The sequence below is a fragment of the Sabethes cyaneus genome, chromosome 1, assembly GCF_943734655.1.
Source record: "Sabethes cyaneus chromosome 1, idSabCyanKW18_F2, whole genome shotgun sequence".
Classification (NCBI taxonomy): domain Eukaryota; kingdom Metazoa; phylum Arthropoda; class Insecta; order Diptera; family Culicidae; genus Sabethes; species Sabethes cyaneus.
Genome location: NC_071353.1, coordinates 97,728,840 through 97,873,018, shown reverse-complemented (window position 1 = coordinate 97,873,018; position 144,179 = coordinate 97,728,840). Strand labels below are relative to the sequence as shown.

General features: G+C 38.5%; 1 protein-coding gene across 1 annotated transcript; it reads right to left on the bottom strand.

Moving 5' to 3' along the window:
• Nucleotides 1-39,851: 39,851 nt before the first annotated feature.
• Nucleotides 39,852-107,785, bottom strand: LOC128745994 (uncharacterized). Its single transcript, XM_053843048.1, has 7 exons — nt 107,699-107,785; nt 106,517-107,641; nt 59,545-62,220; nt 41,728-42,237; nt 41,252-41,632; nt 40,155-41,177; nt 39,852-40,094 (listed from the first exon to the last, which is right to left on the bottom strand). The coding sequence occupies exons 1-7, from the start codon at nt 107,783-107,785 to the stop codon at nt 39,852-39,854; spliced, it is 6,045 nt and encodes a 2,014-aa protein (XP_053699023.1).
• Between the last annotated feature and the right edge of the window lie 36,394 nt (nt 107,786-144,179).

Genomic DNA, 144,179 nt, shown 5'->3' with positions numbered 1-144,179 from the left:
AAATTGAAAGTTACATCGTCTGGGGGACCTTAAATTTTGATTAATCCCCCTAAAAGTGAAATAAAAAAATTATTTTCCTACAGTGTCAATATAACACATTGATGTGCTCTGCAAAGTTATACACGCTCAACCTCGGTTACTTAAAATTGAGTAAAGAACTACTCAGTTTCGGAAAAACCGTGGGTACGCAAAAATGAGTAAAGGTGCTGTCACTCAAAAATGAGTAGCCATACATTTTCTTAAAAATGAGTAGTTTTTGCTCAGTTTTATTTACTTGGATAAATGGGTGGAAACTACTCATTTTTGAGTAACCGGGCATTTTGTCAAAACAGAGTAGTTTCTACTCAGTTTAATCAACTAGATTAATGGGTGGAAACTACTCATTTTATTGGGGGAATGTTTAGAAAAGACTCATTTCGAATATGTTATTTTAATTAAAATATCTAATTTTATACGGTATGTTATTAATGTTATTATATATTCAAAGTTAATTTTAAATTTATATGTTTAATTAGGAAAAAAATATACCACTCAGCATGGGTTTGCTTCAGCCTCTGTGGACTCCTTCAACGCCTGACACATTTCATTGACAGTTTTCCTGGTGCTCTGCGATTTAAGCCTATAAATCAGGATCGCGGCTATGTCCTGCAACCACTGAATTTTACAAGGTATGGCGCAGAGACCAAATACCGCGAGGCTTTTCAGTAATAAATCCAGAGCTGTCGCAATGGAACTATCGCTACTAATAACAATGCCATCTATTACTATATAGTAGATGCCTTTTTTGAAAGGCAACGCCTCACAAGCTATATGTGGCGGATTTGATTTTAGCAGGTGACTGTCCAAATCCTAGAATTTAAAATTTTGTTAATAATGTAGTAATGTTAATAATGAAATATGGTGGTTCGAGACCCCTTTCCTCTGGAAGGGGGTACTCTCATAGAAATGAAACACATATTTCAACCACACATGAGAATTAATTCAATTATCCACGCAACACAATATGTATATCTCGGGTAAGAAGCGTGTTCTGATAGAAGTTTGACTTGCGTTTTCTGACGTAGGACTACGTCTTTGTTTACTATGCTGGGACTGGGTAGCACTTTGTGAAAACGAAAATAGAAATGCAAGGTTTGCATCAGAGATTTCAAATGGTAATAACTACTAAACTACTGAACAATTTATATATTGTTGGATAGATAAAATGACCAGCAATTTTATGGAGGGCGTAAGAGGGGGGGGGGGGGGCTGCTATACAAATGAAACACAAATTTCCTCAAAACTCAGGAACTAATCAAGCAAATGGAACCAAATTTGGCATGTGTGGGTTTTAGAAGGCCGGAATTTTTTCTATGGTGAATTGAGACCCCTCCCCTCTCTAGGAGAAGTTCGAAGCGAGAAGTAGCCCTCTACAAAGAATCGTCGTAAAATCCACGTCACGTTGAGCGCCGACATTCAATCTGTAAAAAGCATCTTGAATCTGCAAATAAAAATAAGTTCACTTTATTGTTTGTGTTTCTATTTATTTTTATAATGTTATATTGTGAGTACTGGCTATGTTTTTAAAATAGCGGAGAAAAGCGAGGTCACTTCGGAAGTAGAGACGAAAGAAAAACCGAGTGATACGCCAAAAAAATGAAAAGAGAACAACTAGTGACAGCAGAAAGAATCTCAAACAGCCATGTTAGAGGAAACAGGTAGTTAGAGTTAGAGGTAAAGTAAAGGAATAAAATAGTCGATTTTTCACCGAGGCATGTGAAACTGTATCATAAGAAGACAAAATGAAGAAAAAAAGGGCAAAAAAGATAAAACGAAAAACACTCAGTAGTAGTAAAAGAAATCGAAGGATCATCCCCAAACAAACGACAGCAAAACCGCTGAGGATACTGGAAAGATAAACAAAAAGGAAAAAATTAAGTTTCGAATAAGGCATTTCTAGTTTTGATTCCGGAAGGGTTGAAGAATCCAACAGAAAGAGTTGACAAGATGGGAATGAGGATCCCTCTGAAGAATAAAGATGGTTTCGGCAAAGACGATGATTTGAAATAGCAGAGTCCAACAGTTACAGGACAATAGAGAATTGACGCAGAAAAAGTCGATACTGAAAAAGCCAAGGTCAATAAGTTTAACCCGCGGTTACTCGCGCTGTTTTATCTTGTACAACGCCTGTGGAACGTTAAGTTTATCTCGGTATATCACGGGATTCTGACAATAAAGATAGTGTTTTCAGCAAGGTTAATCAGCAGAGCAATGTCTCTCAATTAGAGATGGTCGGGTAGCGGAAAATTTGCCCGAAACCCGCACCCGTACCCGTACCCGCCTGGTTCGGGTCGGGTTCGGGTATTGAAAAAAAATGATTTGCGGGTTCGGGTCGGGTACGGGTTCTTAATTTTTGTTTTTGAAACCGGGTACGGGTCGGGTCGGGTATCTCTATTGACCACATTTACATTAAAGATGGTCGGGTACCCGGGCCCGTCCCGTACCCGTCGGGTTGCGGTCGGGTTCGGGTATCAAAAATAATAAACTCGCGGGTTCGGGTCGGGTACGGGTTTTTAATTTTTTTCTTGATCGGGTACGGGTCGGGTTCGGGTATTCAAATTTTCATACCCGACCATCTCTACTCTCAATCAGTGGACACAGTTTCATATGGTTTGACCAAGTGGCGTAAATATTTGAGTAAATTCTGTTCCGTTTTAGCAAGCCTTTTGTGAAAAAGATATGTATGAATATTAGATCGATATTTTCATACAAAGTAAAATTTTTTTGGAAGGTACCCCCTAGACTTCCCAGGGATAATTCCTAACTACGCCAACGACTGTATCTTATATATAAAAATGGATTTCTGTCTGTCTGTCCGGATGTTCCTTATAGAATCGAAAACTACTAAACCAATCGGCGTGAAAATTTGCATGTAGAGATTTTTGGGGACAGGGAAGATTCTTATGATGGTTAGAGACCCCTCCCCCAACTAAGAAGGGGGGTCCCTTACAAATGAAACACAAATTTCTGCATTACTCGAGAACTAATCAAGCAAATGGAACAAAATTTGGCATGTAGGGGTTTTTGGAGACCAGAATTTTTTCTTTGGTAAATTGAGACCGCTCCCCTGTTTTTAAGGGGAATTATGACTCCTCTCCCCTTTAAGAGGGGGGTTCAAAATAGTTCAAAAAAGAAACATACAACACAGAGCAAAATTGGCAACCGCGAATGCAAATTTCTTTGAAAAAATTATGTTTCGATATAAGACAACATTTTGAAATTATAAATTGTCTTATATCGAGGTATCCCTGTACGAAGTTTGTCGGGTCAGCTTGTATATATAATAGATTGTACTTACCATTTGACCTTTGAAGGATCTCAGATGTGGGAATGTATCAATGATTATTTTTGTACCCTTGTGTTCTTTCAATAGCAGCTGGTGCAAAGGAAAATACTCTTCCATCTCCTGCTTTATCTTGTGAAATGTCTCGAAGGTGGCTGTTTCTAAAGCTAGATTATTTGCTTTAGTGATCATATCAGTCGGCACAGCGTCTGCCGAGTTTTTACAACCGATACGTTGGAATTTTTTCAACGATTTTGGTAATTGCTTTATCAGGTTCCGAACCCGGTGATAAATGTATCCAGAGTGTGGTCCTTTTTCATTGCCACTGTTTGTCCAAAAGAACGCCGACTGAAAAAAATAAAAAATGAAGAGTAAATTTTTAATCAAAGCGCCGTCAGATCCTATCGAAGCGTTAACGTTGACTCGCACCACTACCTAGTGATGGTTAAGATGCGTTCAAAACTCTCCGTCCGAAAGACACAAACAGAAGAAGATGCAGCTAAACCAAGATTCGGAGGCGTATTAGCCTCCGTAGGACTTCACAAGCGTGAACAATATTTGATGCAGTTCTGTTGTATAAATTTGATCAAATTCATCTCGGTGATAAATTTGCCCCCGATTACGGTACTAATGTTTGCAACTTACTTCATCCGGTGCTAAACTATTGACGCGGGTATCTTTCAACTTGGGAAATGTCTGGACGATCATTTTTGTAGGGTATCTATAAAAATAAAAAATAGATGAACAAATGAATGATGTAATCTTTAAAACTAACTCCAAATTACCCTTTTCCATCATATATAGATTTTTCGAATGGGGCGCAGAGAATTCGAACCATACATTTTAGTTCATTTGCTGTTGGAATAATCATTTTATTCAGTTTATTATATACAGTTTGCCGAAAATGAGTATCGTCAATCAGCAAACTCCGCAAATTCTGTAAAATTACATAATCAAAAAAATTTACCTCAAATGAAACCGTTTATAATAGATCCAAACTTTAATGAATCAGTTCATATGAAATCTTACTTGATTTGTTTGAATTGACTCAAAACATGACACATGATGGCCAATATGGATAGTTTTGCCAATTGTTGCATATCTAAAGAATTATCATATACTCATATACCTACCATCATTTTTTCTAACGGTTCAAAAACTGCTGCCAGTAGATAGTGCTGATGGTATACTTTTTACTCATGCATGAGGAAATCAATGTTCAACATCTCTAATTTCTGTAATAATCTATTCTAAGGTATTGTGCAACAGTTGGCAATCTACCCTGTACCATTATACAGAAAGTTTACCTTCTCTGGAGTTGGTGGAGCAGCCTTTTCTGTATTGGGGCTCCGAAGGTTTTCTAACTTCACCTCATTTATGACAGATAATATAAGTAAACGAGGTCCTTTGCTAACCACTCCAATTTCTTGTAGATCTGTTTCGTTCAGTAGAAGAAGAGATGCATCCGTAATCTTTTGTGCTGAAAGAAAAAGAATTTTCTTTATCTGTATGACAAATCGTTTACATTTTTTTCAACATCATGTAATATTTCCATGCCATGCGGTGTTAAAAATACTTAGATCGTATGTTATATACATTATAAGAATAATTTTGCATACTTACAACAGAAAAAAAACCAGAGGGGTTGTGTACGAGACACGACCGCATATATAGGTGACGCAGGACTACGTAAGTCTCTTTGTAGTGATAGTAGCATGTATTCATGCTTGTAATCATTCGATTCTTCATGTATACATGCTATATGCAACATATATACATGCTACATGCGTAGTATGTAACATTTATCAAAGTAGTAACATTGCATACGTTCAATTCTCAAAAGATTGTGCATTTGAAAACAATTTAACAAAATCAAGAACACAAACTATTGCTTTCCTGCTACCTTACTGAAATTAAAGATTGTTTTTATTACCCATGGTTCCCCACGTTGAAGGGATTTACCAATTCAATCCTATTTTATCAACAACACATCTTTTCACTACACTTCTAATGAAACGGCAAGCATGCGTATTTATATAGAGTCGTATTATAACCGAACACTACAGCTGTAGCACATTTTTCCAACACAGATATCAAATTCGCCGATGTTTAATCGTCTCGCAGTGAAGAATTTGCAATCTGTTGGGACAACGAACTTGTCTCATTTTTTCTGGCACACTTCCCTAACACAGACATCAAATTGGACTAGGTTTAATCGCGTTCATAAGAAATCTGTTGGCACAAAGGGGCTTTGTCACTCTTTCTGGCGTACTTCCCAAGCAAGGACATCAAAATGATCTAGGTTTAACCGCGGTGTTAAGAAATCTTGTTGAAATGAGGAAACTTGGTCACTTGTTTTGGCTAACTTCCCAAGCACAGATATCAAATTGGTATAGGTTTAGATCATCGCAAAGAATCTTCCAACCAATAACTCAAAACCTTTCATTTTTCGTGACGCTCGCATTTTTCGATTTTTTGGAATGACACCCTATCTCAAAACTTGCCGTAAGACATAGTCCTACGTCAAAATCGAGCATTTCAATTTCAGTCTGAAGGGCGAAGGTGATCGGTTAAAATTATTGCAAAGAAGCGAATAATCAGATCAATCTAAGTTAACACTAGATATACCAGACCAGTCATTTTGACTGGTCGTGCAATTTCAATTTGAAATTTCTACAACATCTAACATTTGACTTTAGAAACGATGTTATGACTTTTGTAGCTATAAGTAGAGAATACATTTTATGAACTTAATGTTACTTTGTATATATTAGTAACAAATATAATTTTTGTTTTTGCCGTTTATACCAGCACCAGTCAAAATGACTGGTGCAAGATTCTATGAAGAAATGTAGCATTTCGGGAGAACGGTGAGTTCGAAGCATGAAATTATTCAGTGAAATGCCGTTCCTAATTGTTCTTGGCCATTTTTGTAGAGTTTTGTCGAGAGTCGGTCCTTTTCGGCGGTTCTAATCTTCGGATCGGATCGGAAGTCGAAGCGCCCTTAGGCTCTCATACGTTGACTTTTGCTCCATTTCCTTTTGCTATATCATCAATTGAGATCCCATCAAATAACTGCTTCCACTCACCAACCACTATGCGCTCGTTTGTGGCCAGGTTTCCCTGCTCGTTCCTACACATATCAGGCCTCGGAGTGCATCCTTTACGAGATCGGTTCACCTTCTCATAGAACTTGCGCATCTCACTAGCCTGAAATAGTGGTTCTAGCTCTCCTTCTGGCGTTTTGCGGTCTCACTGATGGCCGAACGTATCCTGCTACATTTATCTTCGAGGGTCGAAGCACCTGGCCACAGAGGAAGGCGCATAGTATGCGCGTAGTTCTCATCACATTCCGGGTTGTCTAATTATCGATTGTTTAACCGAGGTGGCTTTGTCGTGAGGTATATAATTTTGAGCACACGTGTACTGATACTAGGTAAGGATCTGAGTCGATATCCGTACCCCGTAGGGGTACGTTGGTGATGTTCGAGAAAACCCGACCTTCGATGAGAATATGGTCGATTAGGTTCAATGTTAGTTGGTCAGGTGATCTCCTGGTGGTTTTGTAGATCTATGTGAGGAAAGAATGTGTTTCTGATCCCCAGGCCTCGGGAAGCTGCAAAGTTGATGCATCGCTGGCCGTTATCACTATACATTGCTTCCCTGTCGATCTGATCGTTCATGTCCCCAATGACGATGATATCCCGTGGCGAGCACTCGAGCAGCTATCGTATGTTGCCTCCAGCTGGACATAGAACGCTTTTTTCTCGTCGTCGGGTCTACCTTCGTGTGGCCAGTGCACATTTATGATGGTGTAGTTGAAGAAGCGGCTTGTTTTCCTCAACACACATATCCTCTCTCGATCCTGTATTCTGCCCATCACTCCGAAGCCCGTTCCCAGCTCGTTGGTCGCTCCACCGTTCTGGCAAAATTGGGCCTTGCCGCCACGGATCCCCCAACCCTTCCCGGCTTTGCGACAGATCTCCTGTAGTGCCACAATGTCGAACTTTTGCGGTTCTAACTGAACGAGCAACATTCTGTCGCCATCCACGAAATTCGGTAGGAAGCATCCATTCCAAATCCTTGTTTCATCGCCTGTCCATGCTAAATATTTCGAGTTGAATTTTCTTGATTTTTCGTAATATTCTAGATATAAAAATCTTGCCTTACTAGGGCTATGCTGCCGAGTCTCATGATGGGGCTGCCATCGTATAGTGCCGAGACAAGACAGTGCCTCCTTGCCTGTCGGTATACGACCTTAGTTACCACCAGGGTTGGTTACCACATCTCCGCTAAGATTGCTCGTATTTCGGCTGGTAGGATAATCAACCTATTTTGGACCCCATCTGTAGCTGTACATAATTTGGACACTTACAGCAAAGTCAAATGGAAGTGTCCAAATTATGTACATCTGCAGATGAGGTCCAAAACAGGTTGGTTACCCTACAATGAGGAGGTGGAGATAGAAGTTGCTGGATAAGAGGCTAAGGACCACTATAGGGTCTGTGTTGCACATTATTCAGTCGTTCATCAACCGTTTCTTATCCACCAGTCATTTTGACTGGTTTTGGTATAAATAGGTATATTTAAAATGCTGGTATATCTAGTGTTAAATAAAATTTAAATCTGTGAGAGAAAATTCCTCAAATCTTCATGAACAAATATTTCGTTCTTAAAAGAACGGTTTTTCAACGTGATATGCCGGAAATTTAAGCCTTCTTTTCCCGTCTTCTTGGGCAGCAACAAAACAGTTTGAATGTTTGAAAAGACACTTCTCATAGCAGCGGTGACACGGGACAGCAATTTGTTCAACTCTTCGTTGTTGCGGATGGCCAGCTGCAAGTGACGATAATTCTGATCGTTTCGTTGTCGCGAACAGCATATGTCCTCCCAATTCCAGAACTCCTGTCGCCAGATAGTCCATCACAGCAGCGAAATGAGTGCTTCAGCTCCAACACACGGTCAGCCGCCAATGAACACGTGCACGAGTCGTACGTGACTTCCGTTTGCCTGGCAAACGATGTTAGCACTAGCTTAGCTAGCGTTTGAATAATGCTGTTCGCCGGCTTACCACGTATTATGTACCAGAGCAAGCGACAAGCAACGCCCATTTTTCTTGGTTCTTTATTCTATCATCTACGTGTAATAAAAAATCGAGCATTTCAATTTCAGTCTGAACAAAAGAGCAAAGCTACCAGTGAGCCGTTCGCCTTTTGCTGCCAAAGAAAAATTACGCTACGTATTATTACTGTATGGATAAATTTGTGTTGCTAAGATGCAAAAGATGTTACTAAAACTCTTTCATTTGATTAAATCCAATTTCATTTATTTTGACGCTTGACCGAACACATTTACTTGGAGCTAGTATATTGTGCATTTACTTGACCGATAGATTCCGAGGGGAGTTCAGGTACTGTTTCAAACGTTCCAAAAGTAAAAAAATGACTAAATTGGCAACACAGTTCGTAATGTTTTATCGCCATAACTGGCAACACAGGCTCATTGCGTTTCTGTCGCAACCTTAATCGTGACTTCGCGTTAATCATACAAAAGCATTAAACAAATTGTTTTCGGATACGAACGTTATTGCTTTGTTATTGCTTGTTTGGATAATGAAGGATAAACTACGCTTTATTCACTATGAAATTTCGGCAAACCGGCGTTGAAAATACAAATTCATTTCATGCTGAATTTCATTCCATTTCTTCTGATAGAACGGTAATTCCTAGGTTTATTTACTTTGCTCGATTGGTTCCAATAATGAAACAGCGATGATGACACAATTTGACATTTTATCTGTCAAAAGCTAAAAACGACCCTTTTTACGACCGTTCAGAAACACGACTGTTTCAACCGTCGTGTCCAGTAAGGGAATGCGCGCACAATATTTGTTGGCTGCAACCAGCGTCCAGCAGCAACAAGCGAACAGCAGCGCGAGGCGATCGGTTAAAATTATGGCAAAGAAGCGAATAATCAGATCAATCTAAGTTAAATAGAATTTAAATCTGTGAGAGAAAATTCCTCAAATCTTCATGAACAAATATTTCGTTCTTAAAAGAACGGTTTTTTAACGTGATATGCTGGAAATTTAAACCTTCTTTTCCCGTCTTCTTGGGCAGCAACAAAACAGTTTGAATGTTCGAAAAGACACTTCTCATAGCAGCGGTGACACGGGACAGCAATTTGTTCAACTCTTCGTTGTTGCGGATGGCCAGCTGCAAGTGACGATAATTCTGATCGTTTCGTTGTCGCGAGCAGCATTTGTCCTCCCAATTCCAGAACTCCTGTTGCCAGATATTCCATCACGGCAGCGATCATTGAGTGCTCCAGCTCCAACACCTCGCTTGGTGAATTTGCATGCCTTGGTTGCCTTATCCGTGGAAAGCAGAAACAGCTGAAGCTCAACAATTTTCGATCGGATTCTATAGGGCGTAAATTAAATACAATCATAAGGAAGCTTAACCCATAGCTTATATCGTATATATTTCTGTCATCCGTGCTAGGGAAGCACTGACGAGGGAAGGCAAAAATATGAAAATAATTCAAATTTTCAAAATCAATTCAAAAACAACAATTTTTCAAATTCATTTTCAAAAACAAAATCAATAGTTTTCTATATTTTCAATATTTTCAATCGATTTCCCGATCAATTGGTGTAAATATCTTGGAAATCTATTGAAAATTGACTGAATTATAAGCCGAAGCGTGAAAACGCGTTTGTACTTTGATGACGTCATTTCCAACAACCAATCACGAAGCGAGAATTCTGGTAAAACATAGGTTCATTATTTTCAACTTTTCAATAGTTCAACATCAAGAATCCACACTTTTCTTTATTTGGGTCAATTCTTAGAAGATTTTCCAATCAATTGGTGTAAGAATATTGGAAATCGATTGGAAAACCGCTGAGCTATTAGCGCTCAAAACCTTTCATTTTTCGTGACGCTCGCATTTTTCGATTTTTTGGAATGACACCCTATCTCAAAACTTGCCGTAAGACGTAGTCCTACGTCAAAAGAAGTACTGCCCATAATTTCCTGACTGAAAGTATTAATAAAACGAATTTAATTAATTTTTTCAATCTCGGTGAAATTTTGAACAATTGACCCTACATGTTGCAGAATACTGAACAACTATCATGCAACAATGGCGTTCTCCGGAAATCCTGTTGACACAAGACGACGAGGAACGCTGCATGACGAGCAAGTTACTTAGACTATGTGAAGCAGGAGTGTCCGCGTGACTAGCTTATAAAAACAGCAAACAGTCATAAACCGAATAAAACGAAAGCCTACTCGAGCAGTTAAATCGAGCTATTCAGTCGAGCAGTTCAGTTAAGCAGTCCAGTCTAGCAATCAAATCGACCAGTCCAGTTGAGTAGTCTAGTCAACCAGTTGAGCAATCGAGCAGTCTAGCAGTCAACCAGTGAGGTGACTGAGAATACAACCCATTGCTAGTTACCGATAAGCCTCTTATGACGTTATGTCAGAGACCTGGTTTTCGATACAGACAAGCCTCTTATATAAATAGATAGAAGATTGCGTATTTATTCTACCGCTACTCGCATAACCCAAATCATTTTCCGTTGACTATCACCAATTGCGAACAGATTTGTGGGAACTTACCAAGCCGCCAAGCCGGCTTCGTTGAAGGTCGGTCTACAACTGCGGTTTGTATTGCGGCAGTTTCTCTAAAAGGGCCGTGAATAGTTCCCACGCACCATTTGTTCGTTGACTTCAAAGCCGCATACGATACCATCGACCGGAAAGAGCTATGGAAAATCATGGACGAGAACAGCTTCATCTACAATCTACAATAGATAAAACTGTTAATATTTGGCAATATTTTCAAGGGCTCCCTTGCAAAAGACACCAACAAAGTGTCAAAACGTCGGGAAAACATCATACCTCAGTCTGAAAACTGCCCTGCCAAATATTAACAGTTAGAATCAAATCCAGTCGATAAAAAACACAACCTACGATGGATGGTTCACAGTGCTGTGTTTGGATTTTGGATGGATGGTCAAGCTCATTCGAATCACACAGAGGGCATCGTCAAGGCGGTGGTCTGTCATGTCATGAACAGCCTGCTGTTCAACGTAGCGCTACAAGGTGTTATGAACTAAGCGTATATCAACAGGCGGGGCACGATCATCAACAAATCTAGTCAATTCGACTGCTTTGCCGATAACATGGATAGTATTGGCAGAACATCTGTGGCGGTGGCTGAACAGTGCACCAGAATAAAGCACGACGTAGAAAAGATTGGGTTAAAGATAAATACGTCTAGAACAAAGTACATATTCACCATCGGAACCGGGGCCGACCGACGCCGCTTGGGCAGTAGTATATTGATCGACAGCGATGAGTTTGAGATAGTCGGTGAATTTGTCGGCCTTGGCTCACTGATAACGGCGGACAATGATACCAGCCGCGAGATTCGGAGGCGTATTATCAGCTGGAGTGGTCGTTGGACTTCACAAGCAATAGCGGTCGAGCAGACTAAGTCCCCGTGCAAAATACACCCTGTACAAAACGCTTATTCGATCGGTTGTACTCTACCAGCATAAAGCATGGACAATGCTCGAGGAGGACCTGCGAGTGCTCGGAGTTTTCGAACGACCAGTGCTAACCAGGTCGAGCGAGATCTGGCGGAGAGTACTCGGCGTCCGAGGAAGTACACAACCAAGTTTTACGTTCGATAATAAAATGTACACGCGTGCTAAGTGAGAATAAAATACGTTTATCTACGTCGCAAGTTGAGCTATAGTTTCCCGGGTATTTCCACCGAAATTCCCACTCTTGGCCACCGATACAACACAAGGTTTTGTCATAGGACGGCAAGCCACATAGTCAATCAATCAATCACTCGCATAACAGTTCCATCTCCGTAGAAACCGGAACTGTAATGCCGAATAGCGGCAATATATACTCGGAATACACTGTTTACATAACATAGCAAGCGCTACGTGAATACCCCTATTGTATCTAATTATAATATTGTATCTACGTTACTAATAATATGAATATATAATAGGAATAAAAAATGCATTTTATGAACTAAATAAAAAATAATCTAGTTTTCGACAGTTAGATGGCGGACGTTATAACGGAGGCTGCATGCCTAATGTTGTTATTTGTCACCAAGATATCCAAAGTCGTTTGAAAAAACTTACCCCTTAACAGTTCTAATGTCTCCGGATCAACAATCTGTCTGATTTTTTCCATTTTTCACGTAAGAAAACAGCAATCAACTACTTTTAAAAAAGTTTGCAAACCGCAGCGTCGAATACAAACGTCTAAATTTTCACGAAAAAAAGCTGATGCAACTGTCGACGCAATTTTGAGTAGTTTTTGCACAGTGACAGTATTCAATTCTACTCATTTTTTGACAGCCTCATACAACGGTTAAAAAATGAGTAGTTTCAACTCAGTCACTGAGTAGCCCTGGCTAAGCGTGTAGAGCATATTTAGCAAGAAATTTTGCTGAAGACAATAATGTTCTATCTCTGCAGCATTGAAAAATCTTATTTATTGTATATGAATTTGTAAAATCAGTTTTTCTATGTTTGCTCTTTTTGTAATTGTTGTATGACTTTTTTATGTACTACGAAATTGTACAAATAGTAAAAATACACAACTTTACTGAAAGTAGTATACCTCTATGTTTGCTTGTTTAGGAACTGTGGAACTTTGATTATAAAAAATTATCTAATTACTCGACTACCAGCAGACGAATACATTTTACATTTGCTGATAGTTTTGCTGCATACAGACACCATTTTTCCATATGAAGAAACAAGAGAAAATTCCAGTTGGGGCCAAATTCTGGTGCACCTGACATGCTGATTGCTTCTTTTCTGTGATGGCGGTTTATGCTGATCTATTTTCCCGATAATTTTAATTATTAATGCATTGAACAATTATGATATTTTGCTCATAATAACCTACACGTGTTGTACAAAATATAACAGCGTGAGTAACCGAAGGTTGATAAAAATTGATGAAAATTATTCAAGAAAACTCTATTGATGTGAATCACATGGAATGGCATTACAGGAAATTATGAATAGTTCAAAAACCTATAAACTAGACCTTTACTAGGCAATGTAGATGTTAAAGAATAAGATTTCCTCTCACAACTTACTTTTATTTGCACCTACTCAGAATAAATACTTATCCTTACTCAGCAATTTCATGAAAAAGGGATCTATTAAAATTTAAAAGTGTTCCTTTTTTTTTCAAATTTTGTAAACTTATTCAATTTTCAAAAATTTTATGTAAACCAACGCATTACGCAACGTTAACCAATAGACGAAGACGTATCGATTTCTATCTCAAATAGCAAGTACGACCGTATAACAAAGGTTCCTTTCACTACTAGGTGGATTAAATCGGGTTTTTAATAACCCTCCACTATCCCCCACACCAAAGAGCTCAAGTGAGCTCCCTGGTAATGGACGCAACTATCTCAACTCAAACTGCGCAGCAAACAAAATTAAAAAAAAAACGATTTAATCCACCTAGTGGTGAAAGGAACCTTTGTTATACGGTTTTACTTGCTATTTGAGGTAGAAATCGACACGTCTTCGGAACATAATTCATCTACTGGTTATCGTTGCGTAGTGCGTTGATTTACATAAAATTGTTGAAAATTAAATAAGTTTACAAAATTTGAACAAAATAGGAACACTTTTAAATTTTGATAGATCCTTTGTTCATGAAATTGCCGAGTAAGGATAAGTAAGTTGTTATTAACCTGAGTAAGTGCAAATAAAAGTAAGTTGTAAGTGGAAATCTTATCCTTTAGCATATACGTTGTCTAGTAAAGGTCTAGTTTATAGGTTTTTGAACTATGCATAATTTCCTGTAACGCCATTCTATTTGACTCACATCAACAGAGTTTTCTTGAATAATTTTCATCAACTTTTATTAACTCACGCTGTTGTATTTTATACAACACGTGTAGGTTTTTCAACGCCATATTGTTATAAAGTTACAAATCGTTGTTTCGTATAACGTATATTCTTCAACAAACTTATTGTGAGCAAAATATCATAAATATTCAATGCATTAATAATTTAAATTGTTGGGAAAATGTATGCAGCAAATCTATCAGCAAATGTAAAATGTTTAAAATGTATCCGTCTGCTGGTAGTCGAGTAATGCGGAGTCAAAATTAGGGTATTTTTTATAATCAAAGTTCCACAGATCCTAAACAGGCAAACATAGAGTTATAGTATTTTCAGCAAAGTTGTGTATTTTTACTATTTGTACAATTTTGTAGTACATGAAAAAGTCATACAACAATTACAAAAAGAGCAAAAATAGAAAAACTGATTTTACAAATTCATATACAATAAAAAGATATTTCTATCTTCGCTTTAGAGATAGATGGTTACTGTCTTTAACAAAATTTCTTGTAATAATATGTTCTATAACTTTGCAGAACACATCAATGTGTTATATTGACACTGAGGAAGAATATTTTTTTTATTTCACTTTTAGGGGGATTAATCAAAATTTAAAATCCACCAGACGATCGAGCTTTTAATTTCAAGAAACTCTTCCAAAGGTTCGATAAACCTAAAACCAAGTTTTCCCAGTCAAAACTCTAGTGCACACGTTTTCTTTGGTTTGGGGCTATTGTGCGCGCGAGTAACCGTGTTACAAAATTTGGCGCGAGTGTTCGAGGGGTAATATCTTTTAACCGGTAAAACCAATTCTTATGAAATTTTGCATAAATATTCGTAGTGTCAAAACCTCTCGTTTGATATTAAAATAATTCAAATTAGGTAAATTATCTTGGTTAAAATCATTATAAATTATTGTTAATTTTGGTGTGGTATATTCAATTGCTCATAATTTTCAAATTAAACATCCAATCAAAAAACCATTCAAAAGTGATCTATTAGGATATATTATCTTTCAAATGAGACTAATAGCGCATAAATCGGTTTGGCCATCTCTAAGAAACAGACGATAATCATTGCCTTGTCAAAACAGGTTTTTTAAGCATAACTTTTAAACTACTTGTTTGTTTTCAATTAAAAATTCCTGAACAATTTAGCTTTAATAAGGGCTTTCATTTGATACTAAGATCGTTGAAATCGGTCATGTAGTTCCGAAGAAACCCGTGTCACGTATTTTTCTCGTTTTTGCTTATAACTTTTAAACGAAACGTCGTATCAAGAAACAACTCAATAGTGATCTACTAGACAATAACACCTTTCAAACAAAAGTAATAGCGAACCATTCGGTTCAGCCATCTCTGAGAAACAGGCGATAGAAAAAATCATTACATACATACACACACGCACACACACACAGACATTGCTCAAATCGTCGAACCCTATCGATTGGTATATGTGACTTGGCCCTCCGGGCCTCGGACCAATTTCGTGTTTTTCGACCAATTTTTAAACCTTTGTTATAGTATAACAAAGGTAAAAACAAATTTAATAAACTAACATTAATGAGTCGAGAAACAAAAGCAAAGAAAGGGTGCGATGTCCCAGTGGAAACAAATTTCCTTTTAAGGGACTCACTGAATTGCAAAACATACAAATATTTAAAAACAATAATAATAATTATAATAATAGATTATTTGATAAGGGAGAAATTGAGTTGTTTCTGATAGATTGTAGTTCACTCAACCAAGATGTCGGCTAGATTACCTTTTAAAAATATTTTAAGCTTATATTTGAATATACCGCGATTACTAATTTCTTTCAGTTCAATGGGTAATGCTTTATACTTTTTTGGACCAACAATTGAAATTCTCTTTTGACCAAGCGTTGTGTAAGCTCTCTGTTGCGACGTAAATTTCAAGTAACCCCTATTAGGATAAATTCATATAGCCCTGTGATTTATCCGTCATCGATTTGATCGTCATCGACTTTTATCGTCATCGAGTTTATATAAGTAGCAAACGGAAGAAGCTTAACCCTTTTGCCAAATCATGGCTACGGCCATTTTTACGATTATAAAACGCATCGGCAATTCTATTATTGCTGTAAGTGCTATTATTTAAAGTACCGTCATCCGGGGCGAGATTGTGCCAAAAAAGTATATATTTTTGTTCTTTAGCTCAGTATACACACAATTTAGGAACTAAGTTGATTTCGAAGCTGTCAATATATACTAAATTGTTCAATTAACAACTACCGTAGAGATGGTCTAGTTACAATGAAACCTAATTTTACTGGAAGTGCATCAACTTTGGCACAATCTCACCCCTTCTAGGGGGTGACATTGTGCCAAAAACATAAAGTTAGGCTAAAAACCTAAACAGTGAACATTAGCATGTTTATAAACAATACACATAAAGATCAGTATAAAGTAGTTCATATGTGGCCGTCCATGAACTAAGTGGACTATTAGGGGCAGGGGGCCGGCCAAAAACAACGCATCATACAAAAAATATGAACGAAAATAACCCGGAGTGGTCTGAAATAACTAAAAATGAGTTCGTAGTCAATGGAGAGCCTTTATATAGCCAGTAGCATTTCTAGGGTTAACAAGGGGGAGATATATGAAAGGGTGTATCCTAAGGAAGCATACCTATTTGATTATTTAACAAAAGTAACCATTACTTCGTTCAAGAACCCGCGGCCGCAGAACAAGTGGCCTATCCTACCCCCCTCCCCCTCCTTAAAACTGGCAGTTTATACACGGTATAATATATTCGTCTTATATTAGAGTGTTTATTCAAAGTATCTGAAATTTCCAGAGAAAAAGTAACTATTCTTTAAATTATTTAGCAGACCTATGATGCAGTTTGCTCCAAAATGGATGATGCAATCTAATCTGTCAAAATATTGTGCTCAATAGTGAAGAATGTGAGTGTGCTGGTGTATACTGACGTATTTTTGTTGTGTATGTGAAATCCACAAATTGGATCGATCATTATGGCTTGGCACAATCTCACCCCCGTGAAGCTCGAAAAGTACAAAGTTTCGAAAAATATTATATTCGTTATCAAAACTTATCCAACACATAATAACCTTTCGAAACATTGTAAATGATTAGTTTATATACCTTCAAGATAGCAAGTTGATGCGATTTCTTGTTTGGGTTGGTTTATGCGGGACATTTTTTACAAGCGTTATTTCCGCGTATTTTTGATCGCGAACTTTGAAACCCTGCTTAGGCTAAATAGTTTGCTAATATTATCTGTGTTCCATTCTAAGTTATGAATAAATATGTTATGTTCATCATCATTTTGAATTTAGGTCACCAGTTTCTACAGATATAATAAATTTTCACAAATAAACATTTTTGGTTTTTGGCCCAATCTCACCCCCGTGGCCCAATGTCACCCCGGATGGCGGTAGTTCAGAAATCGAATATGTATTAATTGCCTTTTAATTATTAATCTATTAGCTACATAAAGGTAGTAATCATTATATTATATGGTGCAGTATATCAGTGAATAATTACAATTTCTGCTTAGGTTAGGATTAGCTATTAGAACGGTTATCGTGATAAGACAACCGCTCGAACCTTATCACTAGAGTAACTTTAGTTGAATCATTCTTTTGTATACAGACTAATTAGTAATTTGTTATATAGTTATAACCGCAACAATTTCCTATCGTCGGAAACATGTCATCAAAGTTCATCTTAGTCACAGACTAATTGTGAGTAACACGCATAAACTTCTGTTAACTTCATATTCGCTAATAACATTTATTTTAGTTCGAGTCTCGTCGAACCAACGGACTTCGAAAAGTCTAACACTCGAAAATTACTAATACCAACGATGCAAGTTTCCGGATCGGATAGTGTGATGCTGAAAGATGGTGTCGCACCAGCAGAGGCTTCTAACTGCAAAGGCTGCGACTGTCCCGACGATGCCGAAAATATGGTCGCTTGTGATAAGTGTAGCGCATGGTGGCATTTGGGATGCGTCGGGGTGCAGGAGTCGATCTGTGATCGATCTTGGAAGTGCAATGAATGCACCACTTTTTGTGCTTCAGTGGTGTCTGCGAAATCTACTGCTTCGCTTGCCCGTCTAAAGCATAAGCAATTGGAGGAAGAAAAAGCTTTATTCGATTTGCTTGCGCAAAGAGATCGTGATCTCCTAACCAGAAAACACTTGTTAGAATTGGAAGTTGTAGCTGGGGAAGGTGGTGGTAGCGTTAGAACTGCTAACAGCCGTCGAAGCGGGGGGCAAATACAATCCTGGGTTGATGGACAAAACCGAGAGAAAATGAACCCAACGGCAACGCATACATCTACTCCTATTGTGTCATCAGCAGAGCCAGCAGTAAGTGCACCCGCAGTTGTAGCAGCGATATCAAGAGAGAGCAATGACCTACGGTGCACTCTCCCGCCATTGTCTTATTTTGGAGCAGCTGTCCAACCAACCAACTTGGTATATACCCAGGGCTCGGTGCCTGCCAACGAGCAGCAGAATAAAGTAACTATAAAGCAAAACTGTACGATAATCCCGGTCCAGCAATCTGAAATATTTCCACAATCATATACTGTAGAGTATTACCCCCATCCACCGCCATTGCAACATCCTAATCAGCGAACACAGTATCCACAGCACCCGCAATATAGTTTGCCGAAGCCAACACTTCCCCCGATACCATCATCGAGCAAAATGGAGCCAATACTTCCGGCATACTCACGAGTGCAAGCGAACTGTCAACTGCAAGGAATTATACTGAGCGAAGCCGTAGGAGGGCATCTGCCAGCAAGCATGTCGCAAACAATTGTCTCAAGTGCACATCAACTAGGACCAATCACGTCGCAGTCTTATATTTCTGCGCACTATATTCGACCACCAACAACCGTATCTGCTAGTATCCCACCACAAAACTATGTGGGGCAATATTCTTCTAACCCGGCTATGATATCAGGAAATGCTACACGCAACCTGACCATCCCGGGTCAGCTACCAGCTAATTCGTTTCCATCACAATATTCCGCTTGGCCCTCAGAGGCAATTATAAGTCCACAACAGCTCGCCGCTCGACACGTCGTGTCCAAGGAACTACCAAAATTCTCAGGTGACCCCCTAGAGTGGCCAATGTTTCTGAACGCGTTTCAATCTACTACGGCAATGTGCGGTATACAACCCGACGAAAACCTGGCTAGGCTGCAAAAAGTACAAGGGTCTATGCCTAGTGGCACGGGCGCAGGCTTGAAGTAGGACTACGAATGTAGTGCAATTCGTCTCCCAATGCTAAAGCCGGTGATATTTGTATGAATTTCATATATAGATACTCAAGTTGCGCATTAAAGAATTGTGTTCTTACATGTGATACATGTTGGTGCAGATTTGGGGAATTATTTCGAACAGTTTCGGGTAGATGCAGATTATTTTTTGCAAAAATCTGGCATCCCAGGTTCCGCTAGGCAGCTTTAAACACATGTGTATGTGATACGATTTGTTTCGACCAGGGAAACCAGACTTGCAGATTTGTCTGCAAATTCCAGATTTTTGGAACAGTCATTATAAATTTGCAGATATTTGCAATTTTTATGACTTTTATTGTTTTGGTGCAGATTTTTGTTCGAAGCTCTTTAAACTTTCACAGACTTCCTAAAAAAGTGTGCAGATTTTCGCAGATTATTTTCAAACCAGAAAATTCGAGTAGCCGGAAAACTGCTCGATTTTTTCGGTTTTCAAACAGTTCCAGATACTTTTTTAGAAAATATGGCATCTCTGGTTTCGACTACATCATGGACACGCTGCTATTTTGTTAAGGAAGGTTGGGAACACGATTACGATTCTGCCTGGACTAGCACTGGACCGCTGGCATCTGTATTTTGTTTCGTGATGCCGTAATTTACAGCAATTCGCCATTACGCTATGAAAGTCGTCTGTGGTGTGCTGGAAATGGCAAGGTCGCAAAAGTTTTACTATTTTCGCAGCTAAATAACAAACAAGCAAAGTAAAGAATGAAAGTTTCAATTTAATCATTCGTAAGCAAAATACTGCACCAGTCTGGCAGCTTTGTTTTAAATACATTGATGTTTTGAATCCAACACGGTCGGCGTAATTTCCACTCCACACCAAACAATAATCGGCTGCCGAGTTTTACCACCTTTGCCACGTCCGGACAGGGAGATAAAATCGTAACTCATTATTATTTGTAACCCAAACAACTCGAAAATGATGCCGTTAGCAAAATCAATTCAACTGCTTCATATACTTATTCAGTAGTTCTTAAAAGAACTGATTGTTTTCTACCAGCTGTAAATAATACAAATCGAAGAAATTTACTGCTTGGCAGCAGCTTTTTTCGGACAGCATTCCCCGTTAGAACTTCTTTTGGCTTTGGAGTTTTCGATGCCTTTGCTATGGTCTTCATTGACTTAGTAATCTTGCTTCTCGCTAGCAAGTTTGGTAGGCGAACGAACCGGAAGTGCCAGTTCTTTGTTTGGACCAGCTTTCTCTTGTTGAAAACTAACTTCAAAGCCTTTTTCACGAATGTGTCCAACTTTGAAACGTTACAATTGTAGCTGGCGGTGATATACTTTTAGACGGCTTGCAACGAGGATCCGTTGACTCTTCGGTTTATTGGCGTCTCGCTTAGTGAATTAGGATGTCTTCGTTGCCTTACTCCGGGGAAGAACAGCTGAAGCTCAACGATTTTCGAGCGGTTCGATTATAGAGCGTAAATTAAATACAATCAAACTTTGATCCCTTTGATTCAAAGGGAATTTAATCCATAGCTGTTCTCCTATATATTTCTGTCATCCGTGTTAGGGAAGTATTGGCGTGGGAAGGCAAAAATAAAATTAAAGCAACGTCATGAGTTAGAAGACCGCATGGTGAGTCACCACATATTTAACGTTTTATAGATCAAATCAGAAGAAATTCTTCATGATTTAAAGAATCAGCGACATTTGGAAATTTAATTAAAGAAATTTAGCATACAGAAAATTTTCATCTCTTCATTAACAAATTCGTTCGTCCTAAAAAGGACGGGTTGAGGTAATTTATGAGGTTGAAAATCCGGCCAGCAGAATGGCTTGAATGTTTGAAACAACACCTCCCAGGGCAATGCACTATGGTCCAGAAAGCCAAATTAGGTGGAAAAAATTGTTTACTCAGTAGTCGTTGATTTTAGACTATTTACGTCTTAGCAACAAAATCTTGATTTAGGATGCCGCTTTTTTGGCATGAGATATTTTAGGGTGACCCTTAAATTAACCAAGATCCAAAAATTATCTTCAAAACGAAACAAGATAGAGCGATATTTACTTCAACAATTTTATAGCTTGAAGTATTTTAAGTAATATTGCAGAAGACGAAATCCTTCTATCTTGAACCGTTTCCATATTAGAGCGATTTTCCTGAGTCAAGTTAGGGTGACCCTGCTATTTTGCGATTTTTCTCCATAACTTCGAAACCGTGCATTGTTTGAACAAAACCGGAGTCCGGTGCTTCCTTAATGAAGAGCTACCAGTTTCTGCAGAGCAACCTAATATGAAGCATCGACATCGTCTTCATGCCACCGAAAATCAGTGGAAAGGCCGCAAAGCGCGATAGGAAAAAGAAGACAGAAATATTCTTCGGAAGGTTTGTCTTAATACAGTTTAAACATGTAATTTCTGACGGGCTCGTACTTCGAACGCTCATACTAAACTGCCAACATCACTTTAAAATGTGAGAAAAATCAATTTTACTGCTTCGTATACTTTTATTCAGTAGTTCTTAAAAGAACTGATTGTTGTTAGTAATGCAAATCAACGAAATTTACATCTAGGCAGCAATTTTTTTCGGGCACCTTCTCCGCTGGAACGACTTCCTTTGACTCTGGGGCTTTCGGTGCCTTTGCTACGGTTTTCATTGGCTTAGTAGATTTTTGTTCGGGGGCACCATCGCATATTTACTAGTACAGCTTTAATCGGAGCCGCCTTTGCAGCAGTTAGCAAAGATAAATTGTTTTCGTCCGTTTTATCAACCTTGAACGAATCGGAATCGCCTGTTCTTTTTGTTTGGACCAGCTTTTCGACAGCTAATTTCAAAACCTTTTTCACGAATGTGTCCAACCTTGGAACGTCACAATTATGGCTAGCGGCGATTTACTTCTAACGGCTTGCAGCGAGGATCCATTGATTTTACTGGGTATTGATAGCAGCAAAAACCATATCGTTCGCTGGCGGACGAGTCGGTGGCTTCTTCGGTTTGTTGGCGTCTTGCTTGGTGAATTCGAATGTCTTCGATGCCTTATTCCGAGCAAGCAGCAACCGCTGAAGCTAAACAATTTTCGAGCGGATTCTATAGAGCGTAAATTAAATACAATCAAAGGTCAGCTTAACCCATAGCTCATTTCGTATATATTTCTGTCATCTGTGCTAGGGAAGCATTGGCGTGGGAAGGCAAAAACATGAAAATACTGAAATAATGAATATCCGTCTAAAATTTTCTCAATTATTAAACGTTTGTTTGGAAAACATGGAATCTATTGTATTGTTATGGATTTTTTGAAAAATTTCCAATCGATTGATACCAATATCTCTAGAATCTGTTGACGGATGACTGAGTTATAAGCGTGCAAACCATAACCACTTTTCGTTACATGTTCCCTTTTCGTTTTTCTAAAGTGCACCCCAATATAGAAATCAAAGAAGTAGTCCCACTTCAAAAAGCCTGATAGGATGTTCTTGTGAAAAAGTGCACAGTCTGCTTACACTTCCATCAGCTATACCAGAAATTCTTTCTACACTACAGGAGGAATGCGGACGACCCGAATAGCTAGTGCATCGCTTGCTAACGAAGCTTCGTGATGATCCGCTTCCGAACGTAAATAAAATGGACACTCTAATTACCTTTGGCAGAGAGGTCAGAAATCTTGTGACGTACATGGAAGCCGCTAAGCTACATGCTCATTTATCGAATCCCATGTTATTAACGGAGTTAGTGGCAAAGTTACCACCAAATCTTCGTCTAGACTGGGAACGATATGTTCAATGCATTCCGGAGGTGTCTTTGAAAGCCTTCAGTGATTATATTTCAACTATAAAGGCAGCCGCTTGCCATGTTAACTCACCTTCACATTTCTATCCTAACGACGCACATAGGAGTATTTGACCCAAATAGTTGGCCATAAGTTCGAAATATGAAATGCATGATTTTTATTTATATGTAGTATCTGTAATCTCAGCATATCCTACTAGTCACGTTAGTATGATTTTGAAGTGAATTCATGCTTTTCTTCCCTCAGCAAGCTACCTATTTAGAACGCCATTCGGCAGTAAATTTTTTCGCTTTTAAAATGCGTTCTTCCGCTCGTTGGTGCAAAAAGCTAAAAATCTGAGTGAAATAGTGTCCATTCACCATGGACAAGTATTTATCAGCAAAGAAGAATGTTTTTCAATAGTTTTCATGTATAATTGCATAAAATAAATGAATGTATTCGATACGAATAGTGATTACGAAAATTACCCCAAAAATAGTGGTAAGATCTTGATACTTTAATCAATGTTTTAGTAACCTTCCGAGCATGTCCCGGCAAAATTTCAATCACCATCAGATAGGTCAAACATCACTGAATATAGTGGAATCGAACAATCTTCCGCATGGTTCCGCTTTGTCGTTTTTTAGACATTTAATTATTTTAAGGTAGGAGTCGTGCGGGTAAGACCGGCACAGGGGGTAAGACCAGCACCCATAGAGTTTTACTAGAATGCATTAATCAATTGTGTTATTAAACATTCAACATGTTTGTATTCATTATTTCAGATGTTTTAAAACAGATCGAGCTTTCTTTAAATCGTCAAATATCAAAATAATAAACAAAACAAACGCGATTGTCGCTGATGCGCAGCCCGTTGTAACTTTTCGCGAGTAGGTTTTAAGCTTTATTTCTCAGAAGAAGTTTCAAACTAAATTTTAAGATTTTATATATTCTAGCTATTATTGTTTTTCATCAGTGTGATTTAAGTAGAAATATGATAGATTAATAAATGTATAAAAATCGCCTTCTTGAAAAACGTTCCATGGGAATAAGACCGACACCTTTCGAACGGGGTAACGGGTAAAAAAGGCATACTTGCAGGTCGCCGGCAACAGTCACAGTCTGCGTTTGTCTCGCCCTGAATTATTTCACACACTCGTTCAAAGTCATTTATAGAGAAAAAGATGTTATTCAATGTTACGGAGAACCCTCATTATGGTTACCGTACATGTACCGTATTAATGACTATCGTCCGATCAACAAATCAGTAAACTGACCACTTTTGCGGAGGTTAACGAAAGTTATTCGGCTCTGATCATTGAGGTATATGATTTGACTTCTATTGGGTTTGCCATCGAGTTCTAGAGTGATTAGAGGAAGTACACAATGGGCTTAGTTAATTTTAGATTTCTTTTATTCTCATATTATGTATTCACGGTTTCAAACACTTTCGAAATTACAGACTAAACTTCGGAAGGTATGTTTAAATTATTCTTAATAAAAAACAATATACTGAACTGAATAAAACTTTGGTAGGCAAGAACACCATGCAACAGAGATGTTTTGAATAGACTTTTGCTTAGTTCGGATCCAATCCTTAGTAGCTCAAGGCCGATACCAAGAAAAAAAAGCAAACCTTTTTCAACCGAAACGTTGAAGATGTTGGAGGCAAATCAATTTCAAACTGAAGAACTTGAGGAATGCAGCGACTATGAAACAAAAGACTAGAAGGTGATGCTTCTATACGTATACGTACACACCTACACATTTACATACATACATACACTTTTATATCACACATACACCTCTACATGCTCACACACATACAGACACACATACATAAACACATCCCAACACCTAATAAATGGTTATGTTCTTAATCGGTTTTTTATAAATATAAGAGAAAGACACGAATTGCACTTTACAGGGGATTAGTTGGCAATTTCTTTAACTTTATATGCAGAATTGGGAAATATTTAATTTCTGATCATGTTTCATCAATATCGACTGGAAAGAAGCAATTTAGAATTTTGGCCAGCTTTTTGGGGCAAATACTCCTATGTGCGACGGTCAGCGACGTGGTGTAAACCCGATTTAATCCACCCAGTGGTGAAAGGAACCTTTGTTATACGGTCTTACTTGCTATTTGAGATAGAAATCGACACGTCTTCGGAACATAATTCATCTATTGGTTATCGTTGCGTAGTGCGTTGGTTTACATAAAATTTTTGAAAATTGATTAAGTTAACAATATTTGAACAAAATAGGAACACTTTTAAATTTTGATACATCCTTTTTTCATGAAATTGCTGAGTAAGGATAAGTAAGTTGTTATTAATCTGAGTTATTAGTTTATAGGTTTTTGAACTATGCATAGTTTCCTGTAATGCCATTCTATTTAAATCACATGAATAGAGTTTTCTTGAATAATTTTCATCAATTTTTATTAACTCAAGCTGTTGTATTTTATACAACACGTGTAGGTTTTTCAACGCCATATTGTTATAAAGTTACAAATCGTTGTTTAACTAACGTATATTCTTCAACAAACTTATTGTGAGCAAAATATCATAATTATTCAATACATTAATAATTTAAATTGTTGGGAAAATGTATGCAGCAAATCTATCAGCAAATGTAAAATGTTTAAAATGTATCCGTCTGCTGGTAGTCGAGTGATTCGGAGTCAAAATTAGGGTATTCTTTATAATCAAAGTTCTACGGTTCCTAAACAAGCAAACATACAGGTATACTATTTTCAGCAAAGTTGTGTATTTTTACTATTTGTACAAATTTGTAGTACATGAAAAAGTCATACAACAATTACAAAAAGAGGAAAAATAGAAAAACTGGTTTTACAAATTCATATACAATAAATAAGATATTTCTAACTTCTCTGCAGAGATAGAAGGGTACTATCTTTACTAAAATTTCTTGTAATAATATGCTCTATAACTTTGCAGAACACATCAATGTGTTATATTGACACTGAAGAAAAATATTTTTTATATTTCATTTTTAGTGGGTGTCCGCGCCAGCAGCGGATAAAATTTAGCACGCAATAAGTTTGATGCCAAACATCCTACTCGAAAGCAAGCGGAATATTCCACCAGCACCTATTCATGGAATATTCCACCAGCATCAACTACTGGAAACATTCCACCCGCCGACACACCACCACAAAGACAACGAAAGCACCCCAATTGGATGCCGCAGAAGGAAAATTCCACCCGACGACAGGATCACGCGATGGCACGCGATCACCCCACCGATCGCACACGAACGACGAAAGGAAGCAGCACAGACACACGCGCGCAAGCAACCGTTGGAAGGGGAAAATCGTTCACCTATAAAAGGCGCACATCAATTAGGTTTAAGATTCATTCAGTTTTTTATCGTTCACTTGTTAACTTATACTTAAGTAAAATAAATATGTATAGTAGTTAAAGTGCCGTTTCAACACTCTTCGAGCAGTAACAATTCCCGGGTTGTTTGCTACCGAAAGGCAATCCACCGAATTCAGTCCATTTGTTTAGTGTGCAGTTGACCAGCGACAGGGATCCATTCCGTCCTTCGGAGGACATCTTAAGTTGAGTTTTCTCCCGTGTCCGGTGACGGTCATTGCGCAAGTTGCCACCCTATTCCCACTAGGAGCCGGGACAAGGCGCTCCTACAGTGGGATTAATCAAAATTTAAATTCCACCAGACGATAGAGCTTTCAATTTCAAGAAACTCTTCCAAAGGTTCGATGAACCTAAAACCAAGTTTTCCCAGTCAAAACTCTAGTGCACACGTTTTCTTTGGTTTGGGGCTATTGTGCGCGCGAGTAACTGTGTTACAAAAGTTGGCGCGAGTGTTCGAGGGTTAATATCTTTTAACCGGTAAAACCAATTCTTATGAAATTTTGCATATATATTCGTGGTGTCAAAACCTCTCGTTTGCTATTAAAATAATTGAAATTAGGTAAATTATGTAGGTTAAAATCATTATAAATTATTGTTAATTTTGGTGTGGTGTATACGGTTGCTCATAACTTTCGAATTAAACGTCCAATCAAAAAACCATTCAATAGTGATCTATAAGGATATATTATCTTTGAAATGAGACTAATAGCTTATAAATCGGTTTGGCCATCTCTTAGAAACAGGCGATAATTATTACCTTGTCAAAACCGGTTTTTTAAGCATAACTTTTAAACTACTTGTTTGTATTCAATTGAAAATTCCTGAACAATTTAGCTTTAATAAGGGCTTTCATTTGATACTAAGATCGTTGAAATCGGTCATGTATTTCCGAAGAAACCAGTGTCACGTATTTTTCACATTTTTGCTTATAACTTTTAAACGAAATGTCGTATCACGAAACTCAATAGTGATCAACTAGACAATAACACCTTTCAAACAAAAGTAATAGCGAACCGTTCGGTTCAGCCATCTCTGAGAAACAGGCGATATAAAAAATCATTACATACATACACACACACACACACACACACACACACACACACACACACACACACACACACACACACACACACACACACACACACACACACACACACACACACACACACACACACACACACACACACACACACACACACACACACACACACACACACACACACACACACACACACACACACACACACACACACACACACACACACACACACACACACACACACACACACACACACACACACACACACACACACACACACACACACACACACACACACACACACACACACACACACACACACACACACACACACACACACACACACACACACACACACACACACACACACACACACACACACACACACACACACACACACACACACACACACACACACACACACACACACACACACACACACACACACACACACACACACACACACACACACACACACACACACACACACACACACACACACACACACACACACACACACACACACACACACACACACACACACACACACACACACACACACACACACACACACACACACACACACACACACACACACACACACACACACACACACACACACACACACACACACACACACACACACACACACACACACACACACACACACACACACACACACACACACACACACACACAGACATTGCTCAAATCGTCGAACCCTATCGATTGGTATATGTGACTTGGCCCTCCGGGCCTCGGATCAATTTCGTGTTTTTCGACCAATTTTTAAACCTTTGTTATAGTATAACAAAGGTAAAAACCGATTTAATCCACCTAGTGGTGAAAGGAACCTTTGTTATACGGTCTTACTTGCTCTTTGAGATAGAAATCGACACGTCTTTGGAACATAATTCATCTATTGGTTAACGTTGCGTAGTGCGTTGGTTTTCATAAAATTTTTGGAAATTGAATAAGTTTACAAAATTTGAACAAAATAGCAGCACTTATAAATTTTGATAGTTCCTTTTTTCATGAAATTACTGAGAAAGGGTAAGTTGGTTGTTACTAATTTGAGTAAGTGCAAATAAAAGCAAGTTGTAAGAGGAAATATTATTCTTTAACATATACATTCCGTAGTAAAGGTCTAGTTTATAGGTTTTTGAACTATGCATAAATTCCTGTAATGCCATTCTTTTTGATTGACATCAATAAATTTCATCAATTTTTATTAACCTTCAATTATTCACACATTTTGTACAACACGTGTAGGTTTTTGAATGCCATATTGTTATAAAGTTACAAATCGCTGTTTAACTAACGTATATTCTTCAATTACCTTGTTATGAGCAAAATGTCATAATTATTCAATGCATTAATATTTTAAATTGTTGGGAAAATAGATCAGCATAAACTGACATCACAGAAACGAAGCAGTCAGCATGTGAGGTGTACCGCAATTGACCCCAACTGGAATTTTATCTCATTTCTTCATATGGAAAAATGGTGTCTGTATGCAGCAAAACTATCAGCAAATGTAAAATGTTTAAAATGTATCCGTCTGCTGGTAGTCTAGTAATTCGGGGTCAAAATTTGGGTATTTTTTATAATCAAAGTTCTACGGTTCCTAAACAAGCAAACATAGAGGTATGCTATTTTCAGCAAAGTTGTGTATTTTTACTATTTGTACAATTTTGTAGTACATGAACAAGTCATACAATAATTACAAAAAGAGCTAAAATAGAAAAACTGATTTAACAAATTCATATACACAATAAATAAGATTTTGCTATCTTCGCTGAATAGATAGAAGGTTACTGTATTCAACAAAATTTCTTGTAATAATATGTTCTAAAACTTTGCAGAACACATCAATATGTTATATTGAAGCTGAAGAAAAATAATTTTTTTATTTCACTTTTAGGGGGATTAATCAATTTAAATTCCACCAGACCATAGAGCTTTCAATTTCAAGAAATTCTTACGAAGGTTCCATAAATTTAAAACCAAGTTTTCGCAGTCAAAACTCTAGAGCGCATGTCTTTTTGGTTTTGGACCATTGTGTGCGCGAGTAACCGTATTACAAAAGTTGGCACAAGTGTTGGAGGGTTAATATCTTTTGATCGGCAAAACCAAGTCTTCTGAAATTTTGCAGATATATTTGCAGCATTAAAATCTCTACTTTGATGCCAAAATAAATCAAAGCTTAGCTTAGCTTAGACTGATTGCACATATCAATGGTTGCACTCAGCGATTGATCCGAATCAGTGAAATTGCACAATGAATCAAACGAATGTGGTTGGGAGTGACCGGTCATTCTCACTGTGCAAAATTCAGTGACTCGATATATGAAGGATCAATAACTGCGCCGGCCACGTCCTTGCAATCAGGTGGGATTGGGGAAGGAGTGTTAGTGTAATCTTTGTTGTTTTAGGGACCGTGTTAACCTCTGCATCCCAGCAAAGATTACAGGAAGGAGTTGAATTTTGTTAGTAAGGTAGGTTTCGTTGGATCAGGATTCACCTTGATACGTGATGTGATCGGTTGTTTGTTTATAAAGATATTATTATGTATTTTTTATATTTATTATTTTGCGTTATTCTTATATTAGACCTTTATTGAGCCGGCAGTTTCGAAAAGCTTGTTTAAGATAATTTAGTTATGTGAACAGATTTATGTTTGGAGATAGTTTAAACCAACAGTTGTAATATTGTTGGGCTCTTACCGATACATATTGTCATTATTAGTAGCAAATTGAACTCCAAACAACCGGTCGTAGGGAGTTTTGCTATATTTTCATATCCACGATATAAAAACCCTGCAGTAAGCTTTCGAAAGTACAATAAATGGGCGAAAGGAGGGACCAAGCTTCCAACAGCCCCGACTACTACGCACCTTCAAAGAAGCCACCCTTGATTACTTTTGAATACCATTAATTTCCGGCAACCATACTCCTGCGATCATCAAAAATTAACAATAACTACCAATGATTACTCAAGACTATCATTGATTATCACACTGGTTACCATTTATTACTAGCCTAAGGCGTAAAAGGTTACAAAAGTAGTCCCCGATTATACGCACGCACTTATACGCCTTGCTAGAAACCCCTCGCAGGCAAGGCCTTGAATCCAGGAGCTTTGCTATTTTTCCCGATGCATAGAATGTACCCACGTAAAGCACGCGACGACCTGAAGGCCTTTAAAAAAAATAACAATTTCAGATCATCTTCGGCTTGTGGCAGTCGGCAACCGTATTACTGTCTTTGGTAGGGAACTAAATGAATAATGAATGGTAATTATTTAATCGACCCGGTTTGTTGTTAAGACCGATTTGGCAATGTTCCATTGTCGATTATATTCCATTGTGTATTATATTTAATTTTAAAACAAATTTAGAACATTTTGATTTAAAACAAAAATCGCACCGAGAAGGAAAGAGTTGAATTTCATGAAAATGCATTCAAAACAGATAGGTAAACATAAAAAAGCCTCAATTTCTGATTTGAATTTCTAACACTATTGCGCTTTGTTTCTCATGCTCATGCTGTTTATGTGTCACGGTGATGATCTAGACTATAGATAGAAAAAACTGTATAATTATATTTTAATAATGCTTTTCTGCAACATATTTTGGTAGTCACGAGTTGATTCAGATTGGTCAATCCTAGAACATGTTTCAGTAAGAATTTGATTCAAAAATTTTTAGCTGATAGGTAAACATACCAGCATCACAGCGCGAATGAAATAATAACAGAATACGCTAATGAAATGAGATTCACTGCTTCGAATAAGCCTACCGTACTGGCTCTTCCAACATGCGGGGAATTTTCAAATTGAATAACAAAAAAAATCTTACTTCTTATGCTGAATAACACAGCACACATTCATCATAAATCTAGTGCTGAAAAATATATTTACAGGATGTCTTCCCAATTCGCGACTACTGATATGCTGATATTTGTTTGGTTTTTATGTGAGAAAAAAGAAGAGGGAAGTATTTTTGCTTTTGTCATCATTCATACAATGACAGTTCGGCATGGGACCTCGTATAAGTGCGAACAGGCCTAAAAATCTTTTTCAGCTTCGTAGTCGCGAATTACAGGCAATATGTTTCCTCTCACATACACCTTCTCATAACTGAAATGTGTTGAAATGTTGAAATGGCATCGATGAGCAAACGCTATTCCAACGCCAAACGTGAAACTGCCGTCTCACTATGTTTACTCTATTCAAGGGATCGCGTTAGAAAGAGAAGACGTGAAAATCATCTCTCAAGCATAATCAACCGCTCGCAGCTTGAGCAAATGGCGTCACAATTCCAATATCATGTGTTCCTAATTTTCCTTTGACCGTAATGCCAAAATAGTGGCTGGATGTTTAAATGATGTAAAGGTGGTAAATTAATACATCAGAAAGATGTAAATAAGATGATAGAATATGGCTCAACCTCGTGATACCATTTATTTGGTACATTGAAGTTTCTAAATAAATGAATTGAATATAATCTTATATATAAAAATGGAAGTGATAAAGTTCGACCGCGCATCACTTGAGAACGGAGCGTCCGATTTGAGCCGTCTTTTCTTTATTGTGTTCGTTTCCACCACTGCTATGTTTTTACGGCGAGAAAAGTTGAAAAATTTACTCGGAAGATAGGAAAACTCGAAAAATTAGTTTTCCATATAAAACCCGCAACGCATTGTATGCGCCATGTCGTTGGCTGCTATGATCATCGTACGATTTTTTGCAGCACCGTTGTCGTATTCAAACAAACACGTGGTTACCTTCATTGGAATCGCCACATCTAACAATGCTATTAAACATTTTGGGGGTTTACAATTTCAGAAAATAACCAATCAATAGATCCAACTTATTAATCAACCTAAACTCAAGCCTAAAGTGTCAGCAATAAAATTCGTTGATTTAATTCATTCGTTCATTCATTTATCAAATTTATGAAACAAACACGAATCATTTTTATTCCTTTTTACATCGGATGCGTAGCCAGAAGATGCAGGTTAACAAAAGGTTTAAGCACTAAATTCACTGAATTGCGACTTCCCAATCGTCAAATGAAGAATACATTTTGCATATGTTAACGGATTATGAGCATATTCGGTTTAACTGAATATCAAGCTAATAAATCAACAGTAAGAGCATATGATTTAGAATTTAAAAAAATAGTGAACGAAGCAACTATTATACATCGTATTTAAGGGATCAGTCCCGGCGTAGTGGTTGTCATTCACGCCTTTCACGCCGAGGACCCGGGTTCAAATCCCAACCCCGCAGAAGTCACGAATGACCCAAGCTGGTTAAAGTGACTATAATCAAAACAAAAAACAATCGTATACAACTTTCAGTCGATTTCATTTCGTATTAGACTCTTTAGAAGTGTAAAAAGGTTTATAAAATGACACTTTTATGTTAAATTGTTTTAGTGCGTGAATTACCAAAGGAACAATACAGCGATCAATTGATTTTGTGGAATAATAAAATTTAGTTTGTTTTGAGAATTGAGAATAACAGTTATCGAGATTCAGCGATGCAATTCCTTTGGGTAATTCTTATCAATAGATTTATGAATAGAAAAAAAAATAAAAATCTGATGACTATTGATATTGAATACATATCAGAATACAAAATTGGCCCTTAAATTATCGAGAAATTCCAAAGTTCCAGCCGACGATATTAGCCGTCGTTCCAAATTTTACAACAAATATATTAACATCCAGTATTACTATTTTTAACCAGCAGAGTTTATAAAACAAGACTCAATGCAACTACCACAAACACGACTGTTTATATTGCTGGGATTGGCAAACCAACTTTTACACCGATATGCATTTCTTACTAATGACTTAATACAGTTGTTAAATTTAGACATTCTCTGAAATCCCACCGTTTAATAAACCAAACGCAGAACTCCTTAGACAACGGCAAAACTTGACTTATACCTAGAAAATATCCCTTTTTCTAAAACGCAGCAGGAGTTCATCTGAAGTTTACATATCGTATATTTAGCCCAATTTGTGGCAGTACGAAGTTTGCCGGGTCTTCTAGTGGTTTCATATTTACAAATCAATAAAATATAAGATCTAAAATCACTCATCATATTGACTCCTAACTGCAATGTGGCATTGTCGTCCATCCTAAAAAAACTTATGGACTGATCGATTTATCATCTGAAAGCATTTTTTTCTTGCACTTCCCTGAATCATATATGGACATTTTCACTTGGGAACGTATTTAGCTCTTCGGTTACGTACTGCATACTCCGATTCTTTTCCATGTGTTCCACACCACACTTTTAATCACAGAAAACACAATATTTTCTTCGACATATTTCACGGTAATCTTAGCTTTCACCTAACAAAATCCACTTTTCCCGCATGCGTTGAAGCCAACCGAATGATTCCGACAACTTTTTTCGCAAATATCCTGCACAATTTCTCACAAAATAATTAAAACTTAGGAGCGCGTAGTTTCTGCGTATCCGTTGCTAGCAGTGTAGCCAGATCCTCCACTTTGATGCCAAAATAAATCAAACTAGATAAACTATCTTGGATGAAATCGTTATAAATTATTGTAAATTTTAATGTGTTATATTCAATTGCTCATAACTTCCAAATTAAACGTCCGATCAAAAACCAAATCAATAGTGATCTATTAGGCTATGTTACCTTTCAAATGAGACTAATAGCGCCTAAATCGGTTTAGCCATCTCTAAGAAACAGGCGATAATTATTACCTTGTCAAAACAGGTTTTTTAAACATAACTTTTAAACTACTCATTTGTTTTCAATAAAATTTATTCGAAAAATTTAGTCTTACTAAGAGCTTTCATTCGATACTAAGATCGATGAAATCGGTCATTTGGTTCCGGAGAAAATCGTGTCACGTAATTTTCACGTTTTTACTTATAACTTTCAAACGAAAAGTCGGACCACGAAACAATTCAATAGTGATATACTAGGCAATAATACCTTTCAAATGAGACTAATAGCGAACAAATCGGTTCAGCCATCTCCGAGAAACAGGCGATAGAAAAGTTGCGCCCCGCACATACATACACACATACACACACACACACACACACAGACATTGCTCAGTTCGTCGAACCCTGTCGATTGGTATATGTGGCTCGGCCCTCCGGGCCTCGGATCGATTTCGTGTTTTTCGACCAATTCCTAAACCTTTGTTATAGTATAACAAAGGTAAAAAGGAGAAGGAAGGGTTCTTGAACACACATTCTTCAGATGAGGAACAACTTGTAGCGGCCAACGATGAACGTAAACTGAACAGCGAAGGAAATATACCGACGTTTGGAGGAACCACCGAAACCAAACCTTGCTGCGTATGCCAAAGAGTCGACCACAAAATCCGTAATTGTGAAAAGTTCTCCGAATTCACTCTCCCAGAGCGAATGAAGTTCATTACGCAAAATAACTTGTGTAAGCACTGTCTCACGTACCACAGTAATTGGCCTTGTAGGACAAAGCAGCCATGTGGTGTAATGGGATGCCAAGAACTGCATCATAAATTGCTGCATCTGAGCAACCAAACTTCTAAAGAGGAACCTACGATGGATTCGCGGACAGATGATTAGAACATATCCATCTGCAGGCGGGCAGCTTAGGAGAATGGATATTCAAACAAAATGTAGATGTGCTGCAACAACCAGCGACAAAGGTGGCTCTGCTAGATGTAGTAGATATGGGTAAGGCCAACTAACTATAGGCATTACGGGCGGGGGTGTTGCGACGTAAATTTCAATTAGGATAAATTCATACATTCTTAAATTAAATTCTTTTGACCAAGCGTTGTGTAAGCTCTTTGTTGCGACGTAAATTTCAAGTAACCCCTATTAGGATAAATTCATACAGCCCTGTGATTTATCCGTCATCGATTTGATCGTCATCGACTTTTATCGTCATCGAGTTTATATAAGTAGCAAACAGAAGAAGCTTAAACCTTTTGCCAAATCATGGCTACGGCCATCGTTACGATTATAAAACGCATCGGCAATTCTATTATTGCTGTAAGTGCTATTATTTAAAGTAGTTCAGAAATCGAATATGTATTAATTACCTTTTAATTATTAATCTATTAGCTACATAAAGGTAGTAATCATTATATTATATGGTGCAGTATATCAGTGAATAATTACAATTTCTGCTTAGGTTAGGATTAGCTATTAGAACGGTTATCGTGATAAGACAACCGCTCAAACCTTATCACTAGAGTAACTTTAGTTGAATCATTCTTTTGTATACAGACTAATTAGTAATTTGTTATATAGTTATAACCGCAACAATTTCCTATCGTCGGAAACATGTCATCAAAGTTCATCTTAGTCACAGACTAATTGTGAGTAACACGCATAAACTTCTGTTAACTTCATATTCATAACTTCATATTCGCTAATAAAATTTATTTTAGTTCGAGTCTCGTCGAACCAACGGACTTCGAAAAGTCTAACACTCTCGATAACCGTAAATTGTTTGTATTTCTAGTTGGATACCTATGATCAATAGAAGGCAGTTGAACGGAATGATGGAAGCAACTATTATGCAGCGTGTCGTGAACAAAAATTATTGATTGAAAGTCACAGAGGCCATTAGTTGGAAGAATGTTATGAGAGTTATTGGAATATAGTTGCAAGGTAGGAAACAATACTGGTTTATTGAAAATAACTTTCAAGCATCTGTTTTGAAGAGTTTGGAGTTTTCTTAGGAAAGATTTACAAGCCCGACCCCGGGCTATAATAAGATAATTTAGGCACGAATGAATGTGTGCAAAATAATTTTTATGTAAAATTTAAACAATGTAAAATTTTGTTATTTAGTAGGCAATCATGCGCGATCAATAAAACTGAGCTGAGACCTATTTATATCTTTTTTTTTTTCATTAAAGGATTTCTAATAGTAAAATTTCCTTTTTTTCGAGTGCCGAAGAAGACATGTCGATTGTCCTTACAGCAGCGACAAAATTTTCACTTGAACAATATTAAAAAAAAAAAATCTGATGTCACCATTTGGTTTCAAAAATTTCCTCTAACCTTATAAAACAAATGTTTTTCCACAATCTCTCATCACTTTTTAAACCATAATTCTAATGAAGTTTTATTATGCCTTACGAAACTATTGTGGAAACGCTGGCATTCCAACCGTTTTTTTTTGATAATCTGGAAAACAAGAATAAAAATGTCTGGAAAAAATTTGGCTGCCATTTGATCTAATGGAACACAATGTTTGAAAACATCTTTTTTTGTCCAACGTCTTTTGTTGTCCAACGTCTTTTTTTGGTCCAGGTAACCAATAGGCGTTTTCAATGCAATTTAAATGCAAGCCAATAAGCATTCAAGTTGCCTTAAATGCTACTTAAATGCTATTTTGGCAAAATATGCGTTTACTTTACTGCTAGCCCTCTTATAGTGCTGACAATGCTTATTTCCAGCTAGTACCGACAAAAAGAATTTAAATAGAATTGTGGATGCCAATTTACAACAGTTATGCAGTCTGGACGAGGCTTTGATGGTGGCACCGCTCGTACAGGCTGAATAAACAGCAACCTGCAGTATAAAACGCCAGGGATGCTAATTAACGATTGATTTACTGCTTATACTAATGCTTATTGGTTACCTGGGTAGGCGTCAAAAAGTCTGGAAATCCGAATCCGACGAATCTGGAAGGTTTTTTTTTGTCGGAAGGTTTGACCACTGCGACCATTATTTTGATCTATTGTGGTAATCTGGAAGGTTGACAACGCTGTGCTTTGCAGCAATTTTGCGAGTCTTACGCAAAATCATATTTTACTAATAATTATCCTGTACTTACCAAATACATTGAAAATATGCTACTGTTTTACCTGACTCACTGCGAATATGCGTATTATTGAAATAAAACGTAACCATACGTTTTATTCGTTTATAACGCATATGCAGCTAATATCGATAACAAACGATTTTTTATAAGTTGTGCTTTTGTTATTGCATTTAATTTGTAAAAAGTTGCATAAATAACAATTAAGTTTCACAATACAATTATTGCGTACTACTGGCACATGAAATATAACGTTTAAGTACGTTATTTTTAGTGATCAAAATTAACGATATTTTCGATACAAGGGCGATATTTTTCGAAACCGTTCGAACCAACACGATCCCGCGAATACAACGCATTTCGCAGTGAGTCAGGTAACACAGTAGTCAAGCAAGGAGTGATGCAGTGGGGAGGAAATAACAAAAAACTGATGGTTTAAATTGCTAAATTGCAAGCATGTGTGGGTCGCATAGAAAATAACCACGCTATTAATTTTCCCGTGGGAGGTTAAAACGGCGGAAGTCCACAATAACTTTTTTTAAAGTTTTTAATTCATCCTGATTCCTCGCTATTCGCGATGACGGCAATGGAAAAGATTTCACAGGCTGCTCGCACTTTTACAGAAAATCTCATACCGAACTGTCAACGTGTGCGTAATAACAAAAGCAAAAATACTTCCTTTTCTTCTTTTCTCATGCAAAACCCTGAATAATATCAGCAACGCCGTCATAGCGAATAGAACAAACCATCAATTGACAGATACTGGCGCCCTTGTTTACGTTTTGGACTTTTTTCTTTTTCTTTTATATCGAATGTTGCGTTAGCGCAGAGCCGGCGTTACAGCACGCGAGGACCTGTGCAGATTAAGAAGCGAGGCCCTTTTTGTATGCCAAAAGGGCATTGGATTACAGATCACCGTGATAGATCATTTTGCGATGACGTCATTTTGCCGTCAAATGACACCACTTGGTGGTTTGTTTACATGTTTTTGTCACATCCAGCAGTTTCGATTTGAAATTTTGTGAAGGATTACTGCATCAATTTCTGTAAAATGCATGTAAGGCACTTTCTCTTCAATAAAAACTATAAATTTCTATCATTATCTGCCGGACAAAGATAGAAAACTCAATTCAAAATTTAACACCACGTAAACAAACCACCAAGTGCTGTCAAAAAAGTGTGGTTAGGAGCTCCCGTGTAATGATCTATAATCTAAATGATCGTGTTTTAGGGCAGACTTCATTTTCTGTACTGAGTTTACGGACTGTTCATACCCATTGATGAAATTGAGATAGATAGTTGTAATACTGTACCTAAATTCTACATGGTTAATAAAATCAATGACCTTTTAGGTTTTTGGTTCTATACTCGATATGGAATAAGAACGAAATTGTCGAAGAAGTTATGCGTGGTTATGCCTCCTAATAAAGTAAGAGCCTCGCAATTACCGAGCAGATGCGCAGAAATTTCAAGTTCAGAATTACAAAAGCGGCAAGTGTTTCTATCATCCGATAGTCTTCAAATGATGAAGAGCGGGACTGTGTCCAGTTAGGAATCCCCCATTTGTGCGCAGTTCACTGTTTAACTGTTTAGTCTACAACCCTGTATTTTCAACAAGATGCTTTCTTAACAGCATAATCTAGATGGGCTGCCGAATTATACTGAGGAGTTAAATTTCATTATTGAAGATTAGTCTAACACCAATAAGTATAGGGGGAGTAGCAGTATGTGTTCTTCGCCTATTGAATGGCCCACTGTTTTTGTTGGGTTTATTATTATTATTATTATTATTATTTGTTTATTGTATTCATCTAACATACTGTCTTAATGAATAAAAATATCACAATTTTCAAACAGCAAAAACGTCAGATTTAGTTATTCTACGCGAGAAAGTGCTGGAACTTTCACCAAACTCGAACAACTCGTCAACAGAGGCGAAAGCACGTATCATCGATGATATAGGCTCATTGTATCCAAACGCTGTGCGATGAAATATTGGTTGAAGTAACGTAGCATTCCTAAGGGACCGCGATGGAATTCTGAGATCAAGTAGCGATAGCAATCGTGGACAGTCGACCTCGTTGTTTAGAAGCTTGGCAACAAAAGTTACCTGTTGAATTTTCCGGCGTCTGGTCAAAGTGTCAAGGTTGATTAGTTTGCAGCGATCGCGATAAGGAAGAAGGTTTAGAGGGTCACGCCATGGCAAATTACGCAGAGCAACGCGAAGAAACCGTTTTTGTACTCTCTCTATTCGTATGTCCCATGTTATTTGATGAGGTAGCCATATAAGCGCTGCATTCTCCAGAATGGGACGAACCAATGAGCAATATAAGGCTTTAAGGCTGTAAGGATCGTTGAAATCTTTCGCTATTTTCGGTCTGTCGGTTATCTTTAGCGATGATAGCTCCTCGATGATTGGCAAAGGTAAGTTTCTTATCCATCAGAACTCCAAGGTCACTAATCTCTTCGACTCTGTTGAGCTTAATGTCTTCTATGTGGTAGTCGATTGGTTGTGCAATGCGATGAAATGTCATGACGGAGCATTTAGGGACGCTGACAATCAGTTTGTTGCGTTGACACTAATCAATAAAAGTATTTAGCAATCCTTGTAAACGGTAACAGTCGTCGATACATCTCACTACAGAGTATAGTTTAAAATCGTCAGCATAAACCAGTTTACAGTCACCATCGAGCAAAGATGCAACATCGTTGAAAAATATCGTAAACAGCAAAGGCCCCAGGTTGCTCCCCTGAGGTACTCCACTCAAGTTACCAAACGGTGTCGAAATACATGTTCCCAATTTCACGCGTAGTGTTCTATGGCAAAGGTAAGAGCGAAGCCATTCGGTCAAATTATCTGAGGCTCCCAGATGACGCAGCTTATGCAAAAGTATGCGATGGTCAATTCTATCAAAGGCTGCTTTGAGGTCAGTATAAACCACGTCAACCTGACCTTTGGATTCGATTTGTGTGAAACAAGTGAACGTGAAATTCAGTAAATTCGTGGTAACCGATCGGTCAGGCATAAAACCATGTTGATCTGGAGAGATATAGCATTTTACGCCAGAAACAATACTTTGCGAGACGATTATCTCGAATAATTTCGATGCTGCCGATAGACTGGTAATTCCACGATAATTACGAACATTTCTTCTGTCACCTTTCTTGAATACGGGGAACATGAGCGATTGCTTCCAGATTTTTGGAAATTTACGCTGTTCGAAAGAGCTGTTAAATATCAGGCTGAGTGGATAAGCAAGTGACGTAGCGCAACGGCGATAAACGACAGCAGGAATTCCATCAGGACCAGGAGAAAAAGAACTCTTCATTTTGTTAATTGCAGCCAAGATCGAGGGTTGAGTAACCTCGAATGTGTCCAAATCAACGATGTTAGCAGGAACATCAACAATTGCTTGTTCAATTTTTTGGTCTAAAGTAACGTCCGATACAAAAACAGAAGCAAAGAATTTTACGAACTGTTCGCAGGTTTCCCATTCCGAAGACGACTGCTCATTATCCAAAAACGTAAGTGACGGTATAGCTGAATTTTTCCTCTTTGAGTTGACAAAGTTCCAGAAGCATTTTGGATTATGCCTTAAATTAGATTGTACGCGCAGTAATCCGATTTGTATAGCCATGAGTTTAGTTTTCGATAGGCGTTGCTAGAAGATCGAAATGCGTTCTTTGATTCAGCAGAACGATAACGCCGAAGTCGACGCAGATGGGCATTACGCACTCGCTTTAATCTTCTCAATTCAGCGGTGCTCCACGCTGGAGAGTTGGGGCGTCTGCTAACCGGTACGTTCAATGACAACCATTCACAAATGCATGAACAAAAACTTTCAGCCTTATCATCTACGTCACTATAGTTGAGTATTGCGTTCCAATTTAATCCTGACAAGTAGTCGAGTAAAACATCGAAGTCGATTTTCCGGAAGTTGAGACTATGTTCAGCACTGGTGTCAACATTCCTGGCAGCTGCATCAGCAGAAAAAGAAATTGACAAAACTAGAGGAGGATGAAGGGGATCAACTCGAAGCAGCGGCGCTGCACATTCGTTGATATCGACTGAATCAGAACTAGTGAAGACCAGGTCAAGAGTTCGGTTGAGATGATTCTGTATAGAATTTTGTTGATGAAGGTTCAAAAATCCATTCCATCAATAAGCGTGCTGCTACACGGTGTAAACATGCTAGTATTGCTGCAACTGACACAGCCGTCGTTAATGGACCAATGCAAGTGTGGTTGATTGTAATCACCACATACTAGTATGATTTCATTTGGTGCTGCATTATCGCATATATCCCGGATCGATGCAACGTGTTGTTCGAAAGCTGCAACCTCACGGCTTTTGTCCGGCGGCAGATAAACAGCACATAACGAAAATTTCCTTCCATGAATTGTGGTCGTAACACATACCTGCTCAATTGTAGCGCCGTTGCGCGTCTCGATGGCCGAGCTGACGTATTTAGCAGCGACTGCAATTAGAACTCCTCCAAAACTAGTCTTATGGCTGTCGCGGGATGAACGGTCGCAGCGGAAAACATTGAAAGCGGAACCAAACAGTTGCACAGAGTTGATGCAGTCATTCAAGCCAGATTCAGTTAAAATGATGACGTCATAACCGCAGTCGATTGAAGCTAGGAATAACTCGTCGATTTTTGTCCTTAATCCCCTCGCATTTTGATAGTAGATCCATACTTCATCAGTACAAGATTCGTGCTGCAACGTACAACAACTAAATGCCGGATTGTTTACAATAACGGAAGAATACTCGCTTTTGGCCTTTGGCGCCTTTATATTAAGGACGCACCAAAAGTGGCAAACGTTATTGTGTTAGAGCGATACACACTGTATCACTCATGTGTTCGTCAAAAACCTAAACGTTTATTTGAATGTTGCATTAGTATTGGTAATATATGTCAAATGGCAGAGCTTGCAAATATGAACACAGCTGATCCGCGTCCAACCGCACCGACTACGGACATCGCGAAATATGGTTTATTGTATTTATCAAGCATTCATCTAAGGTCTGCAGCAGCAATCCTATTGATCCTATGCATTCAATAGGATGGCTAATTAATCCGCTTGCATTAAAGCGAGTTTTTTATTGCTGGTCAGCTGTTAGTTTGTTTACATTCTGTAAGCTTATCGATGCGGCAAAAGCAGAAAGCTCTTTAAAAGCTCATTCATGTGGCAAAACTTGGAGACCGTGGTGCTGTTTTTTCGGAAAGCACTAGTGCAACGAAATATGTTCGCAACCAAATATCTCTTAACTAATTCCAGATTATACGTTTTATGAACGCGTAATGATCTATATGATCCGTTGAATTTATTTTCCATTAGCAATTATGTTTTATTGAGCGTTTGTTGATATATACCGGGTCGATAAATGGAATGACAAGATTTAGGAAATTCTACACTGCACTGCACTGCACTGATTACGTGCTCTGCCAATACATATGCATTTTTAAGGCACAAAACAATACATGCATCGAACGGTAGCCATTTATCCAGCCATCTTTGAACCATTTTCGGTTTCCCCTTAAGCCCGTCGCCCTCTAGTAAACGTTACAACATGTTGTAAGTAATAGTCTCGTAACCAAGCTGCGATAGCTTGTGCAGGAATGCGTCGCCCAACAGCCCAACGTCGGCTAAGACAGCTGTCCGTCAACGAAACGCCGAACTGGAGAGCCTGCTAAACGAGCTTGTTGGCGGGACTAGAGAGCTTGGACTAACTCCCTAGCCGAACAAGGAGAAACCGCCACCGCCAATGGTGATATCCGTTTGTTGTACGATATTTCTCGCCGCCTTAGTGGTGCCAGGATGAATACAAAGATGCCGCTAAAGGACAGAGCTGGTCAGCTATTGACTGACCGTACAGAACAGCTTAAGCGATGGACTGAACATTTTGAACAACTCTTCCGAGTGTCAAATGTCAGAGACCAACAAAACCAGCAGCGTATGACGCCTACAGTTCGTAGAATCAATCGCGTGAACTCGGAGGCGCCATCGCTGGATGAAATTGTAGCAGTCATCAAGAGTATGAAATCCAATAGAGCGCCAGGGATAGATCGTATTTTAGCCGAAATGCTCAAAGCTGACCCATCTTTGTGAGCCCAGATGATGCATCAGCTTTTCAGCAATATATAGGAAACCGCAACTTTTCCGGTGGACTGGATATGCCCTGCATCCAAAGGTCAAAGTCCCTAAGAAAGGAGACCTAACTGAATGGCGGGGTATCACGTTGCTCTGTATTACTCTCAAAGTACTCTGTAAGGTAATCCTCAACCGGATCCAGGAGAAAATCGACGCTACTCTCCGGCGGCAGCAAGCTGGATTCCATGCTGGCCGATCATGTATAGACCATATCACAACGCTCCGCATTATATTGGAGCAGATCAACGAATTCCAGGACTCTCTGCTGCTGGTGTTCGTTGACTTCGAAAAGGCGTTCTATCGACTCAATCACGAAAACATCTGGGCACACTTAGGCGTAGAGGAGTTCCAGATAAGCTGGTCCATCTCATCGAGGCTCAGTACGGGGCGTTCTCGTGCAAGCTTTTGCACGACGGCGTCTTGTCCGACCCCATAAGGGTTACTGCTGGCGTGAGACAGGGCTGCATTTTATCACCGTATCTGTTTCTCATCGTTATGGATGAGATATTAGTTGGAGCAATTGACAGTAGACCAAATCGAGGATTGCCTTGGAATCATCTAACGATGGAGCAGCTAAATGACCTCGACCTAGCCGACGACATTGTATTGCTCGCACAACGCCAACGCAAAAACTGCAGGTATTCATTAACCGTTGCCTGCGATACATCATTCGTGCCTGGTGGCCTGATAACTGGATATCCAATGAGGAACTCCATCGTAGGTGTCATCAACGGCCGATAGCCACAGAAATTCGTGAACGTAGGTAGAAGTGGATCGGACACACCTTGAGGAAAGGAGCGAACGAGATTTGCAGAGAAGCACTCGACTGGGATCCACAAGAAGAGGCAGACCCAGAGGCTCATGGCGACGGAGCTTAGCCAACGACATCCGGGCTGTAGACGAGAACCTGTCCTGGCGATAGGTAAAAGCCATGGCGGGTAACCGTCAGTAGTGGAGATCTCTGATTTCATCCCTTTGTTCTGCCGGACCGGCGGACATGGACACATAAGTAAGTAAAGTCTCCGGCGGCAGCAAGCCGGATTCCGTGCTGGCCGATCATGTGGAGCCCATATCACAACGCTTTGCATTATATTGGAGCAGATCAACGAATTCCAGGACTCTTTTCTGCTGGTGTTCGTTGACTTCGAAAAGGCGTTCGACCGTCGCAAGCACGAAAACATCTGGGACGCACTTAGACGTAGAGGAGTTCCAGATAAGCTATTTCATCTCATCGAGGCTCAGAGTCATCAGAGCAAGCAAGCAAACCTCTTCGAGAGCTACCAAGCAGCAGGTCTTACAGTCAATGTAACAAAAACTAAATCTATGGTATTAAACACTGACAAAGCCTACCAATTTCACAGTAGCGGGACAACAAGTTGAGCAGATAGACGCCTTTCAATATCTTGGTAGCCAGACAACGCCCGATCGTGGTACCAAGACTGATATAGCCACACGGATCAGGACCTGACCTTCCTGGCGCCTTTGCAGGTCTGCGAAACATTTGGCGCTCAAACCAGAATCGCTCTATATACGAAAACCCGAATTTTCAACTCAAACGTTTAATCCGTACTGCTGTATGCTTGCGAAACGTGGTGCGTCTCAGCGGAGATAACGCAAAAGCTACAGGTATTTATGAACCGGTGCCTGCGATATATCTTTCGTGCCTGGTGGCCTGACAACTGGATATCCAATGAAGAACTCCATTGTCGATGTCATCAACGGTCGATAGCCACAGAAATTCGTGAACGTAGGTGGAAGTGGGTCGGTCATACCTTGAGGAACGGAGCGAACGAGATATGGAGAGAAGCACTCGACTGGAATCCGCGTAGAAGAGGCAGACGCGCAACTTAGCCAACGACATCCAGATTGTAGACGAGAACTTATCCTGGCGACAAGTAAAAGCTATGGCGGGTAATCGTCAACAATGGAGATCTCTGATTTCATTCCTTTGGTCGGACCGGCGCACATGGACCCATAAGTAAGTAAAAATAAGTAATATGGCATGCGAAATACTAGGTACTACAGTATCTATTTATCAAAAATGAGTGATCTCTCCTTTTAAAACATGGAGATATATTAACTCAACTTGGTTATAGACTAATCTCAAGTTTTTTTTTAGGCTTGACCTTGAAATGCGGTCATATATATATATTAATATTTTTTGAAACGATGGTTCTACAATTGATGAAGGGACGGTAGGGGAAAGAAATGAAAATTTTTTTTGGTGAAGGTGGGGAAGAGCGGAAAGGTAGGGGGGTGTATTGGTTGCTATGCTTGACAAGTAGTCATTTTGACTCCTACCTTTTGTCCAATGCTGGAAGTTGCATGAGTCGAACCAAGCAGTAATCTGAGATTAATTCAGTATTCATTAATTCAATATTGATCGGATAAAATAGTGTGATGAGGTGTATTGCGTCATTTGCCCCTATTTAGACTACCCCGATTTACACGATTATCACAGCCGAATTTCGCACACGATTTTGCTCAAGCAAAATGAAGTGAAAAAGAAGGGCAAGAAGAAAAAGAAGTCTAACTCATAAGTTGATCAAATTAAAAGCCACTCTAGTGTCAGATTAACAGTGCAAAATGCGATGTTTCATTAAATGATTATCACAGTAATCTAAATAGTCATAAAAAGGGCAATAATAAAGATAAATGAACACCGGATTTCATGAGCATTCGGCATTCATCAGCATCTTCAAATCATCCGTGAAAGCTGTAGTTAAAGTTCTAATATTTAGCTATTGGTTCAGGGCTCCCTCAAGGCTTTTAGCAATGTGCAGACGGATTGACGGATTGTCATCATATAGAACTGACAAGGCAAATTTAGCTCAAAGATACATTCGAGAGCTACCAAGCAGCAGGTCTTACAGTCAATGTAACAAAAACTAAATCTATGGTATTAAACACTGACAAAGCCTACCAATTTCACAGTAGCGGGACAACAAGTTGAGCAGATAGACGCCTTTCAATATCTTGGTAGCCAGACAACGCCCGATCGTGGTACCAAGACTGATATAGCCACACGGATCAGGACCTGACCTTCCTGGCGCCTTTGCAGGTCTGCGAAACATTTGGCGCTCAAACCAGATTGTTGACGGTTGATTGAGACGGATTGTCATCATATAGAACTGACAAGGCAAATTTAGCTCAAAGATACATTTTATTCGGAATGTTTTGATTCAAAACATGACAGATGTACAGTTGAATTTAATAAACAGATATATAAATTTAACACGTACTTACTAAAGTAAATTGAAAGGAATTGTAATATAAAAACAATAATTCGACATCAGTATCGTTTTCCATCACTAAAAATGGCTGCTGTTTTTACTAAAACTGTTCAATTATTGTGATTGAGGACAAATTATTCCAATTGTTTTTCTTTGCAATATACAAGTTTGTTTATTTGAATCTAGTCTGGAATAAGCTGTTATAGTACTAGATATATGTCATATATTTGTTTAATTTATTTCTTGTGTATTGTGATTATTTCAATGTATTTTCTCCTATTGAAGAAACATTTCATTAATATCGAAGTTGAAAAAAGTGTTAAAGTCTTTGCTCATCGCAGATTTTCGCTACGTAGCGCTGCCCTAATGTCTACTGATTCTCGATGAATATATAAAACATGTAAATACTTCCTAAAAGAGAATTAAGATTTCTCTCATTTTCATGCTTTTAACACAGATATCGATAGTTTTCTAGTTTTATGTGTTTGTGTTTTCCTGACTCTACGCTGTAATTAATATGATACATTTTTTACATTTTTCCTCAATCACGACTATCCGGGGAACAGCGAAATGAGTCGGTATTGCAAAGCAGTATAGAATGGTCGCCTATCTGTATCTTTTTTTGAAACTGCGCTGTAAACGTTGGCAGGCACAGAATTTCCTATTCGTATGATTGCAAGGTGGCCCGGGCTCGGAATGAAATGTTTAACGTGAACCGAGGGTAAAGTATCCACTCAGAATAAATGAAAAGTCATTGGTTGGCGTTTAATGTTTCAGAATATATGGCTCTTTTTCGGTTGTTCTGCTTGCCATGACCCGAAAAGCTTACTAACTGTGCTTAGAGGTTGCGGCCACTGGTGTTTTTTTTGACAAATTCATTTGCATCGTTGTCGTTAAGGGAGGGGAAATGACCCGCGGTTTACGATCCAATTACAAATTCACTGCTCGAAGTGACGAGACTGATTTTTAAGGGACAATGTGATACAGTTCTAAATCGCATTTTTCGCCTATGAGAGACTATGGTGCGTTTTAAAAATTAAATCTTTTTGTGATTTTTAGTAAAAACACAGGTCGAACATACCTACTATCATGATTCTTGATTGTAATGGAATCACTTTACTGTTGAAATTTCAATTCGAACCCATGTGGAGGAAAAGTAATAAAACCGCAGAAACAAATCGTATTGGAGTGGTCTCAGTATATTTACTCCGAGATGTCTCTACTGAGCATATCCTAAGCAAAAAAAACCATCGACATTCTTTACTGGCACTACACATTGTAGGATGAAAATACTAAATGCTCCTAAAACCACAAATGTACGACATACAAGGGATAGACATAGCAGCAAAGAATTCAACGTGGTCTTCCTGTAACATACGTACAAATGAAACGAAAGAGTCTACTGGAGGCTCTCTACTGGCCTCTATAGTGGTACCGATGTCCTACCGCACAGCAGGACTGTACGATTGTCAGCTAGAATAAAAAAATTTAACGTGTACTGTAAAGCAAAATACGTACGCTCACTGGAAGCAAACGCCGAAGGAAAATGCTAACAATGTAACAAATATTTTATTGTTCGTTATTTTCGTGCACGGGCATATCTGCGTTAGCGAGTTTCGCCATACCAGCATAGATTGATCATCGTTATGTTGCCTGAGCAGTCGGAAAAATGCAGCAAAACATTGTACTGAATTCTGCTTTTTTGAAAATCTAAGTTTCGAAGCATTTTGATAAAATCATCAGATAGTGATTGATGTAAAGTGACAAAAAGACTTCCCTTGTTTCTTTTTTCAGAAGTTGATTGGTTGGTTCATAATACTTGTGATTAATAATTATCTTGTCGGATAATGACGGAAAGTTTTAAATTAATTGAAAATAAAAGAACTGCACTTACAGACTGTTTGTAAAAACACGCTTGGTCTGGAAATTGCAAATATCGTCAACGGTATAGTTATATGATTGAAAACGAGTGTCAAAAAATAACGAAAGAAAACATTTTTCTTGTACATAGAACAAGATCGAAGTTGATAGGGATGCAACAACAAAATTAAAGCAGCATGTAGAATAGCGAATCTGGTGAAACATGTAGTTTTTACTTGATTATAGTTAGTTTAACAACTTGGGTCATTCGTGACTTCTGCGGGGTTAGGATCTAAATCTTAGAATCTAAATGCTACACCGAGGGATAGCCACTACACCGGGATTAGGATACCTGGAAACAAATAATTCAGGGTTATATTGATTTGTCTCGGTGATGGAATAACTCGGTTGTAGTTTTGTGCGTTACGCCCCCTATGTTTATTTCAGCCATCTTCGGATGCCTATCGGAAGTAGAAGTACAAATTTTATAAAAATTGTCTTGAACGTCTTAACACCATGAGCGTCACGTACTAAATACGTAGTTTTGTTAGTATTTCGCCGGGTTGAGTCCCCGTGGGTTGTATTTTATTTGGTATTAGTCCGTCATGGAAACATGTTACCATGTTAAAATAGTCTTGTATAGAGATGTTTTATATTCAAATTGTTTTATGTTAAGGTTGTCTTGTATCGAGACATCCCTGTATAGCAAACATCCAAGTAATCACGGATCGGAATGTTCGGCATCGATCTAACTGACGAAACATGGGGAATCGTGATACTTTGGACCAGATTTTTACCGTTCGACAGGTCGTACAGAAATGTCGGGGTTACAACGTACCCACGCATCACATCCTGATTGACTTCAAAGCTGCATACGATACAGTCGATCGAGGCCAGCTATGTCAAATAATGCATCAGCACGATTTTCTGGACAAACTGGTCGGAGCCACATTGAATCGAGTGATTTGTTTCGTACGCATCTCTGGGACATTCTCGAGTTCCTTCAAGACGCGGCAACGGTTGAGATAAGGTGATCTGGCTTATCTTGCATGCTGTTCAACATCGCTATTGAGGAATTGATCCGACGAGCGGGCATCTCAACAAACAACAGGTGAAACAATCTTTAGCAAAAGCAGGCAACTCCTTGGCTTCGCAGCTTTGATATTATAGTTAGCAATTTTGTAACGGCCGAGGCAATCTACGCCAGATTGAAAGCAGAGTCTAGAGAGATTGGGCTAAATATAAATGTTCTTTGATTTTAAGTCACCGCAAAATCACTATCTTCAGGTTTAGTTGAAAAATTTTCGGTGAAATAATGAAACTGATGAATATATCGCGTAACGTTTCAGCCTACTACTCTTCAGCTATCGTCTGACGCATTCTTCTAGTATTTACGCCACATTCATATCAGTTATTCAGCCTTCATCAGTGGGCTGGTTTTCCTTCCGTCCAACTGGCTTGTTGTTGTTACTCCAACAACAAGCCAGTTGGACGGAAGGAAAACCAGCCCACTGATGAAGGCTGAATAACTGATATGAATGTGGCGTAAATACTAGAAGAATGCGTTAGACGATAGCTGAAGAGTAGTAGGCTGAAACGTTACGCGATATATTCATCAGTTTCATTATTTCACCGAAAATTTTTCAACTAAACCTGAAGATATGGATAAATATAAATGTGTTGAAGACCAAATGCATGAACGCTCAATGGAGACGACCCCGATAACCGTTAACGATGACGAACTAGAAGTGGTAGATAGGTTCGTGTATTTGGTATCATTGGTAACCGTGGACAACAACAGTAGAAAGGAGATCCAGTAGCGTATTCAAGCGGGAAATCGGGTAAAACGCTGCAACCAAGAAGCAGACGCCGCCGTACGAACCTTTATTAAACCTCTAGTTCTGGATGAACTTGAAGCTGTGATACCGCTCAAGGAGGACATACGCATCCTTACCGCGTTTGAGCGTAAAGTGCTGCGGATGACATGTGGAGGAGTACAAACTGAAAGCGGAGAGTGGCGGAAGCGTACAAACCGCGTACTACATGCACTGCATGGAGAGATTCCCATCGTACATCTGGCGAAAGTTGGTAGGCTACAATGGGTCGACTCATTCTAGGCTACAGTGGGCAGGACAAGAAAATCCTCACTAATGACATCAGAAATAGGTTTCTTCTGGTGGGCTCATTGGCGTAGCTAGAGGGGGTGCCTGGGGTACCAGGCCCCCTCCAGAATTCTGCAGGCCCCCTCCAGTAATTTTCCTCATTGGAATTGGAAACCGGGAAAAGCACAGTCTATATGTTCCCGCTGTGTAGATATTTTCTTTTTCACTAGGCATAGCAAAAGCGTAGTTGTCGTCGTCGTCAGTAGCTTAGTAGCCACCCCGGCTCATGCTGTTTCAAGCATTCGTCTCCATTCAATTACATCTTGGGTTACTCGTCACAAATTTCCCAGTCACAGAAGTCGCAAATCACTTTCGTCCTGGTCGAGCCATTTTTCTCCACTTACAGTTTGTACTCCGCCAAATATTACCCGCAGTACCTTCCGCTCGAACATAGCGTATGCCTAGCGTTTTGCGAAGGGCAAAGGAAGCCTATTTTCCCGCTTAATTACCCAACTAGATCCCCTTACTAGTGTTGTTGTCCGTGTGCACCAGCAATCCCAAATACACGTACCCATCTGCCACTTCTAGATCGTCGCCATCAACAGTTACCGTCCGCGAGAGACACGCGTTTGTTTCCTGTGAGTATTTGGTCTTGGCCGCATTTATGTTTAGAACACTCGTCCTAGATTCCGATTTCTTCGAATCACCCCTTCAAGTGCGTATTCAACATCGCAAAAAATCGCATGCAAAATAAGCCGTCACCTTGTCCCAACTTTCGCCGCGTCTCAAAGTAACTCGAAAGTATCTCCGAGATGCACACGAAACACAACACTCTAACCAATGTAGGTCTGCTCAGTTGCGTCAGTTTATTCGGAAAACCGTGTTCGTGCATTATCTTCTATAGCTGGTTGTACTCCCGACATTTTTGGTAATTGCGCGGACCCTCATCAAGCCCGCCTGGTATTTCCCTACAAAACCTTGTGCTATCGGTGACAGTCAGAGTAACAAGATCATAATCAAAAATTTTTTGGAAGGCACCCCCTAGGCCCCCTCCAGGGAAATTTCCTAGCTACGCCAATGGGTGGGCTACTGATTTTTCTCGAAGAAATAGAAAGATAGTAGACTGAAACATAACGAGTTAAAAACGGATTTTAACGTTATGTTAGCAGTTAATTAAAAATAACTAACAAATCCTATAAATGTGCAAGTTACGATGACTAAACCATAAAAGAAGCTTTTCCAGATAATATTTTTTCTGAATAGGCAAGAAAATGTAGTTTGAGTGAAAGATTATCTATTCTTCGATGCTTGATTCCTGTCGTATGAATATTTAAAATAGCTAAATAAATCACTATAACTCGGGACATAACTCGTATCGTTCTTACAAAAATGTTTGTAAGACCGATACGTGTTGTGTCCCGTGTTAATAGAGTCGTCAGTTCTCACGTTTGCACAAAAAAGTGAAAGGTAAATCGATATTCAGAAAAATCCGGGTATTCGATTATGAATCTAAAACACTAATCCGGCGTGCGCACACGTCCGTCAAAACAAGAGAAACGATCTTCAGTAAAAGTAACCAACTCCGAGTCTTCGCAAACGACCTTGATATCATCACTAGAAACTTTGGGTATTGTGCGAAAAAGTCTCTAGTTTCGGGCTTTGATGAAAAACTTCAAACGTATTCATTTCGTAAAAAGTGACCATACACTGGAGTACTTTTTCATCATAGTAAAGGACTAAATATAGGAAGAAAACCATAAAATAGATCTGTAGCCTAACAAACAAACGATTAAACATAAAATTTTGTTCGTTTTAACGAACTTCTCTCCAGGCAGTGTCACTATTTGACTCGTTTGTTTGAGAAACCCCACATGTGCTTTTGACACAATTGTAGAAAAACAACAAAAAACTGACTTTGTGGAACCAACCTTTTTCCAGAATTTGAGAGAAGATGTAAGAATCCGCGAGAAAACTGGAAACTATCAAAAACTCATGAAATTTAATTTATGTCAAATGGCGCTTGTGGGGTTTAAACAAACGATTCAATTATTCTAGAATCCACTTTATAAAGAAGCTTTGGTGAAAGAAGTTATAACCGAAAAAGAGAGTTTCCAAATAATTTGGGCATATTGTGTTAGGCTACCTTTAGACCCTTGAATGTGGTGAATGTACTGATGAATTAATAATCACGCGTTGATGATTTGCTCGCACCACACCGCACAGCGTCGTAAATTAAAAATTTCTCGGGTTATTAAACAATCGCTTACATAGATCGTACCTTATAATGGCATCCTTTTTTCGCCTCTAGTTGTCTATATACCTTTCATAACATTGCGTATTATACTGTTATCATTGATGCAACCAGTGCCTATGTCCATCTACCGTTGCGAAAGCTATTTGTCTAAATACACCCCTACTCTTGATCGACATTCCAAATTATGATAATTGCTCGATAGAGAAATAGATGGTCGACCAGAAACGCAATTTGCTAGTGCAAACTAACTAACTGCTTGCCAGTAGTATTGCAGTCCCGAAATGTCCTCCAGATCATAATTTATCAAACAATAGAAAGCATTTGTATGTATCATTGGTACTATCGTACATCACCGCTCTCAGTGAATAAGGACAAACGATACTACAAGATTTTATACTCGATTCTACAGTCAGTAGGATGCCTATTATGTATGAATTTATGATAGATACTATGACATTTTTAATACACAAATGAATAAAATTACAGTACCAAATATTCTATGGTTTTGATAGTTTTCAATTACATGGCATTTCAACTGTTCTTGTAAACGTAAAAATATTTCTAGTAACATTCGGAATGCAATTTATAGAAAACATATCTCTGTTAATTATACAAAATGGACTTCACCATGATAACAAATGTCATATATTGGTGAATGACCTTCTGGGTTAAAAAAAACTTTAAAATAAAAAAAAATGTCTTACAATTAATATTTTTTCTGGAAATAAATATCACCATGGTTTGTATTGTTGTTATATTGTTATAAAATAGTCGAACGTAATGGTGTCCGAATATTGTTTTGACGAATTGTAGTTTTATTATGAAACGCCAAAAAAATGGTGAAATAGCATAGTATAGATTGTACAAATTCGATGTACCGGATTCGGTTAACGGGAAACTAGCAGTCATTAAATTTTCGTCGGAGATCTCAATTTCGGAAGCAGTTTTTGCCCAAAAGCAAGGTTCTGTTTGTAAAAATATAAATACACTGCATTCTTCTTGCCAATCTGAACACAGCGAATATATTTTCATGAACAGAATTTTTGTTTCAAACAAAAAAGCTGCTTTTGAAATTGGCAGAATCGATGAGTGCTAGTTTCACCTTAATACAAAATTGCGAATGAAATTGTACCGGAAGCAACAACATTGGCCCGCAATCAATATCATCTATCGTTTCTAGGTCCGCCGTCGTCTAATTGCATGCATGCATGAAAAAACAAATGTCCTCGCCAAAAATCGATTTTTAGCTTTTGGCTTTTAGCTTAGCTTATATATCGTCATTGACGGAACTAGCGCTCATTCCTAGGGGGGGCTATAGCCCTCGGAATTTTTTTCAACCGTTTTATTTCGTCGGCATATTAAATTTAATGCACATTAATGCCTGGAATCTTATAACAGTCATGTAAATAAACTTTACTCTGAAGTTTTTCGTACCTATAGTTATCAAACTATTGGTTTTTCAAAAATTAAAAAACTTAGTCAATTTTTCTACGGGGGGGGGCTAAATCTTTTCTAGGGAGGGCTTAGCCCCCCCCCCCTAGTTCCGCCAATGCATATCGTTTCATTTGCTTTGATTTGGATGATTGTTTAGTTTTGAAAAACAGAATAGTTTTGACGTAGGACTGCGTCTTACTGGAATGTCGGTCATTCCAAAAAATCTAAAAAACAAACATCATTAAAATTGGTCAGGTTTAAGCGCTGATAACTCGGCTATTTTTTAACCAATTCGAAAGATATTTATATCAGTCGATCATAAATCTTTCTACAAAATGGACAATAGAGTAGAGTGGGGTAGAAGTGCAACGTTTGAAGTGTCATAAATTTTCATGATATAAAGAATATGACGCAATAACTCAATATCTTCGTATTCAACTGTAAATCATCCGAAGCAATAGTGTTATGCAAAACAAATTCTTCATTTTTCTGATCAAATGCCGATTCGTGCTTTTGCCTCACTAGCGGAGCAAAAGTTCGAAGCTTGAATTCATGAAATTAACACAGCAGTAGCTAACAAAACTATAATATATTCAATCTGAGAAACTTATTGGAAAGGAATATTCTCAATTTTTTCCTTTCTTATTTTCCGCTGGTGTTCGACAGCCTCCGTCAGATCGAAACTTTACCAAACGTTTTTTTCAACAACGGATAGACACTGTTTTGCTTCGGCCTGCACACAGTCTTCTGCAGATCTTCCATTTCTAGTATCTGTAATACAGTGGCTAAAACTGTACATAATTACCTATCCATTTTTGTTTCATCCATGAATCGCACTTTTGCCCCGTCCGTGAATCGCACTTTTGCACTGGCTAGGCGCATGGCGGGGTTTGATCAAATCATGGAAAAGCAAAATATATTTTGTACCATTCTGATTCAAACTTAAAACAGTTTCAAACTTCGAACACTTAGAATAAAATGCTCGCTAGTATCGCTAATTTGATAAAATATTATGCGTATTGTATACCACCGGATAGAGGACATTCTAACGAACACGGTGGTATACAATAAGCATAATATTTTATCAAATTAACGATACTAGCTATGCTAGTGAGCATTTTACAGCATAAGTGTTCGAAGTTTGAAACTGTTTTAAGTTTGAATCAGAACGGTATATTCTTCTCACCGCACTTCCCAAAGGGAAATGTGAGTCATGTAAAACGATGCCACAATTTTTCAACGAGTAATATTCTCCTGTTGATAATGTATTTATTTGTCGTATAACCAAATATTACATCAAAACCGCTCTAAAATAACATTAACAAGGATCAAAATGGCAGCACTTAAAAGAGCAGGTGTGGAATAAGAGTTGTGTGGTAGCTGAATCCGGTGCTGAATAAGCAGTTTGCTGAAGTAGCTGTTGTTTAAACGTCATATCCAATATTTTTTCTGGCTGCAATCAACATAAATATGTTGTTATGTAAGTGTGGACTAAGAATTGAATAAACGTTGTGCAAACGTGTCAGCAGCTGTGTAATACCGATCAATTAAAGGCAAGCATGAAAATGCATGTTTCGACGTTATGCTAAGAGGAATTGTGGAATAAAAGTGGAATAAGCATTGCGGAAACGTATCAGAAGCATTACTGAGAGGGTGTGTGGAATAATAGTGGGATAAGGGTGGAATGAACGTGGCGCAAACGTATCAGACACATTCCAGCGTTACGGGACACAAATGGCCCCCATTGTTACCGTATGAATCGCCACCTGTTTCACCACTTTTTTGGCAAATACCTTGTAAAATATTTGTTTAAATAGCACTTTATTATCCACTAGAATGCCAAGGATTTGATGAAACAGGAACCGATCTGCATAGTAGGGATAGTGTCCCGTAACGCTGGAATGGGCCATCAGCAGCATAGCTGCAAGAAAGTGTGGAATAAATGTGAAATGAATGATACGCACAGACGAATCAGCAGCATTGTTGAGAGCAAGTGTGGTGAAAGAGTGAAATAAGAGTGGAATGAATGTTGCGCAAACGTTGCTAAGAGGTAGTATGAAATAAGAGTCAAATAATCGTCGTACAAACGTATCAGCAGCAGCACTAAGGGTAGGTGTGGAATAAAAGGCGCTTGATGGCGACCAATAACACCAATAACTTGAATGTCACTTTACACTTTATATTTCAAATTTATATTAGGATCACTTTATTTCACATCGTGCCGACGACATTCCGATAGAAAGATGAACTTGCAACTAAACAATCAAATTTCCTCATAACTCGAGAACTAATCAAGCAAATAGAACCAAATTTGGCATGTGGAGGTTTTTGGAGGCAAAAATATTTTCTATGATGAATTAGGACCCCTCCCCACTTTAAGAGGGGGGGCTTCTACACAAATGAAATACAAATTTCTTCATAATTCGAGAACTAATCAAGCAAATGGAACCATATTTGGCATGTGGGTGTTTTTGGAGGCAACCATTTTTTCTATGATGAATGAGGACCCCTTACCTCTTTAGGAGGGGGGGGGGGGCTCTCAAACAAACGAAATACAAATTTCCTCATAACTCTAGAACTAATCAAGCTAACAGAACCAAATTTAGCATGTGGGTCTTTTTGAAGGCAAGAATATTTTTAATAGTGCATTAGGACCCCTCCCCACTTTAAGAGGGGGGGCTTCTACACAAATGAAATACAAATTTCCTCATAATTCGAGAACTAATCAAGCAAATGGAACCATATTTGGCATGTGGGTGTTTTTGGAGGCAACCATTTTTTCTATGATGAATGAGGACCCCTTACCTCTTTAGGAGGGGGGGGGCTCCCAAACAAACGAAATACAAATTTCCTCATAACTCTAGAACTAATCAAGCTAACAGAACCAAATTTAGCATGTGGGTCTTTTTGAAGGCAAGAATATTTTCAATAGTGCATTAGGACCCCTCCCCACTTTAGGAGGGGGGCTCCTATACAAATGATAATACAAATTTCCACATAACTCGAGAATTAATCAATCAAATGGAACCAAATTTGACATGTAAGTGGTTTTGTAGGCAAGATTTTTTTCTATGGTGAATTGAGGCCCCTTTCCTCTGTAGAAAGCGAGTTATGATCCATCTCCCCTTTCCTCCCCTTTCCACAAAAAAAAATTTCCGTGAAATGGTACATTCCGCTTAAGGTTTTTTTGCAAAATTATATTCGGCGAAATGTTGTACAATCATGGCGAATATTACTATCCGCTTTCTGGCTATGCAATGAGGGGACAGGGGAGTTGTTTTCTACTTTACTGTGAGGAAATATTGCAAATTTGTATATTAAACTACCCATTCCTGGTAACTAATAAGCATTAACATAAGCAGCAAATCAGCGTATCTGGCATTTTAGACTGCACGTAGTTGTATATTAGCTTTTTGACTGCATAGGTGTTGTAAATTGGTATTCTTCGAGAAAGATCAACAAATATTTTAAAATAAAAAAAATCGAGGAAAAAAGTTCCAACTTTGAAAAAATTGCAATTGTTTATAAAAATGCACTATTTAACTATTGAAAAACAATCGAGAGGAAGTATGGTATACCAATTTTGAAAGCTTGTGGAATAGTGAACACATCTGGTAGAAAGTCATTTTTGATATTACAAACTATGTTTACAATTAGCATTTAAAAACTAGTAATTTTTTTGGATTACAATACTTTAAAAAATCATATCTTGCGAATTCCAACAGTAACATCGAAATAGAAAAATGCGTGTCGATTTTTTTTGAATAAGGAACGTAAAACAAATATTCCGAAGAGAAAAAAAATTTTGATTGTAAATTTCCCGTCACGCTTGACAAAGTTAAACTTGTCTCCATCGGCCAAAAACTCGTCAGATTACCTCAGATGTGTTCGTCGACGGCTTCCGACAGAATGTGAGGGCGAATCCGGGTGAGTGAAAAAAGTATAATGGTGTGCTTGATAAATTTTGAGTCAACCAATGATTTCCTGCTTAGTCTCTCATCAAATTATAATAAAACGAATACACAGATGGACATGAAACATGAGAAGTTTATTAAACATACCGAACAAACATTTTTGTTGAATAACGGTTTATCAAACGCCTGTTATCCGGTAATTAGCAATACAACGGTGGAATAAGCTACCAATCAAAAAATTGTTTGTTGGGTATCTATACGGACTGAATAAACGTTTTACTATACGTCGCATAACAGTCTTATAAACGCATCTTACACGCACATATTAATCAATAAATTCTCCAAAACCAACTGTACAAGCATTGAACAGAGGTGTTTAGACATATCTCAAAAGCAGCTATACAGCATGTGCTGTATAAAAGATGTCAGTAAAACGTTTATTAAGCGAAATTTGTTTCTTGCGGTATAACTCAGTGACCATGCTTCGCAAACAATAAATGTTTACGATAAATTAAAGCTGTCAAAGGAGTCACGCATCTATGCCAATGTAGTCAATTTGCTCAGAATCTGCCACTGATAAATTATTGAATGGCACTTTCACCCCCATTGCACTTTTGCCCTTTCTTACTCTATAGTGAAAACAATTTATTTTTACAAAAATCACTGTAGATAAATGCATAAACATCAAGCATTGTCACAATAGATGAATCAGCCAATCACATGTGTAAGCACAGTTTTGCTTACCAAGTCTGAGAAACAAAAGCAAAATTGAATACGTTTTTTTGTAATTGGTGTAGCTCAAATGGATTTTCGACATCACATAATGCAAGTCAAAATTTTTTTGAACAGCCTCAAGTTATAACACAAAAGAATATTCGCATATCCGGGTCACCCTGTCATACAAGCTATTTGGTGGTACCTAGTTGATTACCGACATCGCCAGTCGGCATCGATTAATTGTAAAATATGTTCCTTCATTGGAACACACTGTAAGCATCGTTAAATGTACAATAATGAAGTTGCCTTCTTTGTCATCGCCGTCACCATCTGTCTATCGCACTGCCCTGGCGCACTGACTGATTCGGTGGATTATTATGACTGCTGGAAGTATTGGAATTGTAGTTACGCCGTTGACCAGTGGTGCTAGGCCATGCCAGCTGTGGTACTTGATTACTAGTGCCACAACCACCTACTCCGAGGACCTCCGGTTCTGCACCACTATTGTCGATATCAAAACAGCTACTAGCACTGCTACTACTGCTGCTGCTCGGATTTCTCGACAATAGTTTTGATTTAAGAGGATTTAGTACATCCATATTCAGCATATCCTGCTTTCGATGTTGCTGTTGCTGCTGATGATGGATTGGAGAGTTAGCAGATGTCAACTCGCTAGGTTCGTCCAGTACCGATGTGGAGATAGAGTACGTTAAACGTTCATCTCCGTCGTCCTGTTCGAATGCGTATGAATAGCGATGATGAGCGGAATTATGATTCTGGTGGGCAGAATACTGCTGGTATTGGTGGTGATGATGTTCGTGCAGATGTTGACCCTGCCGGACACGGCAATAATAGAGATGGAACAAACCGAACGAAATTAGCATACCAAGAGTGGCCCCGACCACAATGAATAGACCATAATGAGAACCACCATTCGACATCGGTCGAGCATCATTCCATTCTTGTGGGAGAATTTTCGATGACGCTTCCACGGACGTGGCGTGAATTCCTTCGTTACTATGGTTGAGGCTGCCAGTGCCGGTATGAGCTCTGGATGCATTCGGTACGTGCATAGCATGATGGAATGGTTTGATTTTTGCGTTTTTGAGCGATGCCATATAGATGCTGTCGTAAATGGAAAATTTGTTTCTCATCCGGTGTGCATTATTTTCGTGGTCGATTCCGAAGCTGTCACGCAATAGACCAACGGTGTCCGTGTCAAAATCGTCGCGAAATTCGCCGTCATGCATTTGATGGTGGTTAAATTTTAATTTCATCTTCATATGATTCACATTCTTGCGGGCTTTAGTAATATTTGACTGTGGGATAGAGGGTTTTTGTTCCGAATTGAATTTACTTTTAATTTTACCAACCCCGTACTGTGACTTGGCAAAAGAGGCACCGCTGGGATGACTGTTCCGTTGTAAATTGCTTTCGGCTTTGGTGTTCGTTTGACTGGTGTCATCTTGCTCACGTTGAGGGTTTCTATAGCTGTTATTACTGACGAAGATCCTGTTTGTTGTCTTTGTGGTCATAGTCAACAACGTCAACAATGGCATCACTGTCGGCTCTGATACCGATGGTGTTGTTGAGTCTCGTTTCGCTTTGCCATCATATTTTTTTGCAATCGAGGTCATCGAAGGCACCATCGTAGATGTCGGCAAAGCTACCGACACCAACGATGACGATGTGGATTCTACCGTCGTTTTCCATGTTATTTTTGCCAATTTGTCACTCGTACTTGCTGTTTGCATCGAACCGAAACTCGCCTCTGGTGTTGTCATGAAATCAGCTTGAATTAAGCTATTTCTGTTGTCTCTCTCCTTCGTCTTAAAACTCCGCGAATCCGCGCTACTATTATCTGCTTCGTCACGTTCGCTTCCAGTTACGTTAACAATCGGTGTTATTGCCGCTAAATTGACGGTTTTGTTTACGCTTGAATTATTATTCAATATATCATGGCTAACAGTGGTGAATTCTTGTGTGTGGACGTTAGATCCTCCTTCATTTGGTGACTTTTTTTGTGCTTCTAATGGCTGTTCAGCAATTTCTAAAAGATTAGTTTTTACGTTCAGAGGAAAATTTTCAACTGATGCTGCTACTGTGTTTTTGATGTTCCCCTTTTCTTCTCTCTTGTTGTCAAGAAGCTGCGGTGTTACCGAATTATTTCGCTCACCTGCAAACATTGGCTTCCAAGCTATTAGAATATTTAATAAACTCTCTTGCCGGATGCCTCCGGATTTATCATTTATCATGCTTATTTTTCCGTCGGTGTCGGGGGTGCTTATCGTTGAACTGATTTTATCGTCCTGTAATGGATGCTTTACGGTAGTTTGATCGCTTTTGAGCCGATTTGGTGCGTTCAGGTTAATTAAATTTTCATTTCGGCATTGTGATTTGAATAAAGCTACTTTCGTCTCCATTCGTGTTAGTACCACGCTTCCATGGACGTGGCGCTTTCGTTTACAGCTATTGTCCCGCTTGAGCCCGGTCGTAAATCTTCCGAAAATATCAAACTCATTCCCACTGTCATCGCCGTCAAATAAATCTCTATCTTCAAAAAGCAATTCATCGCGACACGGTTTAGCCCACTCAGCAATGCCAAGCAGGTCTGCACATTTCATCGGATTGTTTTCCAGCAAAAAATCTCTTAGATTCGGTGACGTTTTCACCACCGATTGACTCAGCCTTTTCAGGTCATTGCGTTGCACGTTTAACGTTACGAGTCCTGGTAGGGGAAGCTCTGGCAAATAGGCGATTCGGTTTCCGGCCAGATTTAGAGTTCGGAGACTTTTCAGATTCCTAAACACGCTCGGTTGCAGTTCATAAATTTCATTGCTCTGCAAATACAAATGGATTAGGTTCGATGGAAGGCTAACCGGTACTCGTGTTAATCGATTGCGGTCCAGGAAGAGTGTTGATAGCAGTTCCAGTCGTCCAAGCGCGTCGTCTTCTATATCCGTTATTAGATTGTCAGAAAGAATCAATTGCTGAAGCAGTGGATAACTGTCCAAATCACCACTTCGAACGACCTGTAATGAGATATGAATGAAACATGAATTAAAAATCATTTGTTTCTGTGGTTCATAGTTTCGTTGAACAGTTGTACAATTTATATTTATATATTCAGCACACAGCGCACAGTGGTCCAAAAAGCGAAATACGTGATCGTGTGATATTGCGCCAAAACGTGAAGTTTTTAGCATATAGTGTCTTTAGGAACATTTCTTGGTATAACAAGCCCCTTCTTTTGAGAGAAATCTTTAGGTGATTAATTCGCTTAAAAGTGAGATACAAAATTTATTTTCTCGTACATTCGAGATACAGGTTTGGTACTTTCGGCAGAGTTGTACTTCAACGTTTCAACGTAATCAACGTTTTGCCTTTCTACTATATAAATATATAGTATAAAGGTATAGAAATCACTTGGAAAACCGGAAATGGAAAGAAGGTCCTGCGGGCCGAATGTTATATACCATTCGACTCAGTTTCGAAAACTGAGCATTTTCTGTGTGTGTGTATGTATGTGTGTGTGTGTGTGTATGTGTGTGTGTGTGTATGTGACGCTTTTAATCTCACTCACTTTTCTCGGAGATGGCTGGACCGATTTTAATGTTCTTAGTGTCAAATGAAAGGTCTAGGTGTCCCATTGGTCGCTATTGAATTTCATACTGATCGGACTTTTAGTTCAAAAGTTATGTATAAAAATACGAAAAATATGGGACTTAATTATCTCATAGGTCTCTTAACCGATTTGAACAAAATTGATTGCATATGAAAGAGGAGCCTTGCAAACCCTTAACTTCCAAATTTCATGACGATTGGACTTGTAGTTTGAAAGTTACATGAAAAAATGTGAAAAAATAGTATTTAAAACATATTCATGTAACATATAAGCATTAATTTAATGAAAAACCCGAATTAATCCACCTAGCGGCGTGACCTAGCCTTTCTACTGCCACAATAATCATTATTTAATTTCTCAGGAACTTAATTGTAGATGTATAGATGTTATATTAGACTATATTTTTAAATATCCGTTCCGTATTCCTCAAAATCCTTATTTGCCAGTAAAATTCACAACGTATTGTGTAGAATAATTATATTTTCTTTCCTTGGGTGCGTAAATACATGTAAGCGTCATTTATGTTACTTGATGAACACCTTATTTAGTTTTATAATATTTATAGAAAAATAATGTAAACACAAAAGATAATTTTTACAGACTTGAATGAATATGTATAGAAAATTAGAAATTAACCCTCTAACGGGTCTACAGACGGCCTTAACTTTCGGGCTTCAGAGCCACATACGAAACTTGTTTTGAATTGACCATGCATTCAAAAGTTAGCATCTTTGAAAAACAAGAGTTCAGAAAAATTATTATTATATTTCGCTTTTGAAGAAAAAGGATATCTACAACAAAATGATTGATCTCAAAATTTTACTATTGGTTTGCTTGGCTTCAATTTTGCAATATATCTGAATTAGAAAAAAATTACTGAATAGAGCATTATATATGAAAACGAGAAATGGAACTATTTCTTAGCTAGCACTCCTTCAGATAATTATTTTTGCATGAAAATCAAAACTTAAGCTTCTTTTGAATGTACTTTCATGAAAAGATAGTCATTAGCTTGATCGTATCGTTTTTACAATGTTAGAGGGTTAGGAAAACAAGATGAGGTCGAAAAATAGTGCCAAAGCTGCGCCATAAACATGCTTAAGAATAGGAAATACGATCGATATGATTCCCAGTGCTTGTCTTTTTTTTTATTTATTTATTAAAACATGATACATGACATAAGACATCTGTCCTTTAAAATATCACTAACGAAAACAAATCTTACAAAATTTCTACCGTGCAACGTTTACTTCCTATTTTTCATATAACATTTCTAAGCTCTAGTATCTATTGATAGAAAAGAGCTATTGATGCGCAGAATTTGTTTGGAATTTGTACAAATTTATTTGGAAAAATCAACTCACTAGTATTTTTGATTCTATACACCACTATACCTACATGCTTAAATAAACTGCTTTTCTTCGCTTTTTGCTTTTCTTGTACAATTGTGAGTAACAGCAAGTGAAGAAAATGGACAATTGAAATCTGAAATCAAAGAAAAGAAAAAACTTTTCGATTAAATCCCACTATTTAATATTTATTTGCAACAGATACGTAGTTCACCTACGACGTGCAGGCTTCATCAGTGTCTTATTTCAAAGCGTATACGTATCTGTCGCGAATAAATATTAAATAGTGGAATTTAGTCGGTAAGTTTTTTCTTTTCTTTAATTTCAGAGTTCGTATTCCACTAAGAGGCTTCAAAAACTTCAGACAATTGACATGTTTCTCACTTTTCTTGAATTTCATTGCAAATTTTAAAATTGCAAATTGTCATCACATACATACATACATACATACATACATACATACATACATACATGCATACATACATACATACATACATACATACATACATACATACATACATACATACATGCATACATACATACATACATACATACATACATACATACATACATACATACATACATACATACATACATACATACATACATACATACATACATACATACATACATACATACATACATACATACATACATACATACATACATACATACATACATACATACATACATACATACATACATACATACATACATACATACACACATACATACATACATACATACATACATACATACATACATACATACATACATACATACATACATACATACATACATACATACATACACACATACATCACACACATCTCATACATTGAATACAATCAACATTTGATTGATATGTTTTGATTTCACACGTTTTAACGGTTTAATATGCGGTGCTTAAGTGTTAAAGTTTGAATAACTTTTGAATGAAGCGTCCGATTTTAAAAAACTCGGTTTCGTTTGATAGATCTCAGCAGTATTTATCAAATAATCATAAAATGTTTGATGTTTTTCATTAAATTAATGCTTATATGTTACATAAATATGTTTTAAATACTATTTTTTCACATTTCTTTATGTAACTTTCAAACTACAAGTCCAATCATCATGAAATTTGGAAGTTAAGGGTTTGTAAGGCTCCTCTTCCATATGCAATCAATTTTGTTCAAATCGGTTAAGGAATCTATGAGATAATGAAGTCCCATATTTTTCGTATTTTTATGCATAACTTTTGAACTAAAAGTCCGATCAGTATGAAATTCAATAGTGACCAATGGGACACCTAGACCTTTCATTTGACACTAAGAACATTAAAATCGGTCCAGCCATCTCCGAGAAAAGTGAGTGAGATTAAAAGCGTCACATACACACACACACACACACACACACACACACACACACACACACACACACATACATACACACACACAGAAAATGCTCAGTTTTCGAAACTGAGTCGAATGGTATATAGCATTCGGCCCGCAGGACCTTCTTTCCATTTCCGGTTTTCCAAGTGATTTCTATACCTTTATACTATATATTTATATAGTAGAAAGGCAAAACATCACACATTTTATGATTATTTGAAAATTACTGCTGAGATCTATCAAACGAAACCAAGTTATTTAAAATCGGACGGTTCATTCAAAAGTTATTCAAACTTTAACACTTAAGCACCGTATATTAAACCGTTAAAACATGTGAAATCAAAACATATCAATCAAATGTTGATTGTATGCAATGTATGAGATGTGTGTGATGTATGTATGTATATATGTATGTATGTATGTATGTATGTATGTATGTATGTATGTATGTATGTATGTATGTATGTATGTATGTATGTATGTATGTATGTGTGTATGTATGTATGTATGTATGTGATGACAATTTGCAATTTTAAAATTTGCAATGAAATTCAAGAAAAGTGAGAAACATGTCAATTGTCTGAAGTTTTTGAAGCCTCTTAGTGGAATACGAACTCTGAAATTAAAGAAAAGAAAAAACTTTTACCGACTAAATTCCACTATTTAATATTTATTCGCGACAGATACGTATACGCTTTGAAATAAGACACTGATGAAGCCTGCACGTCGTAGGTGAACTACGTATCTGTTGCAAATAAATATTAAATAGTGGGATTCAATCGAAAAGTTTTTTCTTTTCTTTGATTTCAGATTTCAATTGTCATTTTCTTCACTTGCTGTTACTCACAATTGTACAAGAAAAGCAAAAAGCGAAGAAAAGCAGTTTATTTAAGCATGTAGGTATAGGGGTGTATAGAATCAAAAATACTGGTGAGTTGATTTTTCCAAATAAATTTGTACAAATTTCAAACAAATTCTGCGCATCAATAGATGCTCTTTTCAATCAATAGATACTAGAGCTTAGAAATGTTATATGAAAAATAGGAAGTAAACGTTGCACGGTAGAAATTTTGTAAGATTTGTTTTCGTTAGTGATATTTTAAAGGACAGATGTCATGTTTTAATAAATAAATCAAAAAAAGACAAGCACTAGGAATCATATCGATCGTATTTCCCATTCTCAAGCATGTTTATGGCGCAGCTTTGGCACTATTTTTCGACCTCATCTAGTTTTCCTAACCCTCTAACATTGTAAAAACGATGCGATCAAGCTAATGACTATCTTTTCATGAAAGTACATTAAAAAGAAGCTTAAGTTTTGATTTTCATGCAAAAATAATTATCTGAAGGAGCGCTAGCTAAGAAATAGTTCCATTTCTCGTTTTCATATCTAATGCTCTATTCAGTAATTTTTTTTTAGTTCAGATATATTGCAAAATTGAAGCCAAGCAAACCAATAGTAAAATTTTGAGATCAATCATTTTGTTGTAGATATCCTTCTTATACATATTCATTCAAGTCTGTAAAAATTATCTTTTGTGTTTACATTATTTTTCTATAAATATTATAAAACTAAATAAGGTGTTCATCAAGTAACATAAATGACGCTTACATGTATTTACGCACCCAAGGAAAGAAAATATAATTATTCTACACAATACGTTGTGAATTTTACTGGCAAATAAGGATTTTGAGGAATACGGAACGGATATTTAAAAATATAGTCTAATATAACATCTATACATCTACAATTAAGTTCCTGAGAAATTAAATAATGATTATTGTGGCAGTAGAAAGGCTAGGTCACGCCGCTAGGTGGATTAATTCGGGTTTTTGTAGAACATTATTATACGTGATTTTCTGAAGTTTCGGAGATTTTGAGCTTTTTTGATGAAAAATAGTATTTCTTTGAGCTTAAATATTTCCCAAGGTGGTAAATGGTGGCAGATCAAACAACTTTGTTTGCGGAAACAGACACTGAGGCAGCCTACAAGTCGTAGGCGAAATACGTATCTGTCGTGAATAAAATATACATAGTAGAATTAAATTGGATAAGTTTTCTTCTTTTTTAAATTTTAGGTTTCGTATTCTACTAAGACACTCCAAAAACTTCAGTTTAAAAAACTGCTAATTATTATTTTTACCTTTATTATATTTATCTATACCTATAAAAAAGGATTTCTGTCTGTCTGTCCGTATGTTCCTTATAGAATCGAAAACTACTGAACCAATCGGCGTGAACATTTGCACGTAGAGGGTTTTGGGGCCAGGAAAGGTTTTAGTGATGGTTAGAGACCCCTCCCCCCACTAAGTGGGGGGGGGGGGGCTCCCATACAAATGAAACACAAATTTCAGCATAACTCGAGAACTAATCAAGCAAATAGAACAAAATTTGGCGTGTGGATGTTTTCGGTGACAAGAATTTATTCTATAGTAAATTGAGACCCCTCCCCTCTTTATAAGGGGAATTATAACTCCTCTCCCCTTTAAGAGGGGGGGGCTTCCATACAAATTTCCTCATAACTCGAGAACTAATCAAGCAAATGGAACCAAATTTGGCATGTGAAGGTTTTCGAGGTCAAGAAAATTTTCTATGGTGAATTAGGACTCCTCCCCACTTTAAGAGGGGGTGCTCCTGTACAAATGAAATAAAAATTTCCTCATAACTCGAAAACTAATCAAGCAAATGGAACCAAATTTGGCATGTTTGTGTTTTTGGAGACAAAAATTCTTTTTATGATGAATTGGGACCCCTTCCCACTTTAGGAGGGGGGCTCCTATACAAACGAAATACAAATTTCCTCATAACTCGAGAACTAAGCAAGCAAAGGGAACCAAATTTGGCATGTAGGTGTTTTTGGGGGCAAGAATTTTTTCTATGATGAATTAGGACCTCTCCCCGCTTTAGGAGGGGGAGGGGGGGGCTCCTCTACAAATGAAATACAAATTTCCTCATAACTCGAGAACTAATCAAGCAAATAGAACCAAATTTGGCATGTGGAGGTTTTGGAGGCAAAAATATTTTCTATGGTGAATTAGGACCCCTCCCACTTTAAGAGGGGGGGCTTCTACACTAATGAAATACAAATTTCCTCATAATTCGAGAACTAAACAAGCAAATGGAACCATATTTGGCATGTGGGTGTTTTTGGAGGCAATCATTTTTTCCATGATGAATTAGGACTTCTAACCTTTTTAGGAGGGGGGGCTCCCATACAAATGAAATGCAAATTTCCTCTTATCTCGAGGACTAATCAAGCAAATGGAACCAAATTTGGCATGTGGGAGTTTTAGATGGCAGAATTTTTTTCTATGGTGAATTACGACCCCTTTCCCTTTTAAGAGGGGAGGCTCCCATACAAATGAAGTGCAAATTTCCCTATAATTTGAGTACTAATCAAGCCAATGGAACCAAATTTAGCATGTAGGAGATTTTTGAGTCTTGAATTTATTTTATGATAGTTAGAGACCTCTCACCCCTGTGGTAGGGGGATATGGACTCTCATAGAAATAAAACAGAAATTTTTGCGAAACTCAAAAACTAATCGAACTCGAGAAATTCGAGACTCTTCCATAAAACATTAATCAATAACAAGACCACAAAAACTATCGAGTCTTTTTTTACACGGTTTGTTTTTTCGATTACTCAAGAACGGTGCAATTTAGGGACCATTTACAAAATACGTGACGAATGTCGGGCCTCTCCCAAACGTATTGAGAAATAAATGAATGGTCCCTAAATAGCCCCGTTCTCAATATTTGAAAAAACAAACCGTGTAAAAAAAGTACTTGAGTGTAGTAACACTAGATCATTCAGGACGAGACGGCCGCGAGTGTTGCCGGCGACCCGCCGTCGGAAGCGCCGCCCATAGTGGGGAGGCAACTCCCCGCAGAAATCACTACTGTCTAGGTTTATTTATTTTCCTAGGTCTACCTGGGTTTCCTGGAACGAGCGATAGCGAGTAAGGAGAGGATCGCGAAATGGTACTTTTCACAAAAAAGGTTTCCGTGAAATGGTACATTCCGCTTAAGGTTTTTCGCAAAATGCTATTCGGCGCAATGTTGTACAATCATGGCGAATATTACTATCCGCTCTCTGGCTATGCAATGAGGGAACAGGGGAGTTGTTTTCTACTTTACTGTGAGGAAAAATTGCAAATTTGTATATTAAACTACCCATTCCTGGTAACTAATAAGCCTTAACGTAAGCAGTAAATCAGCGTATCTGGCAGTTTATACTGCACGTTATTGTATGTTAGCTTTTTGACTGCATTGAATTTACAACACCTAAATTGGCATCCAAAATTGTATTCAAATTTTTCGTGTCGGTTATTAGCTGTAAATTAGCATTTCCAGCACTATAAGAAGGTTATCATTAAAGTAGCTGTATATTTTGCCAAAATAGCATTTAAGTAGCATTTAAGGCGACTTAAATGCTTATTGGCCTACATTTGAATAGCATTGGTGATGCTTATTGGTTACCTGGGATGCTTTCATAGTTACGTAACTGCCAAAATGAATCATCTAAGGTTGAACTCCTCAGAGACTTGCAAAACTCGAAATTGTGACAAAGATCATGCGAGATTCATGATTTATGTACAACACAGGTTATTTTGTGGCAATACGAAGTTTGTCGGGTCAGCTAGTTATATTATATGACAAAGGTATACTGTCGTTACTCGCAAAACAGTCCCATTTTCTATAGAGTTTCCTATATAAATGGGACTGTTATGCGAATACCGGCAGTATAGAAATTGGTTGAAAAACGCTACGGTACTTAACCAGGAGGACCAAGAGTCACATACCCATCAATATGGTTCGAAAAATTCGGTTTGAGCAATGCTTGTGTGTTTGCGCGAGTGTGGGTGTGTGATTTAAGTCGTTTGTGTCTCAGGTATGGCCAGGGAAGGTTCGATCACTTTGATTCAATTTTGATTCATTTGACCGTACCGTCTCAGCGGAGCAAAATTTGACGAAGTTATGTACGGGACATTTTTAGAACTGGTTATAACCTACAGTTTTGCTGGAAAAGTTTTGCTGTATCTTTTGTAGTTACGGAGCTACAATGCTAGTATCTCTTTAGTAACTAAATGAACGTTCACTTAGTGAATCATGAGGTACTAGCATTGTAGCTCCGTAACCACAAAAGATAGAGCAAAATTTTATTCAGCAAAATTGTAGATAATAGATAGTTCCACAAATGTCGCTTATGTAACTTTGTCAAATTTTGCTCGACTGAGACAGTACTGTCAAATGAATCAAAATTGAGTCAAAGTGAACGAACCATCCCTGGGTATGGCTGCATCAGTTCATACTTTATTACTTTGGATTGAAAGATGTTAAATTGTTTTGCAATCCGACGTTCCATTTAAAGACTATAAGTGAAAATAAGTTTTTAGATTTCCTTATTTTGCATATGAAAAAAAAGTATTTATTGCTTGGACTCGTTCTGGTTTATATTTCAATTGAAAGTTCAGTTAGAATTCATTGACGAACCTAAAATAAGGAAAAACATATACAGTAGGATTTACAACATATACAGTATAGGATTTCAAATTTGGCAACAAATGCGCGTCGCCTATGCTGCCAAAATCGAAACCGTGCCAAAATCGTGACCCTCTTTTGATATGAAAAAATTGAATGTAAATGCGTTACAATTCGACTAAATACTTTTCATCAACGGTTGCAACCATTTTATCTTAACCCATTTCCTCCCAGCGTTGTGAAAACGCAACGCATTTTCATTCGATTCTAGAGGAGGCCCGGTTTAAGATATCAACTTGGACCTTGCGAAACAAAGAAAGATTGGAAAAAAATCTAATCGACCTGTTCTTGCTCAAAGGTCAGATGTTACATGTAACATAAGGCTTATACAAATTTAGAAAAAAGTTTATGTCGCCCCTCCCCCCTTCAAAAATTTTCAAATTGTGAAGGGGCAAAAAAATAAAGTGTCATTTAATCATGGTGCATTTTTTAGTGGTAAGCAGATTTTTTATAGTTCAACGAGAGTACATCTCCAAATTACCCAACATGTGCAATATTACAGTAATTATCCTGTTAGTTTCGATCAAATTTTTTCATCAACTAAGCTTTTAGATTTCTGTTGCGGGCCGAAGTCACGGGCGAATATTGTGCTTAACCTTTAAGTTCCCGACGTAGAAATTGGAACTTGCAACCGTATGGCACCACGAATACAAAAGATACAACCTAGCTTTATACAGCAAAATTGTAAATAATAACTAGTTGTACTCATGTCCCATTAATAACCCTTTCATGTCCTGCTCTGCTGAGACGGCACTACCAAATGAATCAAAAATGAGTCAAGGTGATCGAAACATTGCTGCTAGAAAGAATTAAAGATGAAATAGAGTTGGGAGCTTTTTCGATTGACAAGTCATTATCATTATCGAGTTATTATCAAAACAGTTTGCAGTATCCTACAAAGGTAAACACGTTATAGTTGGAAAACTAGCATAAGCTGAGGAATGGCCTGATATTGATATTTCTAAATGATTGACCAAGAAACAAGCGGTTTTAAACGTGAATAGTTTTAGAGATTTTTTCCTTGAAACATGTCGGTACCACAGGCATTGGCGTGCTCAAAGGTAGGGCACCAATTCTTCTAAATATGTTTAGACTTAGAAAACCTCAAATATTTAAATGCATATATATGTGTTTCTTCTAAAAGAGCATGCTGAACATAATACATACTACCCAAAATACTTATTTCTCTAAGGCCAACATTGATTTGAAATGGTGGAGCCCCACATCTGGGCACGCCAGTGAGCATATGCGTTCCATGTAAAAAAGTTATAGGGACCTAAACTGCAATTTGCTACTGAACCACTATTCTGGTTTATCTCTATCAGGATGCCTACTTTATGTGCTTGAGTCAAAAACTTTTGAAGATTGGTTAGGTTTCAACAAAAATTTTAGTACTATACAAAATTTTTGTATTTAATTTTTAATATAAATATGGAAAAATAAACACCGGTTTTTTCTCTTTTGTTTAGTTATTGAAGGTCTGATTTTATTTTTAGGTTAGGTTTTAAGCTAGGTAGAAACGATATTCAAAATTTGCAACGGGAACGTTTGCTTTCGTTCGTTCCCTTGCGTTGTTTCATTTGATGTCGTTGCTTTTTAGTAATCAAATGAATGTAAATCTTATCTTTCGCTTGTCCAAAATATCCCGGAAACATTATAAAAGTATATAAACATAGAATTCACAGCTTCAAACACTGATGGTAGATGGAGCAGCCGTTGTGATAAGAGCGTAATAAAATCGTTAAAGTAAAGCCTCCGGAATGTCTGGAGGAATTGAGTGACAGCAACGACAGTTTCATGGACCCACATTTAATATTACAACCTTTCCAAAACGTGTTGGTAGGCATTTACTCATCTGCGATGACATGTATTTAGCAATCAAACTGCATACTATGCGTCTATTGCAAAGATGGTCTCCAACCCAAATGTTTCGATATCTATCATAAAACATAACACGTAATACTCTTACTCGTTCATTTAATCTTTATTAATACTCAAAATCACAAAAAAAATCCCAAGTTTGACTTAACGGTAAAAAAAATTGAAGTATTTATATGCATAATAATGAAGGTATGCAAAAACGGTATACCCTTAACGCCCAGCGTTGCGTTTTCGCAACCTAGTGTTGCGGAACACAGGGTCAAAATTAAAAATACATGTCAGCGGCTTTTTCTTAGTTGACCTAAAAGAAAATTTTCCTGAAAGTTTCAACTTTCTATCCCTGCTGGGAAAAGTGTGGGGCTTAATGGGTTTAAAAGTCCGCCAAGTAGAGCCATCCGTTCGGTGCAAATAAGTTTTTGGCAACGTACGGTAAGACGTAGTCCTACGGCAATAAAAATAAGATTGTTCAAAACATTCTATAACTGCAAATTATTTTTCATGAACACACTGAGGGCATCATTTTGTCGTCATTTAAACCTTGTATGTGGAAACTGATCGATATTTAAGCATATTTTGGGAAGTCAAATATTTTGTGTTGCCAAAAACGAATACTTTTGTTGCCAAAATCGAGATATGCCAAAATCGAGACATGCCAAAATCGACACATGCCAAAATCGAGACATGCCAAAATCGAAGCATGCCAAATTCGAAATCCGACTGTAAATGAAACCGTTAGGGGAGTGTCGTCGTGGGTGGGCCACGTTTTGGAATTCGCCCATAACTTTCGTTTCAAAAGGAATTTTGGAAAACTAAATACATCATTGCAAAGGTCTAAAAATAAGGTATATTTCCGAAAAGTTCTGAACTGATTGCTGCTGATGAAAAATAAAAAAGTTATAGGCATTTACGTGAAGACAAAAAATGTTGTCTTAGTCGGGCCATGTTGTACAGGTTAGGCCACCGCAGAAAATCTAAGGCATACGTATTGAAATTCTATATAGAGACATGAAAAGTATGAATTCCGTGAACAACGGTTCATATATATAGGGTATAAATACCCTATTTTTAATCGCATTTTTGCGAAATTTTGGCAATTTTGAAAATCAATATTGCTACAATCGCCTTTTCCGAAGTATACAACTACAATGAAATAAGCAACAAAAATCTAGGATTTTATCGTATTAGTTTTGCTTTATATCATCACATTTTACGTGACTGACATTCTTTGGCGATTATTGCGCTTTTGCGCTTAAAATTATGGTGGCCCAGCCATGACTACTCAAGTGGCCCGACCTTTACGCTTTTGAAGTATTTGATCTTAGCCTTCCCAAACACTTTACTGGAGGAGATTTTCCTATAGTCTTTGTGTGCACACAACACACTTCATACATTTTCAAAATTTATCTCGATAATTGCATTTCATGAGTCATTTCATGAACAAAAGTTCATTGCGCATGGAAAACTTTTTTTTGTAAGATTTAGTCACTGAATTCAGTCCGGGTGTTTTGAATACACAATCGAAACTCATAATATTGTGAAAAGTTAGCTATCACAGTAAAAAGTTTTACAATGGTTGTATCATAGATATCATGAGTTACTAAAACTGTAAAATCGTGATGGCCCGACCATAACAGTGGCCCGGCGATAACGACAATACCCTACATTGAATTAATTACTCACGCGTTTGAATATTCATTTAGCAACAAAATCACTGAACGTGGAATGTGACATTAACCAAATTTTGATGAAATCAGGATGTTTTGATCTTCTAGTTCGACATACATTTGAGTGCGCCCTTGACAGAACATCACACTATTCAAGAAAAGTTCCATACACTTTAAAGTTAGGTCCTGTGCTTTTTTGGTAGTCGTTGCGAAACTTGGAATAACTGGATATCGACGCCTTTAGAGGATGAAAATGGCGCTTGGAAAAAACATTTTATTGGGATACACACAATCACCTTTGTGTGATATTATCCCACAAGTGAGGTTAAGTGGAATTCCAGAAAAAATGAATTTAGGTGTAAGGACGTGTTTTGTATTGAGTTTGCACTATACTAAAATTTGGCAGTTCCTTCAAGTTAATAAAATAAAACTCGACTGAAACGAAGCATATACTCATTATTAGATACCAAATCAAACTTTTAGTTTCAAATACGGAAACTGTGGATAAAATGCCCAGTCGGGGTAAAACACACAACTGTAACGTATTTTTCATTTTTCAAGGATTTATATAACACAGGAAACTTCATGCAAACTTCATCCACACAAGTTTATAATACAAAATAGAAGAGGATGGCACCGTTATTACTGTTAACAAGTGTATACCCGTGAAAAAATTTACATTAAATTTTGTAGTAGAAACAATGCGTATTCTGTCTTGCCATTTTTTACTAGGCATAACATGGGGATCAAACTACCTAACAAAATAAAATAATTTTTCCAATAATCTATAATCTATATATAAGAGCCTTGTCTGTAGCCAAAACGAGGGGCGCGATATGCATTTTCGTGGTAATAATCGCCCACATGAAGCAAAGACTTAAACCAATCATACCAGATTGCATTCAAGACGAGCAAAAGTAACGTAGTTGCACCTCATAGAGTTACATGGCGTTAGCGTTACATAGCTTACCTCCAATTTGCACTCAATTAGACGCGAGGCGACGCGTGCGGGTTACAGCTAGTGGTTAATATATGTTTAATCGTTCAGGTATCAGGTATCAGCATTTGTGGCACGAGCAGCACGTTAATCGTTGCTTATTATTTTCGAGAAATGTTTCTGATGCGTTATAAACGTTGTTTATGCAATTTTTATTTAAATTTAAAAAAACGTAAAATAATGCTGATATCAATTCATCGTAGAAATTCATCCTGACACACTTTATTGCTGATTTTCATATTTGCCAGTGAAGGCCGTAAACGACTAGCATAATTTACACTTTCCGTATTTTCTCCGGAACTCACAACGTTACATTTCTTGATGCGATTTCGCGCGACCAATCTTCTTTTAAGTAAACGGCATTTTAAAGCTTTTCTGCTCCATAAAAGTACAAAAGATGGTCACGTTTGTTTACTTTTCAGCAGAACAGCAGTGCTTCCGAGTTTTTCATGCTATCGTGGAGTGAAGTTTTTGATACACACTTTTGACTGTTTTTGCTACGAATTGATTTAACAATAATGTAAAGAAACAATATGATATCATGTAGAAATGTTTTCTGCAAGTTTGAAAACAAATTGCAAAGGATTTATTACTTTGATAATAAAGATTGAATTGTTTCGCACAGAATACAACTGGCAGCAGTTCTGAAAATCATCAATGATGGCACTCCACTGCGTGAGCATTGACGAACTGGGGATAAAGGGCAAATCGCGTCACTTCGATGTATTTTGTATTTTTCGCAGGATTTAAGTAATATAGAAAGCTTATATTATCCACGTGGGTTTATAATGCAAAATAGAAGCGGTTGACGTGTTAATTGCTGTTAAAAAGTGCACAGGAATGCGTAAAATATTACAGTGCCGTATTTTTTTCAGACTGGGCATTTTACCCCTCAGTTCCCCAACATATTCATTGGGCAACGCACCCTTTTTGCAAATTATTACTGCGATTTTCAGTGCGTTTCGCGATTTCATGTAAACTGACTTCAAAAATAAATGTTTTAAATGGGTGTCAAATTATTGCAGTGAAGAAAAACCCGATTTAATCCACCTAGTGGTGAAAGGAACCTTTGTTATATGGTCTTACTTGCTATTTGAGATAGAAATCGTCACGTCTTCGGGACAGAGTTCATCTATTGGTTAACGTTGCGTAGTGCGTTGGTTTACATAAAGTAAGTTGTAAGAGGAAATCTCTCTTTAACATATACATTGCCTGGTAAAGGTCTAGTTTATAGGTTTTTGAACTATACATAATTTCCTGTAATGCCATTCTATTTGATTCACATCAATAGAGTTTTCTTGTATAATTTTCATCAATTTGTAAACCGAAAGTTGTGCGTTTAATGACAAATATTTTATGTTTTCATTTTAATAAGTTCCTTAGCCAATTAACGTATATCGTTTGTCAACTGATATGTACTTTCCAGTCAGTTATCTAAAGTTGTCTGGTCAGGGTCACGCAAAAATTTTCAAAATGAGATACCACCGCCAACCAGCGTAGAACCTTTCAGTCTGGGGTTGATTGCCTCCGCCGTTGCAAAGTTCTTGGCTATGTATGATATCAAAGTCATTTGCGAAGGCTGGGAGCTGGCTATATTTACTAAAAATCGTGCCTCTCGTTTCGATGTCCGCTCGCCGGATTACCCCATCGATGCTATAAAGGTTGGATACGAAAATTTAAATATAAATTTTTCATTCAAAATATTAAAGAACTTCCGTTTGACAAACGTTCTATTTCATTAAAGCATGAAAACACCTGGTTGTCAAAATGTCATTGTAGTTAATGATATTTAGTCCATTACAAATTATTTTTTGTGTTTTTGTCATCCTCCCCCTCATTTTTGACATTGGCTTGCAAAATCAGGGGGCAAAATATAATTTGTGGGATATTAGTAAAGTTTGTTTTATAAAATCAATTGTCTGTGGGCTCTATAGCCTAAAAACCTCGAAAAATGAGTGTACGAAGTGTTAACGTTTTTAGCACGAAACAAAAATGGAAATTCGAACAATTGAATTTCCGAAAACAGGCAAAAATGGAAATTCGAACAATTGAATTTCCGAAAACAGGCAAAAATTGTCAGTAGCGGTCATTGCCATCAGAAAAATATTAATCCATTAATGCAGTTGAATCATGATTCTTACATTTAGTATATTCAGTTGAGTTTGGCTGCCCGTGAACGCAACTGCATCATATGGTTAGGCATGTCACAACGGCAACAGTGCGAAAAATGTTATTTAGATATGGCAACATTTGAATTCCCATACATTTGCTTCTTAACGCGCACCAACAGGAAAGTCCCATTATAAACAAAGGCAATTCTCCGCTAAGATTCAAAATTTAACGACTTTTGATTGTCTTGACGCCTCTGAGTCTATAGTTGCTGTACGCGCACCGGTTGTTTTGTTTTCACGTTTACTGCTGTAGCTACCGAGAGGACCGGGAGCAAAAACGAAAGTTGCTCATTTAAAGAGCGCATTAAGAAGTTTTTCTGCGCGTCAGTTTTTCTCATTGTGTTTAGTCTGTTTCTCATTGTGTGGATTTATTCCTCATTTCTGAAAGCAGTTCTGCTCATTGTGTTGAACAAAAAAAGTTGCACTTTTTGCACAATGAGTGAGGAAATAACAAGCCTGCTCATAAGTAGCACTAATAATTTGATCAATTCTTAGGTGATATTGAAGCGGAAAATAGCAGCCAAGTTAAAATAGCCTAAAATTGTGTATGCTCCATGGTTGTGGACAGACAGATATGTAAAGCAAGAATAGAATTGGTTTTCACGTTTAGACCTTAAGAAAAAGTGGTTAAAATGCATATTTTTTCTGCTCGATTCAAAAAATCTCTGTTTTTTTCGCCCCCTACTTCAGTGGCCCAACACCGGAAGGACAAAAACTTTATAAAATATTTGTAATAGCCTTATTTTTATTGGAAAAAAAAAAATATTTGAAAAAACAAAAATAAATAAAAAACATACAATTTGTGTATACGCTCTTTAACGGTTATTTCTACGTTAATAATCTACGACGTTTGCTCGAAAAACTATCGCTTAAACTGTAGGCGGAACTTCGGAATTGGTAAATAAATCTTGAGTCAACCCAATATTTTGGCATACAATGTTTCCTTCCGTTTCTTACAGACAAATAATAAAACCTGTCCACAAAGAAACGCTACGACACACACATTCTAATGAACCTTGCTGAGGGGCCAATTCTTGCAGACTAAATAGATTTCTTTTCTCCTTTTGTTCACGTTTTCTATAATCTATTTTCTAGGTGAATCAAAATGCTCTTGGTGCGATAGAAATTGAAGAGGGTATATGTATTTGGATGCAAGAATTTCCATTATAATGTGGATAAATGCTTGATTTTTTTCTCCTTTCACAAGGACCGCTCAAGCGGGTATTTACCCAGCTTTCACAAAAGGGATTCTAGATTAGTTGATAAAAGTTTAATTTAATTTGACCTTTGGAGTGGAAAATCCGTGCAGGATTGCAGACAGGTTATTCTTTTGCTCAATGAAAAGATGTACCTGGCCTTTCAGGGAGCAAGTTAATCAAGGTGCTTAAAAGAGTTGTTTTGGTCTTTGCTGACCTATTAGAGCAGTGGTGGACAAGGTGCGTGCCAAATTATGTGTGCCTTTGAATACTGCGGGCAGCAATGACTTCTAACCACTAGTGCTTATAACGAAATGTAAAATATGCGGCTTTAACTATCATGTCCCAGAGCTCTCCACACCATTTACATTTGAAAACATTGAAAAATAACTGCGTAAAATGCTCGAAGACCTACGACTAAACCACAAAGTTCCCCCTCCACCAGCCTGTATATAATTATATGTATATAAGTAAGTAGTATACTTGTCGCAGTGACGAGTTCATAAAGAAAAAAAAATTCTGGTCACCGCAGGAAGCGTGTGTATAATATAGCATCATCTTTGGAAACACAATTTACTTAACGTTTACGTTTGATCTCTATTATAATAAAATAATCACAATTTTCCAATATCTTTTTTAGGTTGTTTCGATGGTATATGCTTACATACTTGTACCCTGAAAAAAATTCATTATTGATGAAGATGCTGATGCTCTTGTTTCCAGCATTTTGATATTGTTAGGATAAATGGAATCCCAGCGCGATGTGAATGTAGGTATTTAAATAGTGTGAGGGGGGGGGGGGGGGTATTGTGCATCACCAAGGATGAATCACCAACCTAAAAGTTATTTTATTCTTGTAGCTGTTGTCTGATTGAATTAAACGCGTTCTTTTTTCACCAAACTCACAAACGTACAAATACTCGCGTTCAAGAAATAACCGTTGTAGACAGCAAGCTGACCAAAAGAAAAGTTTTCTAACTCTGATGCCAGAAATTTACGCCGAGAGAAAGAGTAGAAAAACTTCTCGATGCCGGCGAAAAATGTACAGACTGGAGGCTTTGAAATAAAAGCCGTAATTGAGGTAACAAAGCACACGAGCAAGAGTCTTAATGAAGACTGAAACATACTTTTGTTAATTTTCGTGGTTTTAAAGTTTTGGCATGTGGATGGAGGAATACAGCAATTCAGATTGTTGTGGAATACCTGGGTGGTATAAACTGATATATTAAGAAATAATTTGAATTAGAAAATTATGAAAATTCAGCGTCTATAATTGTGATGACTGTGGATTTGTGATCTTCGTGATGGTAAGTGACGTCAATTGGCTAGCTCAATCGATTTCGTTATTTTACGGATGTATTGCTTAGTGGTAAGCATTGAATGTTTCATAAACAATGTTTAACTCGATTTCATCCACCTGTTGGTGAAAGGAACCTTTGTTATACCATTTTATTTGTCATTTGAGATAGAATTCGACATATCTTCAAACATAATTTAACTGTTTGGAAGTGTTTTATCAATATGCATCCCAAGTAACATTTTTGTTGGTGTTGTTGTTCTTTATTAGCGACACTTTACACTTTCATGTTCATGTCATGTCATGTTAGTGCATTCATGTCGGGACATTTTTGTTGTATAATAACTTATCAAGCACTCGTTCCACGGAAATTGGCTGTACTTATTCAGCCAAGCTATTCTTGAACAAAAATGTTTGTTGGGATGTTTATTCAATACACTGAATAAACTTACAGAACATTTCAAAGCAATTACAAAAATCACGTGCAAAGTTTACAAAGCTGCAAAGCAGGCAGAATTGATATTTTAGGGGTGACTACCATTGGAAGGCGAAAAAATTACTTTTTTTTGTAATTTCCGTGACGCTAATACCTTCAGGCATGTTGTGTCTAAGTGATTTTTCGATAACTGAACTTGTTGAACAGTTACTGCAAAAACTTTTTGTTTGAAGCCATGTTCCGCGAGGGTATGTGTATCTCAGAATCTAAAGGTCCAATTTAGTTAAAAAAATCAGAGGGGTTGTGTACAAGACACGACTGCATATATAGTTACGCAGGACTACGTGAGTGTCTTTGTAGTGCTAGTAGCATGTATCCATGCCTGTAATCATTCATTTCTTCATGTATACATACTACATGCAGCATATATACATGCTACGTGCATTGCATGTAACATTTATCAAAGTAGTAACATTGCATACGTTCAATTCTCAAAAGATTTCAGAGTTATTTCTATGTGCATTTGGAAACAATTTGACAAAATCAAGAACACAAACTATTGCTTTCCTGCTACCTTACTGAAATTAAAGATTGTTTTTATTACCCATGGTTCCTCATGTTGAAGGGATTTTACCAATTCAATCCTATTTTATCAACAGCACATCTTTTCACTACACTTCTAATGAAACGGCAAACATGCGTATTCATACAGAATTATATTATAACCGAACACTACAGCTGTAGCACATTTTTCCAACACAGATATCAAATTTGCCTAGGTTTAATCGTCTCACAGTAAAGAATTTGCAATCTGTTAGGACAACGAACTTGTGTCATTTTTTCTGGGTCAGTTCCATAACACAGACATCAAATTGGACTAGGTTTAATTGCATTCATAAGAAATCTGTTGGCACGAAGGGGCTTTATCACTCTTTCTGGCGTACTTCCCAAGCAAGGACATTAAAATGGTCTAGGTTTAATCGCGGTTTTGAGAAATCTTGTTGAAATGAGGAAACTTTGTCACTTGTTTCCCAAGCACAGATATCAAATTGGTATAGGTTTAGATCGTCGTAAAGAATCTTCCAACCAATCACGAAGCGTGGATTTCCAGTTTGACAATGCTTCATTATTTTCAATTGAAATCAATAGGTTTCATTGTTGTTGTGGTTACGTAGAAGATCTTCCGATCGATTGGTGCAAAAATTTTGAAAATCGATCAGAAACCCGCTAAGCTATTAGCACTCAAAATCTTTCATTTTTCGTGACGCTCGCATTTTTCGATTTTTTGGAATTACCCCCTATACCAGCTACCTCCCTGAAAGACGTAGTCCTACGTCAAAAAATTTTTCAGCATGTAAAAATAAATTATCTAAATTGATAGTTACGTAGTTATTGACCTTAAGTTTCACAATCATCACTAAGTTCCGTTCTTCGATATCGTGGACCCCCGTTCGTTCGACCGTTTTTAATCTGAACACTTTTTGATTTGAACCCCGCTGGTTTGCACGACGTGCAAATTAAAAATGGTTCAAATGTCATTCTCAACATGACATCATTGGCTTATGCAGACAATGCATATAAACACGATTTGTTTCTACTGATCTAGCGTGTTTATTTAGTGTTACATTCCGTTTCCTAACGATTACGATAGAAATTCGATCGGAGAATGAAATATTAGCTGCTTGCTAACTAAATCAAATGACCAAAACAATAACAAAGAGCAGGGTGACCAGTTCATACAAGTTTCACCTTAAATATGGTTGCCAGTTGTTCAAATTAAAAACTAACCCCGTTAGTTTGCATGAGGAATCGTTCAAACGAACGGGGAGACACGGTACTCCGTTGGTTCCCGGTACGTACCGCCAACATTGATTTCTAGAGAGCATCCATGCGCCCAGCATGTATGTAGTAAAGTTGCTTATTTTACTATGTTCTACGACTTTTGTAGAGAAACTATATTTTTTGGACGTATTTTAAAAAACAAAAATTGGCATCACTCTAATAAGTGGATTCACGGTCACCCTAATAATGTGAAAAGATGCACTATATTTTAGTAATAAACTCTGACACACAGAATGAAAAATTACGCATTTTACGCTATCGTCATCAGGGCTGCAAATGTTCAATTTCAATATCAAAATTCCGATGAAAATGAATGCAACTATTGGCTAAAATCGGCTTCACAGCATATCAATCGAAAAAGAAAACAACGCGCTGTACCCGAGTGAAAATTTATTACAGTTCACTCCGTCAAAATTATTTTGGTAGTGACGAGTTCATTCACTAGGTTCTGTCACGTATTGAATATCAATATCACTAAGACGCTGATGATATTGAATGCCTAAAATTAAAAAGTGAAAACTTAAAATTTTCATTGATATTATCTTACTCAGTTATTGAACCATACAATAATTTTTCAGCATTTAATATTAGACATTCATGATATTAACAGCTTCTCAATGATATTGATATTTCAATATCAACAGAAGATGCAAGCATTCGAGAGAAAACAAATATAAATGAAAGCGAAAAGGCTTTCTGTCGAGTTCCGCGGTTGTAAAACATCTAGAAACTTAATTATTTTATACTTCATTGATCATGCATTACTTTAATTGGGGTATTATGAGTCTTTATGGCAGTAGGATTCATTTAGGTTTAGCAAAAGCTCAATTCCTTGTAACACATGTAACAGGCCAGTGAATTTTAAATGCGCCAATATGACTGCTTGCTTTTTACATGCATTTTTTGTGATACAGATTTAGACGATTAAACAAATAAATTGATCCATGATTTAGTATTTTTAGTATTTTTCATGAATAAATGATTCTAATTTTCGATTTTCCTTCGATATTTCTATATTTTCTTTTCTTTTCTAACGATTTCCCGAGGTATTTCACAACCGGGGACACTTTTTTTTAGCCACAAAAACATGTTTTGAAATTTTTGTGTTTTAAACAAAAACCATATACTTCCTTTGGTAAAAAATAGGTATACGTTTAAACTTTCCAATGCAGCAAATAGATTTGAAATTGGATGATCCGATCAAAAGATATGACCAAAAAACAAAACCTGTTTGACCAAATCTCGTGATTTTAGTCATGACCTTAAAATGCGGTCAGGCATATATTAATATTTTTTTGAAACGATGGTTTTACAATTGATGACGGGACGGTTAGGGAAAGTAATGAAGAAGGATTCTTTTTTGGGAATGGAGGGGAAAGTGTGGAACGGAACGGGGGGGCGGGGGGGGGGCGGTAATAGGTAGCTACGCTTAATAAGTTGTTGTTGTCTCCTTCCTTGTCCAATGCAGGTGCTTGGGTCGAACCAAGCTATAATCTGAGATTATAACCGGATTTTAACCCACAACATCTGCCATGGCATGTGGCTCGTTGGTACCCGTGTACCTATGAACCACAGAGGCGCTGGACAAAAGGAGTCTGCACAACCCCCCTTATTAACGTAGCGACATTGGTTGGGCTATTTTTAGACACAAATAGGTGGAGGAAGACCTACTGTAGAGACCACCGACCGAGAAGTTTAATCTAACTTTGTGTTTACTGGCGGGACGACGACACTATACAGGCCCTTTTTTCACTTTTTTGCTTATAACATTTAAACAAAACATCGGACCGCATGATAAATCAATAGTGATCTAAAAGGTAATTCACTCAAATCGCGTTTTTACGTCCAGTCGTGTGAACCCACCTAACACTGCATCAACTCTACCTCCAGGATTTATGACACATTTCTTCGAAAATAATAATCCGATATCTTTGAGAAAATAAAAACAAATCGATGTACAGCTTTTAAAAACTATTTGCAGAGAATATCATCGTTTTTCGATAGCAGAGGGTGCAGAGTTGCAGAAGTTTGTTTTGATGTTGAACAGTTCATATAAGCAATCCTGCCGTAAGACTCTCATGTGCAGTATTCTTCCCGTTGTATATGAAAACTTGTCAAGCGTCATAAAGGTAAAGATGCTGGAGGCACAGGCGGTTTGTGTCACGTGTGACGGCTGGACGAGCAAAACGAACCAGAGCTTTTATGCTCTCACGGCCCATTATATATTGCTGTTGCAGTTAAAAACCGTAATAATCGACGTGCGACCTTCCGATTTATTCATGTTCTGTATGTCGCAACTACGTCGCACGTGGTACGCTGTGATCGCATTTTGATGCGTTATACAGCGCACCACGTGCGACGTAGTTGCGACACACAGGATAAGAGTGAAACCGAATATCGCACGTAGATTATTACAGTTTTCAACTGCAACAGCAATAAATAAAATGGCATTTTACGGACTGTGCTGTTCGAGTGTTCCTCTTTTCACCAGCGTTACACCGCAGAAAACATTGCCGGTTGGATCGAAGCGGTTTTTATACGTTTCTCTATCCAAAATAAAGCCAATGCGATCGTTACTGACAACGCAGCGAATATGAACAATTTTAAAAATCCGGCATCTGAGTTGCTTTGCACACACGCTAAAGTTTAGTACAGGATGCAATCCGATAAATTATTAAAAATGTGGTTGATAAGGCTAAAGCTACAGTAGTAGTTCCTTAAAACTCCATGATATGGAAATTAAAATGGGAATGGAAGAATTGAAACTTGTTCAGGAAGTTCTAACAAGGTGGAACTCCACCTATGGCAAGGCCTTTGAAGGCAAAGGACCCGCTGATCTCCACTATAGTGCTTTTGGACTCAAGTGAAATATCGTTTGATAACTTAGACTGGGTCACAATGGAATGTGCTGTGGTCGTACTGAAAGCATTTTACGACGTGACGACGAAATTTCCGTTAAGGATAATATCGCGTTGTCGAAGACCGCTGTTCTCTCGCAACTAATGGTGCGCTACGTGCGACAGTCGCTATTGAGTAAAATCCTGAGAACGTTAAAACAGGGTGCTGATGATCAATGTATTTTCAGTTTCTGTTAAATTAGTTTTAAAACATTTAAGGAGAATAAATAAGTTTTAAAGTACCATAGGTAGTCACAGGATTAAAAAAACCTAAATGAACTGTGAGCCATAAGCTTTTCTAATGAACCGGCACATATCGAGAAAAGAGCGGTTCAGTGCCGCTCACGCAAAAAAGTCGTTTGCTCTCCTCTAGGTTAAGTTATTGACGTAGGACTACGTCTTTCAGGAAGGTAGCTGGTATAGGGGGTAATTCTAAAAAATCTTTCTCGAAAAGTGGTCAGGTTTTGAACGCTAACAGCTTAGTGGTTTCCCGATCGATTTTTAATATTTGTGCACCAATCGATCGAAGCATTTAAGAATTGGCTCAAACGAAACGCTATTATTTCTTAAGTGTACACTATTGAAAAATTGAAAATAATGAAGCATTGTCCAACTAGAAATCCTCGCATCTTGATTGGTCGAAGAAAAGACGTCATCATGGTTTGCACGTGTTTTTTGCAAAAAAGTGACAGAAATTCCTCGTCCCAATAGGGTCCAAAACCATCCTTCTTCTTTAACCGATGTTATCGTTTCAGCATTAAACCTAGTCCAATGTGATGTCCTGAAGGTAAACAATTTTCTTAAAGCATAAAACCATCCCTTTTCTTCAACCGCCTTTAACATTTAAGATTGAAATTAGTCTAAATTGATGTCCTGAAGGTGAAACGTCTTCGAAAAGTGAGTGGTCATCTTTTCCTTTTGCCAGATTGTATCCGTATATGTACTGCGGAATTGATGGACTGTTCGAAACTGTTGTCTTGCATTTGTGCATGTGACGTGACACAGAATTCTCAAAACGTGGAAAATCAGCGACTCTCTTATCCGAGAATAGTTTTGAACAATTCATTTGCTGCTTTGCATCAGTTATTTGCTGCCAATTCTTTACATAGTTTCCATAGTGAAGCATTACATTTAGATTAATTTCTTTCAAAAATGATGAACAAGACAAGGCAGCAGGGACCCGTAGTGATGCTAATGTTTATTTGACTGTCAACTCAGTATAAGGCAGTAAGGTACAAAACATTTTGCAAAGAACTTTAACTTATTTAGTAGCTTTCAATCATGAGAATGAATAAAACGCTGCAAACAATTATCGACTTGTAAAAATTTGGATTTCTCAACCTGCAGCACAACCAAGGGTTGGCAAAAAAAACTGATTTTTTTAATCGAGCAAATAAAAAACTGCGTTTTTAACATTTTTACTTGAACTTTAAACGTGAAAACTAAATCTGTTCTTGCTTTTTATATCTCCGTTATTATTTTCTATGCAAAAAAATACGAAAAGAAAGACAAAATCGAAAAAAAAAATTTTTGCCGATTTTTAGAAATTGCGTTGTTCGAAATTTCCATTTCTGTTTCGTGTTAGAAGCGTTAATGCTCATTTTTTGAGTTTTTGGGCTGTAGAGCCCACACACAATTGACTTTATAAAACCCGATTTAATCCACCTAGTGGTGGAAGGAACCTTTTTTATTGTCATTTGATATGGGCATTTCCAGCTCAAAATGCTGAATAAGCTGTTTCTGACTGGGCTATTTTTGGTTGGAATGATTGGAATTGGAATGTGAAAATGTGACAATAGTTTCTTTATAAATCTAATGTTTTCAGAGAGCGTATAGAAATCGACACGTCCTCGGAACTTAATTCAACTGTATGTTATCGCTTTGTTACCTATCATCCATATGCATCCTAGCATTAAACAATCTTCAAAGTATATTTTAACATACTGAATTACTTTATGACACATTTGAAAGCGATAAAAAGTATCGTGTGCAAAGTTTTGCAGCAGAAATGATTTTAAAGTGGTTTCTTTAAGCAAATCATTACATTTCGTGACCAGTAAGAGATATTGTCTATGGTTTCATAGTTAACGTAACGACCAACACCATCATTATTGAGAAAGCGCATTTTTATCGGGAAAAACGTTTAAAACCATATAATCTTAACTGTATACTTTTTCAATCAAATAATCTGTCAATTTAGTTGAGATTGTTATTCAAAAGTGGGCCGACGGGGTTTTGTAATTCATTTCTCGTTTATTGTATGCAAAAAATGCATACGCCAAGTTTATGCGAATAAACAGACTATTTGTTGAACTAGACTATTTTATTCTCATAGCTTGGCGTAAAGCCCGTGAAAATCAGGTTGCTATGCTAGTTAATTATGCCGAGAGCTATACGTAGCCGATTACGTAGAATCAAAAAGGTACATTTTGGTCGTTTTAGCTTTTACATCAACTATGAAACTATTGGCAGGACAGATAGTTACTATGCTCAGCAAAGCAAGATCGCACTAATACATTTTTTGGACGCATTTAAAATTTAAAAAATTGTTGCACCCTATTAGGCGGATTTATGGGCACCCTAATGGCGTGAGAACATTTTATTAATAAACTGCTCCAAAGATACACCAATTAAAAATTACGCGTTTTTATGCTATCGCGTTTTTGTGGTGTAGTCCCTATAGTTAGAGTGACTATAGACAGAGTGGCGACAAGTCATTCCAAATGTATGCAATGCGGTTTTTCCAAGGTTTTTCTTTCTCTTTCCTGCATACGCGTTGGATTGGTCGTCTGCTCGATTGGAATGACACTGACAGATAATTATCAATCCAATTTTGACATTGTCGCCACTCTGTATATAATCACTCTAAAGTCCCAAACAGAATGCTGCGTAAACGCGTCCGTCAGCGTCAATTTGACAGTAAACCCTTGGGAAAACTGTCAGAATAACGCTGACGGACGCGTTGACGCAGCATTCTGTTTGAACCTTAACTGACACGAATACTGCTTTTTGAGGTTTATGCTTGCTGAACTCAAAACACAGAGAACAGATTAACAGGCTCGAAGGAAGTAATCGATTTTTTGTGTGTAAAATCTGTCGGTAGCGCCCTCCAGAAATAGTTTGCCAAATACATCAAAAATATCCATGTACCTTTATCAATATTTCTTTGCGCTGGAGTTACCATAGCAGCGATGGCAGCGACATCAAGATTTAGTTTGCCACTTAGGGCTCGAGGGGTGCTCTATTGAAGGATTACTCGTAGATTACAGAAAAACCTTTTACACACTTTTTGTTAATTACCTGGTAGTCTGTTCTCTGTGCTCAAAATGACGTGAAGCCCATATGGTAGTTTTAACGAAAAGCTTAAATTAAACTTGTCGCGACTTCGAAGCTATACACGATCACTTTTACCCTCATGGAACTGGCCATCAGCGACGTCAGAACTTCAGATTTTTGTGCATGCTTGTGAGTGCGAGAGAAGAATGCTCTACAATCTTTCTGTTTCTTGCACTCTTTAAGAAATTCCTATCTTGCTTTTGCTCATTCATAGACTAAACTTATCCAGGTGGCAGCACCTTACCTTCGTATTCGTAATTCGCAAATTAAATATTCGTTGGCAGCCAGCAGTAAGCGATCTCTTTTACTTTTTTGACGGATTGCCATGCCATGATATCCATATCTTTTATGTGTGAGAAAAAAAGAGAAAGAAATATTTTTGTTTGTGTTTTCACGCAAGTTTTGACGGTTTTGACCACCCCATTGACATCTCTATATCGAGCTGCAGTGAACGTCAGCGACAGCATGTCCTGGGCTCAAAATTTGATTGCGGGCCCAAATCAAGCTGCTGGCAGTCGAGTGAAACGAAGTGATGAAATGCTATTTCATATTCGCTCACGCTGCGATATTGGCTGCAAAAGCATGGTTGCCTTGCATCGATGGAGTGGTTTTGACAATTCGGCATAGAGATTCCGTGTAAGTGAAGTGCGAACAAACTTAAAACTCTCTTTGGCAAGGCAAACAGAGACTAATCGCATTCGCATGCATGGGATTTCGCTTGAGAACGAAAAGGTTCAAATATCTCTTTTTACATTTGTCATCGTGAATCATTTTTAAAATGTTAGTTCTGTTGGTTGGTCCCGCTGGTTTCCGCAAATTTCGACAACTACTGCGACAACAACTGCTTCTCAGTTTACAGATACAACTTGTTTCTACAGGACAGGTCAGTCCTGTCCTAAAGCGAGGATACCATTTTCAAGCTTGAACGATACTTAACCCTCTAACGAGCAACATCGTAAAAACGATGCGATCAAGCTAATGACTATTTTATCATAAAAGTGCACTCAAAAAAACCTTAAATTCTCATGCAAAAATAATAATCTGGAGGAGCGCTAGGTTACAAAAAGTCCAATTTCTCTTTTTCGTTTTTCATGTCTAACGCTCTACCCAGATATTTTTTCAATTCAAATACATTACAAAATTGAAATAAAGCATGAAATTTACTCATAGAACAATTTTAAGGTCAATCATTTAGTTTTAGATATCCTTTTTCTCCAAAAGTAAAAAAGGGAATATTCGCGCATTAATTATTTTCGAAATTTTTCGGAATTTTTGTTTTTGAAAGATGATAACTTTTGAATGCATAGTCAGAATGTTGTGATATTAATATCAAAATGTCAAGAAATCTATTCTGAACACATTTTGCGTATTGTCAATTCAAAACAAATTTCGTATGCAACTCTGGAGCACTAAAAGCGAAGGCCGTCTACAGACGGTCTTACCCGTTAGAGGGTTAAGCTGTTGCTATCCAATGAAGCAATAGCGCACGTAATGCAAGCCGTAAGTAAGTCAGTGAAGTTCTCCCACAACGGACTTTGTTGATTTAGAGTTCCAAATAATACACCCCCAAGTTGGTCGCACCAGCTTTTTTGGATGAGTTATCCAACATACAGATAAAAAGTTATTTTCATTGAAAATGATTTTACAAATAAAAACCAGGATTTCAATGAATTTTTATCTAAAAATACTGGAAACCATCTGCCGTCAACAATCCCAAATCTATCAACAGCAAGAGAGTTACAATGCAACGGTGTTCGATTTTTACTACGCTTTATCCACTACCTATACTGCCGCTACTCGCATAACAGTCCCATTTTCTATGGAGTTTCCTATATAAATGGGACTGTTATGCGAGTAGCGGCAGTATACACAACGAGTAATCGAAGTTTGGTCGGTTACCCGATTAATCACAGACGATTAATCGTGTCGAATAACAATTGATAAAAAAATATTCGATTACTCGTTAAACGATTAACTAAGAAAATCGGACATCACTCTCCCACTGGTTCATATCAGTAGAGTTTTCTTGAATAAGTTTCTTCAATTATTTTTAAATAGCTTTTGACCGGTAAGACCAATTCTTATGAAATTTTGCAGATATATTCACAGTGTTAAAAGCGCTCGTTTGATACTAAAGTAATTGAAGCTAGGTAATTCATCTTGGTGAAAATCATTATAAATATTGTTGATTTCGATATGTTGTACCGTGGACCCCCGTTCGTTTGACTGTTTTTAATCTGAACACTTTAATTTGAACCCTGCTGGTTTGCACGACGTGCAAATTAAAAATGGTTCAAATGTCATTCTCAACATGACATCATTTACTTATGTAAACAATGCACATAAACACGAAGCACTCCCAAGTCTTTGATTACATAAACTCTGTCCAGTACTTCGTTACTGATGCGGTAGTTCCATATAACGGGTTCTTTCTTGCGACTAAAAGAGATTACTGAACATTTGCGTATGCTAATGGAAAGCTCATTCTTTAGACACCAGTCCGCAAAAATGTCGATTAGATTTTGTAGTTCACAGCAGTCTTCAGTAGATTTTACCGGCACAAACATTTTAAGATCATCAGCGTACAGCAATCTGGATCCTCGTGGAAGTACAGCACACACGTCGTTAAAGAATAATGAAAACAATAGCGGTCCGAGATTGCTTCCTTGTGGAACACCAGAATGATTACAAAACTCGCTAGAGGACACATCCCCAAGTTTTACTGAGAGGCGACGATTAACCAGGTATGACTTTAACCAGTTTACAAAATTTTATGCCGCACCCATATGTTCTATTTTGGCTAAAAGCAGGTTGTGATCCACACACATTATATATTTGGAAAGAACATAAGATTTCCTATTAAATGTGAACAAATTAATAGCATTTGCTTTATATGGATTGTTTTGGAAAGCAAATATGTAGCGTGACTTGTTCAGAATTCCGATAATTAGTGAAGTCAATTTTTAAACAGCTTTTACTTTTCGTGACGTTATTACGCTCTGCATTACACAGAGAGGGTCGTTGCTCACAAAAAAACTGTTCAGTTAATATTCGTAAATTATTGCTGTTACTGCCTTCTGTATATAAGAGATAATCCAAAAACGTGTTGTTAATTTGTTTTTCACTATTTTGTCTACGTAATTGTGGGGTTTTTCACAAATTACGTCGCGCAGTGGGAGGGATTCTAAGTCTAAGAGACATAAGTAATAACATATAAATATAAACCATAGAGTTGGTGCACTCTGAACGGAATGGAGGTGAATGTGGAGAAATGTAATGTCATCTCATTCTCATTAATAATCTCATTAATAATGTGATTGCTATTTGGCTTGAAGGAAGAAGCTCTAGGCTCTTGAGGAAAAATAATTAATTGAGTTTTAGAAGCATTGGAAGAAATTTTCCACTTTTGCAAGTACAAGAATCCCCCGAATAACGCGATGGGTGGTGCTGTACGCCCATCGCAATATCTCAGCGGTCCATTAACCAATAAAGTTGATTTTTGGTAGTTGACTAGGTTGTACCCCATACTAACAATGTACCAAAAATCAACTTTATTGGTTAATGGACAACTAAGAAATCACCATGGGCGTACACCACCACCCACCGCGTTACTCGAGGGACTTCAAATACTTCATTAGGTGAGACGTTATGAGTAGAAACTTGATCATATTTTTGGGAGACATCGTTTTCAATAGGACACCGCCTCTAGTTTCTGATAATAAATAACAGAAGTTGGCGCAAGTGTTTCATCATGCGCTATGCGTGAGAGTATGCCTGAAACTATCAATGTTTCCTTGTTGAATACAACAGATGTCATTACTTCGTAACGTATATTGTACATTTGCGTAACAGCTGAGTTTGGCGCTACAATAAATTTACTGAACACAACATCCTTACTCTCTCATGCATCTCAGTTTTACCTTTGTTATACTATATAACAAAGGTTTAGAAATTGGTCGAAAAACGCGAAATAGAACCAAGGCCCGGAGGGCCAAGTGTCGTATACCAATCGATAGGGTTCGACGAATTGAGCAATGTCTGTATGTGTGTGTGTGTGTATGTATGTGTGTATGTGTGTGCAGCTCATTTTCAATCGCCTGTTTCTCGGAGATGGCTGAACCGATTCAACCGCTATTACTTTTGTTTGAAAGGTATTTATGCCTAGTATATCACTATTTAGTTGTTTTACGGTACGACTTTTCGTTTAGAAGTTATAGGCAAAAATGTGAAAACTACGTGACACGGTTTTTTCCGAAACTACACAACCAATTTTAATGATCTTAGTACCAAATGAAAGCTCTTGCTATCGCTAAACTTTTTGCCAAGTTTCATTGAAAACCAATATGCAGTTTAAAAGTTACACTTAAAAAACCAGTTTTGACAAGGTCCAAATGATCGCCTGTTTCTCAGAGATGTCCAAACCGATTTATGCGCTATTAGTTTCATTTGAAAGGTAATATAGCCGGATAGATCACTATTGAATTGTTTTTTGATTGGACGTTTAGTTTGAAAGTTATGAGCAACTGTATACACCACACCAAAATTAGCTGTAATAAATAATGATTTTAACCAAGTTAATTTCCCTAATTTCAACTATTTTAATGTCAAACGAGAGGTTTTGACACTTCAAATATATATGCAAAATTTCATAAGAATTGGTTTTTCCGATCAAAAGATATTAACCCTCGAACACTCGCGCAAAATTTGTAACACGGTTATTCGCGCGCACAATAGCCCAAAACCAAAGAAAACGTGCGCACTAGAGTTTTGACTAGGAAAAATTGGTTTTAAGTTTCTCGAACCTTTGGAAGAGTTTTTTGAAATTGAATGCTCTATCGTGTGGTAGAATTTAAATTTTGATTAATCCTCCTAAAAGTGAAATAAAAAAATTATTTTCCTTCAGTTTCAATATAACACATTGATGTGTTCTGCAAAGTTATAGAGCATATTATTGCAAGAAATTTTGCTGAAGTTAGTAACCTTCTATCTCTTCAGCGAAGATAGAGAAATCTTATTTATTGTACATGCACTTGTAAAATTAGTTTTTCTATTTTATCTCTTTTTGTAATTGTTGTATGACTTTTTCATGTATTACAAAGTTGTACAAATAGTAAAAATACACAAACTTGCTGAATATAGTATACCTATATGTCTGCTTGTTTAGGATCTGTAGAACTCTGATTATAAAAAACGCCCTAATTTTGACTCCGAATTGTGCGACTACCAACAGACAGATACATTTTAAACATTTTACATTTGCTGATAGTTTTGCTGCATACAGACATTTCTATATGAAGAAACGAGAGAAAATGCCAGTTGAGGCCAATTGCGGTACACCTCACGTGCTGCTTGCTTCGTTTCTGTGATGTCGGTTTATGCTGATATATTTTCCTAACAATTTAAAGTATTAATGCGTCGAATAATTCTGCCATTTTGCTCATAACAAGTTTATTGAAGAACATACGTTAGTTAAATAATGATTTGTAACTATATAACTATATGGTATTCAAAAACCTACACATGTTGTATAAAATACAACAGCGTGAGTAAACGAAGGTTAATAAAAATTGATGAAATTTATTCAAGAAAACTTTATTGATGTGAATCAAATAGAATGGCATTACAGAAAATTATACATAGTACAAAAACCTATAAACTAGACCTTTACTACGCATTGAAAGAATAATATTTCTTCTTACAACTTACTTTTACTTGTACTTACCCACATTAGTAACAACTTACTCAGCAATTTCATGAGAAAAGGAACTATCAAAATTTATAAGTGCTTCTATTTAGTTCAAATTTTGTAAACTTATTCCATTTCCAAAAATTTTATGTAAACCAACGCACAATGCAACGTTAACCAATAGATGAATTATTTTCCGAAGACGTGGCGATTTCTATCTCAAATAGCAAGTAATACCGTATGACAAAGGTTCCTTTCACCACTAGGTGGATTAAATCAGGTTTTTTTTGTGTTTATCGCTAATCGCAATATAACCTTTGATACCTGAACCAATAAATAGTTGGTAAACATAGTTTTTATTTATTGCGTTCATGTTGCGAAATTTATTTTTTTCGAATTGAAATGTCGCAAACATATCAGTTCCTGGCTCTCGGTCAGGCTTTTCATAAAACCCTATAAATGTATCTTTTAAGGGCTTTAGCTTTTCAGGGCTCTCGGTTGACCTACGATGCTAGATGCTATGGAGAGGTATAGGAAATGTTTGTTCTTATCAAAATTAGGCAGAAGTCAGGAAAATTAAGTATAACAGAGTAACTGTACCACAAATAAAATATGATTAGTGATTGTTTTTCAGGTAAGTAAACATAAATAAGTGAGAAACTTTGATTTTACTACCACTAGAAAAGCGCCATCTCTTGAAAATCAACGGTTCGTATGGTGTCCTATTGAACTCACCACATTCAAATTCAAATTATGAACATTTTCGAACTGCTGAGCAATTCGTTGAGCCTTTTGTTCATCTATTAAAAGAATATGATCTCCATTTTTTATTGCTGGAATAGGCTTTGAAGGTTTCTTCAGAATTTCTAACAATTTCCGGAAAGGTTTTGAATAAGGTTTCAACTGCTCAATCTTATTCGGAAACTTTTCATTCCTCAAAGCAGTAAATTTCTGTTTAATCTCTTTTTGCAAATCTTTATAAATAATTTTCAAAGCGGGGTCTCGAGTTCGTTGATATTGTCGCCTACGTACATTTTTCAGTCTAATAAGCAATTGAAGGTTGTCATCAACAATTGGAGTATCTAATTTCATTTGGACCTTCGGATCAGAATAGTCTCTGGCTTCAATAATAGCACTTTTCAAACCTCCCAAGGCTGAATGAATATTGGTTTTACTTTGCAAACTTGCTTCATGATTTAAATGGTTCTCAATATGAGATTTGTATCTTTTCCAATTGGCCTTGTGATAATTAAACACAAATTTAATAGGGTTTAAAATTGTCTCATGCGATAAAGAAAAAGTGATTGGGAGATGATCTGAATCAAGATCAGCATGAGTAATTAACTCGCTGCACGCATGACTTTGCTCAGTTAGAACCAAATCAATTGTAGATGGATTTCTTGCTGAAGAAAAACATGTAGGCCTATTTGGACATAAAATCGAATAGATGAGCAATCATTAAAAATAAATTTTCCGTTAGAATTACAATGAGCATTATTCCAAGATCGGTGTTTAGCATTAAAGCCACCGATAATTAGAAATTTTGAGCGATTCCTTGTAAGCTTTTGCAAGTCGCCCTTCAGAATTTTTATTTTGTTCGTTTGTACACTGGTAAGGAAGATACGCAGCCGCAACGAATAATATTCCAAGTTCCGTTTGAACTTCAATCCTCAAAGCTTCAATAACCTTTGTCTCAAGATGAGGAAGAGTGTGATGTTTAATTTGACGGTGGATAACAATAGCAACTCCATAGCCAGAACTATGAATTCTATCAAACCTATGAACTATGTAGTTGGGGTCATATTTTAGTTTGATATCTGACTTTAAAAAAGTTTCGGTAATAACTGCAATGTGCACTTTATTAATCGTTAAAAAATTGTAAAACTCGTCTTCGCTCACTTTTAATAAGCGAGCGTTCCAATTTAGAAATTTAATTGAATTATCTAAAGCCATTGTTGAACTTTAACTTCATTACAATTTCGTATGTATTATTTGTTCCAATTCGAATAGCTTCGGTCATGGAACTTGTTTGCAACAAAGCAGTCATTAGAGTAGACATTGCTTGTTGCAAAAATAAAAGTTTATCCTGGGTAATCATATCTAGGTCATCATTATTGGCATTGGTCTTTTTGGAACTGCCTGGAATAAAAGGTATGTTCGAGTCAGGGATGCCAGGTGATTTTTTGAAAAGTCTTCACAAATCAAGGAAAAATGTCTTCATTTATCTTCTTTCGGCTTTCCGGTCATTTAAATTGCATGGTGAAGACATGTCTTCACATGTCTTCAAGCGAAGACATTTCATTTTTTTGTAACTAAAATGTCTTCAAAATGAAGACATGTCTTCACTTCTGGTATCTCTGGTTCGAGTTTCCGGCTAAGATATATGCTTTACAGGTTACAGGAATTCACAGGTTCTGCTCTAACTACCGGTGCAATTGGCACACGTTTAGGTAATTTAGGATTCTGTTTACCCTGATTTCTTCGCTGTAAAAGAGCAATTCTAACAGGGCAACCAAAAAAATTACTTTTATGATTATTACCACAATTAGCGCATTTAAATTGATTTTGCTCCTTCACTGGACAATCGTCCTTTTTGTGAGAAGGACTGCTGCAAATCATGCAGTTGGAGTCCAAATGACTATTTTTTGTGCCGTGGTCATATTTTTGACATGTGCAACACTGAGTTAAATGAGGAATATGTTCTCCAAACTTTTTGTATAGTGATTTCGGTTATAATGAACCAGGTAAAATTGCTGGGAAATGCCCCCGGTTTCCCGAATTTGATGTTTTTGCCTTTCTACTATATAAATATACTAGCTGACCCGACAAACTTCGTATTGCCACAAATCAACCTGTGTTGTACATAAATCATGAATCTCGGATGATCTTTGTCACAATCTCGAGTTTTGCAAGACCCCCAGTGTGTGGCGCTTCCGACTGCGGGTCACCGGCAACACTAGCGACCGTCTCGTCCTGAATGATCTAGTGTTACTATAGATTGTTTTTGTGGTCTTGTATTGACTAATGTTTTATGGAAGAGTCTCGAATTTCTCGAGTTCGATTAGTTTTTGAGTTTCGCAAAAATTTCTCCATATTCCCCTACCATAGGGGTGAGAGGTCTCTAACTATCGTAAAATAAATTCAAGACTCCAATATCTCCCACATGCCAAATTTGATTCCATTTGCTTGATTAGTTCTCAAATTATAAGGAAATTTGAATTTCATTTGTATGGGAGCTCCCCACTTAAAAGGGCAAGGGGTCGTAATTCACCATAGAAAAAATTTCTGCCATCTAAAACTCCCACATGCCAAATTTGGTTCCATTTGAATGATTAGTTCTCGAGATAAGAGGAAATTTGCATTTCATTTGTATGGAAGCCCACCCTCTTAAAGGGGAGATGGGCCATAACTCGCTTTCTAAAGAAGAGAGGGGTCTCAATTCACCATAGAAAAAAATCTTGCGTCCAAAACCACTTACATGTCAAATTTGGTCCCATTTGCTTGATTAGTTCTCGAGTTATGAGGAAATTTGTTTTTCATTTGTATAGGAGCCCCCCCCCTTAAAGTGGGAAATCCATAGAAAATATACCATAGAAAATATTCTTGCCTACAAAAACACCCACATGATAAATTTGGTTCCATTTGCTTGATTAGTTCTATAGTTATGAGGAAATTTGTATTTCGTTTGTATGAGAGCCCCCCCCTCTTAAAAAGGTAAGGGGTCCTAATTTATCATAGAAAAAATGGTTGCCTCCAAAAACACCCACATGCCAAATATGGTTCCATTTGCTTGATTAGTTCTCGAATTATGAGGGAATTTGTATTTCATTTGTGTAGAAGCACCCCCTCTCAAAGTTGGGAGGGGTCCTAATTCACCATAGAAAATATTTTTGCCTCCAGAAACCTCCACATGCCAAATTTGGTTCTATTTGCTTGATTAGTTCTCGAGTTATGAGGAAATTTGAATTTCATTTGTATAGGAGCCCCCCTTCCTAAAGTGAGGAGGGGTCCCAGTTCATCATAGAAAAAAAATTTTGTCTCCAAAAACACCCACGTGTCAAATTTGGTTCCATTTGCTTGATTAGTTCTCGAGTTATGAGGAAATTTGTATTTCGTTTGTATAGGAGAACCCCCTATTAAAGTGAGGAGGGGTTCTAATTCACCATAGAAAATATTCATGCCCTAGAAAACTTTCACATGCCAAATTTGGTTCCATTTGCTTGATTAATTCTCGAGTTATGAGGAAATTTGCGTTTCATTTGTATAGGAGCCCCCCTTCCTAAAGTGGGGAGGGATCCCAACTCATCATAGAAAAAAATTTTGTCTCCAAAAACACCCACGTGCCAAATTTTGTTCCATTTGCTTGATTAGTTCTCGAGTTATGAGGAAATTTGTATTTCGTTTGTATAGGAGCCCCCCCTCCTAAAGTGGGGAGGGGTCCTTATTTACCATAGAAAATATTCTTGCCCTCGAAAACTTTCACATGCCAAATTTTGTTCCATTTGCTTGATTAGTTCTTCAGTTACGAGGAAAGAGAGATTTGTTTGACCAACGATACTAATTTTGGTTTTAGTGATGGCGTTTTGGTCATCCGGGTTACTGGTAAACTAGTTTATTTGCTGTCTAGGCCAACGTTTCAAGGACTTTATTTCCTCATCATCAGGGCAAAAACATATTAAGAACAAGAATTAGTTTAATATGTTTTTGCCCTGATGATGAGGAAATAAAGTCCTTGAAACGTTGGCCTAGACAGCAAATAAACTAGTTTACCAGTAACCCGGATGACCAAAACGCCATCACTAAAACCAAAGTTATGAGGAAATTTGTATTTCATGTGTATAGGATCCCCCCCTCCTAAAACGGGGAGGGGTCCCAATTCATCATAGAAAAAATGTAGTCCCCAAAAACACCCACATGCCAAATTTTGTTCCATTTGCTTAATTACTTCTCGAGTTATGAGGAAAATTGTGTTTCTTTGGTACAGGAGCCCCCCCTCTTAAAGTGGGGAGGAGTCCTAATTTACTATAGAAAATATTCTTGCCCTCGAAAACCTTCACATGCCAAATTTGGTTCCATTTGCTTGATTAGTTCTCGAGTTATGAGGAAATTTATATGGAAGCCCCCCCTTTTAAAAAGGAGAGGAGTTATAATTCCCCTTATAAAGAGCGGAGGGGTCTCAATTTACCATAGAATAAATTCTTGTCACCGAAAACACCCACATGCCAAATTTTGTTCTATTTGCTTGATTAGTTGTCGAGTTATGCAGAAATTTGTGTTTCATTTGCATGGGAGCCCCCCCTCTTAGTGGGGGGAGGGGTTTCTAACCATCACTAAAACCTTTCCTGGCCCCAAAAACCTCTACATGCATATTTTCATGCCGATTGGTTCAGTAGTTTTAGATTCTATAAGGAACATACGGACAGACAGACAGACAGACAGAAATCCTTCTTTATAGGTATAGATAGTAAGATAGTATAAAGGTATAGAAATCACTTGGAAAACCGGAAATAGAAAGAAGGTCCTGCGGGCCGAATGTCATATACCATTCGACTCAGTTTCGAAAACTGAGCATTTTCTGTGTGTGTGTGTGTGTGTGTGTGTGTGTGTGTGTGTGTGTGTGTGTGTGTGTGTGTGTGTGTGTGTGTGTGTGTGTGTGTGTGTGTGTGTGTGTGTATGTGTGTATGTGTGTGTGTGTGTATGTGTGTGTGTGTGTGTGTGTATGTGTGTGTATGTGTGTATGTGTGTGTGTGTATGTGTGTGTATGTGTGTGTGTATGTGTGTGTGTGTGTGTGTGTGTGTGTGTGCATGTAACGCTTTCAATCTCACTCACTTTTCTCGGAGATGGCTGGACCGATTTTAATGTTCTTAGTGTCAAATGAAAGGTCTAGGTGTCCCACAGGTCGCTATTGAATTTCATACTGATCGGACTTTTAGTTCAAAAGTTATGTATAAAAATATGAAAAATATGGGACTTAATTATCTCATAGGTCCCTTAACCGATTTGAACAAAGTTGATTGCATATGAAAGAGGAACCTTGCAAACCGTTAACTTCCGAATTTCATGACGATTGGACTTGTAGTTTGAAAGTTACATAAAGAAATGTGAAAAATAGTATTTAAACATATTTTTGTAACATATAAGCATTAATTCAATGAAAACCCGAATTAATCCAGCTAGCGGCGTGACCTAGCCTTTCTACTGCCACAATAATCATTATATAATTTCTCAGAAACATCTATAATTAACTTGACTATTTTCTTAAATATCCGTTCCGTATTCCTCAAAATCCATATTTGCCAGTAAAATTCACAACGTATTGCGTAGAATAATTATATGTATTTTCTTTCCTTGGGCGCGTAAATACTTGTAAGCGTCATTTATGTTACTTGATAAACACCTTATTTAGTTTTGTAATATTTACGTGATTTATAGAAAAATAATGTTAACACAAAAGATAATTTTTGCAGACTTGAATGAATATATATAGAAAACTAGAAATTAACCCTCTAACGGGTCTACAGACGGCCTTAACTTTCGGGCTTTAGAGCCACATACGAAACTTGTTTTGAATTGATAAAAAAGAAGTAAAACAAAAAGTTATTTATATCCTTTAATTCTACTACTGTGTTTTATTGATAAATACGTATTTCGGTCTCGACGTGTGACCTTCATCAGTATCTAACTAACTTAGACTGTTTTGTTTTGAATTGACAATATGAAATATGTGTTCATAGCAGATGTTTTGATATTTTGATATTAATACCATGTGTTCAAAAGTTAGCATCTTTGAAAAACAAGAGTTCAGAAAAATTATTATTATACTTCGCTTTTGAAGAAAAAGGATATCTACAACAAAATGATTAATCTGAAAATTTTACTATTAGTTTGCTTGGCTTCAATTTTGCAACATATCTGAATTAGAAAAAATAACTGAATAGAACATTACATATGAAAAAGAGAAATTTCTTAGCTGGTGCTCCTTCAGATAATTATTTTTGCATAAAAATCAAAACTTGAGCTTCTTTTGAATGTACTATCATGAAAAGATAGTCATTAGCTTGATCGCATCGTTTTTACAATGTTAGAGGGTTAGGAAAACAAGATGAGGTCGAAAAATAGTGCAAAAACTGCACCATAAACATGCTTGAGAATGAAAAATATGATCGATATGATTTCCAGTGCTTGTCATTTTTGATTTATTTATTAAAACATGATACATGACATAAGACATCTGTCCTTTAAAATGTCACTAACGAAAACAAATCTTACAAAATTACTACCGTGCACCGTTTACTTCCTATTTTTCATATAACATTTCTAAGCTCTAATACCTAATGATTGAAAAGAGCATCTATTGATGCGCAAAATTTGTTTGAAATTTGTATAAATTTATTTGGAAAAATCAACTCACTAGTATTTTCAATCCTATACACCACTTTACCTACATGCTTAAATTAACTGCCTTTTTTTCGCTTTTTGCTTTTCTTGTACAGTTGTGAGTAACAGCAAGTGAAGAAAATAACAATTGAAATCTGAAATCAAAGCAAGAAAAAACTTTTCGATTGAATCCCACTATTTAATATTTATTTGCAACAGATACGTAGTTCGCCTACGACGTGCAGGCTTCATCAGTGTCTTATTTCAAAGCGTATACGTATCTGTCGCGAAAAAATATCAAATAGTGGAATTTAATCGGAAAAAGTTTTTTCTTTTCTTTGATTTCAGAGTTCGTATTCCACGAAGAGGTTTCAAAAACTTCAGACAATTGACATGTTTCTCACTTTTCTTGAATTTCAATGTAAATTTAAAAAATGCAAATTGTCATCACATACACACACATACATACATACTTACATACATACATACATACATACATACATACATACATACATACATACATACATACATACATACATACATACATACATACATACATACATACATACATACATTCATACATACATACATACATACATACATACATACATACATACATACATACATACATACATACATACATACATACATACATACATACATACATACATACATACATACATACATACATACATACATACATACATACATACATACATACATACATACATACATACACAAATGCATGCAAATGCATTTGTGCATGCATAAATTTGGGACCCATCGATTATTTCAGGTGCTGTGATTTCTGGCTCTACTAATGTTCCTGAATTTTAAAGTACTCCATAAACTATTTATGGTATTTAAAAGATTAGATCGAGAAAATAAAATACTCAGGATAAAACGGTATAGTCCCAAACTTATGCATGCACAAATATCTGTATTTAGGGCAGCTCTAGTACGCGCACCGGTTATTTCGTTTGCACGATTACTGCTGTAGCTATCGAGAGCGAAACCGAAAGTTTCTCATTTAAAGAGCGCAATAAGAAGTTTTTTCTCTTTATGTTTAGTCTGTTTCTGCTTGTGTGGATTTTTTTTCTCATTTCTGACTGCAGCTCTGATCATTGTGTTGAAAAAAAAAGTTGCATTTTTTGCACAATGAGTAAGGAAATAACAAGCCTGTGACTAGGGATGGAAAATCAGTGATTTTGATCAAACCAGTGAGTTTTTCGCTACACGCACAGATCACGACCCGTACAGTACATGACCAAAACTTAATCTTTAGCATCGCTCAAAAGATTTTGTTCTCTAAACAGTCTAAGCAGCCGATCACAGTGTTACATCTTACCTAGCTGCGAGAAAAAAGGTTACTCATGTTGTTTGTATTTAGATTCATACTCTGCACATAACCAATTGTCTGTATCTGTTATATTTCTCAACGCAATCATGCAATGAACATGATCTGATATGAGGTTTATTATAATCTGTGCAGATCGCGACAAAGTGTTTGTCGCTTACAAGTAGTGATGTCAATGAATCTGAATCTGATCGCTCCTACGAGCTTGATCGCAAGAAGCGATTTTTTCCGTCCCTGGTAGTGCCAGAGACGCTAGAGACAGGTATAATTGGAGACAGTACTGATGGTGATGAACGAGTGGGAAAAGTATAGCGAGCTTTGAAGCTTAAAGGAATGGTAAACAGTGCGCATTAGAGTTTTGACTGGGAAAACTTGGTTTTAGATTTACCGAACTTTTGGAAGAGTTTCTTGAAATTGAAAGCTCTATCGTCTGGTAGAATTTAAACTTTGATTAATCCCCCTTAAAGTGAAATAAAAAAATTATTTTTCTTCAATTTCAATATAACACATTGACGAGTTTTATAGCATATTATTACAAGAAATTTGGCTGAAGACAGCAACCTTCTATCTATTCAGCGATGATAGAAAAACCTTATTTATTGTATATGAATTTGTAAAATCAGTTTTAGTTCTTTTTGGAATGTTTACATGTATTACAAAGTTTTACAAATAGTTAAAATACACAACTTTGCAAAATTTAGTATACCTCTATGTTTGCTTGTTCAGGAACTGTAGAATTTTGATTAAAAAAATACCCTAATATTGACTATCAACAGACGGATACATTTTAAACATTTTACATTTGCTGATAGTTTTGCTGCAGAAAAACACCATTTTTCCATGTGAAGAAATGAGAGAAAATTCCAGTTGGGGTCAATTGCGGTACACGTCATATGCTGCTTGCTTCATTTCTGTGATGTCAGTTTATGCTGATCTATTTTCCTAACTATTTAAAGTATTAATGCATTGAATAGTTATGACATTTTTCTCATAACAAGTTTATTGAATAATCTACGTTAGTTAAACAACGATTTGCAACTTTATAACCATATGACGCTGAAAAACTTACACGTGTTGTACAAAATACAACAGCGTGAGTAACCGAAGGTTAATAAAAATTGATGAAAATTATTCAAAAAGATTCTATTGATGTGAATCAAATAGAATGGCATTACAGAAGATTATGCATAGTTCAAAAACCTATAAACTAGACCTTTACTAGGGAATGTATATGTTAAAGAATAAGATTTTCTCTTACAACTTACTTTTATTTGTACTTACTCAGATTAATAACAACTGACTCTGCAATTTCATGGAAAAAGGATCTATCAAAATTTATAAGTGCTCCTATTTTGTTCAAATTTTGTAAATTTCTTCAATTTCCAAAAATTTTATGCAAACCAACGCAGTACGCAACGTTAACCAATAAATGAATTATGTTCCGAAGACGTGTCGATTTCTATCTTAAATAGCAAGTAAGACCGTATAACAAAGGTTCCTTTCGCCACTAGGTGGATTAAATCAGATTTTTTCTTTTGCATTATTTTACCTTTAGAACGTTTATATAATTTTACATTTTAGAACGTTTACCTTCCCACTTATTAGATTAGTGCATTATAAGTGCGAACTGATATTCACGTTTGAGCAATGAAAATCAATAAAAAAAAATTTATGTTGTTCTTTAGCATCTATTGCGTTCAGCTGTTGGACATAAGATTTTTCTTTTCATTTACTGCATTTAAAATTGTTTTTATCCTGAAGTGAATATCACCTTCTGGGTTTGAAAATCACTTTCTCCTGTTCTGTTTTCACGATATATTGAACTTGTATACTATGATGAAAATCACTGTGCAGTTGTACATACGAAACTCAGAGGCATAAAAAACAATGTATGCTAAGAAAAAAGATTTTCTGTTTTGTTTGAAATTCGGTGAAAATCAAAGGCCCTGAGTGCAAGTGTACTAAAGCATAGTTAAAATACAATATTTCATGCATTATTTCAATCAATGATATTAGATAAATTAAAGTTACACTCCATAAAATGTGATTCAAACTTCGAACAGTAACGAATAATATCCGGTTTTTCCGGGTTTTCCTGCTGGAAAACAGAATGTCTGCATTGTAAAGCTGTACAAATCAACTTGCTTTAGATGTGCTACATGGAGTTCGAAAATATTAGCAATTCACTTCAGAAGTATGGATGTGTAAAAAGTTTAAATCACACTGTTAGGTAGATTTAAAAAGACAGTGTTTAGAAAAAGGATTTAATTTCACTCATTCAAGTTGAGTGACACTATAAACAATAATATTCACCAAAGTAATACAAGTGTTCAATGTCTGAGACTAAAATATTCGAGATTTGAATGTCGACCATGAAAGTGTTCGAAGTTTGAATCAAACCCGAACTGTAATTTTTTATTGTTTTACATTGTGAAATAACATTTTATCCTCATTTTTAAAATTTTCTCACGAAATTGTCATAAATTGTCTAAATTGTCATGCTATTGAACCATTTATGGTGGTAGAATAGGGATGTTTTCAAACATTTTACTTTGAAATTTTTTAAAGGGTCGTTAATAAAATGAAAAAAAAAAAAAAAAATTTTTTTTACTTTGAAGAAAGTTTCAGGATAGCTTAAGTGTTCGAAGTTTGAATCAGAACGGTAATTCCTGTTAACAAAGTTGGCTTCATGTGTGTGCTGTGATGTGTCCACCAATCGGTTATCTTTTTTTAACGTAAGTGCTATTAACACTGGATATTTTCTCTACTAGTGCTGTAAACTGGAATTACATTGCATAATGCGCCATCTCTAGTTTGGTACTAATGGAGATGCATGGTTACTGTTAATGAGCATGCTACCAAATCTATGAGTTAGTTCACAAAAAAATCCATCCTCATGTGAAATAATATTAAAATTTTTATCGGTCGTTAGCTTTAAATAAAAGATTTTAATGGTTTTGGCTAGAAATATCGAAAACAATAACTTGGATTACACAGTGATTGATTGTTAATCAAGTAGGTAAATATCTTAATTAAATATTAATATTTTCAGTCGATTGTAATATTTTCGTTGTTGTAAAACCTAAAAACGAGTTTTGCAGTCTTGATCGAATTTCGTTTCTGTCAATAAGCCCAGTTTTTTCTGATACATGCTTCATTAATACTTATAATTTCAATGCAATCTCGCTAACTCTAAAGAATGTCCAGTAAAAATTTGTGTGACGTTTTCTTAAACATGTTGCAACAGGGTTCTAGGGGATTACATTTAGAGGCAATGCACTGAAAAGTATACTCACATTCAACAAATTATTGGCCAGTTTCAATGATTTAACCGACTGTGCTAGGGCTGTAGGTATGTGACACAGGCCGGTTCCGCTTGCGTCCAGGTCTTTTAGACTCCATGATGCAACAAACTCATGCATAACCGAGCCAAGGTGAACATTGTCGGCCAGTGACAGTCCAATCAGAGCCGGAATGCCCTGAAGCGCACGAATCGAGTTCGGTCCGATATCGTTACCGGACAGGTCCAAAAACTGCAGATTCACCAGATAAGAGAACGTGTCATTTTCAATAACGTTGATGTGATTTCCGGCTAGGTTCAGCTGTTCGAGGTTGATGAGGTTATAGAAAATAGAACGTTTCAGCCGCTTGATTGCATTTCCGGAGAGATCCAGCCGATGAAGCAAACGTGTGTGGAGAAAGAAGCTTTTGTCTAGTGTTTCCAGTTGATTGCACCTGAGATCCAGGTCGGTAAGATTTCTCAGGATGAGTGGAGAAAGTTGCGTGCTATTTGCGATAGCATTGTGAGACAAATCCAAACGAGTTAAATGTTGCACAGAAGAACTGGAGAATCTCTTGATGCGGTTGCACGAAATATTCAAATATTTCAAAGTTGGAAAGTTTAGTCGTTCTACAGTGGACAGGTTATTTTCCGACAAATCCAACCAGGATAGTACGGAGAAGTTACTCTGTACGCTCCCCGGTAGTTCATCTGTTAGATTGTTTCTGGATAAATCTAATGCACTAATATCACTAAGGTTATAATAGTGACTAATCTCGTAGCTGGTTTGCCTGAGACTGTATTTTGATAGTTCATCTGCTAACCGCTTAGCATTAATTAGGTTTTTGTTTGACAAGTTTAGAATAATGAAGTTGCTATTTGTACTAAAGTTGCTAGAGCTTCGTTTCCATCTAACGTTTTCGTACAATCGGTCATATCGTTGGCGTGGCCAATTCCTAATTCCATAATCAGACTTTACGAGAGATAAAGTTTTGTGGCTATTCACATAAAATTTTCGTTCCAGTATCAAACTTCTATGCATAGAAGATAGTAGTTGCTGGTTATTGTCTAGTCCGTTTCCGGCGCCAACGATGTCAGAAATCGATTGTACATGGCTGCTGCTGGGTCGATTGTTGGCTTCCTGTGTTCGTGCTTCCTTTCCTGCTACATCGTGATCAACTGTGGGTGGTTGAGGTGCTGCAGCAGCTGCGTATATCATTAGCAAATATGACGCGTTTATGATTACATGTTTCATTAACGGCCGACGAAGCGTCCAGTAGGACATTCTGCACATGTCCATTATTATTTCCACAACAGTAATTATTGCTATCGTTATTATTATCACTGTGATTGCATGGATGAAAAGGTCATAGGTTTTTTTTGTGGTTTATCGCGATCGCCAAGGTGGCCTTATCCTGCCGGTTGGCCAATCGTTATTTTGAGCTTCATTACCTTTTGTTGATTGTCTATGCTAGTAGCAGTCCGTCGCCTCAAATCATGTCTGAAAGAAAAACAAAGGCATAATAATAGAATATAAGTGTGTATAATATTGACAGAAAGTTATGTTCTGTTAGTTGCTTTGCTCCAATGTACACAATAATATGTTTTATCTGTCTGTTGAGATCCCAGTGCTAGTTCAATGTTAGTTGTGCCTTTTAGCTTATAACTTACGATTCGCTTGATAGATTCCATATTTTAACAGAAAATTTACTACTGAAAATATCACGAAACGAGAAGGGGTTTACGTTTTGCAATTTTGCAAGATGCAAACGAACGCCATCGCTGTACGGAGATTTTTAAACACCTTTAATCACTACCTTTCACAATTAAGGGTCAAAGCAAAGCTTTGGGTTATAAACGTCTTTAAAACTTGACCCTTCTTTATCGACAGACTTCGCAAGCGGTTAATTATAGAGTACAGGACAATTAAGGGGCTAGTGCAACGATCCCACTAACTCTAGCACCGCCCAACCCAGATTTGAGTATATGACAACTGGCTTATTAGCATCGTAGGGTAAGGAACGAGTTAAGCAGTGTTACCTATTTTAATCAGTTGAACATAAATGATCCGAAAATGCACTTTTTTATTCATATTTTCAAAATCTTTTGATAGGATCATCTTCACAAATCACTTAACCATACATTTGGTTCACACAAACACAATTTATTGGGTTTCCGACAAGAAATATGATGAATTAAAAATTGTTGTCCAAAAACGTACATTTTTCAGCTGCTCTTCAGCAATCGCCACCTTGCTACTGACGAATTCATCAAATTTTCAGCACTGATTACAACCACTCTGAAAGTCAAGCACTCAATTGTCACATACCATATTATTCAGTCTCTTTTTTTCTATTATCTAAGGCTTTGTCACTAGCCGAAAGTTTTATTATTTTCTAACAAAACTGAAAAAAAATTCTGAATTGATGGAACCTGTTCACCAGTAGCAGCAGCTGCAGCACAACTGATGAACTATCGTGTTGCCAAGATACTGTTTCGGTTCTGGAAATAAGAATTTTAAGTTTGAAATTAACTGAAACCTCCTATGGTGAAAACGTGGTTCAATACTTTTAAGAGAAATGTATGTTCATAATTAATTTTTCTTTATTAAAAACAACACAAAAGACAGCTTTTACAATAATTTTCGAAGATTTTCTCAGTGATTTAATGAAGCAACGATGTGTTTCAATGTTATTTGCTTTGACAACACTGTTCTAAGTTAGATCGTGTGCACTTCTATGTTTGCCTCTTTTGTTCTCCCACCATCCTTATGAACAGCGAGTGAGACGTCAAACTCGCAGTTTCCCATAAGAACACCAGAGAATAAAAGAGACGACGAATACCGTTTGCCGAACGGTGCGGTGAGTGTATGCCCCGATAAACAATTTAGACAGATGGCATTTTACGCATATGCCGATACGCTATGCCGATTACGCATCAGATGCCGATTAGTAGGTCGCGGATAGGAACGCGAACTTACTGAATAGGGGGAAAAGTTTGAGGGATTTTTTAACGGGACGTAAAAAAATTCAGATTTCAGGATTGCTGAAAACAGCACCCTGCGGGTGAAAATGGGTTCGGTGTGTTCAAAATTAGTTCCACCGCTCCAACTTTTAAAGCGAAAAATCAAAAGTTTAGCTCAACAATAGTGTCTTCCAATGGTAACAGCTTGAAGAACTAAAGATAGCAAGAAGATTGGTATGCTGATATTCCCCACTTAGTCAACCCATCGCTTGTAATAAGGTAAAACAATCAGTGACCCGCTTAGACTGCTTAAAACTAGTTCTTTACCCTACTTCGAAACTAACTGGGCTAACGAATCACGCACAATTATTAGTCAGTTTTGACTTTGACTATACTTTCCTGTTTTAATATCACTTATTATTTTGAAAAATGTTTTTATAGTAAGTATATTCATTCTGCACTGGACTCTTGAGAATCTTAACTCTAAGAAAAATTAAGAAAAAAAAATCAGAAAGGTTGTGTTACAGATACAACAGCGTAGCTGGCGTAGAACTACGTTAGGCGGTTTTTTTTGCGAAATAATTGTATCGTACTTTTGGTATGTATTTTGTGATGCCAAAACCGATTATTTTTATCAGTGCCAAAATCGAGGTATTTTAGAGTAGAATAGATAGTTGATATTTTATCGTTTATAATGCTAGTAACTGACAAACATACGATTTTCAGCACAAATTCGTATAGCTGCATGCAGCTGCATACGCATGCTAATCGGATCTTATAGTATTGGAATACCTATATAAGTGTATCGCTCAAAAATATTTCTCTGTGCGTATATCGCCTCCAAATTGCTACGGATAAGCGGCTTTTGGCCGTCGAATACCATTTTGTTGAATACTTATCAGTACGCAATTCTTATTTGCAATCTAATTATACATATGAAAATGCTGATTGGGCATTTGCAAAAACATTTGCAACATTCCCAAAAACTTTGACAACTTTTTGTTAACAGCGCCAACGAGGCCGTTCCACTTCAAATTTTGCTGTATGAGAAGCCCCAAATATACAATTAATGACATTCTTTCCAATGGCAAATTTCTGAGTTACAGTCTATTGGATATGTCTTTATACTTATCATTATTAGAAAATATCATGTATTTAGTTTTTGTTGCATTCATTGTGAGTCCATTATTACAGAACCAGCTTCTTATGAGCTCTAAGTCGTATTGCATATCTTCAAATAGAGTTCCAATATTAGAAGCACAATAAATAATTACAGCATCGTCGGCGATTAGCTGCAGTTTTAATGGAAGATTAAATTTATCATTAACATACAGGCTTAGCCCCCCCTAGGAGACATTTAGCCCCCCCTGAAAAATTAAGCCGGATTTTTAAATTTAAGAAAAAACTATAGTTAGATAACTTCACATAATAAAAACTTGAAAGTAATTTTTATATACATCACAACTTGAAGTTCCCATGCATCAATGTACATTTAATTTTAATATGCCAAGGAAATAAAATGCTCAAAAAAATGCCGGAAGCTATAGCCCCCCTAGAAATGAGCGCTAGTTCCGCCAATGCTCTAAACATTCACTTAAAAAATGGCACTCACAGATTCTTCTAAACATACACATGCCAGCAATGCAGTTTACATTAGTCTTTTATCTAATAATCTGATTTAGTCCTACGTCACCCATTCGTACAACCCTTAGGGCTGTATACCTTGTAGTTTTTATCTACGAATTCGGGAAACGGATCACAAAGCAATCAAAAATTTTTCAGGTTAAAATAAAATTAGGGGACCAGAGTGTTGACTACCATTAGGATTTATACCAAGCAGCACTATTATCTCTGACCATAAGGTAAAAATTAGCGATATTGTTCCTTAAGCAATGTTACGAGCTTACGTTTACGGCCTTCTAAACTGCTGAGCCCTAAGTGCACTCCAGGCAATTTTACGAGCTACCGCTGACTTGCAGTATGATAAATTACTTTACTTACTGTGCGGAAAATCGGTGTCAGAAGAGCACAACTCGGCAAATTAACTTTGGCAAGAGTTATTTTTCATTAGTTCCCTTCAACGATTATTATCTTAATCAAAAGCATAAAAAGCGCTTATTTTCTGGTTTTGCCAGTTTGTATAAACAGCAGAGCGTTCGGGTAATAGTCGCTTGCCTTATCATTTATAATGGCACAAAAATCTGTAGAGTAGAAATACGCAAAGTTAAAGTTATCGCCTAAAGTTAAATCAGAAACTCAGTTTCAGAAGTACAGTGTAGTAAGCGATATTTGTACCGGAAAAATGGCTGCATTAGAATTTTATTCCTGACGGAATTCAGCTCAATCGGTAACTCTCCAAACACTGGTTGCTTTTGGGATGTGAAACGAAAGCAAAATTTATTCTCAAGAGACGAAATAAAACTTGACATCAAAGACGATCTATGCTCCACCGTTGCGTTATTTTGGCAGTACATACTCAATAGTAGGACGCCTCTTTAATTCAAGAAATGTTGACAACGCAATGGTTAAAGGCCTGGAATCAATTAAAAAGGGAAAAGTAGGAAAACGAAACAAATTACTTAACAGCGGTGGCGGTTGGCAAAAAGATAACGATGATGGGATCCAGAGAGGAATGGGGTTTGGTTTTCATTTCTTCACACCGCTCTGATATCAGCGGAAACACTCGAACCAGGAGGTGATTGTTGGAGAGAAAATCGGACGTCGGGAGGTTCAGCAAAATTAATTGCCAACGCAACTGTTTTCATGAGCGTAGATGTTTCGCTTCTGGCGTTGGAAAAAACCCCAGTCTTCCTAGTGGAATCGTTCTCGCTCAGCACCTATCGAGGCCCATCATGTCAGGCTCGATGCTGCGAAAGCGCGGTGCGGTGGGATTGATTGAAGTGGAAATGAAAGCGGGCAGAACAAGTGGCTGTGCATCGAACTGTAATAAAGTGGCTAACGATGTGTTATAATTAAATCACGACGGATGCGTACCACAGTAGATAACTTTGGGAAACACTGGACCTGGATATTCGGATACAATGGCGAACTTGGGTGAGGAAATGACAAAGCTCGAGCATTGCCGTGGAAACAAACTTCCGACCATTATCGTAAATAGCGCCATTTGCAGGTTAGCTATCATTAGGTACATTACTTTTTGTGTTGTACGACCGATGGAATATCCATAGAAGACAGCTTATTGGTGTGGTTTCGACGATTATCGTTTAAATTCATACACCAATAGATGTACGGAGCAGCGTGGCGAATGACCAACTGGTTAAAACCAGATTAAAAATTAAAAAAAAAGATCCACGGTCTCCATGAAACCACGGATAACTCACAAGATTACTAAAAGCATGCATTGTTTTCATCAAAAACCATATTTGTATGTCATTTCTATAAATAAAAACTTTGATTTTAGTACCAGAGCGATTGAGGTATTTATGTTTAATTTGATATGTACAGTAATTACTCTATGTGTTTAGATTAACGCATACAGCTCGTTAGAACTGTAAAAAAATCATTGTTAAATTGTAACGAAACACAACATTCTATATTTCCGGAGGCATTCGAATAATTTCAGTAGGCGTAGAAAACCAACATAGTGATAGTTTTTCATGTATTTTTGCATTGTTGCAGCACGAATTTATTCTGTTTTCACTGGACGAACGACATGTTTGGCTTTAACATTTCACTTTTTAGCAATATCTAGAGAAGATAGCTGCAGGTTGAAACCAATTTTGTTTTCGGCCCATAAAACTTCATCAGAATGTTTTAATTATACATCTTATACATCTTATACTTATACATCATTGGAAAGATATTTATATTGTCTATACAGAAAAAATTGCAAAATACTTGATTTTAGAAAAATAAAGAAACTATGGTCATTTCCGTGAAGGTCCTTAAAATTCGTCAAAAAAATATATTGCTGCAGGTTGAGACATTTTTCGTTTTTATAATAATGAAAACCAAATCCATTTTATTTGTAGATACATGTGGTATTTTCAGAGCATCAAGCATTAAATTTAGACCAATTATTTTCGAAAATTATGGGCAAGATAAGACAAGAGCGACCGGTAGGGACGCCAATGTTTATTTGACCTTCAACCCAGTATAAAAAATTAAAATGCACAAAACGTATTGGAAACAAGTTTAACTTGCTTATATAGCAGTTTTCAATTAGACCATTGCAAATTATTTTTAAAGTTTTTGTCACCGATCGGCGTGAAAACTTGCACATACGGGTTTTTGAGGCCAAGGAAGGTTCTTATGATGGCTAGAGACCCCTCCCCCCACTAAGAGGGGGAGGGGGCTCCCAAACAAATGAAACACCAATTTCTCCATAACTCGAAAACTAATCAGGCAAATGGAACAAAATTTGGCATGTGGGTATTTTTGTAGGTAAGAATTTTTTTATGGTGCATTGAGACCCCTCCCCTCTTTAGAAGGGGAATTAGGACCCCTCCCCCATACAAATGAAATACAAATTTCGTCATAACTCGAGAACTAATCAAGCAAATAGAACCAAATTCAGAATGTGAAGGTTTTTGAAAGCAAGAATTTTTGCTATGGTGAATTAGGACCCGGCTGGCAAAGGGTGAACATGTGCATTCCATAACATCTGTTCATTAACTCCTATTCCTACCACCACGAGGTGCCGGCTGGGATACGCAACTTCGGTTGACGTATGCCAACAGGAAAAGGGGCCCAGTGGCTCCCACCCACATTGAGATGGCAGCCCCATCAGCGGGATAAGGACCTTAGGTGAACAGTCGACTCTACCGGAACACAAAAAGTTACCGAAAATGAAATAAGAAATCTCTCTGGATTATTGGGAACGAACTTTAGCATGAAAACACGGCCACGAATCGGAACATGGAATATACTGACCCTTGCCCAGCAGGGCAAGCTGGCTCAACTTGCAAGGGAAGCTAGCCGCCTGAAGCTTGAAATCCTGGGGCTGAGCGAGGTCCTCTGGCCGGGTACTGGCGAACACAGGACATCATCAGGGCAAGTCTTGCTCTACTCTGGCATACGAGGTGAAAATGCTACTCGAGAAAGAGGAGTTAGGAGGAGAGGAGATTCCTACTGAACCCAGGAGCATATGCGGCCCTGATGAAGTGAGAACCGATAAATGAGCGAATAATCGTTGACAGATTCAGAACACGGGTTAGGAACCTTACAACAATCCAGTGCTATGCGCCAACAGATGCTCCCGACCTGAAGGAGAAAGAGAGTTTTTACACCCAGCTGAACAGCGTGGTTGAGAAAATACCAAAGGGGGACATCCAAATCCACATGGGTGACTTCAACGCGAAGATTGACTCAAACAACGCGGACCTTGAACGCGTCATGGGACGCCATGACCTAGGAGAGATGAGCGAAAACGGGGAGCTGTTTACAAAAATCTGTGGTAATAAAAACATGGTCATTGGTGGATCGCTCTTCCCCCATAGACCAGTACATAAAGTCACGTGGGTTTCCCGAGACGGCCGAACAGAAACCACATCTATATCAGCCGGAAATGGTGAAGGAGCCTTCTTGATGTACGCAACAAACGCAGCGCTGATATGGCATCTGACCATCATCTTGTTATCGCTGAGATACATCTGCGCGTCGCACGTGTCCAACGACGGGAGGAGAAAGTTGGGTGCCGCTACGACGTCCGTCGATTGGAGGATCCTGAGGTGAATAGGGCCTTTGTCGAACAACTTGAATCTCGAACCTCGGAGTTGTCACCTGATGGAACCGCCGAAGAGCAATGGACCGGCATCAAGAACGCCTTCATCACGACCAGTGATGAAACCCTCAGCAAAGCGCGCAGCGGGCGAAGGGAGTGGATTTCGGATGAAACATGGAAGAAGATCGACGAGCGGAGAGAGGCGAAAGCCGGCATTGAGCGAGCGCGAACCAGATCGACTAAGACAGCTGCCCGTCAACGATACGCTGAACTGGATAGAGCTGTTAAACGTGCTTGTAGGTGGGACAAAAGAGCCTGGACTAACTCCCTAGCCGAACAAGGAGAAACCGCCACTGCCAATGGTGATATCCGTTTGTTGTACGATATGTCAGATCGTCAAATGTCAGAGACCAAAACAAACCAGCAGCGTATGACGCCTACAGTTCGTCGAATTAATCGCGTCAACTCGGAGGCGCCATCGCTGGATGAAATTGTAGCAGCCATTAAGAGTATGAAATTCAATAGAGCGCCAGGGATAGACTGTATTTCAGCCGAAATGCTCACCCATCTTTGTCAGCCCAGATGATGCATCAGCTTTTCAGCAATATAGGGGAAACCGCAACTTTCCCGGTGGACTGGATGCAGGGCATAGTGGTCAAAGTCCCTAAGAAAGGAGACCTAACGGAATGCGGTAACTGGCGTGGCGTCACGTTGCTCTGTATTACTCTCAAAGTACTCTGTAAGCTAATCCTCAACCGGATCCAGGAGAAGATCGACGCTACTCTCCGGCGGCAGCAAGCTGGATTCCATGCTGGCCGATCATGTGTCGACCATATCACAATGCGCCGCATTATATTGGAGCAGATCAACGAATTCCATGACTCTCTTCTTCTGGTGTTCATTGACTTCGAAAAGGCGTTCGACCGACTCAACCACGAAAACATCTGGGGCGCACTTAGGCGTAGAGGAGTTCAGAGTGAGCTAGTCCATCTCATCGAGGCTCAGTACGAGGCGTTCTCGTGCAAGGTTTTGCACGATGGCGTCTTGTCCAACCCTATAACGGTTACTGCTGGCGTGAGACAGGGCTGCATTTTATCACCGCTTCTGTTTCTCATCGTTATGGATGAGATATTAGTTGGAGCAATTGACAGTAGACCAAATTGAGGATTGCCTTGGAATCCTCTAACGATGGAGCAGCTAAATGACCTCGACTTAGCCGACGACATTGTCTCGCACAACGCCGAAACGATATGCAGAGCAAGTTAGATGACCTCTCCGAGAGCTCCCAGGCAGCAGGTCTCACAGTCAATGTAGCGAAAACTAAGTCTATGGTAGTGAACACTGACAATTCCATCACAGTAGCGGGACAACAAGTTGAGCATGTAGACGCCTTTCAATATCTTGGTAGCCAGACAACGCCCGATGGTGGTACCAAGACTGATTTAGCCACACGGATCAGGAAGGTCAGGGGTGCCTTTGCAGGTCTGCGAAATATTTGGCGCTCAAACCAGATCACTCTACGTACGAAAACCCGAATCTTTAATTCAAACGTTAAATCCGCACTCCTTTTGCCTGCGAAACGTGGTGCGTCTCAGCGGAGACAACGCAAAAACTGCAGGTATTCATTAACCGGTGCCTGCGATACATCATTGGTGCCTGGTGGCCTGAACACTGGATATCCAATGAGGAACTCCATCGTCGGTGTCATAAACGGCCGATAGCCACAGAAATTCGTGAACGTAGGTGGAGGTGGATCGGACACACCTTGAGGAAAGGAACGAACGAGGTTTGCAGAGAAGCACTCGACTGGCATCCACAAGGACAGCGTAGAAGAGGCAGACCCAGAGGTTCATGGCGACGGAGCTTAGCCAACGACATCCGGGCTGTAGACGAGAACCTGTCCTGGCGTGCATTCCATAACATCTGTTCATTAACTCCTATTCCTACCACCACGAGGTGCCGGCTGGGATACGCAACTTCGGTTGACGTATGCCAACAGGAAAAGGGGCCCAGTGGCTCCCACCCACATTGAGATGGCAGCCCCATCAGCGGGATAAGGACCTTAGGTGAACAGTCGACTCTACCGGAACACAAAAAGTTACCGAAAATGAAATAAGAAATCTCTCTGGATTATTGGGAACGAACTTTAGCATGAAAACACGGCCACGAATCGGAACATGGAATATACTGACCCTTGCCCAGCAGGGCAAGCTGGCTCAACTTGCAAGGGAAGCTAGCCGCCTGAAGCTTGAAATCCTGGGGCTGAGCGAGGTCCTCTGGCCGGGTACTGGCGAACACAGGACATCATCCGGGCAAGTCTTGCTCTACTCTGGCATACGAGGTGAAAATGCTACTCGAGAAAGAGGAGTTAGGAGGAGAGGAGATTCCTACTGAACCCAGGAGCATATGCGGCCCTGATGAAGTGAGAACCGATAAATGAGCGAATAATCGTTGACAGATTCAGAACACGGGTTAGGAACCTTACAACAATCCAGTGCTATGCGCCAACAGATGCTCCCGACCTGAAGGAGAAAGAGAGTTTTTACACCCAGCTGAACAGCGTGGTTGAGAAAATACCAAAGGGGGACATCCAAATCCACATGGGTGACTTCAACGCGAAGATTGACTCAAACAACGCGGACCTTGAACGCGTCATGGGACGCCATGACCTAGGAGAGATGAGCGAAAACGGGGAGCTGTTTACAAAAATCTGTGGTAATAAAAACATGGTCATTGGTGGATCGCTCTTCCCCCATAGACCAGTACATAAAGTCACGTGGGTTTCCCGAGACGGCCGAACAGAAACCACATCTATATCAGCCGGAAATGGTGAAGGAGCCTTCTTGATGTACGCAACAAACGCAGCGCTGATATGGCATCTGACCATCATCTTGTTATCGCTGAGATACATCTGCGCGTCGCACGTGTCCAACGACGGGAGGAGAAAGTTGGGTGCCGCTACGACGTCCGTCGATTGGAGAATCCTGAGGTGAATAGGGCCTTTGTCGAACAACTTGAATCTCGAACCTTGGAGTTGTCACCTGGTGGAACCGCCGAAGAGCAATGGACCGGCATCAAGAACGCCTTCATCACGACCAGTGATGAAACCCTCAGCAAAGCGCGCAGCGGGCGAAGGGAGTGGATTTCGGATGAAACATGGAAGAAGATCGACGAGCGGAGAGAGGCGAAAGCCGGCATTGAGCGAGCGCGAACCAGATCGACTAAGACAGCTGCCCGTCAACGATACGCTGAACTGGATAGAGCTGTTAAACGTGCTTGTAGGTGGGACAAAAGAGCCTGGACTAACTCAGTAGCCGAACAAGGAGAAACCGCCACTGCCAATGGTGATATCCGTTTGTTGTACGATATGTCAGATCGTCAAATGTCAGAGACCAAAACAAACCAGCAGCGTATGACGCCTACAGTTCGTCGAATTAATCGCGTCAACTCGGAGGCGCCATCGCTGGATGAAATTGTAGCAGCCATTAAGAGTATGAAATTCAATAGAGCGCCAGGGATAGACTGTATTTCAGCCGAAATGCTCACCCATCTTTGTCAGCCCAGATGATGCATCAGCTTTTCAGCAATATAGGGGAAACCGCAACTTTTCCGGTGGACTGGATGCAGGGCATAGTGGTCAAAGTCCCTAAGAAAGGAGACCTAACGGAATGCGGTAACTGGCGTGGCGTCACGTTGCTCTGTATTACTCTCAAAGTACTCTGTAAGCTAATCCTCAACCGGATCCAGGAGAAGATCGACGCTACTCTCCGGCGGCAGCAAGCTGGATTCCATGCTGGCCGATCATGTGTCGACCATATCACAATGCGCCGCATTATATTGGAGCAGATCAACGAATTCCATGACTCTCTTCTTCTGGTGTTCATTGACTTCGAAAAGGCGTTCGACCGACTCAACCACGAAAACATCTGGGGCGCACTTAGGCGTAGAGGAGTTCAGAGTGAGCTAGTCCATCTCATCGAGGCTCAGTACGAGGCGTTCTCGTGCAAGGTTTTGCACGACGGCGTCTTGTCCAACCCTATAACGGTTACTGCTGGCGTGAGACAGGGCTGCATTTTATCACCGCTTCTGTTTCTCATCGTTATGGATGAGATATTAGTTGGAGCAATTGACAGTAGACCAAATTGAGGATTGCCTTGGAATCCTCTAACGATGGAGCAGCTAAATGACCTCGACTTAGCCGACGACATTGTCTCGCACAACGCCGAAACGATATGCAGAGCAAGTTAGATGACCTCTCCGAGAGCTCCCAGGCAGCAGGTCTCACAGTCAATGTAGCGAAAACTAAGTCTATGGTAGTGAACACTGACAATTCCATCACAGTAGCGGGACAACAAGTTGAGCATGTAGACGCCTTTCAATATCTTGGTAGCCAGACAACGCCCGATGGTGGTACCAAGACTGATTTAGCCACACGGATCAGGAAGGTCAGGGGTGCCTTTGCAGGTCTGCGAAATATTTGGCGCTCAAACCAGATCACTCTACGTACGAAAACCCGAATCTTTAATTCAAACGTTAAATCCGCACTGCTGTATGCCTGCGAAACGTGGTGCGTCTCAGCGGAGACAACGCAAAAACTGCAGGTATTCATTAACCGGTGCCTGCGATACATCATTGGTGCCTGGTGGCCTGAACACTGGATATCCAATGAGGAACTCCATCGTCGGTGTCATAAACGGCCGATAGCCACAGAAATTCGTGAACGTAGGTGGAGGTGGATCGGACACACCTTGAGGAAAGGAACGAACGAGGTTTGCAGAGAAGCACTCGACTGGAATCCACAAGGACAGCGTAGAAGAGGCAGACCCAGAGGTTCATGGCGACGGAGCTTAGCCAACGACATCCGGGCTGTAGACGAGAACCTGTCCTGGCGACAGGTTAAAGGCAAGGCGGGTAACCGTCAGTAGTGGAGATCTCTGATTTCATCCCTTTGTTCTGCCGGACCGGCAGACATGGACACATAATGAAATAAAAATGAATTAATTAGAACCCCTTCCCACTTTAGGAGGCGGGGGGCTCCTATACAAATGAAATACAAATTTTTTCATAACTCGAGAACTAATCAAGCGAATGGAACCAAATTTGGCATGTAAAGGTTTTTGGAGACAAGAATGTTTTCTATGATGAATTAGGACCCCCTCCCATTTTAGGAGGGGGGGGGGCTCCCATACAAATGAAACACAAATTTTTTTCTATGGTGAATTGAGACCTCCTCCCCTCCTCTCTCCTAGAAGAGAGGGGCTCCCATGCAAATGAAATACAAACTTCCTCATAGCTAGAGAACTAATCAAGCAAATGGAACTAAATTTGGCATGTGGGGGATTTTTTAGCTAGAATTTTTTTATGATAGTTTGAGACTTCTCACCCCTGTGGTAGGAGAATGAGGACTCTCATACAAACAAAACAGAAATTTTTGCGACACTCAAAAACTAACCGAACTCGAGAAATTTTAGACTCTTCCATAAAACATAACAGACAATAACAAGACCACCAAAAACTTTTTGCAGCCCCCCGCAGAAATCGCCTCTCTCTAGGTTTATTTGTTTTCCTAGGTCTACTGACCTCTATTACTTTTCTTCAGTTGAGTCTAAACGAGTAAGGCGAGAATCACCTCGAGGATCGAAATGGTACTTTCCACGAAAAGGTTTTCCGTGAAATGGTACATTCCGCGTAAGGTTTTTCGCGAAATGGTATTCGGCGAAATGTTATACAATCACGACGAATATTTGAGTGCTATCCGCTTTATTTTATCTAGCTAAGTAACGGGGGGATTGTTTTCTATTTTACAGTAACGAAAAATTGAAAATTTGTAGATTAAACTACCTATGCTTTCATAGTGACGTGACTGCCAAAATGAATTATCTAAGGTTGAGCTCCACAGAAACTTGCTAAACTCGAGATTGTGACAGATCCACGATTTATGTACAACATATTTTAATTTGTGGCAATACAAAGTTTGTCGGGTTAGCTAGTGGCCTTATAAAAAATGGATAAAATGTTGAAAAAAAAATTTTCCCTGGCAAAAATTTCTATTTCTCAACCTGCAGTACAGCCAGGCCATTTTAACATAACTATTTTTTATATCATCACAATACATATATATGTAAATAGTCCTTGATGCTGAAGAGCACTTCAATACGTATCAAATACATAAAAAAACCTTAACCAATTCTTGGAAAAAAAACTAAAAAAATATGGGCTCGAACATGTTTCCAATAATTTTTTTTTTGCCATTTTTTTATGACTTACTCGGCTCACTAGGAAAATATTCATCTAGTTTCTTCTAAATCAACTTAAATAGCTGCAAAGGTTTAGGTTTGATGTTTAGACTAACATTTGAGGCGCTATTTACATTCATTTAAAAATAATCGAATTTTTTTAGCCTGCAGCAGTCTACCCTGCTATTTTTACTCCTAAACAACCGAACAATACCGTTTTGTCACCATTCTTTATTGTTACATCATTGTAGTTTTCCGTAAAACCTTAGCTTGCGATATACAATCATTGTCTACCATTCTCGCTTGTGGAAAGTTTGCTATCACCACAGAGAACATTTCTGGTGCCGGTGAGGTTCTCTGTAAGAAAACATATTACACTGTACAGTCGTCCGGCATTCTTGACGTGGCCGGCCCATCGTAGGCTTCCAACTTTCGCTAGATGTACGATGGAAATTCAAGTAGTGCCTATAGCTCGTGGTTAATATGCCGAGATCACTTTCCACTTTCTCTGATTGAACTCCATCTAAAATGGTCTGTAACACATTTCGTTCAAATACGGCAAGTGCACGTCAGTCTTCCGTAAGCAAAGTTACAGTCTAGATTCCGTAGAGGACTACCGATCTGACTAGCGTCTTGTACATCGTCAGCTTTGTGCAACGGCGTATGCTCCTTGATTGAAGCATCTTGCGGTAGAAAAAGTAGATTTGACTTCCAGCTTGCATGAATGCGGCGTTGAATCTCCTTAATTCTATCATTGGCGGCGGTACCCGGAGGTTCCAGGTTTGGTTTTGAACGCACTGATTCCCCAATTCTCCTTGCCTTTGTTTTTAGTCTGACGTAGATTGCACCCACCGTTCCAAGTTTTCCAGTAATAATGTCTAAGTCGTTTAAGAAGACCAGGAGCTAGCTACTTTTGCCGATGATCGTTCCTCTCATTTCGATGCCCGCTAGTCGGATCACATTTTCAATAGCAATGTGTTAAATAACATATGTTATTTATGTACAGAACAGTCCATCTCCGTGCGGCAACCCTATGCACGATTCAAAAGGACTTGGGAGTGCGAAATACGCACTCAGAAGTATTTGTCGGAGTGTAACAATTTGATCCGCAGTAGCACGGTAGTCTATAAATCTCACCTGATACTGCCCCACAAAATCTCTTGCTATTGCAAATAGGCCGTGTTACAAGATTTGGGAGAGCAGGCACCGTTGATCAGCGTAATACCATCGTAATTATAGCAATTGCGCGAATTGCCCTTTTTATAGATGGGACAAATCACATCTTTTGTCCATTCCTCTTGAAGTTTCTCCTCCCCCCAAATTCTAGAAATTATTTGGTGAATTGACGTTGCTAGTGGTTTCTTAAGACTAGCGATCTACAGAGCCTGAAGGAAAAGTCGAGTTTGGTTCTCCTTATAGCTTGGTTCGATCCGCGGAACCCCCAGCATGAATAACGAGGAATGGTACACATACGTTGCTTCAATGACCTTCTCGTACCTAATTTTCACTCTTTCCCTTTCATGCATTGTTCTACTCTGTTTGGATACTATAAATACCTTCATTCCAAAACTTTCTTCTGTCGTCCCCTTCGTCGTTCACAATCGACTTTACAACTACCGTTATGAAAAAATCCATTCCATGTCTTTATTTCATCAATTTGCTTAGTTATTCGTACTAATGTAGGTTTATTGTTCGTAGTAATGTAGGTAGGTTTTTCGATAAACAAATTCTTGGCTCTTCTATAAAACTGGCTTCATTCCGAACATAGTGGAAATACTTGTAAGTGTGAAACTTGTCTTGATTCAATGTTCAATGAAAAATTGGCGAATCAATTCGAAAATGTCGGTATTCGGAATATATATAGATATATATATATATATATATATATATATATATATATATATATATATATATATATATATATATATATATATATATATACGTTACACCGGGATAGACCAACACCCAACATGCCAACCAACCACGTGGCAACACAACCAGCCAATCAGCAAAGCAGCAGAACCAACCAGCCAGCATAGCAACAGTAGACCACGTCACGCCAACAGGTAGCCCACCAGCAGCAGACATATCATCAAGCAGAACTCGCACCAACCATGTGGCGACGGCCAAATTGCTTAATAGCCAAAATATTCTATTAAATAGCTACTGAGGAGGATTTGTGAGTTAGTTCGATCGTTAGTGTTAGGTAGTGAAGTGTTATAAGTTAAATTAGTAAAATAAAAATATTTTTTTATCTGCCACGAAGTAATCACGGCATAATTGGCGCAGTCGGCACACCGAGAGGAAAAATCGTTAAGTGAAAGTGCAACTTGAGTGAAAATCCTGGGACACTTAAAACTTCGGTTACAAAGGAAGACAATCCTACGTTCATTGCGACCACCAGACGACCCAGCAGCAGCTATCCTTGAGCGAAAATCCTGGATTTGCGGTAGTTTGGAGGATTGGACTCACCTCTCAGAACCAACGAAACCAACTTCAACTGCATACTCGAATCGACTCCGGGATGAAAATAATTATCTCGTAAGTAAACCAACCATTATCAATTATTAAGTGTGAAAATAAGTGGTAGATTTGTTTTGAACAAAACCAGAGTGAGAGTATATCATCGGTAGTAGTTCGTGTAAATTCAATCACAAATTTCGCATAAATTCGTTAAAATTCAGTCGAAAAGAAGTAACACGTTCGACAAAAATAGAAGAATGATGGAAGAAGAACAGCAAGTTGACGTTCAGCAACTTCTAAACGATATTGCAACACTACGGCAAAGCCAAGCCGAATTGGTATCTGCCATAAATTCCATGAGAGAAAGGGCCAACGACCCCTTCCTCAATTTTTCGATTCCTGATCCAATCAGGAATATTCCTACGTTTAACGGGAATAAAAAAGAAGTGAATGCTTGGGTAGAAGATGCAGAACAAACTATTAATCTGTACGACAGCTACCGAAACCAAGCAATCTACGGACAGATCATCAGAGCTGTCAAGAATAAAATTACAGGAGAAGCGAGGGAAATACTCATCGCTTCTGGAAACCCCAATAATTGGGCCGAAATTAAAGAAGTTATATTAAACGCATTCGGCGATCGGCGTGACCTGCCTAGCCATATTCAATCATTATTTTATGTCCGACAGGGAAAGAAAACATTGTCGGAATATTACAATAAAATTAAAACAATTGACACAGCGATCAAATCAGCTGCTGCCAATATGGATGAATATAAACAACATACACGGGTCATCAACTCGTTCGTTAATTTGCTTACCTTAACTCGATTCGTAGACGGGTTGAACGAAGACATGTCAATGCACGTGAGGAGCTGCAGACCGGAGTCTCTAGAACATGCATTGGAAGTCACCGTACAATACTCGAACGCCGCATACCGGCATAAAATGGACAGGAAAATATCAAATAACACAAACTCGACACCATACGCGAAACCACAAACAGCGTACAATAAACCTGGGCCTTCCAGAGACTTTGACAATAATAAACCGCCTTCTGGCAAATTTAGAAATAAAACACAATCAGACGACGTGTCAATGAGGTCACATACCTCAAAAATGCAAATAAATAATAACAACCTCGAACGAAACGAATCGGACGATGAGCAACCCGACGAGCAAGAATTTAACCGACCAGAAAAATCAACTAACTCGATTACGTTAGACGACGGAGAAGACGAATTTTTTAGAGGGGAAGAAATAAATTTTCACATAACTCCAGGAAACTCGCAAAATCGCTAACAAAAAACAACAATTTTATTCCATATATTTCGATACAAACATCGAAAGGTGAGATGAAATTTCTAGTCGACACCGGCGCGAATAAAAATTACATCGCCCCAAAACACGTAAACTTGACAAATTGTAGAGACGAAGAAAACATTAGAGTTACAAATATTACAGGCGTGCATGAAATTAATAAATCAACTTCATTTGACCTGCTAGGTATCGGAAAAAAATTGAAATTTTACATATTTAATTTCCATAAAGTTTTCGACGGACTCATAGGATACGAATCCCTCCGAGATTTAAAAGCTAAAATGAATATTGCCGAAAATTCTTTGAAAATTGGAAGAAAAGAGATAAAAATGAAGAAAATGTTTCCCGAAACCCATAAAATTAATTTAACCGAAAACACATTTCAGTTTATTAAAATACCTACATCCAAAAACGGCACATTCGTTGTCGCAGAGGACAAAAAATTCAATGATTTCACAATTCTATCAGGCGTATACAATAGCACACAGGGTGAAGCGATAGTTGCAATCGAAAAGAATACAGAACGAAGAACATCAGAAATTAACGTAAACGAATTAGAAATTGATGAAACCCCGTACGAAATCGAACGACTTCCGGAACAGTCATTAACACAAAACTACAAAATTAGACAAGAACACATGAATGAAGAGGAAAAGAACGCTTTAAAAGAAGTAATTGACAAGAATAAGGAAATACTATATACAGAAAGTGACCTACTCTCATTCACACACAAAATTAAACATAACATCCGCACCACCGACAATATCCCAATCCATACAAAGTCCTATAAATACCCTAAAGTATACGAACAAGTTGTCCAAGAACAAGTAGCGAAATTACTTAGAGATGGAATTATAAGAGAATCAATTTCTCCCTACACATCTCCAATTTGGGTCGTCCCGAAGAAAGCAGATGCTTCCGGGCAGAAAAAATTCCGACTAGTAATTGACTACCGTAAGCTGAATGAAAAAACAATCAGCGACAGGTATCCAATACCAGAAATAACAGAAATTTTAGATAAATTGGGGAGAGCTAGCTACTTCTCCACAATTGACCTCGTTTCAGGATTTCACCAAATCCAACTCGATGCACAAGATATGGAAAAGACTGCCTTCTCCATAAACTCGGGAAAGTATGAATTCACGAGAATGCCATTCGGTCTAAAAAACGCACCAGCAACTTTTCAACGCGTAATGGACTGCATTCTAAGAGAATTGATAGGGGTTTGTTGTCTCGTCTATATGGACGATATAATAATCTTCTCGCCAAGTTTAGAGCAGCATAAGCGTGACCTAGCGAGAGTACTGAATAAACTAAAAGAAGCAAACTTGAAAATCCAATTGGACAAGTGCGAATTCTTTAGAAAAGAAGTACAATTTCTCGGGCACACGGTAACAGAAGACGGCGTTAGACCAAACAGCGACAAAGTACAAACAATCAAAAATTGGCCACTCCCCAAATCAGAAAAAGAAATAAGACAGTTTTTGGGAACCTTAGGATATTATCGAAGGTTCATCAGGGACTTCGCAAAGCTTGTAAAACCTTTAACAGCTCTGTTAAGGAAAGATAACGAATTCAGTATCACCACGGAGATTGAAACTTGCTTCGAGAAATGCAAACAAATTCTCATAAGAGACCCAGTACTTGCCCACCCGGACTTCGGCAAAGAGTTTCTCCTTACAACAGACGCGAGCGATTACGCTATCGGCGCCGTATTATCACAAGGTCCTATGGGAAAGGATAAGCCAATCGCATACGCTTCTAGGACGTTGAGCAAAACGGAGGAAAATTACTCAACGACCGAGAAAGAATTTTTAGCTATGTATTGGGCCGTAAAACACTTCCGGCAATACTTATGGGGCAGGAAATTCAAGTTAATAACAGATCATCAACCGCTAACGTACTCCCTATCGAACACGAATAGAAGAATTTTCAGGGGGAAGCTTGAGTTAGAGGAATACGACTACGAATTAATCTACAAACCCGGGAGACATAATGTAGTAGCAGACGCCCTCTCTAGAATCAAACCCGAAGAACTAAATTTAAATGAACAAGAAGAGTCAGGGACAGAGAGCGATCTCGATACAATCCATTCCGCGGACACAAGTGACCACTACTATATTTGGACTACGGAAAGACCAATCAACGCTTTTAAAACACAACTAATTTTCAAAATCGCCAACTTGGAAACAGATGCCTACGAACAGGTCTTCCCTAAGTATCACCGCCATACTATAATTAGGAAAACTTACACAGAAAAAGAGATAGTAGAGAGCTTCAAAAACTTTCTAAATCCCAAGGGTCAAAACTGTATCAAAGCCCCCGTCTCATTACTACAATTAATACAAGAAACATACCGTAAACATTTCTCAGTTAACCAGATCTACAAAGTCTTTATTTCAGAAATACTTTTAGAGGATGTACGACTGGATGAACAGCAAGACGAAATGGTAAAAGAAACTCACACATTCGGACATCGAGGCCTCAAGGAGAATAAAAAACAAATATTACAGAAATTTTTCTTCCCCAGCCTAGAAAGGAAACTCAAAATCTTGATAGAGTCCTGTAATACTTGCAAAAAAGCAAAGTATGACCGGAAACCCCCAAATTTAATAAAAAAGAGTCATTTCGGCAAAGAACCGCTAGAAAAAATTCACATTGACATTTTCTTCTTAAAAGGTTGTAAATTCCTAACAATAGTTGATTCATTTTCAAAATTCGCCAATGCGATTCCTATTACCTCGCGAACAATAGTCGACTTAAAAGCCGCGATATCAGAACACATCAGGCACTTCGGCCGCCCAACGACGATCGTCAGCGATCAGGAACCCGCTTTTAGATCTATCGATTTCATAGGATTCCTGGCCGACTTAGGTATCGAAATCCATTTCGCGAGCAGCTCGAATACAAACGGTATCGTGGAACGGTTTCATTCAACATTAATAGAATTATACAGAACCAACAAGTCAAAATTTAACGACCTTAACACAAACGAACAAATTAACATAATAATAGATATCTACAATAACACCTTCCACGAAGCTACAAAACAAAAACCGCGCGATTTAATATTCAACAAAACTAATACTACTAATACCGCAGAAATAAATGAAAAATTCAACAAACTCCAATCCGCCGCTAAAGTCGAACTTACGAAGCGACAACAAAAGTATGAAAAACAAAATGAAAACAACCAACACCCAAACAATTTAAATCCAGAAGAAGAAAAGTTTATACGGATCTCACAAAGATTAACCAAAGACAGAGATTTGTATAAACTTACGAAGGTAGAAAAAGATAACTTCCTAACCTTCGAGGATAACAATAATATCAAAATACACAAAAATAGAATAAAAAACTAATAAAATAATCCCATTACAGATTAATCATCATTCATCTAACATATAGCACTCTAAAAGCTACAACATATAAAGAAATCAACAACAGCAACGGATTGGTGGCTTTTAAAATAAAAGATTGCAGGATTAGAACAGGATATAGTAGAATGATCCATAAAATTGACCTAAACATCTTGAGAGACAGCATAGATTACATAGGAAAAATAGCTAAATCATTTAAAACAATCGACCACCTAGAGCAAACTCTCCAAGAAAAAATCAGAATAGCCGAAGAAAAATTGTTCAGCCTACACCCACACAGAAACAAAAGAGGAATAGTAAACGCAATAGGGTCAGTCATAAAACTTATTGCAGGAAACCCAGATAATGAGGACTTAGAAACCATACATAGAAACTTAGAGGAAATACGAGTTCAAGAAAATAAGCTAACCCACAACGAAAATAGACAGATCCAAATCAATGAATTATTCAGAGACAAAATCAACAATATTACAGATACAATATATAAGATTAGTACAAGAATTTCAAAGCAATATAATACAATCCAAGATCAGAGATCGGACTTAGAATTTATTAACCTAATATGGAGTACAGATAGGATTATTCAAATATTAGGCAGTATCGAGGAACAAATTGAATTCTCAAAAGTAGGATTAATAAACAAAGACGTATTATCTCTAAAAGAGAAACAGATAATTTTCAGAAAACTCATTAACCAAAACATTAAATTGAATTTCATAGACGAAATCTTTAGGTACAGTACAGGAAGCATTGGCCTGAGCGGAGACAAAGCAGTTCTATTGACGAAAACCCCCATTCTGGATCAGGACACCTACGACTTACTGGAACTTCATACACTCAACATTAACGGCTCACGTATAGCAACCCAAGTCAATCGGGTAGCAAAAAACGGTAACCAAATTTTCCTACAAACAACCGATTGCGATATCTGCGAAGGTAACAACTTTATAAGAGACAAATGCGTCTACAACATCTTAACACATCAAAAACCCACATGCCCCTTGATGAAAACCAAACAGACACCACAAATCACAGAAGTCACTAATGGCTTAATACTTATCGACACACTCGACAACATAGAGATCAATGACTCTTGTGGAGACTCTAGAATGGTAAGAGAAGCAACAATCGTAGAAACAGGAAACTGTTCAATAACGATCAAAAACATAACCTATTCTGGAACTGCTAGACATTTCCAAAATGAGGAGTATCTCGCACCTATCTACACAAAAGAATTACAAACAACAAACTACACAGATGAAGGAAAAGAGATGTTACATTTTAAAATACAAAACCTAGAAAAACTCCAAGACGTCAAATTCTCAACACACCAAACACAAATACGGGTAATATCCGGAGGACTACTCCTCCTTATCTTAACAAGTCTTTATCTATTCCTCAGAAGATTCAGCAAAGAAAGAACCTCCGAAAGACGGAACAGAAACAAAGACGCACAAACACCACAACTTCAAAGCATCGCAATAATGGACGACAAACCCAAAGCAGACATTGGAAAATCCAAATTAGAATCTATCCCGTTACCCAGATTGAAGTTATTCGAGGACGAACAACGATCTTAGAGGGGAGGCGTTACACCGGGATAGACCAACACCCAACATGCCAACCAACCACGTGGCAACACAACCAGCCAATCAGCAAAGCAGCAGAACCAACCAGCCAGCATAGCAACAGTAGACCACGTCACGCCAACAGGTAGCCCACCAGCAGCAGACATATCATCAAGCAGAACTCGCACCAACCATGTGGCGACGGCCAAATTGCTTAATAGCCAAAATATTCTATTAAATAGCTACTGAGGAGGATTTGTGAGTTAGTTCGATCGTTAGTGTTAGGTAGTGAAGTGTTATAAGTTAAATTAGTAAAATAAAAATATTTTTTTATCTGCCACGAAGTAATCACGGCATAATTTATATATATATATATATATATATATATATATATATATATATATATATATATATATATATATATATATATATATATATATATATATATATATATATATATATATATATATATATATACATATATATATATATATATATATATATATATATATATATATATGTATATATATATATATATATATATATATATATATATATATATATATATATATATATATATATATATATGTATATATATATATATATATATTCCGAATACCGACATTTTCGGTTTGCATTTGCATTTTGAAAAGCGAGGACCTCTAAAAGCATTTAAAAATTATCAATAATATTCATAACTTCAGCTTCACATTTGATTTGAGACAACCCTTTAATAATGCTGTGGAGTGGCGAGAATGTTCACGACCTTTCAAAATATTCAAAATTTATTTTTCAAATGCGCACTAGCATTTCCATTCACTTCATTATATGATCTTACATCTGCATGTTTATGCAAAACAAAATGAAAAGAAATTCCTTTTTGGAAACAGCCATAATGGATGGTTACCTATAATAAACGAACTATATAAACCATTCTAAATAAACGGATCGAAAAAAGAACGAAATTCAGAGTTTTCAGAACAAATTCCTATATCCTTGCATTTAATTGTCTCATAATAAATTATATGGAATGGTCCATTATGGTTTCAGACACAATTTTCTAGAACAAAGAAACTTTTATAGACAAAAGGAGAAAGAAAGCGGGATCATATGAATTATAGACATAGTATGCCAAAACTATAAGACAATAGTTCGGGGAGCCCTTTTGGGTGTTGGGTTTAAAAACGCTGAAACTTTGGATGGGATAGTCCTATAACTAACACTAGAATAATGGAGCGAGCGAATGTGAAGACGGTTGTGACATCCTATGCTAACACGAAAATTTATTTCGTCGTCTTTATAGCTCATATTTTACCACTTTTCAACCCTATTGCCATAATTCTCTTTTCAAATGATACCACCGAGAAATGATTACAATAATAGCTGTAATAAATGCAAGGGGTAAAATCCAGACGCTTGTCGATTGCATTGCGAAGGTCCAATACTGTTTAATATGAATTATTTATTGCACAGCACACGGTGTAATTGTGTTGTACCAAAAGAATATTTTATGAATTCCTCCGCATAACCTTTGCCAGGAAAAACTGTCTGACGTGCTCCATAAGCCATCTAGAGTATTTCCCTCAAGGTATTTCTACGCATTATTTGTAATCCTTAATAGACGTTTATTATACTAAGCAGAAGGATATGCTTTCCGGTCGAGTTCCTCGAGGGAAAATCCTACTCTACGTCTTCTCTCAATAGCAAAAAATGCGACAATAAGCTTGGAAAGGTCTTTCATAGATGACGAATAAAGCGGAAACTGCGATGCCAGTGACTGTGTCGCACAACACTCTAGAGGAAATCTTCTAAATTGAATAAATTTCAGTCCACCTTCGGAAGAATCTAAATCTTACCGTTCATTGGACATTTTTCGGCTTCTTCTCTTCTGCATAACACCGTCAACGACCTTTCAAACGCAATTTTCATTCCTTGACTGGAAAACGTTTTTTGTGAATTGAATAATAACAGCATCAAGTCGACAAAGCCGAAACTTGAAGTTTGCTTTAATCGAGGAACTTTCTACGTGAAAAACCTTCAATAAGTAATACCGGCTACCGGTTTTATTCACTTCTATTATGATTGAATGATTTTTCTTTAGTTTATTGGTACAAATGATGCCATGAGTTTTCATGCGGATTTTAGGTTGCCAAATATGATGTGACAAATTTTCTCAGCGAACTGCCTCTGAGTAGCGTAAAATATGTTACCAACCACCGCTCCGGCATAAATGTAAATATTAATGAACTGTGAAGCATTCAAGTCATCTTTCAAAGATGCTTTTTTCACGATAGCCTTACTTTTCGTGAGTCGTGATTAAATTACAATTTGTATTAAATTGTAAAGGTAACAATGGTAACAATGCTGTCAAATTTAGTAGCTTTCCATTCGGCATACACTCCTAAATGTTTCTACCTGTAAATAGGTCAGATTTAGTTAAAGCTAGGTTGAAACTACTCAAAATGCCCTTATTTTGTGATCAGATCAGATACTCAGATTTTGAGTAGTTTTTCAACCAAAAAATTGGTAGTAGGAACTTAGAAGTGCGTTATTTGTCATAGAGAATAACTCAATTATCGGTAGCAAGTAACCAAAATTGGTTGAAATTTTTACCCAAAGTTTGAGTTTGTACACTTTAAGGGCATTTTGAGTAGTTTCAATCTAGCTTTAACCCTCTGGTACCCAATCCCGCCAATTGACGGGCTAGGAGTATTTCTCTTTAAATCGCTATAAAGCCTTGATACTTCATTTTCATATATTGACTAGCTGACCCGACAAACTTCGTATTGCCACAAATTAAACTGTGTTGTACATAAATCATGAATCTCGGATGACCTTTGTCACAATCTCGAGTTTTTCAAGTTTCTGAGGAGTTCATGGATGTTTTAATATAAAAAATTTTCCTCACAGTAAAGTAGAAAACAACTCCCCCCATTGCTTAGCCTTATAAAATGAAGTGGATAGCATTTAAATATTCGCCATCATTACAACCATCACCATTTCGCCGAATACCATTTCGCCGAATACCATTTTGCGGAACCCCAATTCTTGGTTGACCATAACGCGGAATATAGAGTTTCGCAGAATACCATTTCGCAAAAAACCTTACGCGAGATGTACCATTTCACTGAAAATCTATTTGTGGAAAGTACCATTTCGCAGGGGTGACCCAACTGAAGGATAGTAATAAAGGTCAGTATATCTAGGAAAATAAATAAACCTGGATAGAGGTGATCCCTACGGGGGGCTGTCTCCAGCAGTGGCCGGCGCTTCCGACAGCATGTCGCAGGAAACACTCGCGGCCTGCGGCCGTCACGCCCTGAATCAACAAATGTTGCTATTTATAGTTTTTGGAGTGCCCGGCAGGCGCGACGGCGACTAAAACACGGGCGGTGTGCAAGTAACGCAACTGAACTTGAACCACTGCTACGCGGCCCAGCAGCTGTTGTATCAAGCAGTTACTGAGTTGTTGACGGACATTGCAATCATCTCGGACCCATACCGCATCCCTGCCGGAAACAGTAACTGAATGTCGGATAGGTCCAGGACGGCGGCTATATGGACGACAAGCAGGTTCCCGGTTCAAGATGTTGTGTCAACTGCAGACGAGGGATTTGCGGTTGCCAAAGTGGGTGGAGTGTTCTACTGCAGCTGTTATGCTCCGCTGAGTTGGTCTATCGAGCAGTTTACGCGGATGGTAGACCGTGTATCAGTTGTGCTGACTAGTCTAAGGCCGTTGGTTGTGGCGGGCGACTTTAACGCTTGGGCGGTAGAGTGGGGAAGTCGTCGCACGAACCGTAGGGGCCGGATTCTGCTTGAAGCTCTGGAAAAGCTCAACGTAGATCTGGTTAACGTCGGAACCACAAGTACCTTCAGTAGGAACGGTGCGGAGTCTATCATCGACGTGACATTCGGCAGTCCTGGTCTGATAGGAGACTGGAGGATAGAAAATGGCTACACTCACAGTGACCATCAGCCGGTTCGCTATGGTGTTGGTCAGATAATGAGGCGGCAGGCGGCGAGTAGAGCCGACACTCCAACCACCCGTGGATGGAAGACATCATACTTCGATCCCGAAGTATTCGTGGAAGCAATCCGAAGAGAGTGCGGTGATCGTGGTATGCCCGATCCGAACGCTGATCATTTGGTTGAGGTACTGTCGCGGGCATGTGACGCTACCATGCCTAGGAAAGGTCGACCTAGGTATGGTAGGTCACCGGCTTACTGGTGGACAGATGAAAGTGTGGAACTCCGCGGAGCGTGCTTTCGTGCGAGGAGAATTATGCAAAGAGCTCGTTCGGACGAAGGCAGGGCTGAATGTTGAGTAGTACTTGCTGCTGCACGCGCAGCGCTTAAGAGTGGCATAAAAGCTAGTAAACGAGCCTGCTTTGAAAGGTTATGTGCTAGTGCCAATGCGAACCCGTGGACTAATGCCTACAGGGTCGTAATGGCAAAGACCAAGGGCGTGATGGCGCCCTCAGAGCAATCACCAGAGATGTTGGAGCGGATCATCGAGGGCCTCTTTCCGCGCCACGAGGCAAGGCCCTGGCCCCAGGCCGCCGAGTCGTCCCACGGCCGACGTTCCAGTATCTCAGACCATAGCGTAGGATGGTCGGCCTCCCAGCTGAACATCCAAAGTAACGTAAGAGACGGCGGTTTAGAGGTCGGGGAGGAAGTGACGGTTACAAACGAGGAACTTATTGAGATCGCTAAATCCCTAAAGGTGAGCAAGGCACCGGGGCCAGACGGAATCCCGAATATGGCCATTAAAGCGGATATTCTAGAGGCTCCCGAGTTATTCGGGGCAGTAATGAGTAGATGCCTGGAAGCTGGTCACTTCCCGGACAGATGGAAACGACAGAACCTCGTGCTGTTGCCGAAGCCGGGTAAACCTCCGGATGTTCCCTCGTCATATAGGCCGATGTCTACTCGATACTGCCGGTAAGGTGCTGGAGAGAGTTATCCTTAACAGACTCGTACAGTACACGGAGGGTACAAACGGTCTGACAAGGAACTAATTCGGCTTCCGAAAAGGCAAATCTACGGTGGATGCGATCTTGTCTGTCACTAAGACAGCCGAGATGGCAATCCAGCGCAAGAGGACAGGTATCCGCTATTGCGCAGTTGTCACGCTTGACGTGAGAAACGCGTTTAATAGCGCTAGCTGGGACTCCATAGCCAACTCGCTTCGAAAAGTCCAAGTGCCGGTGTCGCTGTAGAGGATTCTGGAAAATTATTTCCAGAATCGTGTGCTATGCTACAACACAGAGGAGGGTCAGAAGTGCTTTCTAATCACCGCAGGGGTCCCGCAAGGTTCCATACTGGGCCCGGTGTTATGGAACGTCATGTATGACGAGGTGTTGAAGCTAAAATTCCCGGTAGGGGTGGTGATAGTTGGCTTTGCGGACGACATCATCTTGGAAGTCTACGGTGAATCTATCAGAGAAGTTGAGTTGACGGCTGCCCGCTCTATAAGTATTGTTGAAGATTGGATGCGATCCAGGAAACTGGAGCTAGCGCATCATAAAACGAAGGCTATCGTGGTGAACAACCGCAAGTTGGTACAGCAAGCAAATATCAGCGTCGGGGACTGCACTATTTCGTCAACGCGGTCCTTAAAAGTTCTGGGAGTCATGGTCGACGACAAGTTCAAGTTCGGGAGCCACGTCGACTATGCCTGCAAGAAGGCTTCCACAGCTATTTCGGCATTGTCTCGTATGATGTCTAATAGCTCTGCAGTATATGGCAGCAAGCGAAGGCTATTAGCCAACGTGGTCCAGTCTATACTTAGGTATGCGGACCGGTGTGGTCATCGGCGTTAGGTACCAAAAGCTATCTAGCCAAGCTGGAAAGCACCTATCGTCTCATGTGCTTGAGAGTGGCGAGTGCGTATCGCACAGTTTCACATGACGCAATCTGCGTCTTAGCGGGTATGATGCCTATTCCCAAGTAACAATTCCAAGTTTTATTACGTTCGTATAGTGGTTTTCATGGCCAATTTCATAAAACCGCTAATAAAACTATGAGCTCCACCAGAACTTTCTGATGACCGCTATAAAACTACTTTCTGACCAAGTGACCCACTCCTCAGAATGTTTTCATAACCGCTATAAGAATCAAGTTATAAACTCAAGTAGTCGTATCACGCTCTGCTAAAGCAGCAATAAAACCGATTAAGCTTTCGCTGCGTGACAGCCATCGCCATAATTTAAAAAAGCTTTTCGCTGTTTGCTTTTCGCCAGATAAGTTCGCTAGCTTTGTCAACTTGAAAACATATCCGTGAGTAGAAAAGTTTTTGTTTTACTGACAGATCATTCTGAACGATTTGGTTTATAGCGACCAGAATAAAATATCCCATAGAATATTTATTAAATTTTAAGTAATTTCGTTGGCTTGCACCATGTGCGCATTTAATTTCATCGTGCATTTTGATACGATAGGTGGATAAATCAGCGCGCCACTGAAATTTTGCAATTTTCGAAAACTGGCTGTTTTAACAAATTGAAAATATTCAGTTAGTCAATCTCAATTTTTAGCAAAATCATTTTAGTTGCTTCCTCTGACAGGAAAACCGATTGATAATAACCTTCTTTCTGCAAAATACTTTGCTTTGATGAATTGTTGTTTGCGAGCTAAAACAAAATACTAGAATATGGCATTCGCATAAAAAACTACAAGGTATACAGCCCTAAGGGTTGTACGAAAGGGTGACGTAGGACTGTGTCATTACATTGATAACATGTTTTAATCGATGAAGTATACCTTTAGGTCTGATCATTAGATCAAAGACTAATGCAAACTGCATTTATGGCATATGCATATTTGAGTATCATTGTTTGAGTGTTTATTTGTAAAAGAAGAGCGAAATATTCTGATTTAATTCTTCATTGAATCAATGGTGGTTTTGAAAAAAACCGTTTAAAATTGTTTGGTGGCCCTGAAAAGAACTATGTTTGAGCTGATAGCACTTCTTAAAAATCAGTACTATAATTACTGTTGCCAATATATAGATGGATGTCGCTATTCGGTCCTTTAGACTCTAGGATGATGGTTGCCCGCTAATACAGGAGTGATAGGAAATACCAAATCACTGTAAAGTAGAAATGGATTAGTTTTATCAAAATACTGACCGTCCGTCAGTGCGATCGTGCGATAAATGAGCAGACGGCGAACCTAGTGTGCTATTTTATAGTCACTGGCACTGCCGTTGCTACTTGTAAGCTAGTGTAGGTGTTGGGGGAAACCAGATCGACTGCTGCTGCTGCTCAAATGATTATCCGACGCTGAATGAGCAAGCATTTTCCATGTTTACCATGGTATAACGCAAAATGGAACGTTAACCATTTAGAAAGTGTAGAAAAATCTTTCCTTTCTTCAATTACTATAGTTCTTATAAGAACTGTTTAAGACCACAATGGCCTGCTGCTGAATTTGCTGCCCGTCAGTCGATCCGTTTCCATTTGCCTTCAGTGTTGGTTTGCGATAATTGCCATTGAAACTGCCGCCAAAATGCCATCGGGTATGCCTCGAATTGCCATTAATTGCCGCAAAAGTCCTTGGATTTGCTAATAATTGCCGGTGTTGCCGCCAAAATGCCATCGTTTTTACCTCCAATTGCTGTCGGTGTTGCCGCCAAATGCCGTTGGTTTCGCCACCAATAGCCGTCCATGATAAATACTGACCGTCCGTCAGTGTGACCGTGCGATGATTTTGGTGTTGAACTTTGGTATTTTTCATAATAGCAGCAAAAAAAACTGTTTGGTTAGGGTGTTACCGTTTTAATAGCTCTATAAAACTAATAGATTTATTGCGGTTTGACAAGTAACCGCGATAAGATCAAATTTGATTGGTGCACCATGTTGTGTTGCTACGCCACACTTATGGTAAGTTTATAGGAGACGTGGTGCAGTCAACAAGTTTTAACGTGGTAATATAAGCAACCACAATAAATTTGCTTTATTAACAGTTTTATTATGGTTTTCTAGCTAGCTATCAGTGTGCTAGGACTTGTATCCTCTTGGTATTGCGCAATACCACAATAAACCCAGAGGTAATGATTAATACCACAATAAAACCTTTATAAAAATCAAGTAAAACCAAGTGGCTTCAGAATTGTTACTTGGGTTGGCATCATCATCAGCGAAGACGTAGAGTGCTTCAACCAACGTGGAACTAGAGGCATACGGAGTACCACAAGATCGGCCTCGATGACCACATGGCAGCGGGCATGGTCTAATTCCACAAAAGGTCGGTGGACACATCGACTTATCCCGGAACTATCCGGGTAGGTCAACAGGAGCCACGACGAAGTCAACTTCCACCTGACACAGATTCTGTCAGGGCATGGTTGTTTCAGACAGTATCTGCACAAGTTTGGGAATGCGGAGTCCCTCACGTGTCCCGAATGCGTGGATGTTGAGGAAACTGCAGAACATGCTTTCTTCATATTCCCTCGTTTCGCGGGCGCGAGAAGCAACATGATGGCAATGAGCGGACAGGACGCTACCCCGGATAACTTAGTCCAAAGGATGTGTTCCAGCTCGGACGTCTGGGGAGCGGTCAATGCGGCTGCTACCCAGATTGTACTTGAGCTACAAAACCGCTGGAGTGCCGATCAACGGCGAATAAACAGCCTAACTACCATAATCCAGTAGTTATCTAAGCGAGTGATCTAAGAGAGATTTCCCAACTCGTAAAAAAAGCGCGTGTATGCAAATGAATAAGCCTATTCGCGGTCGAACATATTAACAATATACGAAGTATCTTGACTTTTTTCTGAGCCGTAAGCGAGTACGGAGGCAGTGCATGCTAAATCGTTTTTTAATTACAACTAAAGAAAGTGACCCTTACTTATATCAAAGATTAGTTAATGTTTGTGACTCCTGACTCGTGATACGTGACACATCATCTGGTAATTCTGCAAATAATATAATTTAACTCCGAAAATGCTGTAAAACCTACTTTTATTGACTCTCGTCCGCTGGGGTTTTATATTACATGCTAGCTAGATAGAACAACCAATCGTTTGAATGATTAAAGCGTGAATAAAGCTTAGATCATTTAGAAATTCAAAATCGGATATGTTAGCTTTTGACACCGTTTTGCTGTTTGTAAACAGTTCTACTCAGGCTATTTTTTCGCAGTTTGAAGTTAATGTGGTTCCGAAATATTCATCATGTTGAATCCAGAAGACCCCCAAAATCCAGCAGCGTCTGTGGCGCGAACATCCATAGAAATCCATTGAAAAGTACCAAGAAACTCTCACGACTGTCCGCTCACGACAAAGCTCAAACTTAACGTCGGTGTGGAACCCTAGCTCGGTTTCTGCGGTTGAAAGACATTCAGAAAGATGAAGCTAAATCCAACATCCCATATTATGATTTGGCAAAAAAAACTAAATGGCGCAAATCAATTTCTGGGAAGGCTACAAGGAAGAACCACGATTTGGCGCTAATCTTCAGCTGGTGAACGGCTGCATAATGAGAACATGGAGCCCATAGCCTTTCACTCAGCAACACCTATCCCTACTTCCTCGTGGTTTCACCCGGAATATGATCTACCGTGGCGGAGATCGGGGAACCTACCCTAGTAGAAACTAAGGTCGTATACGGACAAGGGAGAAGGCACTGTGTTGTCTCGGCAACCCCCTCACGAGATTCGGTAGCGTGGCCCTAGTAGGGTAACCTACCTAAATCAATTACTAGGGAAATTCAAGCGAATATGGATCGGAATATTCAGTATCAACCCAGCCGACGAAACAAGGACGAAGAATCGAAAATTGGTACTTAGAACTGCAGATCAATTTCGCAGGTGATGACCGGGTGCTGCTCGAACAGCTTGAACCCCGTACTCGGCATCATAGTTTTGCAGAAAATTTAGAATGATTGGCAGATCCGCGGCCAAAGGCCCAGTTTTACCAGAGCGGTGGCTCTACTAATCAATTTCTGAATGAGTTGGCAAATGCAGGATCGCGTAATAAAATGGAAGGCGCTCAACGAGAGAATGTGTATTGAGGATAAAGGGCCATTTCTATTCATTTTATATGAACACCCAAGTCAGTAAGGAAGAAATATATACACCGGTAATAGGACCCCATAGCCTGCAGATCGACACAAACGATAACGGCGAACGATGTATAAAGCTGCGCAGTTTCCCAGCAGGCTTGCTGATCCGAAGCACCTTTTTCCCCCGCAAAGACATCCACAAAGCCATTTGGAGATCAACTGACTAACGTACAATGAACCAGATCGGCCACGTTCTCGTGAAATGCCGGTTCTAACATCAAGAACATCCCTCGTTCCCTACGGGGTGAGGATACTTCCTCTGACCACCACCTAGTAGCAGAATATGTGCTCTCATAATTTTCAACTGTTTACCAGACACGTTAAAGCCGTCTTTCTCGTCTGACCATTCGACAGCTTGATAACCCGCAATCTGCCGGAAACTACGCGTGAGTACTGGATAATGCACTAACGTTTTCCAAGAAGTTAGTTGCTTCAAATCTCGAATACGGTAGGGACAGAATACCCTCGGCCAACGGAGAAGCCGCTACCGTGGCACTAGGTGAAGAACCCTAGTGGTTTGATGAGGAATGCAAACAAGCGGTGGAAAGAACAAAATGCTTGGAAAAATTATCTGGGCATTGCCACTAGCTAGGGAAAACTTTGCTAAATACCGGCGAGCAAGGAATCAGTTGATCACGACCCCTGGGAGTGAAAATCGCCAAAAGGAGGACAGAGATCGTGAAAAATTAGAATAATGACATGAATCAAACTCGTAAGGACTGCATACCGAAACCTGAAACGGGGGAAGGAATCTAATCACAAACGAGTGCAAGGTGGCTGACAGGTGGAGGAAGTTTTTCTATGAACACCTCAATGGCGAAATTGCAGAATGAGGCGGAACGGATGTTAACCTAGGAGTGCCCTTAGAGGATAGTAATGTCCCAACACCTGATCTCCAAGAAGTCAAACGAGAAATCGGATTGCTGAAGACCCACAAACCCGCTGATAAGGGCCGCCTACCAACACTGCTTTATAACCGAGGTCGAGAAATGCTGGTAATAGCTCTTCACTGGTTTATTTCTTACATTTGGGAATAGAAAAAGCTACCGGAGAAATGGTTGAGAGGAGTGATTTGTCCCATCTACATAAAGGTTGATCGATTCGCCTGCTGCAGTTAACGTGGCATGCCGCTAGTAAATGTCGCCAGCGAGGTATTCTCCCAGATCCTGTTACGCCAGCTTCATGAAGCCTCGCGCAACTATGCTCCAATGTGCCCTTGCATCACATCTTTAATGATTTCATAGCAGCATACAATACCGTCGATCGAAACCAGCTATGGCAGATAATGCATGAATACAGTATTCCGAATAAACTGATGTGACAGAGCTACATTGGATCATGTGATGTGTTTCATGTGCATCTCGGGGGCTCTCTTGAGTCCTTTCGAGGCGCGGCGTTGGTTAAGACAAGGTGGCGGATTATCCTGCATGTTGTTCAACATTGCTTTTAAGGGGACGATCCGACGAGCGGGTATCAAAACGAGAGACACGATGGGAAAAATTCCCATCGTACATCTGGCGAAAGCTAGTAGGCTACGGTGGGTCGGACACGTTGTAGGGATAGAAGACGACACACGACAGCAAGACGAAAACAGTTTTCTTCAACAACCTCACCGGTACCAGGAATAGAGGGGCTCAATGTGGCTCGACCAGGTCGAAAGTAATTTGCGACTGCTGAGATGACTGGGACTGGGACTGGCGATGAGTGACATAAGACCGAGTTGAATGGAGACGACTGCTTGAAACTGGCTGGTAAACGACTGAATAATGCGTACCGTCGGTGCCTTGTGCACGTGTAGGCATAAAATAGACCCTACAGTGGTTCATAGCCTCTTATTCAGCAACTCCTATTCCTACCTCCTCGTGATACCAGCCGGGATACGAGCAACTTTGGTGGAGATCGGGTAACCAACCCCGGTGGAAGCCAAGGTCGTGTGCTGACAGGAAGGAGGGCTCTTCCGAGCTTCGTTGGCCCTCCGGCGAAACAGGGGTTGGTGTAGCAGGCTTTGCAAGCCGTCATCACGAAAAATACTAAAGCACGGAACGAAGAACAAATATATTCTTACTGGAACAATCGGAATAGACCCACGCGACGAAAAAGGACTATGGATTGGAAACTCGGGACGTGGAACTGCCGATCTCTCAACTTCCAAGGGAGCACTCGAGTGCTCTCCGACGTATTGAAGAGCCGCAAGTTCGACGTCGTAGCGCTGCTCGAGGTGTGCTGGAAGAGCTCAACGGTACGTACGTTCAGAGATGGACATACCATCTACCAGAGCTGCGGCAACACACACAAGCTAGGTACAGCTTTCATAGTGATGGGCGAGATGCGGAAACGGGTGATTGGGTAGTGGCCAATCAATCCTCGAATGTGCAGGTTGAGAATCAAGGGCCGATTCTTCAACATAAGCATCATCAACGTGCACAGCCCTCACCTCAGAAATACCGATGACGACAAGAATGAATTCTACGCGCAGTTGGAGAGTGAATACGACCGCTGCCCAAAACATGATATCAAGATCGTCATCGGGGATTTCAATGCTCAGGTCGGCCAGGAGGAGGAATACAAACCGGTGATTGGAAGGTTCAGTGCACACCAGCGAACCAATGAAATGGGCCTAAGACTTATCGACTTTGCCGCCTCCAAGAATATGGCCGTACGTAGTACCTTTTTCCAGCACTAAATCCATCACAAGTACACCTGGAGGTCACCAAATCAGACAGAATCACAGATCGACCACGTTTTGATCGACAGTCGGCACTTCTCAGACATTATCGACGTTAGATCCTATCGAAGCGCTAACGTTGACTCGGGCCACTACCTAGTGATGGTTAAGATGCGCCCAAGACTCTCCGTTGTGAACAACATTCGGTACCGACGCCAGCCTCGGTTAGATCTCGCGCGGCTGAAGCAGCCAGACGTCGCCGTAAACTACGCGCATTCACTCGAAGCTGCACTGCCGGAAGAGGACGAGCTGGACGAAGCCCCTCTCGAGGACTGTTGGAACACTATCAAAACAGCCATCAGCAGTGTAGCGGAGAGCTCCATCGGGCATGTGGCCCGGAATCAGCGGAACGATTGGTTTTATGATGAATGTAGGAGGGTGATGGATGAGGAGAACGCTGCGCGGGCGGCTAAGATGCGTAGTGCCACACGTCAGAACGTGGAAAGACACAAACAGAAGAAGATGCAGCGAAACCAAATCTTTCGGGAGAAAAAGCGCAACCTGGAAGAGCAGGAATATGCAGAGTTGGAGCGACTGCATCGTTCTCAGGAAACGCGAAAGTTCTACCAGAAACTGAACGGATCCCGCAAAGGCTTTGTGCCGCGAGCCGAAATGTGTCGGGATAAGGCTGGCAGTATTCTGACGGACGATCGTGAGGTGACGGATAGGTGGAAGCAGCACTTAGACGAACACCTGAATGGCGCCCAGGCGGAAAACCATGGCGGCGGGGAAAGCGATTTTGACGGTACAGCAAACGGGGAAGAGGTGCCAGCCCCAACGATAGGCGAAGTTAAGGAGGCCATCATGCAGCTGAAGAACAACAAGTCAGCTGGAAAAGATGGCATCGGAGCGGAGCTTATTAAAATGGGACCAGAAAAGCTGGCCGTTTGTCTGCACCGACTAATTGTTAGAATTTGGGATACGGAACAGCTACCGGAGGAGTGGAAAGATGGGCTTATCTGCCCGATCTACAAAAAGGGCGACAAGTTGGACTGTGAGAACTATCGAGCGATCACTGTTCTCAATGCCGCTTATAAAGTGCTGTCCCTAATCATTTTCCGCCGTCTATCACGAATTGCGAATAGATTTGTGGGCCGGCTTCGTCGAAGGTCGGTCTACAACGGATCAAATATTTACACTGCGGCAAATCCTCCAAAAGAGCCGTGAATACAGAGTTCCCACGCATCATTTATTCGTTGAGTTCAAAGCCGCATATGATACCATCGACCAGAAAGAGCTATGGAAAATCATGGACGAGAACAGCTTCCCCAGGAAAC

Coding starts and splice junctions, on each gene's coding strand:
- LOC128745994 (XM_053843048.1), bottom strand. CDS start 107,785: ATGTCCTACTGGACGCTTCGTCGGCCGTTAATGAAACATGTAATCATA. Junction 62,221..106,516: donor TGGCCAATAATTTGTTGAAT/GTGAGTATACTT, acceptor ATCTCATTACAG/GTCGTTCGAAGTGGTGATTT. Junction 42,238..59,544: donor ATAATCCACCGAATCAGTCA/GTGCGCCAGGGC, acceptor TGTACGTTGCAG/CACGAATCTTGTACTGATGA.